Source organism: Metopolophium dirhodum, chromosome 2, assembly GCF_019925205.1.
Source record: "Metopolophium dirhodum isolate CAU chromosome 2, ASM1992520v1, whole genome shotgun sequence".
Classification (NCBI taxonomy): Eukaryota; Metazoa; Arthropoda; class Insecta; order Hemiptera; family Aphididae; genus Metopolophium; species Metopolophium dirhodum.
This window is the reverse complement of record NC_083561.1, coordinates 28,506,835-28,651,013: the sequence shown is the minus strand read 5'-3', so window position 1 is coordinate 28,651,013 and position 144,179 is coordinate 28,506,835. Positions and strand designations below refer to the sequence as shown.

General features: G+C 29.1%; 6 protein-coding genes and 1 non-coding gene across 10 annotated transcripts; 4 read left to right on the top strand and 3 right to left on the bottom strand.

The window, feature by feature from the left end:
* Positions 1-12,627: 12,627 nt before the first annotated feature.
* LOC132939347 (N-alpha-acetyltransferase 35, NatC auxiliary subunit) lies at positions 12,628-21,060 on the bottom strand. Its single transcript, XM_061006450.1, has 14 exons — positions 20,870-21,060; positions 20,573-20,730; positions 18,315-18,415; positions 16,862-16,989; positions 15,307-15,530; positions 15,075-15,225; positions 14,820-15,009; positions 14,579-14,757; positions 14,310-14,504; positions 14,097-14,237; positions 13,801-13,979; positions 13,541-13,742; positions 13,091-13,360; positions 12,628-13,021 (listed from the first exon to the last, which is right to left on the bottom strand). The coding sequence occupies exons 3-14, from the start codon at positions 18,412-18,414 to the stop codon at positions 12,881-12,883; spliced, it is 2,100 nt and encodes a 699-aa protein (XP_060862433.1). The 5' UTR covers position 18,415; positions 20,573-20,730; positions 20,870-21,060; the 3' UTR covers positions 12,628-12,880.
* Positions 21,061-22,837: 1,777 nt separating this feature from the next.
* On the bottom strand, positions 22,838-25,286 carry LOC132939350 (MIP18 family protein galla-2). The gene is made up of 3 exons (XM_061006455.1): positions 24,669-25,286; positions 24,506-24,585; positions 22,838-23,244 (listed from the first exon to the last, which is right to left on the bottom strand). The coding sequence occupies exons 1-3, from the start codon at positions 24,781-24,783 to the stop codon at positions 22,978-22,980; spliced, it is 462 nt and encodes a 153-aa protein (XP_060862438.1). The 5' UTR covers positions 24,784-25,286; the 3' UTR covers positions 22,838-22,977.
* A 17,676-nt stretch (positions 25,287-42,962) lies between these two features.
* Positions 42,963-69,465, top strand: LOC132939348 (beta-1,3-galactosyltransferase 5-like). Of its 2 annotated transcripts, none has more exons than XM_061006452.1 (3): positions 42,963-43,366; positions 63,256-63,319; positions 64,079-69,465. In XM_061006452.1, exon 3 carries the CDS (start codon positions 64,105-64,107, stop codon positions 65,155-65,157), a length of 1,053 nt encoding a protein of 350 aa, XP_060862435.1. In that variant the 5' UTR covers positions 42,963-43,366; positions 63,256-63,319; positions 64,079-64,104; the 3' UTR covers positions 65,158-69,465. The 2 variants fall into 2 exon arrangements, with proteins under 2 accessions (XP_060862435.1, XP_060862434.1); XM_061006451.1 differs by lacking the exon at positions 42,963-43,366 and adding an exon at positions 58,333-59,121.
* Positions 69,466-76,450: 6,985 nt separating this feature from the next.
* Positions 76,451-100,908, top strand: LOC132939349 (band 7 protein AGAP004871). Its single transcript, XM_061006454.1, has 7 exons — positions 76,451-76,738; positions 95,256-95,365; positions 95,468-95,540; positions 95,605-95,687; positions 97,868-98,127; positions 98,208-98,388; positions 99,408-100,908. The coding sequence occupies exons 1-7, from the start codon at positions 76,648-76,650 to the stop codon at positions 99,567-99,569; spliced, it is 960 nt and encodes a 319-aa protein (XP_060862437.1). The 5' UTR covers positions 76,451-76,647; the 3' UTR covers positions 99,570-100,908.
* On the top strand, positions 92,596-92,669 carry Trnai-aau (transfer RNA isoleucine (anticodon AAU)). The gene has a single exon. It is a non-coding gene; the product is annotated as a tRNA-Ile (tRNA).
* A 656-nt stretch (positions 100,909-101,564) lies between the features above and the next one.
* On the top strand, positions 101,565-105,353 carry LOC132938864 (uncharacterized). Its single transcript, XM_061005862.1, has 3 exons — positions 101,565-101,764; positions 104,485-104,644; positions 104,732-105,353. Exons 1-3 carry the CDS (start codon positions 101,599-101,601, stop codon positions 105,351-105,353), a joined length of 948 nt encoding a protein of 315 aa, XP_060861845.1. The 5' UTR covers positions 101,565-101,598.
* Positions 105,354-108,092: 2,739 nt separating this feature from the next.
* LOC132939100 (phosphoinositide 3-kinase adapter protein 1) lies at positions 108,093-141,672 on the bottom strand. Of its 3 annotated transcripts, XM_061006118.1 has the most exons (17): positions 141,397-141,672; positions 135,924-135,962; positions 133,944-134,203; positions 130,320-130,530; positions 116,567-116,696; positions 114,201-114,433; positions 113,802-113,980; positions 113,549-113,693; positions 113,306-113,457; positions 113,107-113,227; positions 111,615-112,229; positions 110,591-110,698; positions 110,366-110,517; positions 110,180-110,300; positions 109,942-110,037; positions 109,766-109,857; positions 108,093-109,137 (listed from the first exon to the last, which is right to left on the bottom strand). In XM_061006118.1, the coding sequence occupies exons 2-17, from the start codon at positions 135,937-135,939 to the stop codon at positions 108,661-108,663; spliced, it is 3,108 nt and encodes a 1,035-aa protein (XP_060862101.1). In that variant the 5' UTR covers positions 135,940-135,962; positions 141,397-141,672; the 3' UTR covers positions 108,093-108,660. The 3 variants fall into 3 exon arrangements, with proteins under 3 accessions (XP_060862101.1, XP_060862102.1, XP_060862103.1); XM_061006119.1 differs by lacking the exon at positions 135,924-135,962; XM_061006120.1 differs by lacking the exons at positions 130,320-130,530; positions 133,944-134,203; positions 135,924-135,962; positions 141,397-141,672 and adding an exon at positions 118,854-119,196 and having other exon boundaries at positions 108,095-109,137.
* Positions 141,673-144,179: the final 2,507 nt, after the last annotated feature.

Here is a 144,179-nt window from a genome sequence, read left to right as displayed (position 1 = left end):
TGGTCTTATCGGCGGTCTTTGAGGGGAACAATAAATTGAGGCCAAATAAAGTATACTTATATCGAGTATCGACTATCGACTATCAATATAAAGGAGCCTCAATTGCCTTCCCCTCCGGGTTAGGTTAATAACGCGGCCTCAAATGTATTTAACATAGGCGTGGACTATCCATGGTGTCAACAATCAGAGGATCAACCTGATAATCAAACACTTAAGTTCGGCAACCTGACACTCAGGATCTTTTTATTCAAAGTGTCCTAATAAGTCATAAGAAGGTTAGTTAGGTAAACCTATGGTTAGTTGAAGCCAAAGAGTCAATAGGGCCTTTGCAATTCAAGATCTTTTCCTACGTAGTCGGCATTGTTAACATAACTATTCTACCTTTACACTTTTTCGTCCCCCGTCTATCACAGCTATATACAGGTTCAGCCACTCTCATTCCACACCTCCATATGATCGGTATTCTGTCTATCCATCTCTTCTTCAGTCTTCTCGTCCATCATTTCTCCCCTAAATTAACTTCTATAGCCACTCTCATTATCTCTTATCATACAGTGACCGAACCAACTAAACCTATTCTCTCTTGTTTTCACTACAATATGTACACTACCCTACACTACCCTTAATTAATTAATTTCTTATTCTATCCTCTTTTGTACCTTAACACCTTACTTATTATTCTCATATCTGTTACTCTCACTCCACTTACCTACCCTAACCTTACATTTCTTTTTCATCTTTCCCTTTCATACACCAAACATTCTGAAATCCTGTTGACCCATTTCCTTATCTTCGCCATATCACACACTTCCTAATTCCTATTCACTCAGTCTCTAGTTACCTACAAGTCATCGTACTTGATTATCGGTGAAAATATTTAAATATCATTGAGCGAATTCTCTACTCGAAAGAATTGCTTAAAAAAATATCATACTTCACCAATTTTCTAATTTTGAACACGACTTTATTGATAGACCGAATAGTGTTATACCAGTATAATTACAATACAAATATTAAAACTTTTCGGGCAATACATCCCCTGATCAATTAACTATAATAAAAAAAAACCTACTGAGAAATAAGAAAATACATACCCCGTGACGGAATCAAAATCTGCTACGAAACTTAGTCTTCGAAACACTGAAACGTTCACACATTTCAATCTGCTTATGATATATTATTCCCAGTTGGAAAATGTTTGCTGACGAATACCATTTCTGAAATAACACGCATCTTGCAGTAAAATGTTCTACAATATTCTAATGACCTATGCGTTACAGTCTACAGATATTATATAAACCTACCAATAAATACCTAATATTAATTTTTATTACACAGAGTTTGTATTTTTAAATGTTATATTCAAGGATTTCTTAGTTTTATTTTTATACCTAACAATAATTACATTTATTCACAAGTCAGTTATCAACTAGAACTCGACTACGAGTAAGACAGCGTTTGGATTGTTCGGACTGGCGTATAATTTATTATTATTATACATTGCGCCTTTGGTAGGCAGTATTAAACGTATATGCTTCTACGTTACTTAGTTAACAGATTTTCCGCGACAATAAATATTTAAATCAAGTCTAAAAAGTAAATGTAAGACCAAAATAATATAAAAACAAACTTACGCATAAACATCGACTCTTCCAGTGAAACTTAGCTGTCCTGCAGCACACGCTGTCGTCGAAGAAACAGCTATCTTCATCCGTCTACATCTCGCTCCATCTCTATCTCTCTCTACATCTCGCTAATTGAAACTTATCTAGTATACAATACTATTATCTTTATGATCTGTAATATATAATGGTATTCGATTAAAAAGATTGAAATGAGATAAAAATACATATTTTTTTTGTTTTGAATATGAAAGCTGTGAGATGATCGATATGAATTTTGTGAGAAATCTAGAGGTACTAGAAAACTGAGACGAGTGTGTTGAATGAAATAAATTAAAAAATTGATTAACACAACAATCGGTTAAAAATCAATTTAATTCAAATAATGAGATAAACCTTATTAGATCATTTAAATTGTCCAGAACAAGCCCCCAGTTGTTGGTCGCATGCCAATTTTAACCATATACTAGACCACAAGTTTATAGACATTCTATAATGCATTCTGCTGCCGGTGGCCCTAGACACTGTTGGGGAAATTATATTTCTTTAGTAATTAAATTACGATACGAATTATAAGTTACGTAGGTACTTGTCCAATACTCCACTACCAGAATTTAAATTAAAGAATGTGATATACCTAGGTAACATATCGATCGATTCTAAAACAGAAACTTAACCTAGGTACAAATAATATCACAATATCAAATAGTGAAATGTGAAAATTTGAAGAAAATTTCCTATAGGTATATCCCGTAAAACCCCCAAAATAAAACGTACGTTTGAGGTGTTATCTTAAACCCCAAATATTTAATGCCCGTATCCCGTATCCATAGAAAATGTATGTTTCACATTTAACGAAAACTAAAACTATCGTGACGGAACTGAATTACGAAGAACGTATAAAACAAAAATAATCGTCACCAAGTGATAGGTATAATCTGCTATAGTGCTATGTACTTACAAATCATATTAAATAACATTAATCATTATGTATTTTCTTATTTTGTTAGGTAGGCATAAAAACCTACCTTCCTACTTACCTAATTACCTAATCATTGATTTAAAATTTTAAAAATTATTCTACTATAACAATAAATTAACAGTTGTAGGCAAAGTATTAGAGTATTACTACTATAATTTAAGGTATTTTTCATAATATCCTAATTTTTGTACACCTATAACAACTGGATTTTAAAAACTACTCTACGTCTAACGGGTATATAAGTGTGTCTGACAATAAATATTTACATTAGGTCTACCGCGTCAACAGAGTAGTAGGACAAAACTTACGTTATTATTTATTCTTCCGGCGAAACGCGGTCCTTTTGAGTGTATAATATTGTCTAGTGTCAGAGCTGTGCGTCTCCGCCAAGCAAAATGCAGCGCGCGTCTTCATATCTCCGATCCAAAAGTTCAGTCTGGAAGTATTGAGATTAATGACATTTATAAAAATAGGCACTTAGCTTAATAACCAGAATGGAACGAAATATGTGAGTACGTATTGGAATCGCTCTTCGTCTCAAACGATTGTCATTTGCCATAGATTATTTATAATTATAACCTCACCGTCCTAATCATAGAAAATAAATATATGGTCCTAACCGATGGATGATGGATATTTTTACATTATTTTCAAAAAAACATTTATTTGTTTCTACTAGACGCAAATGCGGTAAATTGAATTCAAATTTATAATATAGATAACGGTTTTTTTACTTGGTAACCATTTATTTATTACTTGGTTTATAAACAAATTCTAATTGATATAAAATAGTAATTATATAAAAATAGTTTTATTGATCCCAATATTTAAAAATAATGTTTCAAATAAAATAATAAAAAAAAATTAAGAAATACCTATTAATTAATATGTATTACCTAAATAACAAAATAACTAAATAAATTCGTGTTTTTTTTAAACATTTTCACGTTCCCCCCCCCCCCTACAAAATTGTGTCACTGCTCCTTAGAGTGGTGCGCCCCTTAGGTTAAGAGCCTTTGAAATAGTTCATGTTAAAAAATCAGCCATATCCTCCCCCCCCCCCCACCCCTTGACAAAATCATTTGACTTATTTAGCTACTTTATGAATTAAGAACGATACATTGAACGTACAAAACTGTACCTACCTACATAATAGTTATCAACCTATTAACCCATCAATAATATTATATTTTTTATTGTGTACACTAATCGATTGGTATATACAAAATAACGTTAAGTTATAAATAGGACGTGGAATTAAATGTATTAAAAATAAGAAAAATGCCTTAAAAATACGATTTAATGCACTTATACTACAAAGCTTAATAAAATGGCCAGAAAAATTAAAAGTCCAATTTAAACGAATATAAAATAGAATTTAGATAAGTGTATAGGTAGTGTATTCGTTATATTTTGAGTTTCATTATAGCACATCAGTCGATCAGATGCTATTTAATATTTTAAAATAAAAAAATTCGACAGTAATTCCATATTGGCAAGTGTTGTTTTCTATAACTGAAGACTGAAGTTATAGTATCGAACATAATGGGTACGTAAAAAAATAGAAATATAAGAAAAAAAATGACCTTTATTTAATTGTATTTAATTTTTTTCTAATAAGTTTTTATAAAATTGACTTTATCCCATATAAATGTTCTAATTTCATTTTTAAATTCGTTGATAATATATGAAACGAATTCCTTGCTTGGAAAGCAATGTTTTAGAAAATTCAGAAAATGCAGTTTATATTTAAATATTATAAATAATAATTTCTGATGCATTGATGCGGAAGAGTGAGGAGGTGGACAATCAGCCGAACCGAAATCTAACATTTTAAACACTTAATATTAACAATTTTTCACACACGCGTCATGGTATGAAAATAAAAAAATATTTATAATTCATATTTATACCGATTTTCTACCGAAAAAATATACTTTAATCTCAATATTATTTATTAGTTAACGATATCTTTCCTCAGAATCGTTTTTCGTTTGTTCGTTTTGTATTTTAATAATTTATACGTGGATATATTATTATTACTAATAATTATAGTAGTTGTGTTTGTTTTATTTCATTAATTTATTTAGTACTATACCAATAAATTATATATTAATTAATAATTTTTAAAACATTGTGTTCAAAAAAATAAAAAAGTTGACAGGCAGTTGACCATTCCGTGAATATACTTTTATGTGTACATGGTTATACAATATCCCTAATCCCTATGATATAGAATATAGATATTAGGTGAACAATAGAAGTTAAGTATGTGACACTAAATTAATAGTTACCTATAACTTATAACGTTGTATTTGGAAAAAAAATTACCAGTTATTAATAAAAATTGTATCTTATGACTATTATCAGTTATAACTTTATAAGTCATTACATATATTTCTATAAATTAAACCAAAATATTTATATATTTATATTAAGTACCCTGTATAGGTATGCACCTATTAATTATAATTATTCTACAAACAGGGACTGGAAAAACGACGACGGCATTTATATCTCGCGTATTTTATACATTTCTAGTGCGGAACTAAAATATGCGCCTACAACACTTGGATAGCACATTTTTCGTGACATTAAATATTTGTTTTAAGCCTTAAAAGTAAATTTAAGCCCCAAAAGAATATAAAAACAAACTTACTTTAATTATCGACTCCTTCGGCGGAATCCGTGACGTGTGTGAATTGCGACGCCCATGAGGAAACGCTCCAGAATACAGCCAGAACTTAGAATATTGTGATTTATGAAAAATAAAATTATACGAAACGCAGTAAGTTTTTTGCTCATATCTTCTTTGATTATTGAAATTTTAGAATTTTTAATCGACTGTGTCTTCTGCAACGACTTTGAGATTTGCCATAGATTAAATAAATAAATGATAGATATTATACTAGGTACGTCAATATGATGAATCCACGGATATAATATAATAATGCAACTTTTTATATCAAAGAGTTCTGTGTTCAGGACCAATTTGTTCATTGAAATTTGATATGACAATAAATAGTTTATAATTTTGAATTTGAATTATAATAATATGATATAGGTATTATTTAAATTATTATTTTCGTTTATCAATTTAATTATTAAGGTGGTGAATAGATATCAGAAGCACAAGAATATTTTTATAAGAGCATATTGTATTTTATGAATTATTAAGTAAAAATGTGATTACTGGATTTTAGAGTTAACATAAAGCCATAAACGTATACAGTAAATTCATCAAATACTATAATACCAACTATATTTTTACAATGATGTGTGTTTTTTTTTATTAATATTTTTAGTTATTTTTTCTTGTGGTCTGTGTAAACGATAAGTATTCGTAATAAAGATTCAATTTTCATATATAATATTATATTATAGGCACTCAGTATGTAATCATATGTTTATTTTTAGATTAATTTAATTGTAGGTATTTAGTAAATAATAATAGGTAGGTATACGAAATTGTGTTTTCGAATATCAATTTATTGTTTGTATTAATACCTACACCATAATAGGGAACTAAAATTTTGTAAATGATGTACAAATGTATTTTTGGTGTTTTAAGGCTGCTGTAAGATCAATTTAGAATCCTTGCATTAAATTGTTAGGATTATTTGATATGAATAATTATTTTATTACATATAGGTTTATTACATATTGGTAAGTCGATCAGAAACTATATTTACACTGAATGTTAAAAGTAAAAAGCTATTAAAATATCTATTATTTGTATTTATTTGTTAATAATAATTAAGACTTAAATATTAGCAGTAATCTTGTTCCTTTCACAAAATGTTTTTTAATTATTTTTAATTTAATTTACATTTATCCCAAAGTGATCTCTGAATAATCATTCAATGATGAATTTAATAGTTACATTCTCGATTACATTAATTGGATTATAAATTAAAATAAACTACAGTTTCCAGCTTCTACTACAACATTATTTTATATTTTATTTTATGTTTTTAATTTTTTAAACACAGTCTGCACCTTGTGTTGGTGATTTTACACGTAATATAATAAAATTGATACTAGTGATGGGTAGGTAAGTACCTTATTGTTTAATCAAATTATTTACACGATTATTAACTAAAAAAATATCTATGAAGTATAAACATCCGCATTTCCATTAACTATAAATTCATAATTGTATGAGCTATACATGTTACATATATTTTTCGAAAAAACTATTTAAAAAAACAAGAATAATTCCTATTTGATGTCACACGGGTTGATCTAGCAACTGACTGCTACGACAACTGTGCAATTTTTTTTAAGCATAATACGTTTTGAAAACGTCCAGAAAAGAGTTTGTTTTAAGACTGTCTGTCTTGATAACAACTAATTTAATTTAGAGTGTATTGTTATATTATATTATAATGAAATTAATAATTATAGTAAAATATATAATTGCAAGACATTTAATACCTATATCTATAGCCATCTAGGGTATAAACTACACTAAAAAAGATGTAAGTATGCTAATAAAATATATGAGGTGTATAATGTATTTATGTATATAAAAATATAAAATATAAAGATTAAGAACATTATATTGTTTTAAATACTTCGCGCAAACCTAAGGTGATACCCGGCGTATAGTATAACATGCAAAAAGGTGCGTATTAAACTTGGCGTGGTGAAACGAAGACGGTCTCGCGTTTTTTATACATTGCGCAATTGGGATTAAACTTATAAATGCTTCTACGTCACCTAGTTAACAGATTGTCCGTGGCAATAAATATTTAATTTAAGTTTAAAAAGTAAATGTAAAATAGTAGGTAATAATATGAAAACAAACTTACTCGTAAACATCTACTCTTCCGGTGAAACGTAGCTAGAGTGCCGCCATCGCCGAAGAAACAGCTATCTTCATCCATCTTTATCTAATCATCTCACTCCGATGAGCTGAAACTTGAAAGTATCGAAATATTTTATGAAAATAACCTGATCAAACGAAATTTGCGAGTTTGTGTTACAACTTATCCGGTTTAACGAACTGTCCGTTTATATTTGTGGCCTATTATTTTTTTGTTCAGTGAAATCAAAATATACAATATATTATATTTATAATACAATAGTATTGCTGAAATTATTAGAATTGTTAACCGTCGACGACGAATTTCGACAATTGACGATTGCCATAGATATCATAAAATATATTATTTACTATGATAAATCCAAAGAACTTATATATTATTATATAAGTACTCAGTAAACCTATACGGTATATTTATAAATCGTATGTTCTTTTACAGAAATCTTTGTGATCTGCAATGCACCTATTCTGGTTTTCTATTTCAATTATAGTTCGCATGCCAAATTTAGCTATACAAACTGGTCCGCAAGTTTATAGACATTCTAATACATTCTCCCGTCAGTGCCAATAGACAAAGTGTTTGAGAAGTTATATTTTTTTGGTACCTAATTAATTTACAATATGAATTATTATAAGTTACCTATGTAGGTACTTGTCCAAAACTCTACTACCGGGAAGCCATTGGTATTTATGGTACAGCCTTACGAAGTTCACGATTTTCGGTGTTTTACGCACCCGTACAACGCTTAAAGTTTACCGAGCTTAAGTATTACAAATTAATTTTTTTTTTAATCTAGGTAAATCAACGTTTTAAAATTGATGATGCAAAAATAATTCTGACACCCACCCATGGTGGTTTTACATAACAAGTCGAAGGATGTTTTTGATTTTAATTGTTCGAGCAAGCGCAGTGTGGTACACTGGGTACATATGAATATACCAAAAATTTCAATTAGTTATAATACATATAACTTAAAAATAAGACTGACCGCCAAGTTCAGACTTCCCTGTCGTTTTCAGTTAAAAACTAATGATTTCCGGCAATTATTTTTTGCAATATCGTTCTTAATTCGTTGTTACTTGTAATATATACATATGCCTATTTTAAAAATATTATTCGTGGGTGATTGAAACGTCTACAATATATTATCATATACAAATACGATAATAAACAAATAATAATAATTCAACTTAACCGGCTACGGTATTAATAATATTTAATAATATCAATATAAATATAGTATACAATATCCTAGGCTGACAAATCGTCTCCACTTAAAATCGTTTTTCGTATACTATGATATTATATCATTGAATTCAAATTTAACACTATCCATAACAGTCACCCACTTGTAACCTACTGTTCAGCAGAGTCACTTCCAATTTTTTTTTTTAGATTCTGAGGGAAGCGATGAATGTATTGATTTTACAATGATGTGTGTTTTTTTTTATTTTTTTTTTTGTGTCTGTCATCACCTTTTAGGACAGTAAAAAGTGCTTGAATTTTCTTTAACAGTAACTTTTCTGATAGGAAAGTGAATCTAGTTGGTACTATGGGGGGTCAAAAGTAAAATTTTCCTAATAGTTTTCAAAAGCGACGTGAAAAACAAAGGAAAAACGGGAATTTTTCACGCAAAGTCCGTTTTCGAGAAAATCGATTTTGGTTTTTGATGCAACTCTAAAACAAATGACCGTAGGTATACATTAAATTTTGACTGAATGCTTATATATTAGCATTTTCTATACACCATAACATTTTCCAAATATTTTGACTTATTTTGAGCTGTTTACGGACATTTTTAGTTTTCAATTTTTTTAGTTTTTTTTTCTATAAATATCAATAAAATTTTATTTGTTGAGTAAAAAAGCTTGAAAATGTAAAATTGTGATTGTTCAACTCCTTTTATTTGTAACTCGCTGCAGTAAGTGCAACTCAGCCACCGGTTAGGTTAGGCTAGGTAGTATAGACCTGCAAGAGCCGTAAATTTTCGGCCCGGCCCGGTCCAAAAAATATTGTGAAAAAAAATATAATATTACTATGGTATATAAATAGCTTTATTATACCCACCAATCAATATATTATTATATTCATTGTGATTTTATCTATTATCTATTGTATCCATCCATAGAGTATACTCTATATATGTATTTATACCTGTACCAACATTTTAGTTCTATATCATTATTATTCATTATTATTTTAAATTGTGATTATTTACTGTCGAAAAAAAATCCTTAAAAAGCCCGGTCCAACCCTTGATTTATTATTCGAAGGCCAGCCCGGCCAGACAAATTGTACAAAAAAAGCCCAGGCCTGGTCCGGAATAAAATTCCAAGACTTAAAAAGCCCAGTACAACCCTTTATTTTATTTCAAAAGCCCGGCCCGGTCCAATGTCACTACGGGCCGGGCTTTTTAAGGACCGGGTTGGGTCAGCCTGGCCCGGCCCTTGCAGGTCTTTACTAGGTAGGTTAACCTATAACTAGATAGGTAATGTGCGAAAATTCTATTTTATGCATGCTTGTACCTGATCTTCCCGATTAACCAATGGCGACCAATATACAAAAGTAATGCTAATTTCTACTAATTATTTCTCCTATAACCAATGGCAACCATTTATAAACAACAATTTCCATCATAAATCACATTTTCGTGATTTTTACGTATATTGTCAAGATTTGAACTTTAAATGCTTATAAGTTATAAAAGAAAATTGTGACGATGGATTTTTAATATTTTTCAAACGCCATTGTAACAATATATTAGGAGTCTTGTATTAAAATGTCAAGCTTTTTTACCAAACAGATAGGTAAAATTTAAATGATATACATAGAAAAAAAACTAAAAATCTGGAAACTGAAAATGTCCGTAAACAGCAGTTCAAAACAAATCAAAATAATTTAGAAATTTGTAGAAAATGCTAATATAAACAACCAGTGAAAATTTCATGTATCTACAGGATACGATCTGCAGGACCGGTTGAGAACAATCCGAGATGATGTGGTGGTCGCGCCGACGGTGCAGGAAACCGCGGAAAAGGAGCGAAGTGGCGAGGCGAGGGGCGCCACGCTGGTCAGGGGCTAGAAGTCAGGAATAGTTTTGGAAACTTGATCGGTTGGCTGGACCAGCTAACCGATAAAGGTTATTAAAATCAATAAAATTATTTCTTCTATACACAGTAAATTGTTATTGTTGTTGTATGAACACCACATTGTGTTTACATAAAACTAGGTACCTACTGCGCTAACCCGTCGAAATGATTTTCGAATGAAAATATTAGGTATTAAAACATAATATGATTTTGGTTTAAGTGTTTAATATATAAGGAATTAATGATGTTATTAGTTCTGACTTACCACGACAAATGTTAACTCAACAAAAAGTTTAAAATATAAAAACTAAAAATAATAAAACATTTGGGTAGCTTTAGTATAAATAACGATTTATTGAGTAGGTACCAACGTAGTTTTCCAGACGTTTTAAGAGCTTGCATCATTTTTCTTATAATGCCATATAAATTTACAATGCAATTTGATTTGTAGTAAAAATATAAAGGTGCCTATAATACTGTAAATTGTTTTTCAAGGGGGCCCCTAAACTTTATTTTGCACCAGGGGCCTCAGAGTTCAAAATCCGGCACTGGTTATCCAATTATAAGGTCTGTATATACCTACCTTATTAGTTATTACCTTGTAATTATTAACATCGCAAAAGCCCTATGTAATTCACAGTGGGTTTTTATGAGTTAACCAATAAAATTGAGTAGGAAACAAATAATAAATATATTTATATCGTCGGCTTACGTGGCATCGCCACGAGCCATAGTATTTTTAATTTCTCTTTCACACCTATTTTTTCTTATTCAATTCAAATGTTTTTGTTCGTAATAGGTATTACTGTATTAGATAAACCATTGCATTCTACAATATAATTTATAGCCTTAAAATGACAATACTTGTCTGGGTTGTCTTTAATTGACTATTCAATAAAACTATCAATATCTTAGTCCGTGATATAAACATATAGATAATATATTAGCTGTATAACCAAATATCAAATACTGCAGTATATTATCATTTATCTCGGTTTTCGTGTACCTTACGGGCAAATCGGCAATCAGTGAACCTCGATTTATGAATGGATTCGACCGAGATGGACAATCTGCATGTGACGGATGCGGATTGTAAAAAATACTCGTCATAATTTCAAACTACTCTCTAAACTCTCGTGATATCTCAAATAACAATCAATATAAGACTATCGTCAAAATCAGTCAAGTAGTTTGAGTCTATAAGCTACAAACATATAAGGACATTGCCTTTTGTTGTATACATTTTAATAATAAACATTATTATAAATTAAATATTATGTTATTTTATTGAAAAAAAATCCCATAGCAACGCACGGTGGATCGGCTAGTCTTTATTAATTTTTTTCTGTAACCAATGCATTGGCTAACCATGGCTATGTATAACCAAAACATAATTCCATTTTAGTGAGTCAAAACTAAATTCATGTGTATAGGGTATAGAGGTTGGAAAAAGAAGCTAAAACACCCTATGAGTCTCGAGGATTCATTGGTAGAACATGTGATCAAGCTTTGATAGTAAAGGATCACAAATGCCCAAGATTATGGTGGAGTGATGATTATGGACCTAACAGTTTATTGTAATTCTTATATTATTATAAAATGTATCAATAAAAAAGCGGGTAAGTGGATGTTGCTCCGCTGTACAGTAGGTTACAAGTGACTCAATATATAATGGATTGTATTAAACTTGAATTCAACGATATAATAATATCTTTGTATAAGAAAAAAGATTCTAAGCAAAAACGGTTTATCAGTCTGGATTTTTTAAATTTTTATTATTTATTATAGTCTTTAAGTTGAATTATAATTTTTTATTCGTTGCTACGGTGATAAAAAAATTGTTAGAAATTAAAATCCCATTTTTGTAATTTGTCAGTAGTTTTTCCCATGGCATTAAACAACTATTGAGAAAATTGAAAAATGACCTCTCTAAAGTACCATCTTGATCCAATGTGCTAAAAGATAAGGTACTATAATATGTTGAAATCGAAGCACTTCTTTTGGTAGAAATTTTGTCTAGAGTATATAAAAAAAAAAAATATCATTGTAAAACCACTAGTTTCCTCGCTCCGCTCAGAATCTAAAATAAAATAATAAGCATTCACTTTCTTGTATCACACATTATATATTTATATACATATATTATTAGTATGTTATATGCATATTAATTATTGATATATTAGACAAAAAGTTTTTGTTTTTACATCACAACAGGTTTTAACGCATTAATATAAAAAAGAAAACAAACAAATTCCACATACAATTTTAATGATTAAATTATTTTGTATTTAATTATTTTGGGTTCAAACAGTCTTTAAATAATTAAATATCTTTGAAGTCTAAAAATATTGTTCAAGATTAGCTGAGCTTTAATATAGGAAAGTAAGAATTAGTTGTGAAGTCGAAGTCCAACGATACATCTGGTCCTCTCATATATCCACTAGCTAGCAACTTCATGGTTACAAAATTTGTTTTACACACTTTTATTAAATCAAGTACCTAAAAAGAATACACATAATTCAGTATTTGTTATAGTAAAGCAATAAAGTAACAAAGTTTAGTAGTTACTTGTTGCGAGTGTGGCTGTGCAATTGTATCTAGTAAACACCTTGCTTGATGAAATAGCTCACAGCTATTCAAATATAACATTCCAGAATCTCCAGATGCTGAATCACGTATTTGGCATCTAGTCATTTGAAATTCATTATACGAAAACGGTGGTGGTACAGCTACTGCTGAGAATGCAGCAAATCTGTGTTCATAACGGACTTTTTCATTGTCAAACTTTGCATGTTTTGGCGTACGGATTTTACCTTCCAATTGAAATCCTACCAATGTCTATAAAAAATGAATAAATGAGTATTTAAATATTTTTAGAAAAATATAATTTATAATATCTAAGTTTGTAGTTTCTGTTAAAATTTGTTTGTAAACTATAATTATGTTTTTTCAAATATTCAAAAATATTACAAAATCTTATATTAATATTATATAGGTATGACTTTTTTATTCGGATACCTTGAAATAAGCACCCGTTAAACTTTGCATTGCATGGCACATAACAATTTCTTGGCTATATGGATGTGGTTTTTTCTTTTTAGGCTTATTCCGCTTTGTTCGATTCTTTTGAGAATCAACTAATGAATCACTGCCAAGCAACACATTATCAGCTCTATTTAATGTTGACACCAACCAACCGTACAAAAATTGATATAAATACCTAAAATAATTACAATTTATCAATAAAAAATCATAACAAAATTTTTAGAAGTGCTTACCAATAAATATACTGATATTCGTGTGGACTATACAGTTCCAATTCAAAACCAGACAGTAAGTACATTATCATAATTCTAATTGTATGATAAATTATCCATGTGCTAAAGCTAGCTAGATGTTCTCTAGGTGGATCCAATTTTGATGAGAATGAGTGCAAAAAAGCATCAACCCTCTGAGACTGATGATTAAATAACATAATACATTTATTTAAGCTTAGTTACTTACTAAATAAATTGGTTAATCATCAATAAGTTACAACAATATATATTAAAATATACTGTTTTTAAATATGTACCTCATCTTGTAGTGCTGAAAAATCTTCCATAAGATGTGCTAATTTATCCCTTTGTCTAGCTTTATTGTGACCACAAATCTGAATCAACCCAGCAAATGGACGAGTGCAATGATCAAAAAAATTATGTACACAATCCTTAGCCTAAAAATATAAAATAAATTTTCATTATTTTTATCTTATTTGTATTACAAAGGTAGAAAATAAAAATGTTACTTGAGAGTTAGACAGAATGTTTAAACGTGGTATGAGTGATGGTGGTGCTATAAATGACTTAGCCCATTCTCGAAGACAGTCCTCTAAATCCTGAGTACCAAACACTTGGCCAGGTTGAGGAAAATAAAGAGTTTGCATTATTGATCTTGATACGATACATAAGTGACTGTTGTGACCAAGTTCAATAAAACATTCCTAAAAAATTATATGATGTACAGAACGAAATTATGTTGAATAGTAATACAATTTTTTATAAAAGCATAACATACCAAAGCACTAATAAAAGTTGCACAATTTGTCAATTTACAAATTTGTTTCAGTCTTGTTAACAATGAATCAAAATAAACATAAGCTTCACCAGCTGGTTTAATTTTTGTATAACGAGGAAATGTAGGCGGTAACAATTTTTGATTTATTAGAGGGTCAAAGCCCAAATCATAACACCAGTCTGAAAAAAATACAAAAAAAAGGATAAGAGCATGAAATAGGAATATTTTTAAGTTTTCTCACTGCCAACATTGGGAACTCCTTTATCCACAGTATTTATTAAAGAAGGAATCAATAATCCACAAGTAGTTAACAACCTCTGGGTTTCTCCCATTGAACTCGAATGATTTTCACGACGATTAAAAGAAAGTAAAATTTGGAAAAAAAGTCTAACAAACTTAATGCGTGTATTTAATGCAACATAAGATTCATTCTGTAAAAAAAAAAATTGTTTAAAATTTAAATTGATGCTTACTAAAAATAATCCATGTACTGTACTTCATCACTATTTGCATTTGATTTTAATTTATGATTTATTGACTCATCAACTTCTCTCATCATACCAATCACACGAGTGACAGAAATTTCATTAAAATAATGATAGCTATAAAGCGCAGGTTGAAAATCTTCTTCTTCAAAAACTTGTGCCCTGAAGAATATAATTGTATGCAATTTGCAGTACACAATATTGAATATACTATTAACTAGTTTTAAATATAAAAAATATTACCTGTTAGCAAAGTCCCTAATTTCTTCAATGATTTTATAAATACATATACAAAATGCTTTCAATGGAACATCTTCAATTTCATATGGCTTTTGGAAATATAGATTTGTGAATACCGTTTGTGCTAAGGAATGCCCTTCAAGCCAAGATACAAGACAAGCTAATGTAACATCTATTATGGATATTTGTTCAGACACAGAAAGGCCACTTAATTTCAAATCCTCTAACTGTAATAATTATATTTAATAACAAACATTAATACACTTAATTATACATTTTTTTTAAAATATTATTCATACAATTATTACATATAAACTAATATATAGTAAAACATGTTTAAGAATACACCAAAAGAACAGTTGAAAATAAATTATTAAGCTGGACATTTTTTATCTAGGGACATAGGACAATGAGTGTGTTAACCCTAGAACACATGCTTCACAGTCAAAAAGACTGGGCTTTTAGAATTTTGTTCATTGTTTTAAAAATACAAAATATAAACCTAATCCAAGGTACTTAGGGTCTCATAGGTACTTTCTAATTAGGTGATTAACTAAAATTAGACAACTCCCAACTGTATATGATCTGATGTCAGTAATATAGAAGTGTTCAAAGTTTATTACCAGACATTACCTATTAATATAAGGTCAAAAAGACTATGTGCATGATCGTAAAAAATCAACTATGAGTTATTTTTAAATTGTGTTTCTAATAATTGCTGTTCGATAAACGAAATTGATAGTTATGATATTTTCATTGAGACTGGTGTTATTATTTCTAGTTGACTATGATTTTTTCCATACCGTGTGTAACTAAAAAAACCATGTGCGTGTATTCTCATGAATATTTTAAATGCGTGTGATTTAGGATTAAGGGAGTAAAATTTAGGCAATTCACATATTGTATCGGCTTCACACGGAACATGCCTGTGTGTGAGTAAGTAAATTGATATTAGTGTGAGTGAGCTATAATTACACACGCAAATAAAGATATTTACGCACGCGCATACACAAGTCAGTGATTGACTTAGATGACTATTATCGAAGCACCATTTTGATGAACAAAAATGATTTTACAGGAAAAACGCTCACGCCTTGTTGATATGTTGGATTTTGGTCATTTTTTTTTTTAACTGAAAGATGATAAGTTTTTGCAGGTCAGATCAAAACTCAAATTTTTATTTTACTTTAACCAGTGGTAGAAAAATACGTTTGAAAAAGAACAAATATCGTGCATTATTCAAATGCATATTCTAGCTTCTATAATTATAATTTTCAAAATTGAGCTTTGATCTGACCTACAAAATGTTCTCTACTTTTAAATAAAAAAACAAACAAAATATGATTATTCTACAGTGCGTGAGTATTTTTCCTGTAAAACATGTTTTTGTACCAAAAAATTAACCGGCTCTGACCCCCTTAAGCCTTAAAAGTGAGCGTCTTAAACAGATTTTACTATAATAAAAACTAAAATTAATTTTTCTCACTATTCTGTCATTTTTGACAGATTTATAAATGAATGAATAATATATAATAAATTAGTAAAGAATTAGTTTCACTTTTATTGCTTTTGATTCACGATTACACATCATGCCTGCATCCATTTTGGGATCCATTATTTCAATAGCTGACATTGCTTCAAATAAACCAAAGAAGTAGCCATGTAAAAGTTCGCCTAATTCTAACTCTGAAAAATAAACAAAGTTTATATTAATATTTTAAAAATATAGTTAGTAAAGAGAAAACCATAATAGATTAATTTTGTTGTAAATATTTTATTATAAATCATCTTCATGAGTTTCTGAACCAAGTATACAATACATTTAATAGAGATAATATTTATTCAATAGTTAAGGTGTACAATGTCTAGTCCTTACATAAAATCTCTAATAAAAATAAATGTATTATATTTCAGAACACAGTGACCAAAATGCATAGACTAATATTAAAACTAAACATAAAACGGCATTTGTATAGATAATAAATATATTTTATTCAATAATTAATTTTCATATTACATCATATTTGTGTTTCTAATATAATTTTACAATTAAGACATTGACTATTTTTATGATAACATATAAGTATAAATATTTACAGTAGATATATTTTATTTAAGCATTGCAAAAATGTATTGGTTTGAAAAAATTTGTTACAACTACCTCACAATTTAAGTGATACATATCTTAAGATCAATCACTAAACAAATGATTATACTATACCTAAATAGGTACTTAACATTAAACATTAATTAGTTATGTTTATAATTATAGAAACTAATCCACTAATTTAATATGAAAAATAATACATTCCCAATACAAATTCACAATTTAAAAAAATTTAATATGATTGATATAAAATATATTTTTAACTTGATTGAATGTTACAGAAGCCTGTCAAAAAGAATAGGAGGTAAATTTGATGACTGACAACAGTTTTTTTTAAATTTTGATTTCTATTATTCAATTGTATACATGGTAATGATTTATGTACTAATTTAAGAAGTATATTGAATATTGATTAATGGAAGTTGTGTTGATTATTAATAGTATTAATTAATAAATGTATTATAAGTTTAGCATTAACGTAGTTAAAGATAAAGACTGAAATATACTACCATAGGGCTTGGGCCTAAGTAAAGTTATTGCCATAAATATTGAATAGATTATGAATAAACTTAAATTTTTTGTCACCAATTAGGTTAAAAAAAAGTTCTTATATTTGTATGCCACCCTAGATGACCAAAACGGTGAATTTTATTACTTATTAGTAATATATAGGTAATACATTATAATATAATCAATGATCCTTCTAAATAGTACTAGATTTTACAAACCGGATCTCTTATACAATATCCTACCCATTTTTAACAGCACTCTTAGAGATTTGTAAGGATCACTCACTCGATAAACTGGGAAAAGTTACCCTATAAAATAGTGGTGTACAAATTGTAAAGATCCCCTACAAAAATATTAATATATTCGGTCCGCAAGACAATAATAATTATATTACCTTTAATTGAATCAAAAAATTCTGGAGTAACATCCTTCCAATTATAACTTGGAGTAGACTCATTTTTTTGATTTGAAATTGATTTACAGTCAGTCTCCATTCTAAAAATTACAACTTTTTACTAACATACATTTCTGAACACATTAATAATTATAATTTTGTTAAAATTATAGGCACACATAGGGAAAATATTACATGCCTAAGTCCCTAGGTTAAAATTAAGAGCTAAACTGTTTGATGTTTATGTTAACTTGCTTGAAAAATATAAATAAATTGGGTTATCAAACCAAAAACATAATCTTGTTATTATACCTAATTGTTAACATTTGTGATTGATTTGTAATACAATTATTTATCTCTTATTAATTCAATAAAATGTATATTTTAATTTAATGAGCATATAGTATTTAGAGGGAGTCAGAAATCAGAGAGATCTATGAAACATGAATTATTTTAGCACTTCTTAATTATTCACCTTATGCGCTCCTATAGTTAAAATATGAGATGGAAAAAAAGGCTGACCAATCAATTTCCAAAATTGAAAAATCAACAAAGTTTTAATTTATTACAATAATATTCATAAAAAATAATGTAGTTATTAATAATTATTACTACTTCCATTTCAGGTTTCCAGTTCAATTTGATCAACTACAAAATTAGACACCGACTAGTATTTTACTTTTCATTTAGATTGAGTTCATTATAATTTTAATTGGGAAGTACCCATACAACATTTTACTTTAGTCCAAATTTATAGTTTTATACATAGATATTATGTTCAATATCTCGTCTTTTGGAAATTGGTTGGTCGGACTTTTTTTCTAGAATTATTTAAATAAATTCATCTACAAATTTACAGGGTGATTAACCAGGCATGCTGACGCCCATGTTTTCCTTTAATAATGAATATCAAATCACGGTTTCTTATATTTATAATATTCTTAAAAAGCCATTTAAATTAATATATAGTAATAATACTTGCAATGTTTTATGCCATTTAAGGAGTCTCCTATGGCATTAAAACTAGTTTTCTTTTCTAATTAGAACCACCATTTTAATGTAAAAATTGTCTGAGTATAATAGTTTCATTTTAAACAGTAAAATATATATTTTATCTAAAACCATGAATAAAGAATCTATGGTCCAAAAAGTTTTATAACTTTACTAGAAATAACTTCTACAAAATTTGATTTAGTTGTATAAAAATCTAAAAATCAATCGTCTGCTAAACAATTTATAGTCAAAAAGAATGGTTCTCATTAGATTAAAATAAGTTTATATAAACAAGGAAACTCCTGATAGGGTATAAAAAATTAGTAATTAAAAGTAGGCATCTGAAAATAAATGAATTAATGACATTTCCCCCCCCCCCCCACCACATACTGCTTTCAGTAAAGTATGAAATCTTCCCATGATGCATTTTTTGATACGGACATTTCCCCCCCCCCATATTTTTAAAAGTTAATTATTGAATAAGAAATATTTTTTTTGCCTATTGTCTAATTTTGTCTAAATGCAGAACAAATTTCCAAATATTTTTGGAATTATCACTGTCTATTTTAAACAAGAAAAATTTCTATTAAAATAATAAGTAGGTAATGTTTAAAATAAATGTTAAAATACATAGTATCTATTTGACACAATAAAAATAATGTTAAAAAAATGAACTAAAATAAAATTGCAATTGATTTTTGTAAAATATTGTGGTTATTATAATCTATGGTTTTAAACATTACTTATTATTTTAAAAGTACATTTTATTCAAAAATATACATCTGTAATTCATTATGTTTATGGAAATATTTGGATTTGTCTTTGGACAAAAAAAAATAACTTCATAAATCATATTAGGTAAACAATAAATAATTAACTTTTAAAAAATAAATATAAATGGAAAATTATCAAAAAATTTATCGGGGGGAAGATGTCTTACTATACTGACAACAGTCAGGGGGAAATGTCTGAGGGAAAATGTCCATTTAAATATGTTCCATAATACAAAATTGAAATAATCAAAATTTTAATAAAATATGTACTATTTAAGGATAAAAGAGATAAGCATGCTAAGCGAATCACCTTCTATGTTATTATTAACATAGATCGGCATTTTTTCTATTAATTGCATAAAATATTTTTCAATCTTTTAGTTATAAACATTATTAATACAAACAGTCTTTTAAATTTCGATTTCATAACTACAACCCATTTTAAGTTAATTGCTACTTTACTATAAATTGTTGCAATAAGTAGTAACACACCTGATAATATTTCTTTATGAGATTGCAACCAACGGAACGGGGGTGTTGGATAATTTTGGCGATTCGATGTTTTGTAGGTCCGGCGGTGGCGGGTCTGGTTACACAGTCTTCCGTACCACTGAGAACTTTATGACGCGGATAGGCGTTTGTGTCGACTGCTGTATTGATCAAAAAAGTAGAGTAATATGAATTAGAGTACACATCGTTCGCGTTATTTTCGGACGTGCGCCAAATCGCTGTGCACGACGGCGGCGGTGTGTTTGTGAAAAACCCATCGGGCACGTCAGACATCTGTACCTCATTTTATGCGACGCGAAGACTGTAGCGTTTGGGTGCCATTTAATAAGTAAGCCGTTATTGTCGTTTGCAGTGCGCGCGTGCAAAAACGTAAATATTACAGTAATAATAATAATGTATAACGTAAAAATATATTATTCCTATTTCCTTTTTGTATAGGTATTAGGTAGTAGTACGTAGAAATGCGATACGAGAGTCAAGAAGTCGAGAACGTTATCAAAATATCAATCGGCGTTATCAGTGGTCGGCTCGCAGACCGCAATATGGTGTTAGCTGCAGCGGCGATGCCGCAAGCCTATTGCAATCTGCAGCAGCTGCTGCATTGTCGACGACCGTCGGCACTCAGCAGGAATGCCAACGGTAAGTTTTCATTGCGTGATGACTCTTATCTATAGATATGATAGTATTTATTGTTATTGTTATTAGCACGGACTAAGATAGTACTATTACCATGGTCCATGAAGACTAGAATTATTATTAGAACTATTTTTCTAATAATAAATAATTAGGTACTGATGACAATTGACAATAGTATTGTAACTCATACGTAATATTATAAGATTCTGAGGGGAGCAATAAAGACAGTGATTTTACAATTTACAATAATGTGTGATAATTTTTTTTTTTTTGTGTGTACACAATAAATAGTTGCATTAATAATGCTTCGATTTTCAACTTCAGTATATTTTCTAGTGGGAAAGTGAATCTAGCTAGTAATTTATAGAATATCCCAGTATTTTTCAAAAGCGACAAGGAAAACAAAAAAAAAATTATTAGAAAAACGGGAATTTTTAAGCAAGACACAAGTTTTTGACAAAATTGGTTTTGATTGTTTGGTGTAACTAAAAAAAGGAACTGCAGATATATAATATTTTTTTAAATTTTAAATTGTAAATTATTATCATTGGACAATTTGGTCGTTTTCTATAAATATTTATATTGATTTTAACCATGATTTTAATGCAATAAGCCATAATGCCTTAATGCCATAATGCCTATATTTCCTTATGCGGCCATTATTGATGTCTTATTCAAGAAATATTAATTTTTAATATGCTTACAAATTTTATAAATAGATGAAAAAAATGTATACATTTTACAATTTGTTTTGATTTATTGTTATTTGTTGCTATTGAGAGCACCTACAGTATTCAACAACATTCTAGGGCACTAAATAGATTTTTATACTGCATGATACTATTACCATATCACATGTGTTTTAAGTTTGTTTATGAAAATAATAAATAAGTAATTGTATTTATTTTTAATATAGTTAAAAGTTTGTTATATTTATAAAAGGTAGTTGAACAAATACATTAAAATATGAAATTTTTATATAAAATTAATATTACAACATAAAATGTATTTCTTCTTTCAGGTACTATCAAATTACGTCTATTAGTTTTTCTTTTAGTTGTGACATCTTAACGCCATACTGCTAGAATAAATAATAATATCAATAATTAATAAAATTGTTAACTATTTATTTTATATTCATTCTTGTTAACAGTGGATTAAAAACAAATTTGGTATAATTTATCAGTTGATCACATTACTTTTACTGCTTTTAAGCACTATGATTATACTTGGTGTCGACTTAATTTTATTTCACAAGGCCAAGTATTATTTTTGAAAATACCAAGTGTAACGGAATAATTTTAATATAAAAGAAAAACCAAAGTCAAAAAGAAAAGAGTTATTGGAGAGCTTAAAGCCTTAAAGAATGTAAAAAACTTTACTTAGTTTTCTCAAACATATAACATTTTTTAAATAACTTGATGCACTTTTTTCATGGCGTGAAAAAATTTGCAAGTTTTAAAAGAAATTATAGAAAAAGAAAATTTACACTTAAGATCATACATAGTTTGAGCCGGTTGAGCAGCATTGGTTAAAACTTAAAAGACATGTAAATATAATCCAAAAATGGTTGGAGGCATCCAAGGATAATTAAAGGATAATTAATACAAATTGTGGTAGTATAGTAAATGTTTGTTTTTGTGTATATTTATATACTATTAAAATTTAAAAATGTATTAATGACTATATTTATATATATAATATATATCCTTTAGAACAAATATAAATGTTTGGATTAAAATCGTGATTACCTATGCAGTAGCTATGCATTTATTTAAAACAGTTGATAGATGTGTATTCTCCAAAGCTGCAGCCACTCTTTCTTTATCATCTAATTGCTTATTGATAGCGTGTTCGGATGCATGAGTACCTGGTGTTATGGTAACAGATATTTTAAAGCGTGGAGGTAGACACCATAAAAGTCGAACTTTAATAGATAATCCAATTAATGTAGCCATACTACAATGAGGGATAGTTGGTGTAAATAATACCTTAACTGTATTGATACTATCTTCAACCTATAACATAAATATATATTTTAACAGTATTAATATAAAGTAAATTTTAACAGTATAAATATATCAAAATCTAATTTTCAACATAAAATTATTGATAACATGGTCATACTTCAAACTTCTAGTCAAGCTCTGTTTTACATACAAATACTCAAATTGTAAGACAAATGTTTTTCATACTTTGTATGTTACAAACTGCAGGTAAACATGACGCACTGATGTATAGTGTTCGATTTATGAAACTATTGTACATACATTTTTTTGTGAACATTTAAATACTTATAAAGATAGTAAGTATTTAGAAAAAATGTATAAAAACAATCTGTCTAGAAAATTATTGTCTCGAACTTAAGAATTGCAATGTCATAAAATGGGTATATATTACGGAAACCATAATTTTGTTTAAGATGTTTAAGTTAATTTAATTAAGTTAACTAATTTAATAGCTTCATTATTGAATAAACAACTATACACTACTACCATGTATCATAAACAAGGTTATGTAATACATACAATTGGTAGTATTTATCAATAAACTATCTATGTTAACATTTTAAAATAAAGAACTGCAATTTGTACATTAATTACCCTAAGCAAGTTCTTTCAAATTGTCACAATTTTACATCTAGAAACCAAGTATAAACTAAAACAACTAATATCAAGAATTTCTAGGTTACAAATCCAAGATTTAAATCGTTTTTGATTTACCACACAAATTATTGGTTCTCAAGGTTGACAATAAAGTGAGTTTAATAACACTAATAACAATTTAGTAACAAAGCCTATAAACGTTAGCAAGTGAAACTAGATAACTATACAAACATATTAAGAAAAGTTGTTTTGATCTTTCATAAATAACGACGATCAATTTGAATAATATTTTATAGCAAATACTTAAAAATGATAGATTATAGTAAAAAAATAATGTTGGTTATAAGTTAACTAATTCCAAATTATTCTTCAGTGATAGATTGTGAACACCATACGACTCAATACTGTATAAGCATAGAACATAAAAGCCTGAAAAGCTTAACAAATTAAATATTGTTTTAAAATTATTGAAAGTAAAAAAGTTTGTTAATTCTACCTAATCAGACTTAAATATAAATATATATAGGTAAATTAATTAATTTAAAATTTATAGTTATATTAGTGGTTATTTTTTTTTTTATGGTACAGCTGAGATGGGGTTTAACAGCATGACTGTACGAGCATTACTTCCTCTAGTTGGGTAATCATCTTATATACTTAAGTAAATAGTTACCTCAATTAAACTTTGATCAACAACTCTTAGTTCTTCAAGGGACAGTGGATGTTCTGGATCTGTTATTCCTCTAATCAAATCTAATATTTTGAGAAAAAAACATGATAGATCAGCAACATTGTAAAAATTAATTAATTATTTAAAATTGCTAAAACTAATTTACCAAAGATTTCCCTTGAATCAAACTCTTCAGCTTCATTGTCATCCAAATCTTTTTCACTTACAGTCCTCTCTTCGCTTTTTTCAAATAATGTTGGGTTTTCGTTGTCTAGACCCATTGCTATTTCAAAATATAAAATATGTTGTAACTTGTAATTGCTTGTTTCCTTGTAGTTAGTTACGCCAAATACTATAGATCTGTACTATCCGGTTACGCTTATGAATTTTATTACATAAAGTTTCTTGACATTAATATATTATTATCACGGAATAAATTATTATTATGTGATAATATAATCTAAGACCGCGGAACCAGAAATTTGTATGATGTGTTCTAGTTCCATAAGTATCCACTAAGGCGGCGCTAGTAATGCTAAAAGGAAAATATCCCCCCTAACTCCGCCTGTGGTACTACATTTCGTAACCACAACATTTATCTCGTGTCCAGTCCTGTATATCTTAGGGCCCGTTTTACAATCGTTAAACTAAGGTTAAACCACCGAATTCGGCTGGTAAAATCAGTGGGTTAGGCGTAACTGAGGTTTAAACTATGATTGTATAACGGGCCCTAAGATAATATACAGGACTGGACACGAGAAGAATATTGTGGACTGTGGTTACGAAATGTAGTATTGTAGTACCACCGGCGGAGTTTGGGAAGATATTTTCCTTTTAGCATTACTAGCGCCGTCCTAGTGGATACTTATGGAACTAGAACACATCATACAAATTTCTAGTTCCGCGGTATATGGACATTTGGATACCAGTGTTTGGAAGGAACGAGTTCCAAAAGGAACGGATTCTTAGAACGAATTCCTTTTTAAAGAACGGCACGATGAACGAATTCCTTTTTATAAAAAAAAACGAGAAAATGAACTAGTTCTTTTTTTCAAGGAAAAATAACAAAATTGTTCGTTCTGTCTAGTCCCAATAATTTACACAGGTAAGTATGTAAATGAATTTAAGATATATTTTTTTTATGTGTATAATCATTGATTAATGGTATAATGGTATAATGTATATTGCTAATTAGTGATCGTTATCGGGTATCGACGTTAAGACAATCGACATACGTTGGCCAACAATTTAATTTTGAAGAAAATCTCAAAATAGAATTTTAAAATATGTACCTACTTGTATATTTTAGAATTAAAAATTAAAGAAGTAGCACATGAAAAAAAAACATAAATGATTAAAAAGTATTTTTATTTTATTTGGAACTAAAAAAGGAACTCGTTTATTTTCCAAAGGAACGAATTCTTTTTTTTTTTTAAGAAACAAGGAACGGAACGAAGTCCTTTTTATAAGGAACTTGCCAAACACTGAATTAGATACCATATAGAAATCTGTGTATTCGATACATAGATAATATATTATCTATTATTAAGGCTCTAAAGAGCCCTACTATTATATCCACAGACATCTATATAGATAGTTAGTATCACGATTAAAGATATTATACAGGTTACTCAACGAAATTTATTTTTTGGTGCGCTTAAAATTAACGATCTTCTCATAGCAAGAATAACAGTTACCGCTTTTGTATATCTTTAGTCGTGGTTAGTATACATATAGCACGGACTCAGATATAATGTTCTGGAAACGAGCAGCTTATTATGGCCACGAATGTATGTACCACAGATTATATGAAATTATAATCTGTGTATGTACAAGAGGCAAAGTGCAGGGGGTCACTATGTGTTTCTGGAGTTCACAGCGCCCTCCGTATAAAACACGGACTAAGATACAAATTGTGTAGCCAAAACCACCGGTAGCGCTGAAAACTTCAAGAACAGTGTTCTTATCAGCTAAGTGACACCTTTTCGTGGCCGATCCCCGCCGACCCTGTCGTTTCCAATCCATTATATCTTAGTCCGTGATTCAAAATTCAAAATTCCCAGTAGTTTTTAAAAGAGCCGGTTTTTGGTGTAACAGTAACGGCAAAAAAATGACCATGTAGATACATGACATTTTCACTGAATGTTTATATTAGCATTTTCTATACACGATACATTTTTCAAAATGTTTTTAACTGTTTACGGACACTTTCAGTTTCCAATTTGTTTAATTTTTTTCTATGAATGTCATTAAAGTTTTTTTTTTTAGGTTAAAAAAGCTTGAAAATTTAGTACAAGGCTCTTAATATATATTATTACAATGACATTTAAAAAATATTAAAAATCGATAATCACAATTTTTTTTTAAGCATTTAAAGTTCAAATGTTGCAAAATACGTAAAAATCACGAATTATTTTGAGCTGGAAATTTCTAAAAAATTTTCTTTTTAAATCAAAAATTAGGAAATGTTATATAAGATAACTCATAAGTTTGTCTACCTTTATCAAACAAAAAATGTCTACAAGAAAGTCAAATTTGAAATTTGAATGAGCCTATGAATGTTTTTACAACATTGTATAGGTTAGGTTAGGTTAGGTTTAGTCACTCGATTTCTCATATAGAGATGATATTTTTTTATTTTGTTGTAGGTAATTCAAAAACGAATAACTGTAGTATGTAGAATGCAGACACATGAAATTTACACCATATGTTTATTTCATCAATTCCTATATACCTACTTGATAAAATTTTAAAAACATTTTGACTCTTTTGAGCTTTTTGCAAACATTTTCAATTTTTTTTCTATAATTTATTGTCAGTAATATTTTAATTGTTGTGTAAAAAGTGTGAAAATATTGACAGTCAAATCATCTATTTTAGTTCGCTAAACTATATAGACAATAGTCCTCTAAAGTTAATAAATGCATTAATACCTACTTTTAATTGAAATAATTGGTATACATTTAATTAACAAAAGATAAATATTTTCTTCTTTTAATTATCTTTCAATACACTTAAATCGGTAATCTAATGACACGTTCTATAAAAAGACATTCAATTTTGTGATAAATGCCTACAAAATTGTTGGCAAACATATAGATCATTATTTTTATTTTAACATACAATCATCAAAATCAGTTCCTATAATATTGTTGTAGTTTATTATTATAGTCGTAATTAATAAATTAATTAACATTTTTTTCATCACAGTTACTTTTACAATAGTATAAATTTCTGTATTAGGTGGCTAAGGTAATAATGGTACCTATTCGATTATGAACATTAATATTATGTCTTTTGTATCGAAAAAAATTTAATGTTTTTTGGTTCTCTTCCCGTGGTAGTATAAATTTGAAATTCGAACCATAGTTTCCCTATAATGGTCTCGCATGCAAAGTATGAATTTAGGAGTTGAAATTCATCTCCATTCATCCTTTTTAGTTATTGGACATTTACGAACACAACATTTTATTTCGTACTTTTCCTATTATAAACTTACAATAACTACCATTGAATATTGTTAATATAAATAAATAAACCTCGAGATTTGGACATCTTAAGGACCTTATCTTTTTCCAAAAAGGGAGACATTTTCTTATCATGAGATAAGTTGTTATAATAGCAGTTTAAAAATATTAAAGATACATGAGCACAGTTTTTTTAAACAAGATACAGATATTTTAAATTTAAATTTTGATATAATTAGATATTAAAATGTAAAATGAAGAATAACAATTTTAGTTATTTTGTTTTAATTTGAAAATATTATTCGTGGGTACCTACTTGAAATTATATGTATTATATTTTATACACACTATGACATTTAAAATGCAATGTTTTCGGCAAAAGTTAATTTGACCTACTCTATTGGTATAATAGTATATTAGTGCGTATTATTAGGTACTGATAGTAAAATAAATTACTTTAATAGCAATAATAATATTTCAAAAAAAGCGGGTAAGTGGAAGTCGCTCTGCTGTACAATAGCTGGTTACTGCAAGTGGGTGACTGTAATGGATGATGTTAAATTTGAATTGAATGAGATATTGTATACAAAAAACGATTCAGAGCGGAGACAGTTTGTTAGCCTAGGATGTGAATAGATTAAAATTAATATAAATAATTTAAATATATCATTGCCAGGCTCCTGATATACCTATAGCTTCTTGAAAAAAAAGTCGAACCCAGCCTAAAACATATATAGGTATTTAAAAATAAATCGTAATTAGCTTAAAATAAATGTTTATACTTTTTGCAAAATGTTTCTATTCGACCACCTTTGTCAAGTAAAATTTCTAATTTATTATTTTTATCGACAATAACAGTATAAAACTCGATTAAACTTTTTGGTGCCTTATTAAAACATGTTATATATACAGAAAACTAATATTATGTCGCTGTCAAACCAGTTGGTTAAATATAGCATTCTATTTACCTATATACTATACCGTTTAGCCCGTGCCTTCAACCTTGTTCTACTCGAGTTGTATTGTTTTAATGAAGTGGATCGGTAAACCACTTTTCATTAGTCCCATATTTCATTAAGCTTTCTAAAAGTTGACCATCGCCGTTCCTCGTGAAATAAATACATTTTGTATAGTAGGTAATATGTATTATCGCATGTAATAGGTATACTAGTATGACAGTATGTACTCATTCGCCATGTATAGGTTATAATATACTATAAAAAAAATAGCGTGATAATGTTACATTTCAACATTTGTAAATAATTTGCACCAAAACATCAATTTAATTTATGAAACTAAATTAATTATAATAATTATTACCATGTTTCCCTAACAATATGAATATAATATGATAACTATATTATTATGTTTGTATTACTATACCTACTTTATACATAATATATATTTTTATTCGTTTTTTGGTCTTGAAATTGTTAATTTTTGCTTAGATAACTAAGGCCATTAGCATTACATTTGTGGTAAATATAATAATACAAAAATATATAATTAATAAATAAACAATTAGTTAGTTAAATTGTTAAATACATATAGTTTTAAAAACAATTTGGTGTACATTACAATATTGTTGGTGTTATCTTATATATATATATAAAATATTATACCACACAAATTCGATATTAAAGCATAATATAATAATATACTAAAATGTAATTATTCTGTATTTTTTACAAATATATCTTTTCTTTTGAAATTATTAGCTACATTAGTATGTATACATTACCAGTTTCGACTTTCACACCAGAACGTACATTATTTACCATAAAGAGATTAAAAAGACTATTTACGAAACTCATCAGACCAACTACCAAGTGGCAAGTATATATTTTACAGGTGACAGATCTTATAGTCGTCTTACCAACTATTTTGAGTGTATCTACTACCTAGTACCTACATAGACAAACATAAATTGAAATCAATTCAGAAGGCGTGATCGATTATTCACAAAAAAAACAACTGCTAGACTTAATATTACCTACTATATAAAAATATTTAATTAAACATTTTATAAATTTATCAATCATCACACATGTGATTTATAAAAAACCTTACTTATGTATAAACAATAAGTAAGATGTATTATTATGATATTATATTGTATCTAAATCTTTTTTATGTTCATTTTTTTATATTATGCAAAAATATGATTTGGTTTTAAGCCCCTCCCTAAAAGTTGTTCCATCTACGTCCTTATGACCTCTTCCCACAAGACATAATTAGTATTCGGAAAAAAAAGCCCCGAAATGAAATCCCAGAATAAATACCCCCGTCATAGGAAAAAAAGCCCCGGAGAAAAGTTATCATTAATTAGATAAATTGTATTTTATTAATATTATATTATTTTATGAGACTTAATACTTATTTATTTTATTGTGTGACTTAACATGACACAGGTGTAAATTCAAGGTGGAAGTCTTATTTGATTGATACATAAAAATATAAACTTATTAATTTTCATGTATATAATAAAAACCGATACATAATAGTATAATACATATATTTTATAACGTGTTTTAATTTTTTAATTATTGTTTAGCTTTTATTTTTTCTCCGTGTGCACTCTAGTGAGATTTTTGTAGGTACTACATTCACTAAAAAATTGATGTATTCAGTTATATTAGACACATAGACTTATATATTATAATAGTCTAATATTTGGTACTAGACTAATTATGATTACCGTTTATCTATATTAAAATAATTAAATAGATAATTTTAGTTGAGTTTATTTTTATGTTTATCCAAATAGATCTTTGGTCTATTATCTTTATCTTCATCTAGTTGAAAAACAATTTACCTGGGCTTAACACTGCTGACGTCAAATTTACTACTCTAGGAAAAACGTCTAACTTTAAACTATTAATAACATTTTGGTAACCAATATAATATATTTTTTATTAAAAGGTAGGGAGCCAATTCAAAGCTACTGATTAAGTGTAAAATATTGACTACTAGTTACTTGTATTTAGGATTCAATTCAATTGCACCGGATTCGACATAATTATACCTATTAAATAACTTTTATTTTTTAGAAATCAAATAAAAAAAAAAATAAGATCCACCATTTTTTTTTATGCTTTATAGTATTGATACATTTTTTCTTAACTATTTTTATCTTAATCTATATTATGCAGTTTACTTAGGTCTTAGGTAGACTACGGCTTACGACTACGGATCTTTTGGATCCCTGCGGACTGCAAGTAACAATATGTATAATAATATTCAAGTTATGGGGATTCCACATTACCATTGGTATGGAGCAAATAAACCTATCCGACGACGTACCGACACGAGTTTTGCCCCGATAATAATTTTTAAGCGTATTTGAATTTATTACGAAGTCCCTCCCCTCAATTGTCCCACAAAGTCCCTAATTCGTGTCTTTGGTATTTCCACCACAATTTATTTAAACGTTTTATTACAATTATACCACCCCCACTCATCACACACGTTGAAAATTCCTTGGAACCAATAATGGGTCAATTCACTATAATATTAAACATAACTGAGTTAAATGAATTATTCAGAACGCGCAATATTTCCTATGTTGTTATGGAATTATGCGTTTGCAAGACGGAGACAACGGATGTGGGCATCAGGCCCGTTTCACGCGTGCGTTTAGTACGCGCCACTCTGACGATGGAGCGTTTCTCTTGGCGACCGGTCGCTGATTTGTGAATAATTTATTGTGTGCATTGAACGGAGGCGCGGCTTATTCATTCACATAGCAGGCTGCAGGCGATAGGCATACAAAATTACAAAATATTATGGCATAGAGCTCGGTGTGGCGACGGACGGGTGTTGCCTGTTTGGGGACGCCGAGTTTATACGTTTCTAGAAGAATAAAATTCTGTCATCTAAGTATAGATCAAAGTCTAAGTCATGAGTCACGTCATCGTGATCTAAACATTTTGCCATAATATATTGGTACTAGCCAATATTGTACTAATATTATTGTCTTGATATTTTATTATATGACGGTTTCGTTAACAAATTAAAATCAAAATATTATTAAATTATACATATACATACATATTTATCACAGCATATAATCATGTATTAAACATAAGTTTTTTTAACACTATAATTACTCAGAAAAAGGAAAGACTTATTATTTGTAATTTTCAATTGAACGACCTTTTTGTTAAGTGTGTATAATAATACTATAATACCTATATCGGTTATCTGATATTTTAACATTAATTATCAATGAGAAGTCCTTGCGCTAACCTATAAATGTCAGGCTACACCACATGTTTATTATGTAGGTACTATATAGGTACACTTTTCACCACAGCCTGTAGAGGTAATCGAAAATTTAACTTGTTAATTAAACCCGAATAATGGTTCATCGTTGAGTTACGAAATTCCCGCATAAGTGCATAACCATTAAACCGTAACACCCATTGATAGTCCGCCGACACGGAATGCGTTATTATCTGTCTACTATATTAATATATATAGGTACAGTATACACTATATTATACAGTATACACATACACTTTCCAAATTTCCAAATTTCGACGACGGAAAGCAAACTAATTTGTCCGTTGGTATTCTAAATCAGATATAGCCACGACCCACGATCATTTTAACATTAAAATGTGTTTTATTTTGTCTGCCACGTTTGTATAATATCTAATTTTCAGTCTCAAAAGACACAATAGAGGTAGGTACTAAATATTGTAACGTTAAATGAATAGTTGTAAATTGTAATCGTAATATGTACCTATGCCAATGCCCAATAGTCACACCAGTGCAAGCATAAAATATAATCATTCAAATATGCAGCAGTCGTATAGACTTTAAGTACCTATAATATTATTTTATATTTTGAACGACGCTGGATGAATATTAACAGCTGCGTGGCCAACCAAACACCGCATAAATTTATTATTAAAGCATAAACACACAACTTATATTATTTATATACAATTGACAAATATTAAACTTAACGATTTATAAAAATAATTAAAATTTTTTTTTAGACGTCCGTCAAGGTGGTAACGTCACATTTTGCTATGCCCTGGACCGTATATTTGAACATTTTGTGCCCCAGGCAACATATTTTTTCACCCCCCAAAAAGTTATTTCTTAAAATATAAGGTACCAATTATTTTGGGTCATAATTTATGAATCATAAATGTGGTTAGATTTTGAAATTTATTTTCTTGGAAACCTTTGTTTTTCAATGAGTTAAGACTTAAGAACAATCAGTGATGCAAACAGAATTCTTCGGTCGGACTTAGTTTCAAAGTTATACGCGAGTTGGTGAATTCTCATCCGTTTGGGGGGAGGGGGGGAGGGGTTATGAAATTTCTTTATCAACAATATAATATACAGTAAGTTCAATAAGTAATTTCTGATTTCACAAAAATTATAAGGATAAAAACTCACATTTACAAAAAAAAAATCAAAAATATTATTTTTGGTATTTTAATGATAAGATTTTAAGGTTTTGAAGTTTTTTTGCTTTAATCTTATAACTTCTACAGAAAATTTGACCGACTATTTTGATAGTATACGTCCATTAAGCATGGAAAACATAAATTTTGAAAAAAAAATTCACGAAAATCGATTTTAAGCTAAACTGCATTCTTTTCCAATATTTCATATTTTCATTTATTAGTTATCTCATAAATCTTTAGGAAAACCAATGTTTAATAAACATAATATTATAGTTTTTGTAAAAAAAAAGTATAAGTTGAATAAAAATGAATACAATATTACAATGATTTTTTACAAAGCGTTAAATTTTTTTATCTTATTGTAAAAAAAAAATTACTACACATTAATTTTATATAATCTAGTACTTTTAGTATCCGAGTAGTTATGGTTTATACTTTAAACTCGTATTATAAAAATAAATTATAAACTGAAAAAATGTATTATTTGTCTTAATTTTATTAATAATCAAGATGTAGGTATTACGTAAAAGTAAAATAAACATTATTATTATTATACCTACTGTGTTTTACTTATTTACAACAACGTTAGCTGCGGGCTACAATCATGCCGTTATCAGTTATCCAAGGAATTATTATTGTTAGTATAAAAAAAGATTTGAGAGAATATCATCCTAAAATAAACTTTGGAGAAATCTCCACCAAATCACAATACATAAGGAAAAAAAATATTTTACATAATAACATATAAGTATATAACATTTCAAAGTTATAACTATGTTGGCTTAATAATTAAAAAAAGTTCATGAACATTTAGCAAATTACACTAGGAGGGGCAATGGCCCACCATGCCCCCCCTAAATACGAGCCTGGCTATACCTAGGGCACTAAAATGAAGTCAACGATTTCCTACATTTTGCTAGCCTCCTAAACATTCCAAATCAACAAGCAAATAATATGCCAGTGTCATTTTCCTATGTAACACGGTTTTAAAACAAATTGTAATTCACGAATTATCAATATAAGTACACCGCCATGAGCCATGTATAATAAATCACTTATCAAAACACCACGACGCACCGCTAAAAAAACCAAAGGATCTACCCATATTTATGCGTATATATTATATAATATAATATTATACGCATATATATATTATTTGTGTATTATAATGAAACCTGGAGTAGGTTAGGAAAACCTAACCGTTCATTATTATGTCCTAAAATACCGAGTACACAATGGATTCCGGGCAAATCAGCATATAATATAATTATAGGGCTTAGGACTTCTAGGAGTTTGCATGTTTTTAAATAATCATTAAAAGCATAGCCAATAGTAATATAGAAATTTGTTTCATAGAAATACGAGTTTATATTAAAAATGTATAGTTGCGTATTTTGCGTATTTGACCGCATTTTTCATTATATATAATATAAGTGCATACATTTGAAATTATTTATTTTTATATGACAAAGTAAGTTTTTAAATTTTATAAAAAAAACTTAATTTTAAATAGATTTCCTGGACTTGAGTTATTAGTATGATGGTTATATTTGTATAATGTAAATATTTTAAAATTAGTGTTTTTCTCGTCACTATTGCTACTCATCGGTATACTGCACGCGTGATTCCTGATGTGAAATACGATGAAGTGATTTTATTTGTAAGTGACGGGTAAAGCGATTCAAAATGTGTATACTAAAGTAATACATGTTACCAAAGTGTTGCTGAAGAAATAAGAAACCAGTATAAAAACGTCGATCAACCGTCACGTATTCAAACATTAAAATCTGCAGTTGCGCCTGATATTCCATAACTTCCTATTTTGACCAGGTGGGATACATGGATAGATGTGGCTTCATACTATTGCAAACATATCAAAATAATTAAACGGATTATTGATATTATGCTTTATGAAAACGATGCAGAATCAACCAAAAAATGAAAACAAATTTTAAAATCAAATAATTTGGAAGCAAATGTAGCTTTTATTATGGATTTATTTCTTCATCTATCATTCGACTTGATACCCAAGGTTAGGTTGCAAAAGGTTGCAAAAGAGCATATACACTCTGCAATTGAAGGACCTACACAAACTAAAGAAATTGTTGACAAAATTAAAAAAGTTTTGGAGAATGTTGGATTTGATCAACTACAAAAAATATCGAATGGACAAAATTAATCTATAAACAAGATTGCCTGCATATATTATAGTAGTAGCATGGTTGAAATATACAGGTTATTGCATATCGACTAGGATTGTTATTATCAGAAACAAAATGGCTGCGTAAAGGGATATCACAGATATAAATTTTTCTTATCATCAAAAATACGCTGACAATAGCTAACAAATTCAAAATCCCGCGCATATATACTTGATTATTTTTGGCTCCCTTTACACTGCCATTTTTATTTTTATCATCAAATATTAGATTGAGAAGGGGTATATATGCAATAACCTTGTATATTTCAACCATGAGTAGTAGTGACCTACCACCATTTGTTATATAATATATTATAATATAACAAAGTAACAAACGCTGCGCAACAAAATCCCCAAAAATAATATTCATAAGAAAAACTCACTCTCAATCGATTCCATAGTTAGAGAAATAAACACAAAATATGATACTTATAAAAACATAAACCACATACCTAAGTACAATGTTCAAACCCAAAACGATCTACTCAAAATCACAAAAACACAGCCTGTTGCAATGTTACATTCATATCGATCACATTGTGAACATATTTCTTACATAACCAAAGCACAGAGCACTATATACCATTCAGCATTCTCAAAAACATGATGTAGATCAGTAGATACAACACCAATCATAACAATAAAAGTGTATCGGGAAGAACTATACACCTACAGAAAACAAACAATAGGGCCACAGGGGAGAGCAGTTGTGCAGCATAATATGCAGTAATTGCAATGTAAAATTATAACGACAAATAAAATTTAAAATATCACATCAATACTACAATAAATTAGAATTATTTTAATTACATGCAAATTAAAGGCTTCATGTATAAGTACTAAATAATATAAAATATGTAGTTCACTATTATAGGTACACTGCAGTGGCTTATTCCGTACATGCTGCTAATGATAATACAGATATACAGTTTTATGTTTCTGATATGTTTATTGTTTTATAAACAATACGCCGTCGTTCCAATATATTTTGTCAATGTTGATCGACACTTTTCCACATACGTTAAGTTAATTAATAAGTTATGAATTTATAATGTTGAATATGGTTAAAATAATAATCTTAAATTCAATTTTTTGGTTTTCTTCTACTAATTATATTATATTTAAAATTTGTTGTATTGGTTATAAACAATATAACACTCACTATATACTCACATGGGTCATGGATACCCAGCAATTTACTCACTACAAACATACTAACATTCTATTACCAAGCAATTTATATTTTATATTACTGAGAACTGAGTTTTTCCTATATTGACTCAGTGATTTAAAATCTTTCAATTCATGTCTATTAGTAATTATTGTTAGTTTATAACTTTTCAAAAACACTTGGTATGTTTAATTAGTCAATTAATTAAATAAAAAAATCTCATACCATGCAAAATTATAGTATATTGAAAATTAACATAAATATGAATAAATTAAAACTCAAACAATTTGTTTTGTTTAAAACATAGTTATTTGAATAAAAAAAATCAGTTTAAAACAAAAAATACCGTTTTTTAAAAACAATATTCACTTAGATTTTACACTGTTTTAAACATATGTTTTATTCGTTTTAAACAAATAACAAAACGTTCATGACAAATTATTTAAATTTATGTTTTAAACGTGTTCAAAGAAGTTGTTTACACATTATGTTTTAAGCATAAAAACCCTGCACTGACTACAGTCGCCGTTCAAATGTTTTTAAATTTATACATTATACCTGTATGGCTGTATCATATAAATCTTTCAGTTTTTGTAAGTAATTTTATTATTTTTTTCATTAAATATAATATTTAGATGCATAACCCTAAAATTCCTATGTTAAATATTTAATACTACATTTTTGTATGCTATATTTTTTGTGTTTATTCTTCTGCATTAATAGGTATACCTCCTACCTACAAATATAACAATTGTCAATTATTGTCAATTGGTAAATTTTGATTCATCAGTTCAAAGAATGTGACTGAATGATTGATAATTGAAAGGTCATCATAAAATTGAGTATTGACCCAAGCTATATATAGATTCCAATCCATACGAGTAGAATATCCTGTTTGTAAATGTTGAATCAAATTCATTTTATAATGGTAGGATTTTCTGTTTTTTGACAATATTTTGGATATAACCATATTATAAAAAAACATTTCGCTCGCGAAATGTCTAAGTGACGATGGTTAGGTTAGCCAACGTGGGTTGGCTCGTATGTAAGCTATTAGCTATAGTACCTGTTGTACTTCTGTATTTTCATCATACATATTTGCTTAACGCCTTTGTTAGTTATTGTTATTTTTTCTGCTTAATCCTCCTTCTTGATTTAAACCTTGAAATTGACTTAAAAAAATGTGTTTTTATTTAATTTGGTGAATACAAATCATGTGCTATAAATAGGTATTACTTTTTAAAATAATACATGTTTTATGGCGCTACGTGCTCCAAAAGTTTTAAAAATTTGAAAATTTCATAAAACATGTATTTCCAATTTCCATACCCTATAGGTTCTACCCAAAATTAATTTCAATACAAGATATACAAATCATTTGGCCAAAATAATTAGTGATTACTGAAATTTGGATCACATTTTACAGCATATATTATAATTTATAGCCTTATAAGTAAGGTTCGGATTTGAAGGCAAAAGCTTTTTTTTTTAATAATAATCATAGAGAAATAATTTTTATATAAAAATGTGTGTCATTTAATATGTAAGATGATAAACGTATTTTTTTTCGCATTTTTTTTGCCTTTTTTACTTATAAATGCTTTTATTGTGTTTAATTTTCAATTGATTTAATAGATTTATTCACGAAATACCTACGTATTAGCGGCACAAATCGATAAGATTTTCTGAAGACTTTGCATTGTCGTCTGCAGTTAATTATTTTTTATGGGTTTTATTATCGGCAATATTTATCGATATCGCTAAATACTTTATCGAGTATTATTTTGGTATGGCCAGTTAATTTAACATTTATAAAATTTCCCATACTACCACATACTGACAAAGATTTTCTTCTTGAAGAAGAAATAAAACAATATATACATATAGCCATACAGGTATACGAAATAGGCGTATAACAATTAAAGGCCCCTACTATTATAGATGAAAAAAAACTAAAAATATACAAACCCACCTTCATATTAATTGTAATATTAATTTTTTGAACCTACCTATTTATTATGAAAATGGTTGTGTTTAAAATAATTTTAAGGTTACTCTCAGAAAAATGATAACTACAGTAACATCAATGTTATTCCAAAAATCGACAAAATATTTTTGTATACAACTTGATATTGTAATAATAGATTAATAGTTTGATACATTTCTAATATTTTTTTCAAGATGATTCATAGAAATAAAACAAATATAATAGGAAATCATCATTTAGGCAGTTATGAATATATTCTGTTCAAGTTGAGGACTTCAATTTATTTTTGCATAAATTGATAAATGCTTGTTAACCTTTATACCTAATGGCTAATATTATTTCAAAAGAAAATTCCACTGGTACCTGGAGCTTTATGCTATAATATGCTATAATATGTTCTATGCTCTGAGGTATTAGCCCAGGTTCTCGTAATCCCAGTCTAATAATTATACTCTAATGATCAGTCGATCCAAAATAATATGTGTGTATTAACCTCTACAGTCTACAACCGTGGTATTGACTATTGACTATTAACTATTAATCATTTTTGGCCTATGAATATAATAAGAACTTTCAAATAATAATATAATCTAGACATCTGGTGGTTAATTAGTTGTCTGTGTAATATATTTTTTTAAATTATAAATAAATGTCAAACATTCTTGGAAGATAATTATAATTTATCTGAATTATCGATTTTATTATTTGAATCGTTGGTTATCGTTTTCTCGTAAAAATTTCAAATAATTATGTATTTTTTTTAAATAAGCAATAACCGTAATATTCTAAGTTTCATACATCATTCATAATTGTTTTTTTTTTAATTTTCTCGAATATTTCAAACTATCCTAAGTATAAACCTTTAGTTTTTTAGTTTCTGAGCGAAGCGATGAATGTATTGATTTTATAATGATGTGTGTTTTTTTTTTTATTTTTGTGTCTGTCATCACTTTTTAGGACAGTAAAAATGTACCAGTATTTTTCAAAAGTACACTGAAAAACAAAAAAAAAATTTAGGAATAACGGTATTTTTTACGCAAAATCTGTTTTTGAGAAAATCGATTTAGGTTTTTGGTGAAACTTAAAAACAAATGATCGTAGGTACATGAAATTTTGACTGAATGTTTATACTAGCAATTTCTATACACCATAACATTTCCCAAATATTTTGAGCTGTTTACGGACATTTTTTGTTTCTATTTTTTTTTAGTTTTTTTTTCTATAAATATCATTACAATTTTATTTGTCGGTTAAAAAAGCTTGAAAATTTAATAGAAGGCTCCTAGGTTATTGTTTCAAAGGCAGATGAAAATAATTAAAAATCCATAGTCACAATTTTTTTTTATAAGCATCTAAAATTTATTAAATGTTCAACTTTTATAGCTAAGGATTGAAAAATTTAAAACAAGGTTCCACGTAAATAGGTTATATATAAATTACTTTATTCACAATAATATTATCAAATATACTTGGTAATATCATAGGCTGACTGACCGTTTTCGCTCAGAATCGTTTTTCTTATAGAATGATATTATATCATTGAATTCAAATTTAACACCATCCATTACAGTGGCCCACTTGTAACCTACTGTACAGCAGTGTGACATCTACTTACCCACCTTTTTTATAATTTTAAATATAAATTACAAATAAATTGTTTTTAATACAATTCGTATGCATTAGCTACAGGCTCATATTAAATTCAGATCATATAGATACAATTGAAAACAAAAAAAATTCATTACTCCACTCAAAGTTAAAAAAATTTCATTGAATAAATAAAAATATATTGTTAGTTTTGCAATGAAGTTTTTGAAAAATACTTTTTGAAACGGTAATTACCTTATTATAGGTATATTCTACACATATTTCCCAATGCAATTATATATCATGGCCTTCATTCTATATACCTATTTATAATATTATACTATAACTAAATAGTCATAATATAGATTATAATATAGATTATCTGACTATATTTTTACTACCTATACTATATTATTAAATTTGACAATAAAAATGTATGCATACATATTATACAGAAAATTCTGAATTGTAAAAGTGCATAATATGATGTTATACGGAGTTAAAAAGATATTTTTGATTGTTATATTTGGTATATAATTTAAATAATGATTTTTTATTTTTAATATGACTCAGTGTAGAAGTAGAAATATAGTAAACAACTACAGCTGATCAGATACTTTACTATAATAAGTCTATTATGTAGAGATATTATTATTGAACCTAACTTTATATAGGACTTAAATGCACTAATACAATTTTAAATTTAAAAATAATAAATGGTTGATTGTGCAACCGTGGATCCACAAAGTTGACTTTTCGGGAGGGTAAATCACGCGAGTAGGACCGCATTATAAAGTTTTACAATTATAAATATATCAATAAAAACTTAACGTTATTAGTTGTTTTATAAATGCCAATTCTATCTTTTAAGCAAAACCGTATAAAGAATTTTTTTTAAAAGTCTTAACATACCTATATTAGTTTTTTAGTATATTATACATCTATACATTACTGTGCACAATAATTTTTCTTAAATATTTCTGTTTGGTTTTTGATGTTTTTTGAAGTTATTGATATAAAACATAGTTAGAAAAATATTTTAAGATATTTATAAATGAACAAAAAATGTCTGTTATATCTTTAATTGTTTTGTATATTTAAACAGTTTTTTATTATTTTACTAACATTTCAAAAGTGTATAGGTAAAAGTCATATAATTTTGAAAAATATTATTTGATACTAATTTATTAATAATTTTTATCTTTAAATACCAATAATTAAGTTTATATTATCTGACAAAACTGAAAATAGTAAATACTGAAAATATAATGACTATACATATATGTCCGGATATTACCAAATATATAATTGCAATGTGCAGTGTACGGCTGTATAGACATAGGCGGAAATCCATTTAAATTTCAAGGGGGGCTAACATCAATAATGTTAGCGGGGGGCATCGACCCTACAAAACTAAAAAAGGAAGGGGGCTTGATTGACTTTTGTTGGGCTAACCTCCCTCAAGCCGCACTCCCGATTTCCGCCAACGTGTACACTGTACTGATTAAATTATATGAAATTAAAGAATTTTCCAGGGTTTTGCACCCGAATGATTTAATCGGGTTTCGGGTTTTGGGTGCTGTACGTATGTATTCAGGTGTTCAAACACCAGAATAAAAAATTTAAACAAACGTTTGGGTAATAATAACCGTTATTATTCGGTTTAATAATGGGTTATACGGTTGTTTGATAGTTCAGCAAAAATATAATTTTTTAAATTTTGAATTGTTTAGCAAAATGTCCAAATACCTATTGTTATTATTAAACAAATAATTAACTACAAAATTGAACTAACCACAAAAAATATATACGAAACTATATATCACATAAAGATGGTAAATTAAAAATTATTCGGGTGTTTCGAAAATAGAATCGTTTGGGTTATTTGGGTTTCTGATGTTTGATTTTTTAAGGGTTTATATAAGGGTGTACGAGTTCTGGTTGATTCGGGTGCAAGGAATTTTTGTATTATATATAAATTTATAGAATTTTATTGGTTGTGTTGATGTAATATAATGTGATTTAAATTTTAAATAATAAATTATAAAACGTAAATATTCTATGATTGGCCTCGGCGCAGAACAGTGGAACGTGCGTGTCGCCATCGTGCGTGTTTATCATGAATATTTGAATTCGTGTAGAATTTTACAGGTTTAATACTGCGAACTGCAACACCCAATCGGTCAGTTATTTTACAAAAAATATCAATGCATACAGAGATGGAAAATATCGAACGAGTCTGCGAAAGTGAGTGAGAATGAGCGTGAGAGGTGTGGGGATAGTGAGAGAGAGAGAGAGAGTGAGGGAGACAGTGAGAGAGAGAGAGAGTGAAAAAGAGAAAGAGTGAGAGTGAAAGCGGCAGAGAAGAGAGACAGGAATAAAGACAGCACATTGTATATAATTGTATAATAACAATTAAATAATATACGATTGGATCACTGGAACCATAACATTACCAGACTGCAGACGGTGGCGGCGGCCGGACAGTGACTAGCCAGGCGCTACATTTGTCGGTTCGTCTGACGCCTGAAACTTATTATTACTTGCTAGGTATTTAGTTTTATAGTGCGTGCTACGTCTGCAATAATTGCAGTCGCCGGTCACCAGTCACCACTCACCACTAGTCACCAGTCGACATTGGATCGAGTTGGTCGACCGTGTGCCGCGGCCGTGTATGTATATCTGATATCACTTCACGGAACACTGCGTACGTTAATAATCATCATCGTTTGAGAGCGAACCCGTTTTGCGTATTTTATATTTATATACCTACACATTTTATACGCAGGCGTAGGTCGGACGCATTTTGTTTCGTTTGAATTTATTTCAGCGAACGCGTACGACCAGTAAATAACGTTTTACATTTTGCGCATAAATACAATTTCAGTTTTTAATTATGTGTTCACCTATATCGTAGTTGTTCTTTTCGTTTACGCGGTGTTTCCGATTTTAATGTGGCTATATACATAATACCATTTAGGTACTATCGCCTCCTCCAATTGAAGTTAGAATGTGTTGTATATTTAGTAAGTAATTTTTTAATATATTTCGTTTATTGATAAAATCAGACATTATTATACTAAGTATACATTTCAATATGCACGTTATAAACTAGAATACCATTATGCTTATTAGTTATTAACTACTTATTACATACATATATAATAATGATAAATTTATACAATATGATGTATAATGTAGATAATTATTAATTGTATTGGACATTAAAATATAATTTTATCTTGGGTTGTTTTTTTTCAGACTTTGTTTAGTTCATTTTATTTGTTTAGTACCCAGGTACCTATATTATTAATTATTTATTATTAAATATTCAGGATTGTCGATAACGAAAAATGTGCAACCTTATGACTTATTATAACGAATTATTCCATGGTCGGTATAAAATTTTCTCGTATCAAATATTTAAAGGTAACCATTATAATAGTCTTATTATAACAAATTATTACATGGCCAGAATATAATTTTCACGTATCAAATATTCAAACCATCAAACGAAAACATTACTTTTAACACTTGTGGAATAAGTACAAAATAAAATTTTCTGCACACAATTTAACGCCACGAACGCGTTATATGTTGGCGTATCGACGCCATCGACGCTGCAAAAATGTGGACAGATGACTGCAAATTTGCAAAAGTGCTTCGCAAGAACGGAATTTTATTGAATTTTAAAATAAAAAAGGTGGGTAAGTGGATGTCGCTCTGCTGTACATAGGTAACAAGTGGGTCACTGGAATGGATGGTGTTAAATTTAAAATCAAAGATATAATATCATTGTATAAGAAATACGATTCTGTGCGAAAACGATCAGTCAGCCTATGATAATACCAAGTATATTTGATGATATTATTGTGAAAAAAGTAATTTATATATAACCTATTTACGTGGAGCCTAAGAGCCTTGTTTTCAATTTTCAATCCTTAGCTTTAAAATTTGAACATTTTATAAATTTTTAACTACAAAATAATTATTAAATTTTGTTAACATTTGAACTTTAAATGCTTATACAAAAAAATTGTGCCTATGTATTTTTAATATTTTTCAAATGCTATTAGAACGATATATCAGGAGCCTTATTTTCACGCTTTTTTACCCAACAAATAAAATTTTATTGATATTTATAGAAAAAAAAACTAAAAAAATTGAAAACTAACAATGTCCGTAAACAGCTCAAAAAGAGTCAAAATATTTTCAAAATTGTATGGTGTATAGAAAATGAAATTTTAAACATTCAAAAAAATTTTCATGTATCTACAGTTATTCGTTTTTGAATAACAACAAAATAGCAAAATCGTTACATGAGATATCGAGTGAATATCAAATGTAAAAATATGAAATTCAAACGCTCATAAAAATTTAATTTGACTTTCTTGTAGACATTTTTTTTTTTGATAAAGGTAGACAAACTTATGAGTAATCTTATATTACATTTTCAAATTTTAGATTTAAAAATAAAATTTTTATGAATTCTCAATTCAAAATAATTTGCTAATTTTCGTGATTTTTCCGTATTTTGTCAAAATTTGAACTTTAAATGCTTATAAATAAAAATTGTGACTAAGGATTTTCAATATTTTTCATCTGTCTTTGAAACAATAATCTAGGAGCCTTCTATTAAATTTTCAAGCTTTTTTACTCAACAGATAAAATGTAATTGATATTTATAGAAAAAAAAACGGAAATTGACAATGTCCGTAAACAGCTCAAAATAAGTCAAAATATTTGGAAAATGTTATGGTGTATAGAAAATGCAATTATAAACATTCAGTCAAAATGTCATGTCCCTACGGTCATTTGTTTTAGAGTTATACCAAAAACCAAAATCGATTTTCTCGAAAACCGAAAAATTCCCGTTTTTCCTTAATTTTTCTTTTCTTTTTCAGCGTGCTTTTGAAAACTACTGGTAAATTTTTATTTTGACTCCCCAAAGTACCAACTAGATTCACTTTCCTATCAGAAAAGTAACTGTTGAAGAAAATCCAAGCACTTTTACTGTCCTAAAAGGTGATGACAGACACAAACAAATAAAATTTAAAAAAACACACATCATTGTAAAATCAATACATTCATCGTTCCACTCAGAATCTAAAAGTTTTAAAAATGTACATCACTTGCAACCAGGAAAGGTAAACGTTTTTAAATTTTTTCATTTCCTTTTTTGTTTATTGATTTAAAAAATATCGTTTTCGTTTAACGTTTATTGTTTTCAAACAACTTTTTTAAAAAATTTTTTTTATATATATCCTTATAAGTTATAAGTTATAATAGTAACGCACAATACAGAAATTATTTAAAAATCCAAATACTAAAGACGTAAAGTGAAACACTATTTAAGATTTCTCGAGCAAATAGCTAAATAATAAAAACAATACTGAACATACAATTGTATAGAAAATAAAAATATAAAATACATTTAAGAATTAAGATAAAAAATTTGCTTTTACGCATTTAAACAAAAATAAGAAATTGTAAGTACAAAATTAAGATATAACTAATGACCATTGTTGTCAATGATAATTTTTTTAGAGATAAATAATAAAAAAAAAATAAAGATAAAAATACTGATAAAAATAAAATTTACTGTCAATAATATTATTAGTACCTAATCAGAATTATCAATTTTTCGATAAGTAGTAGAAATATTTTTATTTTTATTTTCCGTGGTATTATACTATAATTTATTTTCGTTTTCGTTTTTGATTTCGTTATTATATTTTTTCTGTTTTTGGGATTTTGGGATTATTATTTAACAGTTATATTTTGTTTTGTTTAATTGTTTTCGTTTTTTTTTTTTTTAACGTTTTCCATCCTTGCTTGCGACTGATATTTCTAGAATATAAATAGTAAATATAGTACCGAGTACTGACTATATAGTCTATAACCGTGAGTATACCGTTTTTTTTTATTTCGTTCTTCGGTTTGAGTACAAAACTTGCCCGCTGTGGCACCATCGGTATTAATACATATTATCATATACCCATATGTATATTATAGTGGCACACTGTTACGTCATTATATTGGTGTATACACGATCTTGGAGCCAAGTTTTTTTTTATGGCCCTCATATCGTATCCTATTATCCATTTATCCCTTTATTTATTTTTTCATTTATTATTGTAACGCACACATGGGCCGTTCATTCCTAAAAAAAATGCTCAATATAATTGTTTAACCGAGTTATATATATATATCATATAAGGTCTGCCCCCCCGTGGTCTGTACAACCGTACCCACTATAATGTGGTGATGTGTGCAAAGTACAGTATACACATTATACGCATGTGTGCTACGAAAACGCGTTTAACGACAATTTATAGTTTTATTCTGACGAGTGACGAATTTGTGTCTATATGAATGTAGGTAACTGTAACTTTTACCATAGTAGAACACTATAACTCAATTTGGAAGTATTTCTAGGTAGTACCTAGGTACCTATGGTAATGTGGTATTATACTATTTAGTATTAAAGGAATACACTTTTTAATATTCATACCTAAGATTTTAAAATGTTATACAAGGTTCCTTAAAAGTTTTTATTACTAGAATTAAGTACATTAAGAGCGTGATTAAAGCGTGAGCAAATATTTTTTATGAGCGTCTGGTATTTAAATTTTGACGGAATTGGATATTAATTTAAAAGCAAATAATCGTGGAGACTTGATATTTTCAACAAAATATTTTCATATTAGTAAGAATGTATTGAGTTATTAATTTTAAATGTTGACAAAATTTGATATTTAAACAAAGAATAACGATTTTAATGTATTATATTGTTCAATAATTGTTGTAATTCAAAAACATACGTTGGGCCTTGAAATTGTAATATTAATTTGTTCTTTTCATTTTTATTATCATAGCAAATTTAACGGTAAGAACCTATACTAAGTACAATTATTATACGATTTCCAACGTATCACGAATAATTTGAAAATCAAATAATATAGCATTATAGCTGTCCAAATCCAATAGCTTGATAGTTGAAAACTATAGATATTGCGATATACATGGTCGGATTTGACGGAGGGGTCCAAAATCATAACTCCTTTTAAGTAAATTTAAAAAATTTGAATGAAAGTGATGCACTGAATTTTTTTATCAATTGATCAAATTACAGACGACTGTGTAGGAAAAAAATTAAGAAAAGTACCAAATTTATAAAAATGTATTAATATTTAACAATTTTTATTTAGCTAATTTTGACTACTATTTACTGTGTATGAAATTTGGAAGTATTAAATTAAATTAAACTTTAATTATAATTTATCACTAATATAACAGTGTGAAGGTTTAATTCAAAATTTTAATAAATAAAACGGTATGAGATTAATATTTAGGTACTTATTTTAGATTCTAAGCGGAGCGATGAATGTATATGATTTTAAAATGATGTTTTTTTAAATTTTTTTATTTAATTTTGTATTTTTTTTGTCTGTTATTGCCTTTAAGGGCAGTAATAGTTTTCAAAAGCGCAGGGAAAACCAAAATAAAAATTAAGGAAAAACTGAAATTTTTATGCAAAATCTGTTTTCGACAAAATCGATTTATCAATTTATAAAATGTTCAACTTTTAAAGCCAAGGATTTAAAATTGAAAACAATGTTCCACGTAAATAAGTTATGTATAAAAAAGTATTAAGTAGTAGTACAGTAAGTTGAATTAATTTTTGTCGAAAATATTGCATTTGAAAATGTTATCGTGTGTATAAAATATTAAAATATAATAAAATACGTTAAATGTACCCACGAATAATATTTTTAAATCACAAAATTGTCTACAATACTTATTGTCATAACTCATAAGTAATAACTAATATACATGTGTGTGTTTGAGTTATCTTATAACTAATATACTTAATATACATGTATAATCTTAATAAGTGCACCTATTTATTTTTAAGGAGCAAAAGTTAGCTAATAGTTGTAAAATTTCAAAGTTAGTGTTATATATCGATTTTATATTAATATTATTCTACCTATTATTCTGTTGAAATAAATAAAAATTCAAATACACTATTAATACGAAAAAAAGAAACAATATTTTAACCACATCATTTTTATTTTTTTTTTTGAGCTGAAAGAAGTTTTACACAAAATTGTCTGATGACATATATAAAAAAAAACTTATTTCTGGTGAACCAAAGGATAAGTAGTTTGACGCAAAATGGTCTGAATTAATGGTTATATATATACAAAAAAAATTTATGTTTTTTGAGCCGAAAGATAAGTTTGACGCAAAATGGTCAGAAAATTTAACAATTTTGAACATGAAAAAAATATTAATATATAAAACGCACCATGGTCCTGATCCACTCCGTGATTTTCGTCCTAGGGTCCCGTCGGCACAGTGTCTGCCGCGCCGATGGCCCCTCCGCCGTGGAGTCGCGCACCGCCGGACCCTGAAACATGATCAGTTTCTGCGGGTCAGGCGATGCAGCGACGTCCGTGTTCCCATAGCTTACCTTAGCTCTATCGCTCACCCATCGTGCTCTGAGATCTCCGCCGCCGTCGTCACGAGTCGCCTTCGTGCAAACTGCAGCTGTTGTCGAAGTACCGTCGGGGCGGTATATCGTTGCCCACGTTGGTCTAGCTAGCCGTCGTATGTCGTCGTCGTCGTCGTCCGTCCGTCGCTTCTCTCATGACCTACGCTGCTGGGCCATCGCCGAGCAGCCACAGATGGTCTCGCGTGTCAGAAACCGCGAGCTCGCGACGCCATCGACCACGACCTCGTCTTTCCGCGGGTGGCCGGAAAACGTACAGGGTGACTTACCGCCGTACACCGTAAAGTGCTCTGTCACGTATCAATCCCCCATGTCGCCGCCGTCTTGTCTGGTGTTCTTCGGTCCGAGGAGGAGGGAAGGGTGGACTGCGGCTTCACTCTCCTCGGAAGCATCCGCACAGCATCAGGCGTGTGACCCGCCTCACACCCTTCCACGTGGTGGCCACTATTCGCCTTGCGCGTCCACGTGGAGGTGTGGGGTCCGCTGGTTTCGGTGCTTCCAATTCAGTTATCCTGGCCAGTCCATTTCCGTCCCTCTCTTTGCCCTCGGCCGGTGTCTCTATCATCTGTTCCGGAACTGTAACTGTCTCTGCGTCTCCGCTGGCCATAGCCTCCGATGAGTCTTCGTCGCAGACAGCTTCAACAATCTCACCCAAAAGGGTGTTCACGACGTCATCTGGGTCTTCTTTGTCATTGATATCCTCTGGAACTTCTTTTTCGTCCATAGGCTCTTGATTGTTCTCGTTTTCAATATCTCCTTGATTTTTGTCGTAATCCAAATGTTGCCCTTCGTCGACTTTGACGCAGGCAGCTTCGACTATCTCACCCAAAAGGGTGTTCACGACGTCATCTAAAGCTGGGTCTTTCATGCTGTTGATGTCCTCTGGAACTTGCTCTTCATCGATATGCTTTTGATTTTCGTCGACGAAAAATTCGTCAATAAGACTGTGAATCATCTCCCTCAGGATTGCGTCTATATTGATCTCCGTCGTGGCCATGTTATTTTATTAACAGTGTTTTTTTCCGGTATAGTATGGAACAAGTATCTAATACAGTTGGAGACAAAATTGTAAGTGGGTTATAAAAAACAATTTCGGTCTAAGCAGTCACCGAAAAATACAAACATTGCCCAGACGACGGTTACGACGTCGTTTATTGCTAGCCAGCGTGAGTACGACCGCGTCGTTTATTTAACGGCTTATTTTCCCAAACATCATTATTATCGATACGTACTTATGTCTACGGGTACCTATAATATAATATTATTTTAACGAGGATACGTCTTTCGAATTGTATTGGTGCTCTTCTCATACTTTTAGGTGAAGTCTTTCACATTCACTGGGCGGAATGATGAATGTATCAATTGTTTTACAACGACGTGTGTTTTTTTGAGTACGGGCGTACACGTTTTATAGTAGTTTGGACTTCGAGTTTTTGGCCGATTTCTAATAACATTTGCATTTACTTGGTACTTTTAAAAGGTGTCAATATATTCTTTGTTATCATTGCTGTTTTTTTTGAACCTATCGATTATCTGCAGTTAGTGAACTTGGATGGTTATTAATAATTTCGTGTGGTATTTATTATTTTTCATGTTTAAATATCTTAATTTATAAATCTAAGAAATGGCTCCTATTTTTATAGGTTTGCCGATATTATTTTTTTTCATATCATTATGTCCTTTTGTGCAGCGATCAACAATGTGTATACTAATAGTCCTTTAAGCATTGTTACGCGAACACCCAAAACAATACACCAATAATACCATAATAATTACGCATATAATAATAATATATTATTTATTTAGCAAACAAATAATTACATTACAAGTAAAATAAATTGTAGTGATAACAACTCTCCTTTAAGCTATAACTATAGTGTGTGTTGGTGGGTATAATATAAGTCTGAGTGAAGTACAACACTATATAGTTTTATGCTAAGCGATATTTACAAAAATAAAAATGTTTATCAATCGAAAATATAGTTAAGCCTAATGTTATATTATGTATAATAATTAATTTCTTTCTTTCATATTTAAATTTTAACATAATTTAACATAAATAAAATGTATTAGTTTTTATCTTTAAATATAAAAATACAAAGTTCTTCGTAAATAAACCTTTTTTTTTCTGATAATATTTTCTATACATCTTCAGACTTATAATCTCTAAGTTCTTCGTAAAAATACCTTTTTTTTCTGATATTTATAATACTACAAAGCAGAGATCTGGGGGACCGCCCATCGAATTTTTTCATTGGTAGTCTCTTACGCTAGTTCGAAAAATCGTCAGAGGAGCGACCTCGGGTTTCTGCTTTATAATAAAGTTAGAGATAGTTAGAGATAGCTATTACAATATTGAATATAACATTAGATATCTATTTAGATAATCATTATTTTTCGTAACAAACGCGTACTTGTAAAACTGTATTACAAAAATATTGATCTTCGCCCTTGATTATAATTTAGCTATATATTAATTGTTTTCTTATGTTTAACTTAAAAGTAATTGTTGTTGTTTGTAGTATCCATATGCAATTTTTTCCTGATTATTATTATTATATATTAACCGATTGGGATTTTTTAATAGAGGGGGGGGGGTCAACCTCCCCCCTTACCTACGCCCTTGGATATCATACATAGATCTATAAATTCGTCGATTATCAAACCTCATGTTTGCGTTTGAACAAATTTCCTAATATTTTCACTAATTTGTAATCAGTTATCACTTATCCGTAATGTGACATTAAAATACGTTGTTTATAATATAATGGAATATAATATCGAATAACCAATATATTATAATATATTAACTTCGGTGGCGACGGTCTTCTAACCGTACATTTTTAATCGATACTGGATGGTGACGGTAACGCTGAACTTCTTTTATCTTTAATTTTTATTTTCGTCATTTTTATAAATATATTATGAAAAAAAAAATGACGAAGACCTTCGTTTGTTTGTTCAGAATTGTTTTTCGTATGCAATGATTTATCATTGAATTACAATTTAACACATAAATTACAGTATTACACTAGGTATTAGTTACTTATACTCAATAACGAGGTACACACTACTGCAAAGCGGTTACCTACTTTCCTCCTCTTTATTTAATAAATAATATAATCATGGTGCATTGTTGCTGATTTACTGGTGCGAGGAGGGAATGTTTAATATTATAGAGTTCGCATAGAAAGAAGTATACATCACGAAGGTATATTATACCATATATATTACTATATTATGTACAATATATATGAAACCCGGTCCAGTCAGGATTTTTGTGGGGTGAGTATTTTTTTTTTATGTCAAGTCGAGTCGAGTTCAAAATTCGAGTACTTGAAAAATGTCGTTTACTCAAAAAAGGTCAAGTACTAGACAATCGCCGAGTATTAAATAAAGTCAAGTACTCGACAAATGCCGAGACGCCAAGTATTCAAAAACGATCGAGTACTTAACCAACTCTTTAAAATAGTAAACTATTGAAGCAATACCTAATAAACTATTGTTAATATAATATTATAAAGCATCAACCTTCTTGGTATTCGTAACAGAAATATTTAGGTCTTTCAGTTAATTATAGTTTTAACTTTTAACATATTTTATTTTTCAATAAAATAGTGAAACAAGTACAAAAAAATTTAGTAGAATCGAATCGAGTCGTATTTATTTTTACCGTTTTTAATTTTTATGACAATAAAATCTCGCTTGAGCGTTTAAAAATCAGTCACATCATCCTATTACATTTTAACAGTCGGTAAAAAAAACAGCAAACGAGTGTTGCACTTTGTAGTTTGTATACACAAACAGTTTGAAACATAACTATAGTTATTCATAGATAATATATTATGTAACATTACTATAAGGTATATTGGTATTTGGTTCGCTACTACGCTGTATAAGTAACGGTTATAATATGCTTAAACCCTCGAGGCCTCAAAACAATAACAACACGACTAATAATTATTATTATCGAAAAGTTTCAACATTTTACCTGATACATATATTTTATTTCTTCATTGTACAACTTAACGGGTTTTATTTTTTGTAATTTGCATTTTGAGTTTTACTGCGTTATGGTCGCACATGATTTGATAAACGGCCACGCGATGTCATTCACAATTTTAATCTACACTGCGTGTAAATAAGTAATAAAATAACGGTGATTTCGAATAATTTATTCGGGTTTGATTACTATAATAATAATACGGGAAATATTTATTTAGATGTATCCACTCGTACACAGCCGTAGATTTTTACACCTCCTGTTTATTGTAATTACAGCCTTTAAAGGCCATATTATTATGGCATTGTTTATTTGTTATTACCTAATAAATTTAGTTTAAATAATTCTAAAAATAACGACAAATGTCTTAGATGCAGAACCTTGTTCGATCGGAAAGTGAATTTAGTTGGTGCATTCGGGAGGTCAAATTTTAAAATTCTTAAAAGTTTTCAAGAACGCCTGGAAAAACAACATACAAAATTAAGGAAAAACGGGAATTTTTACGCAAAATCAGTTTTCCACAAAATCGATTTTGGTTTTTGGTGTTACTCTAAAACAAATGAACGTATATACATGGCATTTTCACTGGTTGCTTATATTTGAATTTTCTATACACGATAAAATTTTAAAAATATTTTGGTTTGTTTTGAACTGTTTAGGAACATTTTCAGTTTCCAATTTTATTAGTATTTTTTTCTATAAATATCAATAAAATTTTATTTGTTGGTTAAAAAAGCTTGAAAATTTAATAGAAGGCTCCTGCTAGGTTATTGTTTCAAAGGCAGATAAAAAAAATTAAAATTCCTTAGTCACAGTTTTTATTTATAAGCATTTAGAGTTCAAATCTTGAAAATACGGAAAAATCACGAAAATTAGCAAATTATTTTGAGTTGAGAATTCATAAAAATTTTTCTTTTTAAATCTAAGATTTGAAAATTTAATACAAGATTGTCCATAAATTTGTCTACCTTCATCAAAAAAAAAATGTCTACAAGAAAGTCAAATTAAATTTTTATGAGCGTTTGAAATTCATATTTTTACAACATTTGATATTCACTCGATTTCTCATGTAACGATTTTGCTATTTTGTTGTTATTCAAAAACGAATAACTGTAGATACATGAAAATTTTATTGAATGTTTATATTTTCATTTTCTATAGACCATACAATTTTGAAAATATTTTGACTATTTTTGAGCTGTTTACGGACATTGTTAGTTTTCAATTTTTTTTAGTTTTTTTTCTATAGTTATCAATAAAGTTTTATTTGTTGGGTAAAAAAGCGTGAAAGTTTAATGCAAGGCTCCTGATATATTGTTACAATAGCAGTTAAAAAATATTAAAAACACATAGGCAAAACTTTTTTTTATAAGCATTTATAAGTCAAACTTTGACAAAATTTATCAAATTTAAAATGTAATAATTATTTTGTAGTTAAATATTTATAAAATGTTCAACTTTTATAGCTAAGGATTGAAAATTGAAAACAAGGCTCCACGTAAATAGGTCATATATAAATTACTTTATTCACAATAATATCATCAAATACACTTGGTAATATCATAGGCTGACTGACTGTTTTCGCTCAGAATCGTTTTTCTTATACAATGATAATATATCATTGAATTCAAATTTAACACCATCCATTACAGTGACCCACTTGTAACCTACTGTACAGCAGTGTGACATCCACTTACCTACCTTTTTTAATTGATTTAGGTCTATTTTATTATGAACCTTCTGCTGCACCCGTGCACACACGTCTATGCTAGGTATATAGTTTAAGTATATTGTATATATTATTATATATTATACTAAATTCAAAAAATAATATTGCGCCACTTGTGTGTGTGACCATGGTGGATATATTAAATTCTTAATTCTTTCTAAAATGGTCGGTGTTTCTGTTTTATGTTGGTGTACTTATGTTTTTCTGCGTTGTTTATTTATCATTTATCAATATTTAGTTTTGAATGGAAATTCCTAGAGACCCGAACAAATAAACTAACATTACGAAGTGTTTGTTCTTAAAACCACGTAATATTGTGTTTTAAAAGTATAACCTTTGTCAGTTCATATTTTCATAATTTGCTTGTATAACAATTAAGAATTATATGGACTATTGCAGGACTACGATATTATAATGGATTGAAATCTTTGGTAAGAACTTATTGAAATATTTTAGTGAACCTCAAATTGTGTTTTAGAAAAGTCTGAAGGGTCCTTGAAGGATATATGTAATAATTTTTATACTATCAACATTCAACCAGTGGCGGATCCAAAGGGGGCCCAGGGGCCTTGCCCCCGCAGACCTCTTCAACAGACTCCTCCTTTTACCTGCAGAAATATTTTAAAATGTGTAATGTGATGCATTATAATTAATTACACAATCTATTTATCTATTTTGGAAGCCATTGGGAATGTTATTGGAATGAAAACATTTACAATAGCTGAATTGCTATTTTTAGAACCTATTTCGTTGGTCAAACCTTATCAGTTGTATTCGAGATTCGACGAGAAACAGGAATGCACGATATTATTTTTGTGTCACCGTGAACGATATTAGTATATTACGATATTAAGTATTGTGTTTTCGTTTTTGCTTTCAATTTCGATTTTTTCGAACTTAAAACCATATTGTGTTTTTAATTAATTAACTTTATAATTATGGATTATATTACCAGGGTGAAACAAAAACCAAACTATTATAGGTACCTAATTAACATAAATGATTCCTTATCCAACCATAATAAAATTAATAACATTCCCTTAATAACCATTTCTTTCATATTTTTAAGAACGTCAACTAGAACATTATAATTAAATGTATATTGTATATTGTATTTATGGCTTAGAAGTAATTTTTTAAAAGGACCCCTCCCCCAAAATTAAACCCTGGATGCGCCACTGCATTCAACGTTATTTACTATTTAATTTATATTTTATATTGATTAATCACAATTACATAAACTATAATATTGTAACACTATCTACCCACTAATAAACCAATACAATCGTTTTAAATTTTTAATCATAACAATAAATATACCTAGTATATTTCTTTACTCAACAAGTTAAAAACACTCTAAAAACATCAACAAATCCCATATAGCCATATAGGTTAGGTACCTAACAATAAGTAAAATTTGTTCAAAAATGTAACAAAAAAAAAAGGTGGTCAAATTACCGCTCCCCTGCTTAGTAGGTAGGTGGAGTGGGTCACTGTAATAATGAATGAGTTAAAATAACGTTTAAATTTAATGATATATCAATACATCATTGTTCGTATTCGAAAGATGATTCTGAACGGAGACAGCCCGTCAATCAATATTACCAAATACCTATATTTTATCATGTTATTTTATCATGTTTTTTTGACAAATTGTGTTAAAAATTGTACTTTAAAGGCTTATAAAAAAAAAAAATCGTGCTTATGTGTCTATATTTTTAAACGATTAAAATAATAATTTATGGGGAACCTTGTGTTTAACCTTGTATTTTTCTATCTTTTTTACCGAGCGAATATTTTCTTATCGATATTTATATAAAAAAAAACTAAAATGTCTACATAAAAAGCTCAAAATATACTATGCATAGAAAATGGTAATATAAACATTTGTGATAATTTTATGTATCGGTGGTTATTATTGTTATTGAGTTACATCAAAAAAATAAAACCTATTTTGTCGAAAACTAGTTTTGCGAAAAAATTCCAGTTTTTTCGTGTTTTTTTTTTTTATTTGTATTACTTATACCTACCTACCAATTAGATTTAATTTGCTACAAGACAGAAACTACACCCAATGTTTAAAATCGAAGTATTTTATCTACTATAAGTACCTATACAATTAGCTTACACATATCTAACATTTCCCACCAAAATAAAATCCACAAATGATTGTAAAATCAATGTACCTATTCATAGATGCTGCTCAGAATCTAATAATTATATTACAGAAAATTAAAATAATCAGGATCACTTAAAAGTTACAACACGTTTTCTACTTAGGGAAAAAATAATCACCATCAGTAATGGAGTAATCAGTGTTGCAAAAAATACTATTTTGTAGATAAAGTAGCAATAGATGGGAAAGGGCCCCGCGGGCAGTAAATAAACTCACCCCTTGCGCGCCAACTAATATTATCTTTGTGAAAATTCAAAATGTACACTGCCCCACTTTGCCATATGATAGCTATGCCACTTATTGTATTTAATTATTATTCGAATACCTATTTAAACAATTATTTTGGACAGATTAAAATTTTGTTTTTTGATTGTACATTTTATCAACTCAGATTCGGTATTTTTTATAAAGTTTTTGCTAATTTCAAATATCAGTAAAAAATATCAGCATTGATTGAGGATTTCGACAGACGAGAATTACTCACAAAATAGTAGTCGTCAATAATTATTATAATAAATAATTGTAAGATCCGTTACGCTGGCATCCGCATTTTTGAAATTTAACTTAAAAAACACACCTGTAAATATTACACAATTTCAAAATTTGTATACCCCTCTCCACTATTATTTGTTAAATTCATGATTAATACAGTGGCGGATACAATAGAGGGGGAAGGGGAGTTCGCCACCCCCTTGGGCTGTCTTTTTAACATTATTTTTTAATAAGATATTTAGCTAAACAAAGATACAATTTAATTTTTGAAAATTCGTCTTCCCCTTGGGTGACTTCTGGATCCGCTACCGGTTTAATATTGCGGTTGTCGGTATCACGTCCGTCAGCACTCTTATTCTTTTTTATGGTAAATGGTAAATTACCCCCACCCACGCAACGGCTGTTTTCAACGTAGTAAGACATTATCATCCGTTACATTTTTTAATGTAAACAATTTCTCCATTTATATTTTTTCAAAATTTATTTTAAATTTATATTTTTTGTCCAATGTCTAATTTTGTCTTTTTGTGTAAATAATATTGCAATGGGTCTTATAATATATTGTAATTATTATAATACATGTTTTAAACATTACTTATTAGTTATTATTATTTTTATTATTAGTCAGTGATATTAATAGCGTCATTTTATACAAACATTTTGTTGTTGATCGTTTATGTTTTAACAACAATTTCAAATATCTTATATTAAAACAGAAAATCCAAAATAAACATGATTAATTAGGTATTAATAGTGAAAAAAATTAATGGAAATAATTGGGTAATCTATTTACCATAGATAAATTTAGCAAAGGCGGGAAAATGTGTCACCACAAATGCCTTGAGTAGTGGCAGCACTGACTACTGTTGGACGGGAAGTAGTTTCGACCGTCGGTTGGCGATAGTGACGCGCGCGATTTGAACTCGTCCGGCCGTTGTGCCTTGACCGCGCCGCCGAACGACCGCCGCAAAATTACACAGACGACAGACACCACACCGTACCAGTACCGCGACCACTTCCGTACCGGTACACACGCGCACACCGACACGGCGACACCGGTTACCGAATGGCGAATACCAACTCGCGCCACCCACCGGCCACCACCGCTACCACCCCCCCGACGAAACTACAAACCATCCCCTCCACAGACTGCGCACCGAGCCGTCGGTACCACCCCGCCCCGCATCGCATTGCGATACTCCGTGACGGGTTATCGTTATGCTCGGGCGGCATTGGCAGTTTATTATTTCCATTGTCGGTTCCTAATTCTTATAAGTTATTATCGCCATCGTTCATCCGTTTCTGTTATCGAAATATGAACCGGAATCAATGCTGTCGGTTAAAAATAGTCCGGTTCGAAAAAACAGCCGTTCGCGTCATCGGCTAATCCAGCGGGAAATGTCTCGATATCCCGTCGAACGTCATCGTTATCATCTCGGCAGTCGTCGTATTCATCGCATCGCCGATCGTTTGATCTGCGGCCGTTTAGCATCGCCGCCGTCCGCCGCTAAATATTATATTACCGCACGCCGACGACGGCCGTTACCACCACCACCGCCGCCGTCGTCGCCACTGACGCGGTCGTAGTCACTAGTCACTGCTCAGTGCTCACTACTCACTAGTCGTAGTCCGTGGTGCGACGCCGGTGCTGAGCTATTTGTTCGCGTGTGCCGCAGACCCGCTGCAATAGTTTGTTCCGTAATTCCGTTGCGTGGCGGGCGAAGGGCTTGCGGGTACGTGCGTCGCGACATCGGGGCCGGTTGACGACAAGACGTGTGCGAAAAAATAATTTACCGACGCGCTGTGCATCGAATTGTCGTCGTGTCCAATATCACCATGACCACCACCACTAGTCCTCGGACGGTAAGCAGTGCTGCGTGCGACGTGGTGACATACGCCGGTCGACGCCACGTAGGACATGACTATTTCGACCCCCATCCCCTACCCCCCGTAATGTAGTCGCTATCGTGCGGATTATTTCTGTAGGTGTTTTTATCTCTTAAAAGTTGTTTTCAATAATTATTGACTAGTCGTTATAGGTGTGCGCCGAGGATGAGTGTACCGAAGGACATGATGATTCCGGAAGTCCTCGGTTGCGCGTCACTCGAACCCTCCCCCAGAGTAGAAATCTCGCAGACCCGCAAAAACATGTCATTTCCGGTCTGACCACAATCTGTAAGACCGGAAAACATCGGTTGTCTGTACCGTCGCTGCTTCACCGTTGGTTTCGAAAAATTCACTTCAAAACGATCGTGTACATTTTCGTAACGTTTTTCGTTTATTTTAACGCAACTTTCCTAAGGCTATGATGTTCGAATTAATCCAAAATCTCGTCCCAATTCTCTAGCTGGCTCTTTCGGTTGACGAGCAACCTAGAATTCCTGATTTTTCGTTGCTAACCTTCACCGTGAAAACACTCAGCAAAGTTGAATAATTTGTAGTTAATTTTAACTTTTTGGCATCTAGCTATCTATTCAGCGTAGCATAGAGTAACCCAATTTAACTGTAATAAGTGTTCCTTTTCACTTAGAAAGTTAATGTTTTTTTTCGCGAGATTAGTTAGTTATATCATTTGATGGTAGACACATTCATCATTTACTACATGGATTCCCTAATTTTATAATGCCAATTATATTATTATAGTAGATGATTTTTATTTTATTATAAAAGACAATATTGGGTATTATTGTTTTATAGAATTTAGATATGCTAACTAAATGTTATCAAGTTTTGTTATTGTTTTCTTTGTTGGCTTATCATAAACAACTAGTCTTTTAATTTTGGAATCTTGATTGGCTATTAATATCCAAGTGTAGGTTACAGGTGCAATATTCATTAGGCTTTTAAGGGTTTTCTTCACTACAAAATTTAGAACAACTCTATTATACCTTTACATAATTATATAAAAAACATGTGTGCATATTATTAAATTCATACCTAGGTATATTTTAAAGTGCCTAACTTTCAATTTTAATATTTTTAAACACCTAAACAGCCCAAAACTACTTACACTTCCCAAATCTCATTGTACTAAATTTTATTTAAAAATAATTTACGGTATTCTTCATTAGGTACCTATTTGTAAATGGTATTAAAAAAGAAATTATTTAGGCATATCATTTATATTTTTTATTGATAGGTATTTAATTTGCTCACCATGGGGAGTGTTGAAAAGGTTACCTATTACCATGGGCAGATAGTCATTTTTTTGCTACAGGGAAAATGTTTAAAAGCCGATTTAAAAGTCCATATATATTTTATTAGTTAAAGCAATATTGTTACCAATTTATACATTAGTTTTATAAATGCTATTTGCAACTACAGTCAAACTAATAATTTTTGCTTATAGGATAGAATTAATGTTTTATTTTATCTGTACAAAATATTTAATCATAAAATAATTTACTTTTTCTTGTAGGTATATTATGTTTGTTAAAAATAATTAATGTGCGTAAAGCATATTTTTATAATTTTGTATAGGTAGGATTTTTAGATCATATTAGCATCATATCTCGCTTTTTTGAGAATAAAAATATGGATCTTAGTGACAGTAATTATTAGGTACCTTCTTAATTATTGTAATATGAAAAGGTGTACATAAATATTAAACCTACAGTTATATATATTTATTAAATATTTAGATCATTGAGACCATAATGTTAAACACTTATGAATTTTGCAAACTTTTTAGATTCCTTGCCACTGTTTATTAATGATACCTACTTGCAGCCAAACTCAATATATTATACAAATAAAATGTTATGTAGTACCTAGATGCAGTATACAGTTAATAAAATGGTTATCTTCTTAAAACTAAAACTAAATCTTAATTTATTTTATTAATATATTACAATGTTGCTTTATGAAGCGGGCAGTTTTAGATTAACTATGAATCATATGTTATATTTAATGTATAAATGTTTAATTTTAATTTGTTGGTATTTTTATACCGGATACATTTTAATATAATGATATTTTAAATGTTTGTTTTAGTCAGATACGTACTGTATGTTAGTATTTTAAGTTCTTATATAATAATTAAAATATTAATTTTTATGAATATCTACCTACTTATATTATTTATTATGTGTCTGTTGGTATAAATTATAAATTCTGATATCCTTGTATTTTGTCCTTGAAACAAAATAATCATGGGTATAGCGGCTTAGAAAACTAAGTCATCAATATTGCAAAGGACTTTATGGCGACATCATATAGACATTATTTCAACCCTATTCTTTAGCGCATAAATTATTGTGGTTAAATATAAATAATGATAATACCCTCGATAATACCTACCTATTTCAATCGATTTTAAAATGTCAGTTTTTGAATTGTAAATTGACTATTGCCTTATTTTAAAAACTACATGTTGACAGGTATGGCAATATATTAAGTGTAATGGCTATATTAATAATAACTATAGAACATTAATAGGTTATAAGAATTTAATAATTCTATTAAGTGTGTGCATAGAAATGTCTTTCTTTAGGCCTTTCATAATACAAAACAAAGTTTATTTTTGAATTCTCCCTATAAATTTATATTGTAGTACTTTGGTAAATTATTTTGGTAGGTACTAAGTAAGTTTCAACATATCTCTATATAATATTTACTTGTGATTTTTATTTTAGATACAATTATGCACTACCTCAACACATTAGAGTAGATTCAATTAGACAAGTATTGAAATGGTAATTCTTTTTGCTTGAATTAACCATTTATTTTATGACTTTAACATTTTAATTTTTTATCTAAATTTGTGTCATGTATAGACGAGATACCGCGAGATACATAGAACACGTGTTCTGTTGATATTAAGATAATCATTTACATTATACCCCCCAGTTATACCTTGGTTAAAAATAATTTTATTCACATTGATTTCTAGGACATACATTTTGGCTATTGCTAATTAAATTCTGTTGGAGGAGGTGGTACCTATTCCCTCTATTTACATTATGGTCATCAATTATTTATATCCATTTCTACCTAATTAGAATTCTATAACATAGTTGATTTATCATAAAATTGTTTATAGTCATCAGGGTCATGCAATAGTATTTTTTAATTGATAAACACATCACGATGATAGTTATAACTGACAAACATTTCTGAATAAGTTATTTTATAAATTATGTTTTATTTAAATACCAGGCAATTTAGATAGTTTTAATATGTTGTATATACAACAGTGATATTATACAGTTAATATACAGTGATTCCTAAGATTTGTAAATAAATGTAATAACCTACCTAATATTAATTTGGTTTCAAATTATTTGATATGGACAATGAGCATGCGGTATTATAAAATAGCTAGATTTATTTATTTATTTAATACATTAATTATAAGATTGTATTATTTACAAAATTAATTAAACCACTTATTACATAGATTGATGAATACCATACATAGGTATGAATTTCAATTTGAAAATATTTTAAACAATTTAAAAATAGTTTTATACAATTTGAGAAGGTACCTATAGAGTTTAGGTTTAAAATACATTTTTAAAAAAGTATTTATAATACATAGGTATTTGCATAGAATATACATTGGCTCATTGAACCAGAACATTATATTATTAAAAAAAAATATATTAAATAATAGTCTGGCCAAGTTAAAAGTATTAGTTGTGATGAATTAAATTAAATAGGCTTAAAGAAGTTAGTTGGTGAAAGTAATTTAAAACTAGATATGGAACAGTAGTCATTCTGAAAACTATTCAATGACACTAACCATGACATAAATCATGCTCATGTACCATCACAAAACAGTACCTACAAAAAATAAAGATATAATCAGTATTAAATAGCATTGTGTTTTGATGATTATTTTGATACTGGTTTCATAGTCTGAAATAATTTTACTTTTATCTATTATTGTTTGTTTGGAGAATAATATGTATAACATATATTACCTACCTTATTTACCAACAAACTTGCTCCATACCTTATAATTTATGAATCTAATGTATGCTTTTTATTTTTTAGGTCCTAGATCAATAATACTGTGAATATCTGAAGACTACCTATTGAAAAATTATAACTGAGTGATGTAAGTATAACAATTTATTTGCAGTAATAATGTAGATGACCTGATAAAAATTTTGTGATTTTAAAAAAATTAATAAAATATAATTAATTTGGTATTTTAAATTCTGAGCAAAGCTATGGAATTTAATGGTTTTACAATATGTTTTTTTTTTTTTAATAGTAAAAACATTTTGAATTTTATTTTTTAGTGTGGTTTCTGGAAGTAAATACTACTATTTATAGATCTAGTTGTTACTTTCGGTGAACTCAAAAGTTAATAACAATAATATTTAATATAAATATATACTATTATATTAATTAAACCTACTCATTACAAACAAAAATATATATACCTATGTAATGAAATATACTTAGTAATATAGGCAATCCACTGAGATTATTTTTTTTATGCAGTGATTGAGTTAAAATTGAACACATACATGACCTCTCAATGACCAAGGTACACTAAAAGTTACCTACCTACTATATAACAATGAGCAGGTTACCCGGGTTTTTTTTTTAAAAATTAATTAATTTTTATTTAAGGCATATTTTAGGTATTTTTCATATATACATTTTTTGGAGAATAATGGAAGTATCTAATAATTTAAATTAATGTTGCTATTGACTTACTATGAATACTATGTACCTACCTACATTACTTTGGTTTTCTTTTCATCTGTACAATTCGTTTTTTGTAAATGTTTATATATTTTAATTAAAATTTAATTGTTAAATTAAATATTAATTAATATTAATATTAAATTATTTTATGTTTCAGAACAGTCAACAGTTATAAGAAATGCCATGATAGGACGATTGTATTCTTTAATTTTATCGCTTGGCAGCCTTACATTAATCACATTTTGTTTGTGGTCAGTATGGAGCAAGATAGCCAATGTCGACGAATCACATGTAGGCCATGTCGAATATCGTATACTTACAATAGAAAATGTTACTTCAAAACCATTCGAGTTACATTCTTTGGCCGATACAGACCTTCACTCCTTAATCGATTTGCCATCTTTCAATTTCAATATAAACCAAAAGGTATGCAACAACAACACTAAATTGATAATGGCTTTAGTTCATACTGCGCCTGGACATTATGCCAAACGTCAGGCTATAAGAGAGACATGGGCAAAGATGATACCTACATTATTTTTTATGGGTCTCCCAGATTCAAACATTACTCAAAACAATGTTGTCTCAGAAAATAAAATATACAGTGATATTGTCCAAGGCGACTTTATAGATTGTTACCGTAATTTAACTTATAAACATGTGATGGTACTAAAATGGACTTTGTACTATTGTCCTTGTGCCAGGTATTTGCTCAAAACTGATGATGATACATTGGTTAATGCACCATATTTATTGGAAATACTCAATCATAGATTATCACCTTTAGGAGCACGAAATTTGCTTATGTGCCAACTCATGTTTTCAAGTATGGTGAAACGTTCATATCGATCTAAATGGAGAGTTTCATATTCAGAATATCCAAATCGTTGGTATCCAATTTATTGTAGAGGCTGGGCGATAGTGTATTCGCCAGATGTAATTTATAAACTATACACAGAAGCACAAGTGTCTCCATATTTTTGGATTGACGATGTTCACATAACTGGTACAATAGCTGATAAACAAAATATAACTCAAACAGATTTAGGAACATTAGCAGTTGATGAATCTGATGTGCTGGGCGATAAAAATATTAGTCGCAAGTTTTTATTTTGCTTACTAACTAAAGCAGATCAGTCAATGAGAAAATTTTGGAAAACTCTTTTACAACCAAATGATACTGTTGTTTCATCTTCAACTAACCTTGGGCTGGACGAAAATGTTGGTAATAAATAATAACTAAACAAATATGAGTAATACATAATAATTTTTTAGAAGATTGAACAATGAATTGTGATAAAGTAGCCTGTAAACAAGTTATTTGTTATTATTTTATTTTTATTTTAGGAAGTTATATGAGTAGGTATTTTTAAATAAGGCTGATATTAAAATTGAGAGTTATAAAACAATGTGTATGTATAAATTATAATATAATTTTATTTTAGATACTTAGGTACCTAATTATATAGTGTGAACTGTGAAGCGCTACAAATTATCTTTAAGGGATGTTTAATATAAAACGTTTCAAGTGATATATTTATAGACATTGATGTATACTAATACAATATATTATATAGTATAACTTTCATTTATAATGATATACTAATTAATTACATACATTTTAATTAACCATATAGTTTGTAAAGTGTACATATATAATTACTAATGTATTGTTATATTTTATTTTATTTTAATTATTAATATCCCTTAATCATTTTAAAAGTGTTAAAACCATGTGTACCTATTAAATAATAAAATAAATATAGTATTAACAATACATAGATTCTGTTTACTTATAGTTTAAAAATAAGAAATTTAATTTGATGAAGTACATAGATATTTGTGAAAAGAAGTGAATATAAAAGATACATCATGAAATCATTGGTTCAAACAAACACTGTAATGGCAGTGTAAAACAAAATAGTAAAATTTTCATGATTTTAAATTATTATTAGAATGTAGTTAAACAAACTTTTAACAATAATTTCTGTTCTTCAACCACAAATTTTCAAATGTTATCAATTAAATATTTATATGTAATATAAATAAAATAGCCAATTGAATTTTATAATTTTAATTTTAATCTTATGAAAGCTGGTGAATTAGTATAAATTATGTCCAAAGATGGGACAGCATTTCGCCATTACTCAAATTCGCCAATAGTAGGTACTAGCGGTTTCTTTAATTAATTAATATTATATTCCTACCCAAAATCATAAGTTTGAATCACTTGAAATATTTTAATATTTAACATCTCTAGCAAGCTAAATAATGTGTTATGTAGGTAATCGTTTTAGTGATAATTTTTGTTTTTCAGTTATAAGCAAATAAAATGTATTTCATTTTGATTATTAAATTGTTTGCATTCCAAGAAAATGTGTACCTCAAAGTAAACTTTTGTTTTGTATTACCTTCTATATGAAAATGTTCTGGCTTCAGCTTATTTTCCCACATGTAATTGTAAATCATAAACCTTATACTACTAGACAAGAACTGTATAACAACAGCATTATGAGTGGCGTAACAACATTTCGCTGTGATGTAGCCTGTCTTAACAACAAAATACAATAATATAAATATCTACTACCTCGCACTACCATCATATTGAGTAATCTAGTAATAAAATAGTGTCCTCTATGTTGTTATGCTTTCCAAACGCATTGCTTGTCTAGTAGTATGAAGTCTATGTTGTAAATCATAGTTCAAATGTTATTGATGAAACTCAAATACTGAGATAAAATTATATCACAAATTATTTTAATAATTCCTGATATCATATTATTATAACCCAATAAATAAAGGGATAAAACTAAGAGAACTAAATAATTAGCTGTGGTAGACTTCTTTAATTTTAGGAATGATCGTAACCATTCATTGTATCCTAACATCCATATAAGTATCCTAAATTTTAATATAATTTCTTTAAATCTGTTTTCAAATGAATCTTTTTCTTGATTTTATTTTTATGTATGCTAATATAATTTTGAATACAGTCTGAAAAGCAAGGATTAAAGACTAATTACTACAATTTTAATTGTTATCACTGTGCTTAGCTTTAACTATTTTAACATAACTTTTGGAGGTATATGTTCTATAGATATGATTGTATGATTGTGAAACTTAAACTCAATAGCAGATGATTAAATAAATTGAGCCTAGTAATTATGCAACACCAATCTGCCACAAATAAGTTAATTTATGTTTTTTTATTTTAAATTGCTAAAATGTCATTCTTGATTTTCTTTAACTTGGAATAATATAAAGTTTGAATAAAAAAGCTTTTGATATTGTAATGAATTTTTTACAAATTTAATACCCAGAACTTTTTGGTCATAATATGTCCTTATATTATATTTTACAAACATTTATGTATAAATTAAACAAAACTAAATTAACCAATAATTTATATTGTTCTTAACTTAATATTAATAATTTGTATTAAATTTGTTTTAATCCTTGCTTTTTTGGTGCATACTTGTTCCTAATATAAGTATTAATTTTACAATTTAAATGTATTGTTGAGACTTATAATCATTATAATAAAGTATCTAAATAAAAAAAAAAAAAATTAATGTTTGAAGTTGATGTCAAAAGAAGATCTCATGAGATGTACTTAAATTGAGTTTAATGTTTCAACGTAAGTTATAAATTGTTTTTGTGTTTAATTTGTATACTCTTAATACAATTTTAAGTTAGATATTTCTCATAAATTCAATATTTTTCTTTTATGGTGGTTATTTAAAATTAACTATACAAATTCACATGTTGAATAATGTTCTATTAAAATACTTCATTTAGTTAAAAAAACATTAAATTGGTTCGTTTCAAGTCTTAAGTTGTAATAATAAGGCATATCTAATTTAATAGTTGAAACTAGGATACTTTGTTTTCTTCATGTATGTTTGAACATTGTATTTACTATTTACTTCAATTAAAGTAAATTCTGAAGAATTTTCTGTGTTTAAATGTTTGTGTTATAAACCAGAATTTTGTTGAAAATGGTTATTTTTTATTTAGTGAGATGCCTAATTTACTAAAATATGTGTCATTGATAAAACATGTTTTTAATAAAATTATGTACTTAAACTTTTGTTTTGTATATGTAATTAACTATTAAAAATTGTTAATGTTAAGAACATAATTTTAATTAGTATATACTATATATCAAATACCAAAAATTGTTAATTATAATTTTTTAAAAAAAATATATATATAAATTAGATTTTTTTTATTGAATTGGTGCCAAATTTTAGAACTTAGTGTCAAAAAATGTCAGTTATAATTTGTTGCTCAATTGTCACAGTAATTATTATTTAAGTATTCACCTTAACTATTATTTGTAACAGTTATAAGTTTCTTATTATCTGTTTCATATATTTTTTTTTTGTTATTTATATTTCATGAAATATGTATTAGGGACCAATAATTTGTCTTATCACCGACAGATAAAGAATCTGGTATACATAAATGAACAAGTGACTCGAAAGAGTTCAATAAAATTATATTTCAAAAGTGTTGTTAAAGATACACAGATATAATATTAGGTGCTCTTCAAAAAATTAATTTTCTAAAATGAAATTTCAAAAAAAAATTATGAAGTTTGTTTTAAAAAAATTTAAAGTTGAATTACATTAGTTGTATATTGTGTTTATATATTTTACTTATGTACAACATACTTATATTTGTTTGCAACACATTCCTTAAAATATATTTTGAATGCCTAATACTATGTCGGTAATGAAATACTGTTTATAATCACTGATAATACATATTATTAATTGATTTGAGTTTTTGATTCTGGCGTTTTTATTTAATGTTTATTTTATTGAAAACAAAGTTGTTATTATAATTTTTAAGAATCCTTGTTTTATTTGAAATAAAACGATTTTGATTTTGTTTGTTTGAAATAATTATTGAATTCGTCCGTAACCTGCAATTATCACAATGATCATCTTATTTCTTTAAATCCTATATAATACATTTATTTTATACTTAATAGTTTGGGGATAAATCGGGTAGTTTTAAATTCTGCTTTTAAATCTCATTATTATACAGAATGATTCACCAAGCATCCTTTTTATTCAATAGTAGTATGTAGATTTTGAGTTATTTAACATTTTGTTCTAAGAATAATAGATCAATTATGATGGATTAAAATATATGAAATGTTACGGCGACTTAACAATTTTAGTAATTAATATTCATTTATCAACATTTATAATTTGTAAAAATAATCCAAGTATTGTGTCAGTCTGGCCCACCCGGCTATCCGGTGATGAATGAGCATTTTAAAAAACATGCTTAGATTTTTGATGAGCCAACAATATCTGGATCCTTTAACTTGTCTGTTCATTGAATAAGTCATTCAATTTATTATCAAAGATAGAGTTATTGTCATTTATTGATATGTTAGGACGTTTCAGCAATGAATTAAAAAAAGTAGATATTATTTTAATAATAATTCATAAATTATTTAATTTGACTTTTGTTATTTATGTTAATTGTTAATTGAATATTTTTCACAATAAAGCATATTATTTTCTATTTTATGTGTACCATTATAAAAAAAAGTATGAACCTACCTAATACATTGTAGATTATAATTTTTTAACAAATAAATAAATTTTTTTTAAATATAAAATAGTCAATGCAATTTATTAAAGGCAGTTGATTTATTTTAAGTTTGCAGGGATGTCTGCCCAATTATGAGCCACACAGACATTGCAAATATAATTAACTCTAGATCCAATATTTAATTTATTTAAAATTTAAATTTTTGTAAAACCATTATTTTGGACTTAAATCCTTAATATAAAAAACATTTTATGAACTGAAAAACTACTCATTTGAATTTTGAATCAAGTGCATACATCAAAATTATCCATTAAATTAGCAGTTCCCAAACTTGTTTGGCTCACGATGCCCTTTTTGAACTAAGGTTTTCTTAGAGTGCCCTTCTTAAATCATAGCATGACTAAACATAAGAAATAGAAAAAATTAATAAAAACCAAAAAAAATTGTAATGGTCAATGGTTAATATGAAAATATTATGTATTTAATTAATATTTATACATAATTTATACATTTTTATTTACATAACCATAATTGTTTCTATCGTCAGGTTTTCAAATATTTTTTCGGACCATATAAAATTCTACAGCAGCCTGTAAAGACCAGGGGCTACGTCCCACACTTTGGGAACCGCCGCATTAAATAATTTACAGTAAAAAGGGGGATTTTAGTTTGAAATATAGAATTTAAGTTCGTATCGCTAGTCTTAAGTAGTACAACATAATCTCAAGAATTTGAAAATATTATTAGTATATTTAAAAATTCCAAAAATCAGAATTTGAATTAATTAGGGGTTGAACATGCTTGGTGAATATATATTACATAAATACATATTCTACATAATATTAACTGCTGAGCTTTTAGATTTTTATCCTTTTTTTAAATTTTAAAACTTAGAACAAAGTTTTTAATATTAAACGTTATTATGAGACTTCATATAAATCATTTTCCGAAAAATGTCCAGTAATTTGTGAACTTCGTAAATCAAAAATTTAGAACCGGCATATAAAATATTAAGTGCACGAATCATACACGAATCATACAATTTCATATAGTTAGTTGAGAGCAAGACTCGCCATTTTTCTCAATAATTTTAAATTTTTAACCCAATTTTCTATTTACATTAGGTATAATTATTATAAATTTGTACTTTATTTTATTTTAATTAATTTAATCGGGTAATTATCATTTTATTTCCACTAGGGCACTATCACTGTTACTGTTGCATTATAATAAGTAATATGTTAAGAATATTTGCTTTGAATTTTGATGGCCCCCGAAAATTTTCAAAATTCCCAATGTGGCACTCCAAAAATATTAATTGGTGACCCCGGATCTAGGGCATCTCATTGGCTTTTTGTTATATTTGAATTTTAAAGTGAATTATTAGTGTTTTAAAATTGTTAATTGTTTATACATCTTTTAATACTCATAATTCACATTAAAACTGAAATATAGCAAAAAGCCGATGAGATGCCCTAGATAATATTCTTACCTTTAAATTTTATAAGTGGTCAATTTACTCTAATTTTAAAATTAACAGGGCTAAACGTGATCTGCTGAGCGTAAAATTTGCTATGTCGTACACGTGTAAGACAGAGACAGCATAATGCGGTGTGACGTCCTCTTAATTATATTTCTGTACCTGTATGAATACTTAATAGTTTCTACTTTAAAATATTCACAATATAATTATAGACCTTTATATTGTTTGTATAATGTCTATAATTATGAAATTGATTATTTTATATATTTAAGAAACACAAAAACTAAATTTTATTAAAACTTTAGACCAAAATAAAAATCTTTAAAAATTGCATCATGGTGAAAGATTTTTAAATCTAAAATATATATCTAAGATAAGAGTATATCTATACAACTTAACCTAATTATAAAAATAGGTAGGTACCTATTATTGACTATTATATTTCTATTTTTATTTGTGTTGATTTGTTGTTGTAAATATTGCTAATAAAGTCGACTTCGTATTTTAGTTTTGTTAACTTATGTGGGCACGGGCACTGATCAATAACTTTTTGTTTAATAACTGTCTCTCAAAGCAGTTTTCTATTTCAATATTTACGCAATAAAATTTTTTGACAAAATCAATTATTTTGTTGTAGGTACCTAATTTAAAAATATAGAATAACCGTTAATAATTGCAATTTTTACTAAATATTTATATTAACATTTTTTTATAAATTACAGGTATATTTTTGATCTTTTAGAGCTACATATATTTATAACGATTGACATTTTATACTTTTTCGATTTCTGTTTAACACTAACTTTCTTTCTTATTTAAAAATCTCAAGAATTTATTACAAGGTGCCTCATAAATTATTCTTATAGTAATCACGATTTAATAGTTGAGACTTAAAAATGTGGAACAAGATTTTGTATAGATAGAATTTGAATAGATAGATTGCTTCAAGCCGAAATAATTTTTTTGAGAGTTTGATGTATGTACCTACCTATACCTATATTTTTACGGAATTGGAATATTCGAATGAAATATAAAATATTTTGCTATTTTGTTGTAATTCTTAACATATTACATAGGTACCTATTACTCAATCGAAAGGGTCTTGAAAATTCTTGCTATTAGCTACGAAGGTATATTATTATTATTATTTACTCAATGAAATTTCAAAATATTTAGACTAATATCGTAAACATCAAACATGTTACAAATACTTTTAAGATAATATTATATATACTTAAATGTAGTAATGTACTCATAGTATTTTGGACTTAGGTAAAATACATACGTTCCTGATACGAATATGTAGTAATAAGAATCATGAAGTCCCATGTGTACATAATATGTAGTCGTAATGTCGTATAGGTCTTATGGGTCATATGGGTTATCAAATGGTGGACCGACCGGATGTACTATATATGGACTTGCGAACGCTTTTTACTGACCTCGATGTTTGTGTAGATAAGTTATTATGATAAACGAGTGATTTCTATATTTTATAAAACTGTCAGAAAAAAAAAACATTTACTAAGGTTATTTGTCTTGATAAATCGTTTTATGGATTGGTACTTTTCCGACGGCGCTTACCATTACCGCACAAACATGACCCAATACCGCACAAAATGCATAATCCAATACCACACCCAAAAATAGTACGATACCGCACACTGCACAGATTATTTATAAAATGGTATAGCCTAGTTCCGCACACAAAAGTAGTAACGAATAGTACGATACCAACTAAATTTATTAAATATGAAATGTTTAAAAAATATTACATAGAACTAAATAATTAAAAATAGCATCTATATTCTATATAATCATAATTTGTAATAATATAGTAATAGTAATAAAAATGTAATAATTTAAATATGAATATTGTAGGCACCTATATTGGTTTAAAATGTAAGCTTGTTTTTTCTATATGTTCCATTATAGTCAGTTTGTTTGTTAATAAAAGCGAGTACTGATATACCAAATTGGGTACTCGGCCTCGATCACATTTCCGCTGTATTGCTTCAGTGATCAGTCCCCTTTTAATTTCTCGCATTTGAGCTTCATTACTCACTTGTTGTTCTATTAAAACATCAATCTACAAAATATAAAATAATTACTACCAATATTTTAATAAATAGTTTTTATACGTACAACTTGGATAACAGATGGATGTGGCATATACAATTCAAACCGAAGTTGACTATGATATGATATTCAGCACCGTGTTAGTCGTTCTTTTTGTACCATTAGGTTCTTCAGCCCACATTGAAGGAGGAAATTGTTCAGCGTCAATATAATTTTCAAGTACATAATTAGCAAATGCCGTGCATTTCTTATGTTTTGGAGCTTCAGATAAAATTTCATTAAAATCATCGGAAACCAAATTTACCGGTAAATACGGTAATCGATTCAAATTGCGATAAGCGACGGTAACCGCCCAAAATAATACACGTGTGCGGTAATAGAATATCCAGTATTTTAAAATATTATGTGTGCGGTTTTGTCCCAAACGTATTTTGCGCGTTTGTGCGGTAACGGGCGACGCCCTTTTCCGGTATCCCAACTACCACCCCGATACTATATCAGCCAGACTTGATTGTTCATCATAACAACATGGTTATACACCGTGTAAAACTTGAGATGGTGTTGTATAGCAAGTCGAGGGATATTTTCGTTATTTTTTTTTGTCCGAGTGCAGCGCAGCGAGAGAGTTGCCACGCGGGTAGGTACCTATCACTAAAAAAATAATTTACGATCTTGGAAGTTTAATTTTTTTTTAAATTTTTTTTTTCCAAAGAACGGTTTATTTCCAAGGTCGTAAATTATTTACAGTGATGCCCGCGCGTGTCCACTCCCTCGCTCCGCAGAATTGAGACTCGTGGTAATCGGGATAACGGAAAATTACCTTTGGATTATTTAAAAACGTATATATAGAATTATAGAAAGTATAAAAATCATTTAACTTTAAACATTTTGAAATAAAATATTGTTTTTTGGTAAATAAAGATAATATTTGATAACCAAGGCTAGGCAAGTTAATGATATTTTTTAACTCAGTGAAGTTAAATTAAGTATTTTTTTTTTCAATTAAATTAAAAGTTAATAGTTAATAGATATTTTTAACTTACATCAATTAACTTTAAATTAAGTTAACAAACTATTACCTTAACTAAACTTCAATTAATAAATTAAGTTAATAATAATAAAAAAAATGTATTGATGAGGTATTATTTAATAAAATAAGTGATAATCATTATTGTACTAAAAGAAAATAATTAATAACTAATGAGTAATGAATAGGTATTATGGTTTATGATTATAATTTGTGGCATCGATGTCTTCATACGAGTGACTAATGTTATCCCTATGTTAATACTTATAAGTAACTTATTAATACAATATACTAATTTGTATCTTTAAACATAAATATGAAGTTCTTTGTTAATACATCTTATTTTTTTATTTTCTATATTCTACGAACTTATAATAATAATTATTATAAACCAAAAATCTGTAATAAACAAAATATTTTTCTGGATAGTAGGAATATTTAACATAAACTTACAGAATTGGTAAAATAAAGAAAAATATGAGTTGATTAGTTAATGTAGAGGCAAATGAGTTAAGTTAAAGTTAAGTTAATTAAAAAACTGAACTAGTAAATTAAATTAATAAGTTAAAATTAACTTCTAACTCATTAACTCGTTAATGCCCAGCCTTGTTATTAACTAATATAAATATAATATTTTAAAAGAAATCATTTATTTGTATTTTTCTAGACGCTAGTCGCATTATATATAAACATATAGTGTCCTTAATCCATATGATGAATTACCTATATAGATGAGCAGAAAAAATGTAGTCTACTTACCTAATAATATATTTCTGAGTATTTGATCGTTTTGGATTCTTGGCACGTTTGGGATGTTTTAAAACTGACTCCATAATGAAAAATCATTGGAGACCCACTGGCCTTTACTATTTTAGGACATTAACTATAGGTTTAATGTTTGATGTGTGTTTACTATTTAAATGAATATGCGGTTTGCAGTGGGTCAAAAATATATTATTATTGTGTGCTATGTATTTTTAATTGTTTGATTATATACGTGAAACAATTTAACATGATATAAAATTAATTAGATTATAATTTATAATAATATTGTTATCTATACTTAGTGCGGCTATGTTTAGTCAGAATAAGGGTGTTCGAAGTGTCCATGTGTAGTCCACGCGGACCTGCGGAACACCTCATCTCCAAATACGCCCGCATAAACCAGACTAAATTTAATAAAAGGGAAAAACATATATATTTTTTTTTACAAATTACGAAAAAAATCGACTAAAATAATGGCGACCCTTTCTCAGGTCAAATACATGTCTTTATCCATCGAGACCCGTTTTCTATATTTTATTACTCGTGTTATATTGTCATACGTATATATGTGATAAAGGTAGTTAAAAAACTAAATTCCCATAGCTCGAAGGGATTTTAATTAATTTACATTTAACATATTATTATAAATGTATATACGTATACGGATATCGCCTTATCAATATAATATCACATGCAGTACTTGAACATGTATTTGTAGGGAGCAGAGTACCTCTTTAAAATAATACTTCAGCAATATTCAGTGCGCATACCGTCTGGCGCCTACCCCGTATACCGCTTCTGCTTTTATAGTAACTACGCAGTTTATAAATTTTTTTTTTATTACTATATAGGTATATCAACGCCAGACCACGTTATATTGTAATATAAATATGAATACTAAAGTTTAAATAAAAAAATCATTGGCGTATTGAAATTATTATAAAGCCAACTATATAGGTACCTTGCAGTTGCAGGGTCTTTATATATCTTCACCAGCATGTATTAAACCATCAGCTGATTTCGTTAGCATATACAATAGGTATAGTATATGAATAAATTAAACGAACTCTTTTCTATTTTGGCATACGAATTGACGGGTTATGAAGTAGCGTTAGTAATATTCGTTTTTTCAGATCGATACTATTATATACCCTTTTTCACGTGGCGTCCACCTCGTCGCGCCGTTCCGTAATATATTATATTTATAATAATTTGGTAGGTATAGTCTCTTACTCTATTCCGATCGATTTTACGGTTTGATCTCATTAAAATTGTATGAACGAAAAGACGTATACCTTCGTTCCCAGTTCCCCCACCCACCCGCCGCGGTTAAGTTTTTAAATATTTTAGACGTTCGAATTCTGGAACGAAAACTTCGCGTTTATATAGTTTATTATACCCTATATATACTGTATAGGGTCACGCTTGTCTATATAATATTATTATATTCTTCGCATTATGATAATAAGATAATAATATAATAAAGTAGGTAGTATACGTATTAAATATATTAATAAACATTATTTCGTCATAGATAGAGAGAGCGTTTTTGTCGTCGTTTGATCACAACTACGAATCTAGGATTAGTTTTTTTATATAATAATACTTACCTATATAAGCGGATCAATTTTTATTCGGCCGTTGCTCGTTTGTTATTTCGCCGCCGCGTCGATATATTCTATTGAGTCGCCGCCGCGAGTCGTCCCTCCGAGTCAGACGCGGGAAGACCGCCGGGTGAGAACGGTTATATTTTATAGGTACCTACACCTACACCTACACATCAAACTTATCTGCAAACATGCAAAATGCAGACTCAACTGAAGTCATCGACTTGGCCAATCACGTCGACACGTCCCGAACGGTGGACCAGAGACATCGCATAATCGGAGGTTAGTATTTTATTTATAGGTAGCAGCTAGATAGTTTTATTTATTGAACCTTGAATTTTGGGGATACCAGAGGTGAGAGGCAGCTGATTTATTCACTCGTTTCAACTATTTGTTTGTCGGAACTAATAAACAAACATTGATTGAATAATTTGAACGCCTATAAAAGATATACGGTATACCTAATAGTAGTCTTGTTGGTATCTATATTGTTTAATCTGCCAATCTGTTGACATACTGCTGATTGTTTTTTTATAATTTAATAGAGGAGAAATTATTGTGTGTCTGATAGTAATTGATTTAATGCTCAAATAAATAGTACAAAATATGTGCAGTGTTCTGAAAACAAAGTAATGAATCAATTTTTTATTGATACGATAAATAAATGATATCAATATATAGGTACTTTGTTAATTACTATATTTACAACTTTGTACCGGAATCGATAATATAAATAATATATATTATATAAGTACATATTCCTATAGTAATGACTAATGAATATCTGTACGATTTCAACTGATTAATGAAGCAAATCAGTTGATCGATTAATCCTGTCATAAAGGTAGACTATAGGTAAAAATGTAGAATGTATAAAACAAATGAAATAATAAACAGGTTAGGTATTCATATACCTACGTACATCTAAGAAGATAAATATTTTTGATATTTTTGTGATACATATAGTTCACTTATTTTATAAGTATTCAAAAAATTATTTTTTTTATAAAAACAATTCTGACCATAGACGGTCAGTCAGCTTGTGATATATTACTAAGTATATTGATGATATTATTGTGAATAAAGTTATTTGTTTACCTATTTACGTGGAAACTTGTTTTAAATTTTCAATACTTAAAACTACAAAATAATTTAAAATTTTGAAATTTGATAAATTGATCAAAATTCGAACTTTAAATAGTTATAAAAAAAATATTTGAAAAATCGATTAAGTATAGGAATTGATAAAATAAACGTATGGTGTAAATTTCAAGTATTCACAATTATTCGTTTTTGAATTACAACAAAATAAGAAAATCGCTACATGAGAAATCGAGTGAATATATCCAATGACCCAATCTTATAAAAATGTGATGTTCAAACGCCCATAAAAATGTAATTTAACTTTCGGGTAGACGTCAACAGTCAATCAATAGCTTATAAAAACACAAAATATTTTGAACATTTTATCATGTTGAGAATATGCTTATATAAATATTTCGTGATAATTTCAAGTACTATTAAATATTAACAATTATTCATTATATCTTTAAAACAAAAAAAACAAATTCGATTATTCGAAAATTGCAGGTAGGTATTGCGTAAATATTTAATATCTCTATTTTTCTTAAAAGTTTTTTTTTTTAAATTTAAATTATTTTAGATTCTGAGCAGAGTGGTGAATGAATGTATTAATTTAACAATGATGTGTGTTTTTATTAATTTTATTTATTATTTTTATTTGTGTTTATCATCACCTTTTAGGATAGTAAAAATACTTTTATTTTCTTCAACATTATCTTTTCTGATAGGAAAGTGAATCTAGGTATTGTGGGGGAGGGGGTCAAAATTCCTAGTAGTTTTCAAAAGTGCTGTGAAAAACAAAAAAAGGATTAAGGAAAAACAGGAAGTGAGTTTTTTGGTTTTTGAAAAAACTGATTTTGGTTTTTGGTTTAATTCTAAAACAAATGTTCGTAAATACATGAAATTTTCACTGAATTTTGACATTAAAATTTTTTACACACCATACTTTCAAAATATTTTTAGTTGTTTTGAACTGTTTAAAGACATTATCAGTTTCCAATTTTTTTAGTTTTGTTTTCTATAAATATCAATAAAATTGTATTCGTTGGGTCAAAAAGCTTAAAAATTGAATACAAGGCTCCAAAAATATTGTTACAATGATAGTTGAAAAATATTAAAAATACCTACATGCTCTCAATTTTTTTTAATAAAAAACTTGACAAAATACTGAAAAATCACAAAAATTAGCAAATTATTTTGAGTTGAGAATTTATAAAAATTGTTCTTTTTAAATCTAAGATTTGAAAATGTAATACAAGATTATTTATACGTTTGTCTACCTTTCACAAAAAAAAAAATTCTACAAGCAAATCAAATTAAATTTTTATGAGCGTTTAAAGTTTATATTTTTACAATATTTGATATTCACTCGATTTCTCATGTAACGATTTTGCTATTTTGTTGTTATTCAAAAAAGAATAACTGTAGATACATGGAAATATTATTGAATGTTTATATTTTCGATTTCTGTATACCATAATTTTGAAAATATTTTGACTCTTTTTGAGCTGTTTACTGGTTTTCAATTTTTTTAGTTTTTTTTTCTATAAATATCAATAAAATTGTATTTGTTGGGTAAAAAAGCATGAACAGTTAATACAAGGCTCCTGATGTTTCAATAGCAGTTGAAAAATAATAAAAATACATAAGCACAATTTTTGAATTATGAGTTATGACTATGAGAAATATGAGTTAGAAATGCATTTAAAATGTTCTTTTTAAACTTAACATTTGAAAATTGAATACAAGATTTCTCATAAGTTTGTCTACCTTTATCAAAAAAATAAATGCCTACCGTAAAGTCAAATTAAATTTTTATGAACGTTTGTAGTACAATGTTTTCCAACATTGTTTATTTACTCGATTTCTCATGTAGGTAACGATTTTTTTATTTTGCTGTAATTCAAAAACGAATAACTATATAGATACTTGAAATGTAGTTGATATGTTTACTTTATTTTCATATACATAATAACATTTTCAAAATACTTGGACTCGTTTTGAGCTGTTTACTTTTTTAAGTTATTTTTACTATAAATATCAATAAAATGTTATTTGTTTGGTAAAAAAAGCGTGAAAATGTAATACAAAGCTCCCGATATATTTTTATAATAGCAGTTGAAAAATATGTATTAAAAATACATAGGCACAAATATTTTTTATATTTATTTAAAATTCAAATTTCGACAAAATGTATCAAATTTAAAATTTAAAAATTATTATGTAGTTAAAAATTTATAAAATGTTTAACTTTTATAGCTAAGGATTGAAAATGTAAAACAAGTTTCCATGTAATAGATAAATAAATTTATTTATTCACAATAATATCATCAAATATACTTGGTAATATCATAGGCTGACTGACCGTCTTCGCTCAGAATCGTTTTTCGTATACAATGATATTATATCATTGAATTCAAATTTCACACCATCCATTACAAATTTGAAAATCGATTTCAATTTACATAAAATGATGCCCGTCTGCCCCTCTTATAGTTTTTACACTTTTCAAGTCCCGAAGTCCCGACTAAACTTTACCTGTCAACATTTAAATGGAAGCATAATTAATTTGTCACTTTCTCAATATTGTCGGTCTGTCAGTGTCATACATTTATGAAAATATGAAACTATTAACATGTCCGAATTTATACATTATGTACATAATATATATAATGCGTACATCCGTATAGGTAACATAAATATTGCATGTTATTCGTATTACTAATTCTATTTTACTAGTCCGTGGTTGCGAAATGAGTATGTAGTGTACCTAGTTTGTTTTTAATATAATTTGTATTGCATGTATAACTGTATACGGTTGAAACTATGTGTTGACACATATTATTATACTTGTCATAATTCTATCAACTAGGGACATATTTCAATTTTCTGAAATCAATAAAAAAAAGTTCAAGCGGACCTAGTTTTTCTACCATTAAAAATCAAATGACCATAGTTATATAGAAACGATTTAAAAATTAAATTTTTGATCATATTAATTAAATTTCATGGGCACTTAGTCAAAAAAGCCAATAATATAGGCGGTATCTAGGTATAATATTTTTTATTTAGATTTCAAATGTATTTTGATCATAAGCTCAAAAGTATGTCAATGGACAATATAGGTTACCTATAAAGAATATTTTATTTAAATATTAGGTAAAAAAATAATGAAACTTGTAACAGGTAGGTTGGTATAGGCGACATGCAACATATCGTGAGTCATGACATAGTTATACTATTGGTTGCAGGGTTAACGACATATTAATTAACACAGTGGTGCAACTATAGGGGGGGGGGGGGGACAGTGGTTGGTAATTTCAAATAATCAATTTTCAATGTTATGGTATCTGTGTATTTGACAATTGATGATTGTATGCATTTGTACTGCAGGTTATTTTTTAAATATCTGTAAAACACTATGACCACGGTGACCAACGCGGATTTACTTCAGTACCCACCAATCACAACTATGGATAAAACTATCAGATGTCGGTTGTTAATTTATCACGATTTACGATGTAATAAAAAAAAATTGCGAGTACGCCCACACCTGCAATTATGTATATTATATAATCTCTATGTATTGTCTCCGTCTTTCAAGCGTGTACATAAAAAATATACATTCAGCTGTTCACATTTATAGCTTCGTTAGTTTTAATATTAGAGTGAAATGTGAATACTATTGGACTATTGTCGAAATTAAAAGTAACAACAATATCGCTGTGTTCTCGCTGAAGTTATTCTATTCATATTTTCATTTTAAAGCTATTGAGTATTGTTTGAACATTTTTAAATATAAGTAAATGATACATATTATATTTTGTATTAAGTATTTAAATTAATTTTTTTTGTATTTTACAAGCTTATAACTTTTTGTTAGAGAGGATTTTTTTATATAGAAATTTCAAATGTATTCCTATATCTGTAGGTTATCAAGCAGTCAGGCAATACTATAACTATCGCCTACAAACCTTATATACTGCTATCGCCTTAAATAGGTAGGGCAAAGGGGGGTAGTTCCGTATGTTTATTACAATCGGTAACTATTAATCTCATTTGTAATTCATTTCCGCTGAAATTCTTACTATCACAAAACATTATGTATAATCACTATTTTTTTTCCATATTATATTATTATTAAAAATTGTTATACTTGATTTTATTTGATGTAAAAACAAACTATGTCAAATTATGAAAACGGAAGTACAGATTGTTTAATAATATAATCTGGAGTAATATTGTTTTTACTTTTTACTTAATTACTGTCACTTTTAAACTACGTATTATTCTAGTATTCTGAGGTAAAACCATTGGTACACAACCACATTTAATTTTCGTACGTATGATGAAATCAGAATTTTGCGGAAACAAATTTAAAAAAGGTGGGTAAGTGGATGTCGCTCTGCTGTACAGTAGGTTACAAGTGGGTCACTGTAATGGATGGTGTTAAATTTGAATTCAATTATATAATATCATTTTATAAGAAAAACAATTCTGAACGAAAACGGTCAGTCAGCCTGTGATATTACCAAGTATATTTGATGACATTATTGTGAATAAAGTAATTTATAAATAACTTATTTACGTGGAGCTTTGTATTCAATTTTCAATCCTTAGCTATAAAAGTTGAACAATTTATAAATTTTTAACTACAAAATAATTATTAAATTTTAAATTTGATAATTTTTGTCAAAATTTGAACTTTAAATGCTTATAAAAAAAAATTGTGCCTATGTATTTTTAATATATTCCAACTGCTATTGTAACAATATATCAGAAGCCTAGCATTCAATTTTCACGCACTTTTACCCAACAAATATTTTCAAGATTGTATGGTGTATAGAAAATGAAAATGTAAACATTCAGTAAAATTTTCATGTATAGGTATCTACAGTTATTCGTTTTTGAATAACAACAAAATAACAAAATTGTTATACATGAGAAATCGAGTGAATATCAAATGTTGTAAAAATATGACTTTAAACACTCATAAAAATTTAATTTGACTTTTTTGTAGACATTTTTTTGTTGATAAAGGTAGACAAACTTTTGACAATCTTGTATTACATTTTCAAATCTTAGATTTAAAAAGAAAAATTTTTATGAATTCTCATCTCAAAATAATTTGCTAATTTTCGTGATTTTTCCGTATTTTGTCAAGATTTGAACTCTAAATGCTTAAAAATAAAAACTGTGACTAAGGAATTTAAATTTTTTTCATCTGCCTTTGAAACAATAACGTAGGCGTCTTCTATTAAATTATCAAGTTTTTTTAACCAACAAATAAAATTTTATTGATATTTATAGAAAAAAAAAACTAAAAAAAATGGAAAATGAAAATGTCCGTAAATAGTTCAAAATAAGTCAAATATTTGGAAAATGTTATGGTTTATAGAAAATGCTAATATAAACATTCAGTCAAAATTGCATGTACCTACGGTCATTTGTTTTAGAGTTGCACCAAAAACCAAAATCGATTTTCTCAAAAATAGATTTTGCGTAAAAATTCCCGTTTTTCTTAATTTTTCTTTTTTTGTTTAATTTTTACTTTTGACCCCTTAAAGTACCAACTAGATTTACTTTCCTATCAGAAAAGTTACTGTTCAAAATCCAAGCACTTTTACTGTCCTAAAAGGTGATGACAGACACACACAAAAAAAAATAATAAACAAAACACACATCATTGTAAAATTAATATACATTCATCGCTTCGCTCAGAATCTAAAATTATTGGAATCGGAAGTATAGCGAAACACTATTTGGTATTAAGTGGAGTATCGCCCATTTAAGGGCTGGAGTAAGTTTGGTCACCCGTAAAGGGGTATAAAGTTACCCGTTATGTTATTTAAGTTTTGTCCTTGCCGTTGCAACATGTATGTAAGCTTTATAGCTTAAGTATGAACTCGTCCAACTCTTCCCCGTTCACCTGGCCCTGGAGTGATCACCCCCCCCCCCCCCGTTTTGGTAGAATATTTCCACCCATCACCATAGATATTATATATTATTTTATATTTATTATCTATGCTTATTCCTACTATTTTAGATCATAAAATCATATCATACGGTTTTACCCCACGTAATCGTATTTTTTAGTACTTTTAAAATTACATTTTTTGTTAAGTTAATCGTTAATGTTAATATTTATTTAAAATGCATAATTATTATTTAAGCTAATAATATTTATAGTATAACAAGCTGGACATGGCAATGCGTTGCTATTGCTAGGTTTTTGTGATTATACGAGCAGAATATTATCATGTAGGCAATCTACCTGCAATAGATGGCGGACCCCATGGGTGGTGCGTACGTAAGTGAATTTTTTAACTCTAAAGTATAAAAGTTATTCAATCAATTAATACAAAATCCTAACCTAAGCTAATTTTACTAAAATCTGATTAATAAAAAAAAATCAAACCTTACACTTTGGCTATTAGGTACAAGAACCAAATATAGACAGACTCATAATAAATGTATAGGATTATTGCATTACTTATTTATATTAGTTAGGCGATTTTAGTAATCATTGGTAATTTTTGTTTTATTGCCATATATATATATTGTATTATTTAACTACACGGTTTTTGACCTAATACTACATTATAATATTATATTATATAAAGTATAAACAAAGAAAAACAAATAATATGTATTTATTTATATTTATATTCTATAGTTACAGATATGTGAGAAATGTGTGTTGCAAAATTCAAATAGTAATTATTTAATTTATATGTGACTATGAACTATTTTATATTTCAAATTGTGAACTCATGGGCGACCCCCACACGAACATGTTCAGTGGGGCCCATTATCTTCTTGAAGAATAAATAAAACAATTATATTAATTCCAATTTTACGTTTAATGTGTACAAAAAGTAATTAAATAATCAAAATAAATAAAGAATTATAAACGAAAATAATACAATATTACATTACTACGTCCGTCGTATATTATTCGTATGTAAAAATGAAATGTTTTGCCTTCCGATGGTGGGGGGTAACGTCAAACGTGACGGTTCGATTATACGTCTGCGTCCGCCCTCCGTTATATTATCTATCTCAGTGGCTGTGTTACATCATATATCGTGCACGAATGCGTATGATAAATAATTATGACAAACTTCGTGATGGTGATGCTAACTCGCATGGTTTTGTTAATGTTTACGAAAAACGTATTAGTTAATTTGTCATAATTTGTGTTATCATTTCTGTATATTAACTCGTCTCGGACTAAACAATATGAGAACCGACAAAATGTAAAAAAATCCAGAGAATATTTAATAACAAATAACCTGTTAGTCGTTAGACATTGCAGGGTGTATACGAACTGATTGGATCTCGTTAAATTAGTAATTATAAACGCAAATTCTTGCAAGTGCCAAGTATACTGATGCTTATTGCTTTTCAAAGATATTCGATATAATAAATTATAATTTTAAATTTGTTTATTTTTAATAAGTAATTACCATTAAATAAATAGTGTACGTCATGGAAAATACTTGAGGGGAGGAGAACCTTGATCACTTTTTAATGTCTGTGGACGTAGAGGCTGACTAAAAATAAAGATAAATCAGCTGGTGCAGGTGCTTGGTAAATAAGTATACAATTTTAGATTCTAAGTGGAGCTCATAATTAAGTATATTGTCTTACAACTATATATGGTTTTTATTTTCTTGTGTCTGCTATCATGTTGGTAGCACTAAAAATGCTTCAATCTTCACTTTTGATGGTATCTGGCATCAAATTTGGTATAGTTGATACTTTATGTGAGGGGGGAGGAAGGGCAGAAGGAAAATATTTAATCGGGAAAAACTGCATTTCAACTAAAACCAGTTTTTGACAAAATGTATTTTAATTTATTGTTGTTACTCAAAAATGAATAACTTTAATAGAGACTTGACATTTTAACCAAATATTTATATTATCATTTTATAGTCACGATATAAAAAAAATAAATATTTTTGCTCTTTCTCGTGTTATAAATAGACCGTTGACATTTTTTAATTCATTTTTTTATCAATTTATGTATGACTTATCTTTGTATTTAAATTTAACACATCAGTAATTGACTGACAGTGACCTACTCAATGACGAGATTCGACGGTTTTAATCGCAACAACATTTTCAGTATCATTCTTATATTAACATTCTCTAAGCATGGTAAAATGTTTTGGATATTTTTTAGCTATTTATGTGACGCATTTGATGCTTATATATTTTTTTTAGCGTTTTTCGATTTACCTTGTTTTTGTTTCTAGGGTGAAAAACTTCAAAATGTAATACAATTAGATATTAAAATGACAAAATAACACGATTTTAGTTATTTTATTATAACTAAAATAATGTTGTTGTACCTAATCTGTATTGAAACTATCTGTCATGAACAGTCTTGTAAACAATACTTGTATTTTGTATTTGGATTACATATTCGAATAAATGAGTTTAAAATATTCTGAATATGTATTCAAATAGGTACATTAAATAAAATATATTTTGAATACATATTCGATTGCTATTCAAAGAGAAAAACTACTAGAAGAACTTACTTATAAGTTATAACTTAGAATTTGCTCGATTTTTAATAGAATTTTTTTTGTCACAGGTATAAACTAATTTTCGAGTTCAAAAAAATAATATTCAGAATACGTAATCGAATATTTTTTACAAAAAATATTTAAAATAGTATTCGATTACATTTATTTGAATACTTCACATGACCTACTCATTACTCCTATTATTATTTAATATTTTCTATACAGTATATCAGTATAATAATGAATGCCTACACAAAGATACCTTCAAAATATTTATACGAATACTTTAAGCTATTTATAACATGAATTTCTTCGGGAAATTTTACGGTACCAAATTTTATATGATGTTTTGGCAAAAATTCAGTCAATTACTGAATCAAGAATGTGCTAGTTTATACTACATACTGCCTATAGTTACAAAATATAATAGAGATTAAAGACTGATCGACACTCAAAATCGTTTTTAGTGTAAATACAATGATTGATGTATAAATTTGAACCTTACCGAGAGCAATAAAGTCTGTTATAGTTTCGCCACATATCGGCAGTTGGCACCCTCCAACCCTTGTGTTTATGCCTCATTGTACCTACCTATATAGTATGTAATATATATTATATATAGAGTGATTCACCAACCATACTCGCCCCCCCCCCTTTTCTTCTTCAATGATGCCGTTTTCAAAATATGATTTTTGGAAATTTTAAAATGAATAAATTCATTATTAAATGAAAGAATGGGGTTGAGAATGCTTGATGAATCACACTGTATGTATACAATTTTATTTAACATTTATGTCAAGGTTGTTAACTTGTAATAACAAATATCCGTGTGCAGGAGAATATTGTCCTTCGCAATATATTTGATGTACCGTGTCGTCTTTCTTCAGTCTGTAATTCATTCGGTTTATTCGAATACGAATTTTTGTGATGTCAATATCATTTTATATTGTGTAAGGCGAAAAAATTTAAGATAATGGGTATCATTTGTCGCTCGTGCTAGAAACAATGCACAGTGAACAATTATTTGCATTGGTCTATTAACAAATCTATAATGATTCTGCACGCACGTAACTGCACATCATACCGGTAGTACGTCGAAACGAAGAACCTAGATTATGGTAATAATAATATTACTTTATTACCGAACACGGTGTATGCATAGTATGGCTCAATAATAATATAATGTAAAGGTTACCTATTTAATCTCGTATATTGTAATTTATAAAGTAATCTTCGCGATCGAACGAAATAATTGCGCTTACGTTTGCAAATCGCAATAATAATTTTAGTCCGATTAAAATAATAGAAATAATTATTTATCGTTTATTATTTATTGATTGAGCATGCGTTAAGGAATTTTTATAATTGCCCAGAAAATTTTTGTACACGTCGTGTGATTTTAAAAATATTTACTAAACAAGTATACTAAAAACCAATATTCAGGAAATTAAACGCATAATATTATAATACAGTATTATCAATACTATATAATATATAGTCAGCTATTTATAATAAAAATTACATTTTATCACAGATTACAATGCATTTTTTTCCTAAAGCTTCTTCTTGGATTGAATATGGTTCATTGTTAACTGGGCTAAATTATAACCACCATAATAATAATAAAATAATCAGTACCCAATATTTTTATAACAACGGAATGGAATAATATACGTGGGTACAAAAACAATTAAGAGCATAACATTGTTTTGAATTCAAACAAATAAATTGTATGCCACATACAATTATGGAAGTGTAAATATCGCCGAGAACTCACGTGTTTTAGGTTCTGACAAGTGACAACTGACCAAATATGTATTTACAACTGCCGATTTTAAACAAAAAAATTAGAACTACTCGTATTAGTTTGAACCAGTGGTCAAATTGGGAAAGTGGGCGGAGGTCCTCTTTATTTTTTTTATATTTTAAGAGAATCCCTTCTAATTATTTTCATTAGAACGGACAACGGAGGGACGAAACGTTTTATTTTGTTAAAATAATATTGCGTAATTTTGTAGTTTTTGTTTCGTTGTACTTGTTCAATAAAATATTAATTTTTTTTTTATTTAAAGAATAATTACAATAGCTATACATAATTTTCTACAGTAAATAATACCACCCGACAGGTCAAGCCAGCAAGTCTCTAGGAGTCTAGGCCAAGAGCGTTTCAATCTTCTTTGACGATTGTCGGGGATTGCATAGGATGACAGTATTTTTATTAATGGGTTAGTGTGATGGGTTAGTTTTGAGTAAAATGAGAGGAAGCGGGATTTAGTTAGATGTGAAAGTGTAGGTACTTTTAAAATGTTGTGAAGATTGGCGTTTTTATGTACCATGGGGCAGATACGATTTGACGGAGGCATATGGACTGGAAGGCTTGTATAGTACGCAGGTTTGAGGGTTTAGCTGAGCCCCATATCTGGATGCCGTATGCCAACAATGCTTTATAAATTAACAGTTTATTGCTGGTGCTTAATTTGGAGCGAAGAAGTGGGTGGAGCAAGTGAAGTCTAGAGTTTACGGATTTATTTTTGTTTTTAAGATGGGAATAAAATATTAAAACTCAATTTAACAATTTTTCTTTATCATAACCGATATTGAAATCCCGGAAAAAAAACCAAGGGAAAAAAACCAAAGTGATAATATTATATAATTAGAGAATTAGCATTATCACAAAATATAATATACCTACCTACTATTCAAATATTATACAATTAATTATATATTCATTTTATCCAATTTCAAATCTAGGCAAGTTGGTCACTTTTTCCAACTACCTAGTTCAAATTAAGTTGCTTTAATATAAAAAGTAACTAAGTTAGTTTCTGAAATTTACCGAATTCCTAACTTATAGTTAGATAGAAGTTCGTTTGGTGAAAATAGTAACTTAAATTGAGTAGTAGTTAAAAATTAGTTTTTTTTTAGTTGAAAATATAAATTTAAAAACCATTTTTTCAAATGTAATGCATTATAAAAATTAATTATTAAGTAGGTGGGTAATAACTTTCTAACTTAACTTTAACTTTATTTATTCATATATTTTAACCTAACCCATAATAATATTGATAACACAACAGCAAAATGCTGATATTATATTCATATTTTTATTTTTATCTTTTATATTATACCTATATAAATTAATTTAGATTAATTTTTGTTATAACTTTTTACAAGTACCTAAGCTCCATGGATAACGAGGAATAACTCTATATGATTATAAGTTATAATATTAGAACCATCTCAATGGGTTAACATTGTCAGCCATTCATAGAAAAGTGGTTATTGATTCTTAAAAAGTTCTTTATTACATGTCTTAAAAATCAAGAAAAATTGATATACCTAGGTACTTAGCCACCTAGATCACATTTTATAAATGACAATAGATTTTTGTAAATGTGTGTCATAGTAAAAATAATATTTTCCTACTTAGATTTAATGTTGGTATATTCTATTGTTGTTGTGGGTGAAGGAGCTAAAATCTCGTGGAAATCTTTTCAATTAATTTTTCCATCACTTCCATTAAACAATTCTGAGAACGTCTCTAGATTAGTGAATAGCGATGGGTGTATAAACATTCTACGATTACAAATTACAAATTATTCAACATAGAATCACCTTTACGTATTATATGAATAATAATATGTATTTTTGTAAACTACAAAACAGCTCAGACAAATGCGTAACAATAACAATTCGGGGTGGGGAGACGTTTCCTCAATCACTTTGCAAGCTACAGCACTTGCATGTGCCGTGAAGTGCCTCTCTAGATAAAGTCTCGATACCAACCTTATCAATAATTGGATTTACAATTTTTTCTTGTCACTCCTGCACTGAAAGTTTAATTTTTAATGCCGGTCGAAGCGTTGGAAAAATTTCATTTTTCCGCTCAACGGTCAGTAAATGTTTTTTTTTTTCCGATCGGTGGGTGGAAAAGTTGAAGTCTCCATTCCATGCTATGGTTGGAAAGGTTTAGGTCTGTCCAAATCAGATAATATACATGAACGAGTGATTACCCGTTTCCGTTAATTTATATGATATATTATGATCAAAATGTTGTGAAACAACTTAAAATCAAAGAAAACGTTCTTTCTATTTATTTAACACAGGTTGTATTAAATCTGCACAGTTCACCGCAGTTCACAAACATATTAATATAATATTATAATATTATAATATATAACTTAAATTGTTTGATGTTACTTATTATACCTAGTTATTATTATTTTCATGGAACTACAAATAGAAAAAATATTATGTTATCACCTAGTGACTTTTTTAATTTGAATTATTAATAATTATTATATTTTTTAGTTACATTGTCATAATATAAACCATGATAAATTAATTCAATTTAAAACCTTAATTAAAGGTTTTAAATTTTTTTAATTTCAACATTCAACATATTATATATATAAATTCTAATTCATCACACACGTAAGTACTTGAAAATGCAAAATTTTTTCCAAAGCAGGTATACAATGGAATTTAAACCTATTTTAAAATTTCAGGAAAAGAGTGATTATATGATGAAAACAATAGGTACTTTATAGTGACATGTCACATGCCCCATCGGCCATAAACTTATCAACACATTTTATTTATTTTATCGAATACTAATTGGTAGGTGCGGTTACTCCCGTGGTGTTCTATACCCATATATGAAACAGTTTGGCGAATCTACATTCTGAGAACAGCCTAAGAACTTAGTTCATCGTGATTCGTGAATCATCTTAATTAGGGCTGGAATAGTAATGCCATAAAAAATATGGTTTTATGTCCCAAAAATCCTAAAATGCTCTAAAAAAATGAAAAATATGACCTTAAAATATTATAAAACCGTCAAAAAATACAAAAAAAAAAAATGCAAAATAAAAACTTCTTATTCTGATTCAAAAATACACGGAACGCGTATGTCATAAAACGAACATCGCCTAGCTGACTTCGGAAAACAATCCAAAGTCCACCGAAATCCCAGCTTAAATCTTAATATATCGAAAGAGGCGGACACGTGACCGTGCAGGCGCTACAAAAAAAATAGATATATCTGTGGCTCGTGCCGCAAACGTCGTCTGAGACTGAAATAGCTCACTTTCCGTCCTTGTTGTTGGAAACAATGATGTACAATATATATTATTATTATATTATACTATTACGCGCCCGGTGACATTAATTACCATCAAATCGAAGTCGAAGTCGCATAATATAATAATATTATACATATTTACGAGTCTATCCGTGGCCGGCCATGATGACACGTGTCAGTCTCGTAATACACATCCGTTTTCAATACATTTACGACACGAGTACCTGCATAATCTACGTCATAGTTCACTGTTCAATGCCTATATATATATAACTATGTTATTTGCGTGTACTTATACGTGCATACACGTGTACACCTCTCGTACGCGTCAATTCGTCAAATGTTTACACAGCACAAACGATGTATAACATTATTATAATTTGTATTTATATGTATACAATAATATTATGTTAAATTATGTCATAACTCATAATTAATAGATCAAAGGTTTGAAAATTGACAGAACGAAATCCAATACAATTACCGGCGGCCGTGAAGACCTTTAAAACCGCACGAAATATACGCTCACGCATGTACTATAACTATTATAATATTTACCTATAGGTATACAGTGAAAATCGGTTATGACTGCAAATTCGTATAAATAGGGGAATATTAATTTGTTTGTTGTAACGAATTATTTCTTGTAAGCGATTTCTCTATACATATTTTATGTAATTCTATACAAATTAATTATTTTATTTATTTTCCTGCCAGGATATCACATTTTACTATTATAGTAGTTACTAGTTATAATTGCGAATTGTGTGAAACCCGACTTTATATTATAACTAAGTATCACTATAATAATATATGTACATAAATACATAATATGTATAAACAAAATAAAATGGTTATAGTTTTAACTTTTTATCATAGCCAATCGTCAAATCGTTTCCCATTTCCAGCTGGAAAATCCTTGTAGGTACCTACTTATACCGATAAAAGAATAAAGACAATTTAAGAAAAAAATCGGGGAACTAGCTCTGCTGTAGAATGTAGATTTGTTATATAATATTATGTCAAGTGTAGGTACCTCGTCATTTAGAACAGGTACGTCACTGCAGCAGTGGAGTATTTATGGGGGGACACGGGGTCCGGACTCCCACCCCATTGGGCCCATAAATACCTATCTAAACATCTAATATACACATTAATATATTCTGTATCGAAGCCTCCCACTTAAATGTGTTTGGAATATTAGCTGGACATCCTCCTTAAAAAATTCCTAAATACGCCACCGCGACTGCAGCAATGGATGTGTCAAATTTGAAGTTGAAAATAGAAATTTTACTGATTCAAAATGTGTTGTCATTTTACAATTATCATTTATGACTGACACAAAAGATAAATTAAAAAAATACATTATTGTCAAACCTTAGATTTACGTTCATCGCTTCGCTCAGAATCGAATAATATTTAGAAATTACGCAAGTGGCCCATTAGCTCAGTTGGTTAGAGCGTCGTGCTAATAACGCGAAGGTCGTGGGTTCGATCCCCCCATGGGCCAACGTTTTTTTGCATGTTTTTTGTATTTTGTTATTTTTACACTTAAACTATTTACATTTTTAGTACTTATTAAATAATAATATAAATAAATAAATTGCTAAATTCATGTTAAAGTGGGTATGGGTGGTTTCGTCTTCATGACGTTTTTTTCTCTATAGTTATCAGTTATTACACTTTATTAAGAGGACACTCGCAGACATTTGTTGTAACCATGACTTCGTCTGTCTGTAAGTGTGTAACATATCCAATTTATAACGGAAGATATTAACTGCACGATCACGTTTAGATTCGTTAGTTGATAAATTAGAGTGAATCGACCTATTATAAAAGTTGAGAATGTAAGTAAAAAAGGTCACAGTTAAAAAAGCCACGAAAAAATCATCCACGGGAAAAATTAGCCACGAAAAAAAGTCAAATAAAAATTAATAAGTATAAAAAAATATAATTAAAGTATTCAATTATTATTTTTAATTTTGAACATAGTTGGTCATAAAATTAAAGTTTAGGAAAAAAAATCCAATTTATTGATGTAAAACTTTCAGTTGTTGTTGTCAATTATATTATTAATTTTATAATAATAGCAATAGTACCTATTCTAGTAAATAATAGTAATAAATGTTTTTTTTGTGTGTCTGTCAACGCCTTTCGGGGCAGTAATAATGGTTCAATTTTCAACTTCAGTTTCTTGTTCGATGGGAAAGTGAATTTAGTAGGTGAATAAAGAATGTCAAAATTTTAAATTCAGTTTCAAATTTAAAAAAAATATATTAATAATTTTCCAATTATGATAATAAATAAATAATAATAATTTAACTTAACCGGCTACCGTACTAATAATAACAATATAAATATACTATAAAATATCTTAGGCTGACAAACCGTCTTTCTGGTTAATTGATAAGTCAGTAAGTATAATATAACTTAATATATATAATATATATGACGTTCATACTGCAACATGTACATTTAAAAATAATCACCCTGTACAAAGTATATACATTATACATATCTAGATGTAAATCTTTTACTGCCCCAAAAGGCGATGACAGACACATGCAAAATAATTAACAACAAAAACTGACTTTTTTTTTCCTAAAATTTAATTATAAATAGACCAACCATGTTCAAAAATTTTATTTTTTTATATATTTATTAATTTGTATTTGATTTCTTTTCCGTGGCTTATTTTTCCCGAGGATTATTTTTCCATGACTTTTTTCTCGTGGCTTTTTTCATGGCTTTTTTCTTGGCTTTTTTTCTGACTACTGAAACTTGACGGTTAGAACATTATCTGCGTTTGTGTCGGTATTTACGATAATTCAGTTTCAAAGTGAGATATGAGTATTTTTAATTTACACTATATTATTATATACGCAAAACTTGCTAAAAAATTGAAATATCGTACAAAACTGACATACCAACACAGATAATGTTCTTATACCATCAAGGCATCAAGTTTCATAATAGGTCGATTTTCACTCATATGTTTAAACTAACGAGGTTAAACGTGATTTGCTGAGGGTAAAATTGCTATGTTACCTATACTTGTAGACGGATACAACAAATGCCTATGTATAAGCGTCCTCTTAATGATTATTTTATTAACATATTGTAACAGCTGGTGAAATAAAAATTAATCATAAAAATAAAAGAGGAAGAAAGTACCCTTCTGTGCAGTAGTGCAGTAGGTGTCGAGTCTTTATTGAGTATTTGAGTCACAGTAATGTATGTGTTAAGTTTGATTTCAATGATAAATCACTAGGTACATAATATTATGATAACGATTCTTAGCGGAGAATCAGCCTTTATAGCCTAAAAACATTCCGGTATGATAGTTGTTGAAACCGTGACAATTAAAACATTCTGGATTTTATTGAATTCGAATACTCAAATATTTTATGAAAAAAAAATGTAGATATATACAAATATGTAGGTAGGTAGGTACCTTATTTATAAGTTTATAACGAATATTATAAAATAATGTAAGTATAAAATATTAATTATTATAAATGTTTTTCATAGGATATGTTATTTTTAATGTACTCGTTAAGGTCACGGTGGTTTTTCATTTTACAGCTATTGAGATTAAAACTGTTTTACAACACATATAGAGTAAATTAGAACATTAGAAGAGTTATTGATTTGATTTTAATATTTTATGTTGTATGATAGGTATTATTTTTTATAAAATATTAAAATATAATCGATAACTTTTAGATATAGTTTTATATAAAATATAGAAAATTTAATCGATAACTCTTTTACACGATAGGTAGTTCTATAAAATGTTTGAACTTTTTAATACTCGATAATTTGAATTATTTTCCGCTAAAGTATATTTTCATATAATATTATAATGTATACAATTGGTAGGTAGATAATAGCAGTATAGGTATATCTATAATATAGATAACCATATAATTTAATTGCGTACGAGATACATGTACGTTTTTTTGTTTTCCATCGATTTGTCGAAACGTTCGTTTTTTAATTTGCTTCTATTTGGGTCGACGGGGGCTTACCACGTCGGTCATCGGTTATTTTATTGTGTTATTCTAATAATCATTTAATCCTTTTCGCCTTTCAGCCGAAGACAGCGCGCCGACCGATCCGGGCGTATGCGGTAAATTTATGACTGGATGTGCCTGGGCACTTGTTGTCGTCACGTTCCCGTTTTCTCTGTTCGTCTGTTTCAAAGTTAGTGCACTTAGAAGTCGGAACTCCCGTCAACACGAACCCCGGCACTCTGTTGCACGATGACTGCAATATAATATATTTGTTTTGTATTGTCTCTGGCAGGTAGTTCAGGAGTACGAACGAGCAGTAATATTTCGTCTAGGACGTCTGGTGTCGGGCGGGGCGAAAGGGCCAGGTAACATATCTATACATAAACACGCTAAATTATTTACAACCAATGAGCGATTTTCTCTTTCCAGGTATATTCTTCATTTTGCCCTGCATCGACAACTATGCGCGTGTCGACTTGAGGACACGCACGTACGATGTGCCACCACAAGAGGTACCTCTTTATACCGTATAATATAATATTATACCATATTATTATAATGCCATCGTTATTACAACATAATATTACACTGTGTATATGTCCGTCGACCGATGGCATCGTCGAGTAAATATTATCGATACTTCGTATTAACATAATATATTAAGTGTATATTATAGTGTATATATAAAATATATTATATAATGTATATACTAGCTATACTGTATTATTAAATAGAGTATATATTCTATTTAGACTATATTCTGGAAGGGGTGTACCCGTGGTTTTTCAATAATAAAAGGTTAATATTTTACAACTGGGAATAAAAAAAAAATATAACTTGAAATTAAGAGAGGGTTTTTTTAGCCTCTGTCGCCTCTTGAGTCAGTGAATATGGTAGACGTTGCAGTTACCTAGGTTATGATAGCGGTTTTAAGGACATAATAATAATCACTGAGCCTCCGAGGTAACCTACGACTATAATTGAATATTTGACATGTCGGCATTTAAAGCCTTTATAACACTAACAACTTCACCACTTCTATAACAATTAAGTACATGTTAGAAATGTTCAACAGAACCAATTTGTTGGTTTTAGTTTTAATATTTGAGTAAGTTAATATATAATTACATTTAAAGGTATATGAATTTTATCTAGTGCACCTCGTAAGTTTTTATTGATCTTTACTTTTTTTATTTTATGAGATCACGCTTTAAACATTAAATATTAATAAAAACCCACGAGATGCACTAGATATAACTAATACCTTTAAATTTGATCCAAGTTCAATTCACTGTAATATTTAAGTTAAAATCACAAAATTGGTTCCACTGAACTCAAATTTGATATTCTGTACGCATTTGTAAGGCGAAGCATGGACACAATACATACGTGGGTTTGGTGGGTTTAAATATATAATAAGCAACGCATACAATTATGTTTCATATTTATATTCATAATAAGTAATTAAATTATGCTATAGGTACATTTATTTGATTTTAAGGGGATGTAAAGGAAATATCAACGTCTTTACTATATTTTATTATTATCAAAGGTTTCAATGTAACCTATCGGGCATTTTTAGGTTTTAGTGTGTGGCCTAATAGGGAAAAATAAAAAAACAATATATTAAAATGGATAAACAAACGTAATTCAAATGTAGGTAAGTTGTATAAGTATATGATATTGAACAAAAAAATAATTATAAAAAATGATCTTAAATAATAAAAAAACTTTTTTATATCCTCAAAAAATATTGTATGAACACATAATAATTTTTGTATAACACATTATAAACATTGTAAATTTTTGTTAAGTAGTTAGAATTTTGGATTCTTAGTGGGAACAATGCATTATTGTATCAATGTCACAATAATTTGTGTTTTTTTTATACATGAGAGATTCAAAATCTTTTTTACATTCTTCATTATTATCAAATAACAAAAGTAACAAAAGTCTTTACTAATATTATTAGTTAAGTTTTATTTAATTCAATTACAAAAACTTTTATAACAGACTTAATTTAAATTTAAAATAGAATTAACAAGTTAATGGTCGTATTAAAAATGAATTGTAATAACAAAATCATAACTATTGGGAAACTTTAAAATATTATGGTGCTTAAAAACCTAGGAAAAATCTTTTAAGTGAGTTATAACCGTTATGAGCATTAGATAGGTAGATACCTAATATTCTTCTATATTATGAGCGAAGCGCTAAATGTATTGATTTACACTAATCTGTTTTATTTTTTATTTGTATGTGTGTGTGTACACGTTTTAAGTTGAATAGATGCTTCGATCATTAACTTTATGGGTGGTTTCTGTTAGAAAAAGTTAGTAATATTTTGAGAGATTTCATGTTTGGAAAAATTCTGTTATTTAAATTTAAAAAAAAATAGGGAAACATATTTTATATTTTTACGCAAAACCAGAACGATTGATAATTAAATGAATACAGCCAATATCGTTGAGACTGTGGTATGACTGTGCAAATATTCTTTAGATAGCTGGAGTTAATATATACTTTACTTCAGTTTATCTTAATTCTTAATAAACAAGTACTGCAGCAAATCACGGTGGGGCCGTGGACCCAGTAGGGTCACACGCTAAAGGAATACCATCTCAAAATAATATATTAATATATATTTTATGATATGACAAACATCATCTGACGCGTATTGCACAATATTTAGGTATTGACCAAAGACAGCGTGACGGTGTCTGTGGACGCCGTGGTCTATTATCGGGTGTGCAACGCTACGATATCGGTGGCCAATGTGGCCAACGCTCACCAATCTACTAGGTTATTGGCTCAAACCACATTGAGAAACGTCTTGGGCACCAGGCCGTTGCATGAAATTCTCAGCGACCGAGACGCCATATCTAAGACTATGCAAGTGTCGTTGGACGAGGCCACCGAGTCGTGGGGCATCAAAGTGGAACGGGTGGAAATGTGAGTTCACTATTTTTTATTAATCCATATAAGAACGATGATGACACGTCTTATACGTGCACGTGTGACAAACATTTCAGTAAGGACGTGAGGTTGCCAGTTCAGTTGCAGAGGGCAATGGCGGCGGAAGCTGAGGCGGCCCGAGAAGCTCGAGCTAAGGTCATCGCGGCCGAAGGTGAACAAAAAGCATCGCGAGCGCTCCGCGAAGCTTCAGAAGTTATAAGCGACTCTCCGGCTGCTCTACAACTCAGATATTTACAGGTATATATATGATTTTTCTGTATTATACCGCTTATATTTTATACCATAATATTATAAAGTTTTGATTAATTATTTGTGTTAGGTATACACGTATAATTATTTTTAATCATTTTTTAAGTTTATTTTATGTAGCTGTGCGGTATACGGATTGACCTTCAATATACCTACGTTTCGCTACTATATAATGTGTGTTGATAATTCTGTAAAAACTACAGGTTTTTAAATTTCAAGGACTTTATGATATTTTCTGTAAATACGGCTAGTACCCATTGCAGTATAGTTTAGTTTTTGAAACATTAAAATAGACAATGTTATTGCGTTTTAATATCATGTATTTTTACCTTGGTTCTTCCACTTATTTTTAAGTTAGGTACTTACTTTTATCATTTGGGGGGTGGCAGGGTGCAAGTGCACACCCTGAAATTTTTTTATCTACAATTGGCCTAGGCGTCATTGGTACTATGGCCTTGCCACCTTGGCCTTCAGTTTCCTAATCTTTAACTGTGTATTTTCCCTTTTGGTTGATGTCCTAAATTCAAATATAAGTAACTATTAACCAAATTTATGCGTTCAAAAATTTAAAAATAATAATTTGAATATTTTATATTTAATTTATTAATTTTGGTATATGTTATGTATGAAAGCTAATTATGTTTATGCAGATAACAAAAATTCTATAGTGAAAACAAGAGAAACGTTTTTTTTAACGATTGGCCTAGTGCGGTGGGAAAAATTGGCCTCTTTAATTGTTTTCACACTATTAAAAAAACGGAAATGGTGCCCCTGACTGTAGTATTTTCCTTGATCATTATTATAAATGTTTATATACATTTATATATATATTGTAAATTGTATACTATGTATATAACCGTACAGCCGTAGGTATACGTATTGAGGTATAGGTACAATTCATAGTATACCTATTTTGTATTTTTACAATTATAATTGATGTTTTAAGGTCATAATGTTTGTATTATTTTTAATAAATAATCATAAACGTATTTCATTTTCTTTTTTAGACATTGAACACAATATCAGCTGAGAAGAATTCTACAATCGTATTCCCACTGCCAATCGATATTATTTCATTTTTTACGAGACCAAGAGAACCACGAGAATCACGAGAATCACGAGAACATCGTGAACAAACGAAACCAGATCTGCCAAATCTAAGCAGTTAAATGTATACTCATCACACCCGCTAAAAATTCAATTAACTTATGTAAATCGATGACGTTCTTTATATACGTATTATGATTATCAAACATATGTGTGTTTATTTGCCTATTTAAAATACATATTATATATTATGTATTAGGTAATAATTATTATTATTATATCGACACGTTATTTTCATTATAACTTATAAGTTATGCAACCAATAATTCGTTATATACGTATTAATGGACAGTATACCTAATAAGCCGGCATTGATTTACCTACTTTTAAACCATATATTATGGAAAATATTGAAATACAAAACAAATTTACCTATTATAATGGTTATTTTATGAATAATTAAAATGTTTGAAATTTAAGTTATAACATATTTATACTATATTTATTTTCCATAAAATTTAAGTTTATACCCAATATCTGATCTAAATTTGTATTTAATATTATCATTACTAACTACTAAGACTATTTAAAACAATCGAAGGGGTGGGTAAGTTATGGCTATAAGAGCATATAAGAGGTATTCAACCTGTGCGTCGCGGCTCCCAGGGGCGTCGCGAGAGTTGTTGAAGGGAGGGAGCCGCGTTAAAGCACTAGAAACCAAAATGAATGTAAATCAGTAGTCTAATTGATATAAATATTATTTAAAATCGTTAAAGTGATTATGAAAACGATAACGAAACACATTACCCTACTATATTATGTAGTTTTATTTCTAGTATTAAAGTCACTGTTATTATCACCTATATTGCAGAGTATGACATTGTATCTGTATTTTTTACATTTTTTCATAATACATCCGTAAAAATATTGTGAACACATAAAGGAGCTGCGGGATGAAAAAGTTTGAATACCTCTGGACTATATAATATTATAGTTATTGCTTTATCAATTCAAATGTTTATAAACTAAATACTAACAATTCACCAATCACCATACTATATGGAATAATATATTATAGTATCATAGTATCTATATTTTAGTACATTGTTATAATTACTGATTATACCGAATATTGGTGTATGCAAATATGCAATTAGATTACTAGCGTGAGCGGAAAACTTTACTCACAGTCTATAGTAATTATGAAATACGTATAAGATATTATGATTACACAAGGGCCACGGCTATAATTAATTTTGATTTTATTATATTACATAATCTAACAATATGCACATATTCAATTAAAACTCACTTAAACATAAGATTGTATAATTTACTTGTTTGTTGTATTTAAATATTTTACTAATTACAGTATGTTTAATAATAACTTTTGACATTTTCATCGGCTAATTAAATGGTTTTATTTTATTGCGTGATTTCTATATGCACGTGTCTGGCTGGAAACGCTATATTTAGATCCAAAGTTGTAAAATATACTTATAACAATTATTTGAATAAATACTCAAATACAAATTTATTCCACGTACTTACCTATTTAAGATAATATGGTATTTAAAATACTACACAAACACTTAAAAAATGTATTTGGAATACTTTTAAAATACTTTTGGTTTTTTTATAGTAGGTTTGTAATTAACGTAATATAGTAGGTAAATAAATGCTTATTACATTTTAGAAACATAAAATGTTTTCAACATTTTCGCCAGTCACATTAGTTATACTTATGTTTTTTGTTATGGTTGCCCTACCCGCACTAAATACGTCAGAACACTAAATAAAACTATTATTCAATTATTGTAGTAGGTAGGCAATAAAAAGCCAAAAGTATTCAATACAAATAAGTATTGAACAGGTATACAACAAAAAGGATATAAAATACCATTTAAAATGCTTCATGCTTAAAGCATTAAAAAAATCATTTGAATACTTTTACTAAAATACTTCATAAGTCATAACACGGGAATCTAACTTACATAATATTAAATGAAACCGATTCCTATGATGTCCGCGACGGTGCGCGACCATCGCACGCGCGACTCAAGCCGTATACGATCTCGACTGCTCTGACAGGTGTCAAATCGCGGTCGCCCGGGGTCTGGTACATAAATTCAATATTTTACTTACGTCAAAATGCCACCCTCCAAGTCAGTTTCCTTTTCGCAAGAAGAAGATACAAAACTTGCTGAATTGGTCAGTCAACATCCATGTATTTTCGATGTGGAACACAAACTTTATAAAAATCAAGGAGTGAGAGATAATGTTTGGCAGAAAATATCCGAATATATGAACAAGAGTCGTAAGTATACCTGTATACCCATTTCTATTGCATTATAATAATTATTATTCTGCTAAAGAATATACTAATAACTAAATTATAGTACCCATATCATCAGTAACTGTATATTGGCGCATAAACAGATTTGTCGTTTCTTATTTTTTTTCATAACTTTATTTTTCAATTACATGATCTCTAAAATTATTATTTACAATAAATGCTGTACTATGGGTGTTGATTATGGGCGTGTTAGGTGTGGAAAGGATTTCCATTAAAACATTTAAAACCCTTAGGCAATTGTTATTTTTAACATAATAAAATAACAATTATATAAAATACATAAAAAAGAATGCTACTAGATATTTATCCTCTGCAAGGAAAATTGAGGAATGATAGATATGTTTTTGGGTAAGTGCAGTGGAAAAATATTTAGTAGCATGTTACATTTTTTTATGAAATTTAATGAATTAAGAATTATAGATTGATTATGTTATTGATTTAGTTGATAACGTTCTATGGCGATAAACAAGCGTTAAGCAATAGTGCTCGAAAAAATCGGAGCATTTTTATCACCCCAAATGTTGATAATAGACAGAACCCAGTCATCTAGATAAAGTGGTGTATTGACAAACGTAGCACGCTACTCAGGAAGAAAATGTATGAATCATAAATACGTATTAATAAGTCAATAAGTACCTAACCATTATTATTTAATTATACATATACATAGTGAATATTAGGTTACATTTATTTGTTTCTATGGTGATATACAATGCGTTATACGCAAAATCGGCTAGAAAATAAAAATATCTAAAAAAACATATTTATATTAAAAAAATTGAAAATGTAAACTTAATACATTAGTGCCACATACATTATAATTCACTAAATAATTAATATTTTGTACGTCTTGTACAAAATGTATAATAATATAATAATAATACTATGGTCTTTGGAGTATATATTTGTTGAATTTGATGATTTTGAAACGAAACAGAAAATTGGACTGTTGAAAAATGTTTTGAATTCGTCTCGTATAAGACATGGCGTATTTTATCGTTACTGTAATTTCAACATATCGTTTAATCTCTATTCTATGATAACATATGAAACATTATGTAAACAAAAAGAAATTCACTTTAAAAATTTCTTTTTTTCACATAAAAAACTCGAACGGAAAATCTGAGTATAGACTGACGACAAATTTAAATAGGTTTTCAGAGTTTCTATCACTTCACTAGATCAATTGGTACAATAGCTGGAAGAATAACAAATCTGAATTCTTTTGATGCGCAAGTGATAGAAAAAGACAAAAAACACCACTTCATTTTTTTATAATTTAGGTATAAAAATCAAAAATTGAAATCGTCAATAAATAGCTCAAAAAATACCAAAATATTTTAAAATTTTATCATGTTTAGAATATATGCTAATATAAATACTTGGTGATAATATCAATCACTATTATAATATATAAACAATTATTGTTTATAACAAAAAAAAAAACAAAATCGATTATTCGAGAATTGGTATTGCGTAAATATTTAATATTCCTGTTTTTTAAAAAAGTTTTTCCCATTTTAAAAAAAGTGTAGGGACTATTTACTTTTTTTTAAACTACTTAGTTCCAAACTAGATTCAATTTTCTACTAAAAACCAAACTCAATACCTATTGAAATTTTAATTATTTTAGATTCTGAGCGGAGCGATGATGCATTGATTGTACAATGATGTATGTGTGTGTTTTTTCTTATTTGTGTCTGTTATCAGTTTTTAGGACAGTGAAAATGTTTGGATTTTCTTCAACAGTATCTTTTCTAATAGGAAAGTGAATCTAGTTAGTATTTTTTGGGGTCAAAAAAATAAATGTACCGGAAAGTAAAATTACATTTTGATGAACGTTTAAAGTTCAAAATTGTACAACATTGGATATTCACTCGATTTCGAACAAAAACGATAATAACCATAGATACTTGAAATTTACGCCATATTTTTATTTTATCAATGTTTCATCCTATACTTGATGAACTTTTCAAAATATTTTGACTCGTTTTGATTTGTTTACGGACATAATACATTTTTTTACTATAAATGTCAATAAAATTTTATTTGTTGGGTAAAAAAAAGTGAAAATGTAATACGTTGAATTCAAATTTAACACCATCCATTACAGTGACGCATTTGTAACCTACTGTACGGCAGAGTGACACAAACTTGCCCACCTTTTTCTGCCTGTATTAAGTGCGTCTACAGACACACACAATAACAAATATCATTATAAAACCAATTCATTCATCGATCCGTTCAGAATCTAAAATTAAATTGTAATTATAGTAAAATGTGTCATGACGTGTTGACTGTAGAGTGTAGACCCTTCTCGGGATACAAACGAGCTGAAATAATAGGTTTTCTGTTTTACCCTCTCTGTACCGTCAAACGATATGAAAACACAAAAGGTAGCGGCAGCCCTCAGGCTTTATTGACAAATATTCCAAGAACAGTTTATTTTCAAATATTCCAAAAACAGTTTATTAGTTTATATAGCGAATCTCAAAATTATTTCTCGTGACTTACAGTTTCATTATATAGGTTAATTATTATAACATGACAGTCATATTTGTAGACATTGTTTATTAGACGCGAATAATTTGAACAATATTCAATAGTCTTCTTTGTATAATGTATATAGAATATTACCATATTTTACTTCCTATCGTTATTGCCTATTTAAATCATTTTAGTTGATGATTGTCGTAAGAGATGGAAGAATATGAAAGATACTTACAATAAACACAAAAGAAATAGAAAATCAGGATCTCGATCGTCGGTGAAAAGCAAACCATCAAAGTGGGCACTATCACGTTCGCTTTCATTTCTCGACGTTGTTTCGTCCGAACGAGAGTTAGTAAAAAAATTCTTTTACACTGAGTAGTTAAAAATAACGTATGTATTTTATCGTTAAATTGTTCTGTGAATGTTTGTCTTTAGCCCTCAGTCCACTAATGTGTTCATTGCTGAAAAAGAAGTCGAGAATGTAGTCGAAGACGCGGAAGTTCAAGAACTGAATGGTACATTTCTTCCATCAGTTCCATCTACGTCGGGAAGCCATGTGGATCTTTCAGAACAGAGAGATGTTTCGAGACCCGGAAAAAGAAAACTTATCACTAAAAAATGCCCTATCAACAACTGGGAGCATAATGAAGAGTGGATCGTGTTGTTAAAAAAAGGGATCGAAGAACGAAAAATAATTTTTGAAACCAATAAATTTGAGAAGGACGATCCGATCGACACCTTTTTTAAGAGTATGGCATCAACGGTAAAAACGTTTTCTCCTAGTTTAAAAATTAGAGTGAAAAGGGAAGTTTTCAACATAGTTAACAATTTGGAGTTTGAAAATAACGATAACAATGATTCAACCTCAAGATCAAATGAAAATTCTGAGTATTCATCTTATAGTAACTTAAGTACACAGTCATATCTATCAGGATTTACGAAGTATAATATCCCAACTCCTGTGTATATTTCCCCAGAAGTGACTAACAATCAAATAGTAGAAAACAATTGTATTATGCAGTTTGAAGAAAATTACGATGAAGAAACTCAATTGTAAAACGTTTATTATTTACTTAATATAGAAATTACATTTTATCGTCTTTGTTGTGTGTACTAGGTAGTAGATACACCGTATCTATAGGTTGATTAAAAATAATTTAGTTCGATAAAGAAAAGTTTGTTATTTTCGTTTAAGATTTATAAAGTGTGAACAAGTTATAATAATACATATATTATGTATATGTATTATTTAATTTCGAAATATAAATGTATTTACTGATAATTAATTATGAATTTATCTCACATATTTACTCCTCAGTAGCAAACTGGTCCACTGTTAATAATTAGTCTTTATTGGTACCAAAAAGCAAAAACCGATGAACAAATAAGATAATTTACATTGCAATTTCGATTTAAACTAGTGACTAATACTGTGTAACTATGTGTAGTAAAATTATTTTTATGTATGTAAAATAAAGTAGGACGTACATATGTATATACAGGGAAATTGCATGCTCATCCCTCTTTCTTCTTCAATAATGCAGTTATTGAAAATCTGATTTTTGGAATTTTCAAATATAGTTCAAGACCTTAGACTACTTAAGGAGTGTCCTGTGTAGATACAAACTTGTGTTTTTAAATTGATAAACACTCTTTTTTACTGTAAATTATTTAGTGGATAATTTTTCTAGAAATGTTAACGTATCAGAATCAAAATTAGAAAGAGTAGTCTCTCACTTCTTAGTTATTTAACTTTATTTTCATAGGTCCATATAATTGGTTTGGATCTTGACAAAAAGATAGTATTGTCAGAGTTGTAATAGTATTTTTCAATATGCGCGTCTCCTTCACCTCAGACTAATTTCGTAGTTCTCCATTTCTGATTGGTTGATTTTTGTCCATGTTATATGTGTATGTATATTGTATATATGATTAACAGCGGAGAGAGCGGGGAATGAATATCAAAAAACTGTGATAAAAGTACTCGTTCAAATTTTTAATTAAGTACCTAAAAAATATCCTACAAATAATTTACAGTAAAAAATGGGGGCTCTCATTTGAAAAACAAAAGTTTTTATCGCTTCAGGACACTTGTTAAGTATAGTAAAAAATCTCAAAATTTGAATAAATTAATTATTAAACGAAAAATGGGTGTGAGCTGCTCTTCAGTGTCCATTTTTTTCGCTTGGTGAATCACTCTGTATATATCAATTATAGACCCTCGATATTCATGACTGTTTTTCAACCAATTTTTTACTATAAAATACAATACATGAGTTGAAGATTGAAGGTTTAAAATTGCTGATAAAGGGAAAGCAGACACAAAAAACAGTGAAATTGTAAGTGTTTTTTTTTGTTGATATATAATTATTAATGGTTATATAATTTATAGTGTTCTTGTATTACGCATGATCAATCGATTTCGAGACATCGGTAAATGCAATACTAATACAAACCAATACATTTCGAGTTGTGGCTGTCTGGTTTAGGCTGCAGTGCGAACATATAATAACATATAATATTATAGTCAATGCAATAAATAATATGCACGATAGACTATAATCTACCGTTGCAATACCTAACTAGTTTGTAATAATAATATTATTGCGTTGTTGACCGCGGAAACGTACCTATATTGCCTATACATTACGCCGTGCAACAAAATATTATCATACCTTAGGGGTGGAATAATAAAATACGGTATTACGAGGGAATCTGATTTATTCGATTGACGAGAGACTGTTACAGTGTTATAACATAAATTCGCTGCTGCATTACAGCCATCGTTATATCATTATAATATCGTTTTTATTATTATGTTTTTTTTAATGTACGAGCAGGCCCGAGACAAATTCTCGTGAGCTGTGAATTTGACGGTCTCCGTACATTACAATTTACAATATACCTACCGATTAATAATTTTGAAGGGCCACTTCCATCTAGAATCTGGATATTATTCGCGTGCCATCAATATTATTGCTGACGTCGATAAAAACTAATGAACAAAAATGATCAATTACAACACTAGAACTTTACATATAGAATATTTATTATATAGAACTTTTTTTTTTGATGTCTGTGGGTCAGATAAAATTTGTCAACGGGCCGCAATTTGATGTCCCCTGCAATTTATTATGTACTTCATTCGAATCATAATATAACAACTGGCCGTATATTATAATAAACATTATACCGAGGTCGGTTGTTTCACGTTCACGGAGTCTGTGTACCTACGCCCGCGAAAACTAAATTTTCTTCGGACAGGGTCACCCCAAAATTCTACTGGCATCACCACCTTCCCCACTAACACACAATAAAACTATAACACTTAAATTTAACCCCAATTTGTTTTAATTAATTTAATATTTCCTATAAACGTTGGTAACACATTGGTTTCTCACTAGCTATTATTACCTACTAGAACTAAAACACAAAGTTAATAAGATTGAAAATGTCAAATGTCTATACATAGTTCATAAGCAGTCAATGCTATTATAAAAATTTGGTGAAAATTGCAAGTATCTAGGGTTATTCGTTTTTGAAATAAGAAAATCGATTTTGTCAAAAATTAGTTTTTCCATATTAATATGAAAATTATTTGGAGTTTTTAATTTAACCTCCCAAAAGTGCCGTCTAGATTTACTTTCCTATCAGAAAGTATATTCAAATTAAAAACCAAAGTATTTTTCTGTTATTAATCGTGTACCTTACGTACACAAAAATCATTGTAAAATCAATACATTCAACACTCCACTCACAATTTAAAATAAGATATTATATATATTTATATTTATTTAAAAAAGTTTATTTCAAGAAGTAAAAATATAAACAAAAATCATAACATAAACAACAATAATATTATAGGTTTATAAATAAAACGAATTACAACGTTCAAACTTCAAAAGTACACATTTTTCTTTTTTTTTGAACTTCAACGCGTACATAATCTCGCAAGGTTCACGCTCGGTTTATGATGCTTAACACTTTTCATTTTAGAATTTATATTTTATCAACCTTATAGCAGTCACCAGTATAAAAATATTTAATAATAATAATAATATATATTATCACTATCCAGTCTGTTACGTACAAAACGTATCGTAAAAACTTATTTAAACGTACCTACTTATATATTATATTGTATATATAAATTAGCCTATATTGTGTTATATTATTTTAGACAGACTTCGAGTGGCTAGAAAATAATATATAAGACTAAAATGTAATAATAATATATTATACACATTACACATATTGTGTTATATAGTTATACGCGTCAACGATATAGTATAAATAATATATTAGATTTTATATGTGAAAAGATTGGAAATAAATCCGGTGGCGAACACGCGGTTTTATGCCTTTCACGTCTGCAAAGGGGTGTATTTCCGGGAGTTCCGGTCGGAAACCGTAACGTTCGTGTAGTCCGGCATGTTGTCGAACAACCTCTGCACCTTGTCTTCGACGTCTTCGAAATCCGCACCGCCGACGGAGCTGCCGCCGACGGAGCCGCCGCCGCCGCCGAAAGACGTCTGCTCGAATCCGGCGGCTGCGTCGTCGTGTTCGGACTTGTCGGCCGCCGTGGGCGAAGTGGCGATTGTGCACGCGATCCCGGTCATGCACCGGATGGCCGACGCGCCGAGGGCCCGGGAAGCGTTGCAGGACGGCATTTCGATTTCTTCTTCCATGATGGTCTCGGCGGTCGCGGAGCCCACGGGCGAGTACACGACGTTGCCGTAATCGTGACCCGCGAAGTCGGCTGCAGTCGTTTTGCTGGCCTGCTGCAGGAACGTCGAGAACGAGTGCGGCTGATCGAAGTACGAGAAAGACGACTTCAGAGGCTATAATAGAGAAAAAGAACGCATTTAGCGATACTCGTTAATAACAAGCGCGTTTCAATTACGAAAATGCAAAATATTACACCGAAAGTGGCTGGTCAGTGGTAGATAATATTATGTATAATACGTTTATCAATGTTTGTGTATATGTTATATTACTGATTATTTTTAATGCTTCCAATATAGTACCTATTGTGGGTATAGTGAACAGAGATAGAAATATAGTACTAGATATACACGTGTATATCGATAATACACGTACCAAACCGAAAGCCCTAAAATATACGTTTTCCCATACTCAAACTGATTTAAAAACAAACTATTATCATTGTATACCTACTATTCATTTTATACTATGTACGACGAAGTGACGACAGATAAAAACATCTAATGCTAATAAATTTTCAGTGAACTAGATGTCGATATTGGACCTTTAAGTATAAATATACAATATACACCTAATCCATAAATGTATCCTTAAGTATTCTGCTTTAATAAAAGTCTAAATAAATATGTAAACATGTTAAATTAATGTAAATAAACATCACAACAGAAAATTCAGAAGAATACAATCACAGCTAAACGGGGATTCGACTGTTGATAATTGTATTTGATATTTTTTGTACATTACCTTTCCGTCGTCCAAGTTTTCCTGTTGGATTGTATGGTTGTCGTTCACGCTGCTTGTACTCACAGTACTTGACCGACCACATGAAGTAGAACCTGTCATGATAGGACGCATAACAATTAGTTTTAAATATTTTTCTTTACTTTCATTATTGAAGTTAACGTTATTAAATAACTTACTGCTCGAGCTCTGTAGACTAAGACTACTGGATGGTCTTTTAGAATGATGTTCTGAACCACTTCTTTTTGTCAAGTTTTCGTGTGAAATTTCAGAATCTGTAATAATACATTTTTAACGTTTAATTCGACGACTTTGGACAATACAACTATCAAAAGTTAGTATAATAGTTTACACATTTCGATGAGTATAATATTAAAAAGATACAGTACTAAATATTAATGCGTTAAAAATTCTTACGTTTCGACTTGTTTTTGCCAAAGAATTTTTTGATGCGATCAAACGGAGTAGGTCGTTTTAATTGATCTTTCATGCGTTGTTGGATTCGATCATATTCAACTCTCATTTGATTCAGTTGTTCCTAAATATTAATAAAAATATATTTACACGATCATCACAAATTAGTGTCCCGCACCACTTGCTTACCTGTTTCTCTTTGAAAGACTGCTGCACGTCATTTCGGTTTTTCCACGTTTCGACTAGATTTTCCACCTCGTTAATGGTTAGAACGTTATTTTTGAAATCGTGTATAATTTCCAACAGCTCATCTTGAGGCGTAGACAACATTTGATTACTGCCTATACTCAAAAAAATAATTTATAGTACATTTTAAAATTAAAATGGTAAATTTAAAAAAAAATGTATGCATACCACGAGAGCTAGGAATCAAGAAATCGTTAGGTCTGTTTCCAGCTGATTTGTTAATGATACTATCGTTGAATGATAGGTTTGCTCTTAAATAATTGGCAGATCCCAGACCTTCAATGAGACACGAAATAGAAGCTAATTAAAATTATATATTCACAAGGGAGTTGATTAAAAAAGTCAATTTGAGTTTAAATGTAGTAGTGGCAGAGATTTTTGACTACAGCTATTAAACTTAATTTGACTATCTAAAGTTTTGATTCTGAACTTTAACTACATGGTCTACATAGTCACCGTTTTAGGGCAATAGGGACCTGGTGTTTATGACGTTTGCGTTAGTTTTTTTGGAATACATACTTTTTATGATGATTTTCTGAATATAAGAAGTGAACATTTATATTTTATGGGGGCCAGTCTTAAACATTGTACGAGATGTGACGAAAATCAAAAATGTATGTTTCTCACCATACCTCTGATGAAACAAAAATAAAATATATCACGGTTATAAGCCGATAACAATCATCAGGAGCAAATTCTATAGCGGAAAACATTTTGCAGAATACAACCGCCAACGCGTTTGAAACATTGAAAAGATTGAAATTCGTAAGCGCTTGGTGCGGTATGTGAATTAACTGTAGTATAAGTCATAAATATTTATGTCATTGGTAATCCGTGATATAAGTCCGTGATAACAAAGATTATATATTATATAATTATTGTGATAGTAACATAGGTACAATTTTTTTATTACTTATTCAAATATAAAATGTTTAATGTTATTATACCACGGTATAGGTATTGGTTATTGGAACTGAATAGACAAAACGCTAGGTCATGGCGTTGCAAACGTTTGCTTCTTTGTTTACCTAACAGACAGTCTAAATTTCTCTGTTATCAAACGTTTCTAACGTTTACCGCTATAGAATTTGCTCCGGTATTACGATAGATTTCCATGCGACCATGCGCCGCAGCTTCAGGGCCGTATTATAGTGAATATAAATTCATATCCGGTGGGGAAGTGGATACTTACTGGAGGAACTCATTTCCAAGTAACCCAACGGTGACGGGGTCGGGTCGACGGGCGAGGAAGGCACCGCCGGATGGGTGGGAGACCACGCACCGCTCGCCGGACTGTACGGCCGGCCGTTGGTGGGCACCTGGTAGTTGTTGGCGAAAATGGACTGCGGCGGCGGTGGTATCTGGTAATTGAACATGGTCGCGTTGGAAGTGAGCGGCGAGCCCACGTTCGTATAACAGTGGTTCTGCTGCGGGTGAACGCCGGCTGCCGGTTGTTCGGCCTGCACCGGCCTGGGCGCGGGCGGCACCAGGTAGCTGTCGTTGAGCGGCCGCGGCAGCATGTAGTTGGCGTCCGGGTCGTCGCCGGCCGGCTGCTGGTGGTGTCCGTCCGATATGCCTTTGAGTATGCTGTACATGCTGGTTAGCTCGGTCATCTGCACGTACGCCCGCAGTGCCTGGGCGAGCTTCTGGTGGTTGGACGCCTCGGCCACGTCCGCGGGCGTTAACTGCGACGAGTTCCGCAGTTGGCACGCCTGTTCACCGCCCGGGCTCTCCAGCAAGTGCCACGACAGTTTCTCCAGCCCGTGTTTGGCGGCGAAGTGCAACATGGTTGGGTATTCCTCGTGACCTGCGACCAGACAATCAAAATTTAAAAAAAATTGTGGTACACCTAGACATTAGGCGGCTAGGCACTATGTTAGGATATTATTATGGTTTACGACAACGTTCATTCCCCGATCTGTACGTGCGGATCCTGGAGCGAACTACCTATATACGGTTAAAGTCTAAAGCCAGCCCTAATATATTTATACCCGAATTTTAAGGGCCTTCCGTGTTTTTATCCGGTTCACAATGATTCAATATATACAATCAGAGATATTTTTGATAGTATTGATTATTCACATTGTTTAATAACTATTCTGATAGGGAAAGATTTTAGTATTTTATTTTGAGTTGCGGGGAGGATGAGATTAATGCATTTATCCGGCTGTGGTTTTAATTCAAACAATATATTACATGACATACCAAACGTTTTCGAACATTCAACAAATGTATGCAAGTACAATAATAATACTACTAATAATAATATAGACGTCGTGAAATATACAAACAATATTAAACCGCAGTACTCACACATAATTGTTTTTAAATAGTATTTTATATATTGTGTGTTTATATAATATTTGTAATGTATAATTATTATATGGACGGACTCTTATAATTTTTAAATAATTTATATTACCTATACATAATTTACTAAAAACTTGATTTATCAAAAACTAAAGTATTTTGGTTCGACAGCAGGTTCTATCCTAAAAATTTAGCTCAAAAATATTTTTTATGAAGTGCGATTAATAATAATTTGTGTAGAGTTTATTTTTGTTTTTTCGGTGTATCTATAAAGATAAACACGGAAAACTTGGGAAAACGTTTAATACATTTTGTCAGAAACACTATGCCTTATGCCTACTATATAATATCATGTCATGCGATTATCAACTTACAGTATTGGAATCGAGATCCAGCTGGTTGAAGGAGATGAAAATTGGGTGGAACATTCTTCACATAAGCCGTGACCAAAAACAAATCTAATTGCTCTCTATCGACGGGATTCAAGCCAAACGTCTAGAGAAAAATATACATTATTTATTTCGTCCGGAACCTATCATATTATATTTTTGTATAAAAAATAATTATCCTTACTTGACACAAAAAATTCAACGGATTGTCCAACGAACGGATCAATTGATCTAATTCTCTCATGCGGCTCTCGCACTTCACTGAACGTTGGCCTAGCACCTGGCCATTTTTCTCGACAATAACGTTTACCAAGACAGATACTTGTAAACAACTCACTTTAATGAACAATAATGTTATGAGATTATTGATTTTTAAGAATTTTGCAATTGTATTTGCATAATTAATATAATAATATATTGTACTAACGTGGCATTTTAAATTGTAGCGTATACGGATTTCTTCTCGTCACATTTGTCACTTCGATTTTATGTCCGTTTTTATCCACGGTGATTACAACATTGTCCTCCGATACCAACGGTTCTGATAATAAAACGATGAGTTTGTTTTGACCCTGTAATAGTTCATTGATTAGTCACGAAATATGCTTTTTATATACAATAGACAAATTACTTAGTCCTGTATTATGTATGGTACCTATAACAGGTGGGTTTATACTCACGATTTTTATCTTTTTGGGAGTAATAGAGAATTTTGTATCCTCTTCGGGTACACTAATCGCTTGTTGGGCATGCATCGATTTGCTGAGAATATCCATAGACACTCCGTAAAAGTCACCAACAGATTCTCGATCTTGATCTTTGACGGCCATTTTTCTCCACTTATCGTAGTCTACCAATACTGTAATTACGAACAAAAATTATTTTCATTATATTCACATTTTAATAATATAGTATATAGGAAGGTGACACACACAAATAGGTACGTAATACAACAAATACAGTAAATATTTGGAGACAAACCGCTACCTACCTATACGGCTATACTATGGTTTAGACTATAGGTTAATGTTATAATAAATGTTAATGAATAACGCGGAAGTACGTGGAGCAACACTCACCAGTCTTATGTTGATCAGTTACGTCAGATTCTGCAACACCGACCAATAAAGCCAACATGCGGTTCGTTTGCAGCAAGGCGCTTAGACAATCGGAACGACCAGAATGTGCGAGCACCCGATCTAAAAATATCGGACAAACCAGCACAATCTGAAGCCGAGCTTGACTACACCGTTCCTGGCGTGGTGCTGACATTACATCGGACAATACATCTTCTAATCTTACTCTTTGAATTCTGAAATAAGTAAATTATAATTAATTACAAATAATAGTGCATGAGAATTTAAGTCCTTATTGTGATGATGTCGTAGAAGAAAAAAAATTAATTTTACTAAATAACAATAGGTATTAAATATTTTTATAATCCAATAACAGGGGTTGATTTTTTGTAGTAGATTAAGTCAACTTACATGTATTGTAACTTATAAGTTAACAAGATTATAAAAGATGATATTACTTCAATATTTTAAATAATGGTTGTTATGGTGTGTTAAATTGGTTTTTAAATATCACAATCTTAGTAAAATTAATTTGAATTTAAAATTCGTTAGACAAACGTGCTTAAAAATACATAAATTGTTTTAAACAGTAAAAATAATTCAGTTTTTTTTTACCTAGGTACTAAGAAAATATACAATAAACATATTTGAAAATATGACCATAGGTATAGGTAGGTTTGTAAACCAAAAAATAATTGAACACATCTAAATACGATGCATAACTACACTTTAGTTAAATAATATGATGAGTAATAATTAAATTTAATCTGAGAGAAAACTACCTGTTGGACGACCATTATTATACTTTGACCATTGGACATATTCCAAAAATATGCAGCAGTAATACATATTATAGAGTTTATAAAAGCATAAGCTTAATTCCAAGAATTAAAACTTTTAAAATACCTACTTAAAATATGAGCATGTATTAGTCATTATAATGGTTCTAGAAATAGGTACTCTTACAATAAACATCTGCAGTATATTTTTTCAGCCACCCATGCAAAGTTAGAACATTCATTTTTAGAAACGTTTCGGCAAAAAATACTCTATATGTTCATAGATTTTCCAAGTACCAGGACATAAATTACGGAAAGTTGAAGCTCTACATAGTATATACAGTGATTTTAAATCTGAACAAAGCGCAAAAATTATCATCAAAACTCGGGATGACAGTAACACCTACTATATTTATAACTTTATGAGTACATAATATATATGTTGTATGAAATGTATTACTATTCAGACAGTCACAGCCAGGAGCGGCTCCAGGGGGGGGGCTAGGGGTCGCCCCTCAAGCTGTATTTCTAAGCAATTATATACTGTTAAAAACAAAATTACAAAAAAATATCATCGAAATTGTCTGAAAATTATGACTTCCCCCCCTCCACCATGGTCACAGACAGATAGCGAAATTAAGTAAAGTATTTAACCACAAAATTAATCAATTAATCGTTTATCTGACGATTAACTGATTTACATAATTAAAGAAAAAATCATTGTCTACTGTCAAAACTCAAAACCATATGGAAGCTAGGAATGTCTGATAACCTCTTTGAAACCCTTGGCCCAATCGAAGACAACACCAACAAAATCATCACATTTCTAAGACTTATATGATATTAATATGTACAAGTGTACAACTTAATGTAAGAAAACCATTGTATTTATTTATACGTAGCTAATATTTGTTTTGTTCATTATTGTAATTCACTGTACCAAAAAAAAAAAAAACTATACAAAAATCACTTTACTTACACGTTGCAATAAATAATTATTCGATTTAAGATTACGATGGAAAAAAATGTATTATACGCGTACAAGGTAAAAAATAATAAATAAAATTCGTGGCTCGTGCTAATATAGCACTCTATGGTTCTAACTTCTAAGACGTTGAAGTGACACTAAAGTATTATATACGTGATATATACCTAACCTTAAAAACCGTAAATAAATTGTAATGAAGATATATACTAAATATGTCTATAATATTAATATATCATCATACAACATGCCATCATAATATGTCGTTAATTTTTTTTTTTAGATAGCATATAATGTGAAGTATATATTATATTATATTATATATGTAGGCTTATAAAAAGTGTATCGTGTTTTTCCAAACATAATTATTGTTAATCGTTAACGATTTAATAATACTTAAACAATATATCGGGTCATCAGCTCACACATTAGTAAAGCATGGAACAATAATTTTAAACATTATTCGTAAATGCAATAGGTCCATACTATTCAGTATTCACTAATTTCATACGACTTTTTCTCGGAGAGTATTAATGTATTATATTATATAATGCGTAGGTATTGTAGATAGATACACTTTATTACATACAATGTATGTTATTTACCTGTATTGTGATTTGTTTTCCTTTTGATTGAAATGTTGAAAACACTGGATGAGGAAATTAATCCACATCATAGCGGCTTCGCTGTCGCCGCTCGAGACGATAACGATGTCCAAACAGTCGGATTTCATGCCTGCAATCAAACAATACAGACGGTTTTTTGAAATTCAAATATTTACATAATTATTCCGATACATCACTCACTATCTCTCTCTATCTCAAAATACAATATACAAATATAAAAACAATAATATACCTATAAGACAAAGTTCGATATTATACAACAAGACGCCGGACGACGATATAAGCCGTATTATTATAGTGAGTGCAGTGTACACTCTGCAGGCGCGTACCGGGTACCTGTACATATATTTATTATTTACCGTTTGGCGTTTTCCCCCCTGAACTAGCCGTTATCTGCATTGTGTGGCACTACTATATAATAGGCGTCCCCAACGTGCCGTGCTTTATACACACACACATCATATTATTATTATTTTAATTTCTACCGGACAGTGGTTTCCTTCCGGTTATAGCGTCAATACAGACTGCTGCGTCCATCCTACCCACTGTGTATATAATATATGTATTATGCAATACGTGCAGTATAGTCTCTCCGGCCAATTCATCACAATAATAATAATATACAAGTGCGTTTACACTATACCTGTTGCTATTATATCATATATATGTATAAAATATAAATATATTATCGTCATGATATATGTACATATTGTACACTACTGCTCCGCGATTTGCATATCCGGCACGTGAGTACGTATATATATATATATTATATATATATAGGTAGGTACCTATATATAATATGTATATTGCTGACGGGGTTGGGACAGGGGCACGCGCGAGTCAGGCGCGACACTGGGAAAATATTATAATATAGATTTATATATTTAGGACGTGGCGCCAAAACAAACGTCGACGGTTTAAGTGTCAACGTCGCGTATAGTGTCACGCGGTGTAATTACTAATTAATATTATTATTATTAACCATCAACGTACGCGCGAAAAACGATAACATAAAATGTGATTTTAAAATTCTACAGCTGCGCGCGCGTCCACCAGTCGCGCAGCAGTTTATTTTACGACTTTAGTTACAAAAATTAATTTAAATAGGTAGAATATAATATAACGTATAAACAGTTGAATTTTCATTAATAATTCAATACTAATGATAACACGTTTGTTTTTACGACGGACAGGCGACTTTTGGTTTGACAATCTATACACGTTTATTAATCGTTATCCTACAGATTTCATTTAGACTCTACATATACCTACAGTAAACGATATGTCAGCCCAGTCAAAATAGATAAAATAAATGTTCAATTTTTAATTTTTAATTTTCTCCGTAGCAATAAACTGTTTGAGTTAGTTTCAAACGGAACTACTAACATATTTCATACATAAAAAAAATTGAATTAGGTTAAAATTACAAAGTTCATAACCAATTTTAACTTACTCATAAATTATAATAGTTATTTAACTAAAGATTTTTTTAATTAAGTGTTTTCCAGTAAAATACGTAAGTGTTAAATAAACTAGGTACTATTACTAAGTTTCATTTATTGTAAAAATATTCAAAAGATTAAATTATAAAATATTATTTTCTGTATATTTACTCATGTCTATGCGAATTTAAAAGATAAGTTTGTCATTTATAAATGTTATTATTATTATAGTTTATTCTTAATTACAAGTTTTTTTTTTTCAAACGAAAAAGTAGTGATCGTCTCAATCAATATTATTTATTTATATTATGCACCAATCCTATTCATTATTGATGTAAAGGGATCCGGTATATTCTATTTAGATCGCATCATAATGTGTTATAAGTGAACATTGAAATTATAGTATTGGTGCAATGTTGCATGACAAAATAAAAATATCTTATCCAAGACGTATAAATAATAATAGTCTTTTATTTAGGTAACTCGTGTGATCTTCAAAAGTTCTCGTATACATATAAGTCTTAGTATAAGTTGTTTTCTACAAAAGTGGAGGGGAGGGATTCAATTGATAGTAAGAAACCAAAAATTGCCCATACCTATATGATACGTCATAAAATCGAAGCGTGAAAATGGAAAAATTATAAAAAAAAAACATACTGAAAATATGTGGCACAAAATAAAAAATACTATTATTCCTCGTCTACTGAGGCGATACCTAAAAAATATTGTTAACCGTGACGAAAAAAAACCTGATAACTCTCGCGACTATCGGAAGAGTGAAGACGTCGCGGGTTATACATTATGTAATTTTAAAAACTCACTTATGATATTATATTATTATGTTCTAGGTACTGCAGTAGACTCGGACGTGGACGGTCGGCCGTTATGTCGGGTGGCGAGTTTTTATTGTCGTACGCGATTTATTATATCGTTCACACGCGACTTGTACGTACGTACAAATTTACGACGCCGACAACGACTCGCACATGGAAAACAGCTTGACGAAAACGAATTCTGACCAGACGGACCAGCGCTGGACGTGCGGACGGACGCAGGCACTGACGAATATCAACACCGACGTCGACAAACACATTGGCGGACCGCGGTGATAATAATAATAATATTATCCGTGCGGCGGCGTTGCTTGCCGTAGGTGCCTCTATACAACTGTGCGGTTTGAACCTGCCCAGCGACAGCAACCGAAACGGCAGTTGAATATGAATATCATGTATATACCTACCACCACCACTACACACAACGTTTCGTATCGTATCGCATCATAATATACAGGGCAGTCCTTAGGATTTGCGAAGCCCAGGGCAAAAACCAATTTTACCACTTTTTTCAAACGCGAGGCCCTGCTCAACCCCCCCCCCCCCCCCTTCCTCTAAGGACGGCCCTGATAATATATAATTATTAGTATACAGAAAATTATCAATTATAACAATTATACAACGATTAATTATATACGTAATATTATTAATCGTATATATAAATATATATAATTTTGGATTAAATATTATTTGCTGGAAGCGTGGCGATCGCGCGTCGGACGTCTGTATAAATAATAATAATATAATATCCATACTTATATTATTATGTATATAATACTTATCGTTAAATCATCGTTCGAAATTGTATTGTGACGCATAAATGAGAGTTAGCAGTTTGGGATAATATATAAAATACATCGATAGGCCGAAATTCCGACGATACCATAAACATAATGCCATAATGAGTGCGTCATAAAACATAATATTATGAATCGTTGCAATATTGCAGGGTAGAGTAGCAAATAAGGTACTAGGTATATTATAAATATTAAATAAAAGCTCATCGAATGGGTACACTATTTTATTGTCGTAACTCATAAGTTCCGTATAGATAGTGTGAGTTTTTATGCTGAGATACAAATAATTATTTTCTAAACCATTCCGTCCTAGGCAGAAGTGCAGACAGGATGTTTTTGTTTTATATTTAAATATGACATGTGAGGGTTTATAGACACTCTTCATTGTAGTCATCAATCTTAATAATAATGATATCAAATATATGAAATAGAACCGCAAATGAAAATATACTTTGTAGAAATCTGAATCATATAGTACACCTACATAACATATTGTGTTTATTGATTAATATGTGCACCAACCCAAGTAACAAACCAATATTCTGCTGGCGTCCCTACAACAGCTGTACCTATACCGTGTTGCCTTACGTTTTATCGAATTTCACAGATATTATTTTTACACATAATATAGATATGAAGATAATAAGGTAATAAGAGGAAAGCGAGTTAAAAAAATATCACAATTTGGTTACGTTTGTATATAAGTTTTAATTTTTGTGTCATAAAAATTTTAATTTGTAAAATATTTTAATTTTATTTGAAGCTATAATAGAAGTGTTTAGTGAACATTTTAAAAATAACTTTAAGGAATGTTAAAAGTTCACAAATATATATATTATTAAATACAGACATAAATCCAGGACGTCTGTATGGTCATATTATTTTATGCATTCAACATATTTTATAGTTTCATCATGATGGTTTTTAAAATTAAATATGGCCAGACAAAATTGTAAAATAAAATAAAAAAAAAATTATAAAAAAAATTTAAAATTAACCTTGTCTGACATTCATATTTGTTAATTATTATAGAGGAATATTTGAATTCGTTTGTTGGATTTTATTTATTATTTTTAACCTAACCACCCACTAATTTAGAAAATGGAATCTCAAGTAACGTTGCTACTTTGCTATAATTTTCACTGTATAAAATTGAAAGCGTATACCTACGGACTACGGTGACATTGTGACAATGTTGTTAAATAATGAATATTTACTATAGTTATTTGATATTGACGGTTTTAAGTTATATTTTGCATATGAAAAATATTAACTCAGTTTAAATGATATTTCATCATTCAAAGATCTTGAGAGAATTTCGTCCTACACGCGTAGGTGTTTGTTAGTTACAAAATAAATTTAATAAACTTAATTTAATTATTTTTTGTGTAAATTAAATGGAAATAAAAAAAAATTTCAAAAACCACTACTATATTTAAGTAGTACACACACATTATAAAATAACGTAGGTAACCAAAATACATAAATTATCAACATTTCTACAAGAACCTATCATATTGTAGTCTGCGCCTCATGCTCCTATAGTGCGTACATTGTTAATAAATAAATAAATGCCTATAATTAATTAAGAAAATAGGTACAAATATTCTCTATAAATTAATGATTATTGACTATACTATATTATGTTTCATGCAGCCTATAAGAAACGTATTTTATTAAAAAAACATTTTTAAAACGTACACCAATGTATTGAACATGCTTCTATATAAGCTATCGATACAGTACTGTTACTTCGAAGAAATAGTATCAAATTTACAACAGGAAGCGAAGTCGATAAGTAACGGCGGTAGCCAGTTTAATCAACTTTAGTAATGTCGTAATGACATTGAATCGAATTAACTAATTATTATAATATAATAATATGCATGTATAATGATTCACGTATATGAACTGCGTGTATATACAAGCTAATCTACACCTATAACCGACTACATTTAGTATATTATATTTGATCAAAGTATTATGATTTATGATGTATTGTACGTACGAATTATTTATATAATAATTATTGGTTTAATGAAGAGTATATACTAGGTACTAGTATGATATGTATTATTATGTTTATGTAATATATATATACTTGTTTATTTTTTATGGAAATAATAAAAAAAAACATAAAATAAAAACAATCATTATATTCTTGTCCAGCGAAAATCCGTATTTAACCAATCATCGTGTACGTAGGTACTTCTATAATACATATGTGTGTATAAATATAATATATATTATATATATATATATATATATATATAATAATATTATGTACGGATTCTTAAAACCCAGTAGCGAATTGTTAATGCGCATCGTGGTCCGTGCGACGACGACAGAATTACAATGCGAAAAGTTTCTACATTTAAGGCATAAGACGTATTATGTTATTATATTAATATAAGTAGGTAGTAGGTCTGCCTCTATATATTATATTATATACACACACCGTGTTGTTTCGGATGACGTAAAACGTAAAACTTGACGCTTCTATACGGTTTGCAGGGTCGTCGCGGTGGGGAAATTGATATTCACGTCAACCAAAACATTGATGATGATGGTTTCCAGTTGTGGTTGGTTTGAAATTTATGCATTTATTTAACACGTACCGCGTAGTGCGCCCATAATTATCGTCACATTATATTATATAGTTTTTACGCCTTTGAAGGACTGCTGCTCATGCGTATTATACGGTATATACAATACAATATGTGTATAGCAGTAATATATTATATACTTGTAATAATAATAATTAATAATTTACAGATAGAAATCGATATTCAACTTGGGTCACTGATAATTGACCGTTTTATACCAGCTGAACGTGATGTACAGTTTATTTCGTGGACGACCCTATTCAGTTTTCAGAATATTTTACCGCGGCAGATAATGCCTAATATTAAGTGGCCAGAAATGAGAATATAATAATAATATGTAACGACTAACGAGTTACATACCTACAACAATAGGAGAATACGGCGATAAATCGCGTTTTTATAAGACTTACAGTGGTCTTCAATGACATCATTATTATTATTAAATACAGTATTTATATGTGGACTCTACCTATTCAAGCGGACATCGATGAGATAGTAAAAAAAATATAATAATATCGACAGTTAAGAGGTTGTAACAATAAGAAAAATACATCATCTGTCCTTTGCAGGGCCCCCGTGCACGAGTACTGAGGAGTACAATAATATTAAAGTGTGAAAAACAGTTGTAGTTCTCTGAAATCCGATGATCGTGGATACACGGAGTTAATATTAAGGTATAAAACATAATCAAGGAAGTAATTTTATACGAGTTTTGGCATGCGCTTTTTTTCGATTTCGATTTGTACGAACATTTTTATTTTGATTACCTAATATAATATATTATATATGTTAAAACTATTCAATCAAAATACTCTAAATAGTTACTAGCCTAGAATAATGAATTAAAAATTAAAACTAAAGAAAATAAACTCAAAACACGATTAAATCGTTACCTATCCTAAATAATTTCTATTTTTTATTTTAGGTCATGATACCATAATTTCATCCGTTTAAACGCTAATCGTAATCATATCATTATGGAAGTGCGGAGAATGGTTTAACTAAAATATACTCCTTGGACCACGTGAATAAAGAAAACTGATGCTGATTACAGTAGCTGGTATGTGCTTATATTATTTCCGTTACACGCCGTGTCCAAAAATAGACATTACACGATAAGAAATCACACTTAATCTATACCTACTATCACAAACATTAAAACTTTTTGTTTTCACATAATAAATGAAAATAAAACATTTTATAAAGTCACCTATGCCATGGAAAATGATTTTAAAAATAATGGTAATAAAATAAATGAGTATTTAGAAAATCACATACCTACCTAGTACCTACTATAGTTGTAATAGAAACTATTTTTAATTCATCATTTTTATTTTATTTACTGTTTTATGCTGAACATAGATCAAGTTTGCTACTGTTGCAGTATGATGTATGTCTTGTTGAATTTAAAGTGTCCACATAAACAAATACATAGTCATTTCAATATTAAATATTTAATTATCCACAAATACATTATTTTTCAAAAGTTTGTTCAATTGAAATTGAAATATCATTTTATATAGCCGTATAGGTTTATATTAGAATATGTTTAAAACAAACATTTTTAAAATTGAGTATAGACAGTATAATAATATCAGTATTTTGTTGATGACATGATATGAAGGAAATGGTAATTGTATGAAGGAATTTAAAAAGAAAATGTAATCTCCTATACTAATTCTATTTTAGTTTTTTCAAATTTTCAGAAACAATTTCTTAATATTATAATTATTGTTATATTGGATTGCATGTGTAGGTAGTGTTTGTATTCATATACGTGTGTCTATCGCAATATTAAAGCTTTTAAAATATTTACATAAATTAATTATTATATGTTTTACTTTTTGAGTGATAAGAAAACAAATATTTTTATTTTGGGTTTAAATAAAGTAAAAAATAAATTAAATTATGAGTTTGTTAGAAAAAAAAATAATACAGTACTTAGAGTATTTGCAGAACATAATTATCTTTTTTATTTTTATCCTATACTTATTAAATATTTGATAAAAATTAGTATAATAAAATTCAAATTAAAGAAGTACTCTGTACTATTGACCGAAGTTATCAAAACTAAAATAATATAATCTCTGAAAAATGATCATGGTTCGGATTTTATTACCTATTATTTATATTATGTCACATTATAGAAGATTATTACTTGTTATGGTAATTCATTAATAAATAAATATAACTAGCATCTTAAGTAGTGCGTGGAAGCCATTCATTTATCAGTAATGTATTTTTGTTTTATATTTCTGAATATTGTCCAATTTGCAATTATTATTCATGAGCAAGAAAATCTACCGGAGATTAAATTCAAATGCAAAATCTAATAGTATAATCTAATAGTTTAAGACCAAATATCAATAATAACAATTTTCTTGGAATTTTTAAAAATCTTTAAATAATTAATAACTACACGCAGTATCATAATAATTTTGTTGTTTTAATATACACCTATTAAAATCTAATCATTTATCAAACAAGTTCAAAATCTGGGCTATACAAATGTGTATTAGTATTATACATTAGGTCATTATAATGGATTTTTATTTAATTAAATTTATATAATCTTGTAAACATAAAGATTAAAAATTCGGACATTATTACTGGAGCTTATTTAAATTATAAATTAATTTATATGGGTGTGTGAACACTGATTATTGATTTGTGTTTAAATGTTTAACATCAGAAAAACAACATTTGGTGGTCCAAGTAAAATAAATAACTATATATAATATGTATGGTATAGTATGATTTTTTATTTATATTTTAACTTTAAAAATCTGAATTTCTGCCTAATGTGAACAAAATATTTTATTTTTACTTTAAACCGTCTATAATGGCATTTCGTATTAAAATGTTATTTTTGGTCTGAAATAAATTCAGTCTTGTAAAGAATACTATTTTATTTTGTATTCGGAATACGTATTTGAATAAATGAGTATTATAGTAATCCAAATACGTAATTAAATACATTTAAAAAAAAGTATTCTGAATACATATTTAAATACTTGAAAAGTATTTGAATACTATTAAAATAAATTTTTTTCCAGCTAATAATTGTCTGTTTTTTATAATGGTTGGAAATTATATTTCATTCAATGACAAAAACTACTAAAATAACTTGTTTGTAAGTTATAGCTTATAATGTGCCCGGTTTTCAATAGAAAAATTTGTTTTGTCATAAATATGAACTACTTTTCGAATTCAAAAAAAAAGTATTTGAATACATGTATTCGAATGTTTAACAAGACTGGAAATAATTTAATACTGAGTTTTGATGAGTAGCATAAATGTAAATATTTATAGTATCTATTATTATTATATTATTATGTGATATTTAAATTTAATATATTTTGTAGTGACTCATGAGAATATAATAGCCAAAGACCATAAACTGGTGATATCCACGTTCATCAAACAATTTATTATTTGATAATATGTCAAATTGTTTGAATCAACTTGTTAAGTTATTAATACAAACTGTAATTAGGAATTTTTATCGTAGTTTTATTATACAGGGTGTATCTTATAACAATTTCAAAATTTTTAAACACGCAGGTTAAGGTGTACCAATAGCAAAATCAACTTTATTTTTCAAATGGTAACCACTATATTTTTTAATGAGTTCTAGTAACGCTTTTTTTTCTAAAAATGTTGATAGTCAAATCATCAATTTTGGTTCGCTAGTTTATTAACTATGGTCCTCTAAAGATTAGTAAAATATGCATTAATATACTTTTAATTGAAATAATTGGCATAGGTTTAATTTACAAGAGCTAAATAATTTTTTCTTATAACTACCTTTTGATACACTTAGTATACAACTTAGTAGTTGAATCGGTAAATTAGTAAATGGTATTCGATTGTTGACATTATAATATGTCTTAGGTACCTATGTATGTGGGTTAAAAAAAATATGTAATGAATTAAGTGCAATGTTTTTGGTGCTCTTTTTGTAGTGGTATAAACTTGAAATTTAAACCATAGGTTTGAACCAATTTACCATTATTACCTTAGCCACCTAATAAAGAATTCAAATTTATGATATTGTAAGAAAAGTAACTGTGATGAAAAAAATGTAAAAAAATTAATTACGATTATAAATAAAATACGATAATAAAATAAATTACGATTATATAAAATTAAAATAATAGTACTGATTTTTATGATCGTATGTTAGGGGGATTCGATACCGAGATTTTTTGTTTTTGTCTAACACACGCGTGACATAGTATTTTAGATGTGATTTTTGCCAAATATACCAATTGATCTAATAAAGTGATAAGAATTCTAAAAACAGATTTGAATTTATCGTCAAGTTGGCTTGAAATCGACTTTCCCACATTTTTGATTTTTTGATTTTAACATCTCAAAAAATTTAAATTCAACAATTTTTAAATACTATTTAAGATTCTGAGCGAAACGATTAATGTATTGGTTTTAAAATGATGTGTGTTTTTTATTTTTTTTTTATTTTTGTGTCTGTCATCATCTTTTAGGACAGTAAAAATGCTTGGATTTTCTTCAACAGTAACTTTTCTGATAGGAAAGTGAATCTAGTTGGTATTCTGGGAGGGTCAAAAGTAAACATTTCCCAGTAATTTCAAAATCGGCGTGAAAAACAAAAGAAAAATTAGGGAAAAACGGACATTTTTAAGCAAAATCTGTTTTAGAGAAAATCGATTTTGGTTTTTGGTGTAACTCTAAAACAAATGACCGTAGGTACATGCAATTTTGACTGAACGTCTATATTAGCATTTTCTATACACCATAAAATTTTCGAAATATTTTGACTTATTTTGAGCTGTTTACGAACATTTTCAGTTTACATTTTTTTTAGTTTTTTTTTCTATAAATATCAATACAATTTTATCTGTTGGGTAAAAAAGCTTGAAAATTTAATAGAAGGCTCCTAGATTATTGTTTCAAAGGCAGATGAAAAAAATTAAAAATCCTTAGTCACAGTTTTTATTTATAAGCATTTAAAGTTCAAATCTTGACAAAATACCGAAAAATTACGAAAATTAGGAAATTATTTTGAGTTGAGAATTCATAAAAATTTTTCTTTTTAAATCTAAGATTTCAAAATGTAATACAAGATTATCCATAAGTTTGTCTACCTTTATCAAAAAAAAAAACTGTCTACAAGAAAGTAAAATTAAATTTTTATGAGCGTTTGAAATTCATGTTTTTACAACATTTGATATTCACTCGATATCTCACGTAACGATTTTCTTATTTTGTTGTAATTAAAAAACGTATGACTGTAGATACTTGAAAATTTCACTGAATGTTTGTATTAGTATTTTCTATACACGATAAAATAATATGACTCTTTTTGAGCTGTTTACGGACATGATGATTTGAAAACTATAATATATCGATTTATTATAGGTTTATTTAAATATTCCAAAAATTAGAAATTGAATAAAAACATATTAAAGGATTTTAAATACAGGATACAATCCCCTTGCACGATGCCTATATGATGACCGATGAGCACACCTGGTGAATCACCTTGTATGTACTTTATAAACGACGAATCAAACGCGATGATTGATGATGACTGTTAATGGTATTAAAAAATAAAATAATTTATTACATTATTATTTATTAGTTATTGCCTTGCTGTTGTACTTTGGATTGTAGATGCAAACGCCGTGCCGTCAAGAAAAAACTAAAATGCGCTAGACGCCAGCCGTAGTCCGGAGATCCATGATATGCACATGTGTGTAGTATGTGTTGCGTACCAAAAGGAAACGGTGTGTAATAAAAAAATTAATCGTCGCTCGAAATAATATATATACGGTACACTGCAGTACACATAAACTATACAATTGCATACATCGTCAACCCTTTTTTCTCGTTATTTATACAATCGTTTAGCAAACATTTTAGTTCCATCTGCAGGTACGGAAATAAACATCCTCATAATATAGTGTACAACCACGGAAACACGTGCTACAACAGTGGCGGACTGAAACTATTTTAAGCAACACTTCCCTACTCAACAGTCAACAGTCACCCTCCTCTCGCACGCATGCTCAGACCCGTAGATGGCTGTTTTGTTTAGCCAACAGAAGATTTATTTTTTTATGGAATTGTTTGTATACAGGAACTGCACTCCAAGACGTTACGAAAGTTTCCCCGATATAAATACTATAATAATATATTATGTACAAACAATAAAACATAAACGAATAAAGAAATTGAAATATAATATCAGTTTCAAAAAAATAACTCCGAGAAAAACTTCAAAGCTTTCCCAACACGTCGTGTTGTTTATAGCAGTCGTGCTCAATGCAACGGTTAACTTATGGTTTATACATACTATATTATAATATATATTATATCAATCAGCTTGAAGTTATGTTATAATATATTACTGTAGTTGACATTTTGAATAGGTATTATATTAACTTATATTGTAAAAAAAAATATAAGACAATATAGTTAAAGGATTATTTTTAAACACGAAAAGTTTATTTTGTCATACCTATGATTATTAAATTAACAATAGTTTTGTGAAAGGGTTGAAAAATCATATTTTTAATATTTTAGTTTTTAGGTTCTATTATTGTATAATGTAGTGCCTAATTGACATTTTTCGTTTTAAATTTGTTACAGTTACTATAAATACATATTGCTAATCAAATTGTATTTTATATTTATTCATGCGCAACAACATTTTCTATTATGTGCTTAAGAATTAAAACTGCGTGTTTATACATTATACATGCTATGGTTCAAACACGATTTATTTAAAATTAAACATCAATTTAATAAAACGATAAGATGAAATATTATTATAATATAAAATGTATTTAGAGAAAATTCACAAGAAAGCATAACAATGCAAGCGTATATGAACTTGTAAACTTTTACTCTAAAAATAAAATTCTGTAATCCACGTTTGCTATACTCATTTAGCTTGACCTCGTTTTTTTGTGATATTGTACTTTATACAATTTTAATGTTTTAAAGCGTAGTAAAAAATATAAATTACCGCATGAAATCTGTATTATATTACATTGAAATGCAATTTAAAATAATGCATTATAATTTCATTTTTATGTATTTAAGCAATTGTTGAGTTTTGTTCAATAATTATTATTCGACTACGCCTTTGTACGATTTGAATATTTATAATCTTGTACTAATTTATTAATAAATTTAGAGCGTATACCTTATGTTAACAACCGTTCTCTCAGGGTTACCCGCTGAATACACATAATATTATTCTACATTTTATTTTATTAATTATTACTTTACTAACAATTAATGAATACAAACTGACGAGAAAAATCAACTTTCAAACAGCGACACTCTTGTTATTTAATATTTTAATAAATATGATTTTATGTTAAATCATTTATAAGATAATACCTACATTAATTTAAAATGCCGTAGCTGTATTATTATTTACGCATAAATATTGAATATCAGCATGGTAAATAAGAACGTCCGTCAAGATCAAATATAAATTATAACTGTACCAATAGAAAAATAAACCGATCTAATTGCACATTATTTATATATCAGGAATTCGCAATTTCATAATAATTCCACTTGATTAATAATTATCATTGCTATATAATTTCTCAACCATTATACGCTGCAGTATATAATAGTTTTAAAAACAATGCGTCTACAATTTTATCAATATAGTACTTGGTCGTATTAATTTCCCACAGTCCAATATTCCAATAAAATCAATTATTATTAATATTTATTACTATATACAGGATGTCCCACAGAGTACGCACTTTTAAATTTGGCGGCATTCTTTTAATTTTTGGTTTTTGGAGGGGGTCATATGCCGGATATTGTTTTGCATTGTTAAGTCGGAGATGAATGTAAATATGTAGAAAAATTTTACTCAAACGCGACATAAAAAAAAAACGATTCATCGTAATAATAATATAAGGATGTCGCGCGACAATTAGCTGAGGGATATGATTTTTGGCACGAAACTAAATATAAAAAGCACAAACGTATTATGTATACATGTGGTATGGATTATAGGTACTGAAATAATGAATTACCTCTGAAGTCACCAGCAGCTCGGGGAGATTTCGCCATGCAGTCGCTCAGCGGACGTCTGCTGGAATAATTTCCGAACGAGCTTATCGAATGTCTTCGGCCCCCTCGGACCGTAGCTTTCAGGTTGCTGTACCGCACGTCACCGCTGCTGCTGAAGAAAACGTCACCGTCGGGCTGCAGGTCGCAGTGAACTAAATCGTGTTGTAGCGAATCCTGCGTATGATAAATTGTTGTGTATAGGAACAATAATTAAACGTCCGTCAATTTTTGGTAACAATTATTATTTAATTAAACGCGTTACATCGGCTGCTGCATATATTACGATTTGTGATAATGCGGGGGTCACTGCATTCGATATACGACCGTAATAAAAATAATTATCTGCAGCAGCGAGTATCGAACATTATAATAATATTATACTGCAGCGATTATTACTATAATTTAGTACATCGATGTTATATTATTAGGTACCTCATTTAAAATCATATAGCCATATGGATCAATTATTTAAGCTATCATATGTGTATAAACACATTATAATGTATAATAAGGAAGGTAATGGTTAACATTATGGACGATTATATATTACTATTTTGTGTGTCAAGTTGATATTTTAAAAATAAATATGATAAATCATAATTCATATTATGAAATTGATCTCTTCTATACACATTAAAAATTAGGTACATCGCTACTTTTATGGATTGATGATATTAAAGATCACTTAAAAGTGTAACAGTGACTATATCTGTATAAAATCTGAATGGCTTAATTAATACCTACCAAAATGAAACTGCTGCATGAACTTCCCTTTATATAATAGTAAGTATGACTTTTGAAATCCTATCATAAATGTACATAGTATATTATGAAAAGTATAATGAAATTCCGGTAAATAAATTGTGCAGAGATTGAACTTAAATATTGCTATAACATTATCCATTGTTTAAAAGTGTATACAGTATGCAGTTTTTTTTGTGTCAATTTTTTTTATCTTAACCTTAGCCATGAAACACATAGACAAGTGCCAAATAATCCGTCTACCCGACCGTTTGGACCATAGACATATAATATAATATAACATAATATATTATATGTCTATATGTCTATGGTTTGAACTATTAATGATAAGGATAAAACCCTTTGCCAAAGACGTTTCCATTTACCAAGAATTTTTTTTGTTTAAGATAAGAAAACATGAGGGATCAGTTTAAAAAAAAAAAATGTGACCCCATTGTGTGTAGTATTGTGTTATTTTTGGATTATATAGTTTGTGTTTATACAGTTGTTGAGATGTGTACGAAAAATTATTTGTCGGACTTTTATGACTTTCCAAACAAATAGGTATATATCTATCATCGTAGGTGATTAAAATCTTATCTTTTTTTTTATAAATTATGCTGTTATAGATTTACAGCACGATTAAAGATAGTAATTAAAGATGGGTGTCATGCGTTTGGGCGAATTACCTTTTTACCCACAAAATAAAAGTAATGTGTTTGAGCGAAATGATACAATATAAAATATAAAATTGTAAGTTTGTAAAGATTAAGATAAAAATAATTTATTATAAAATCTATTGGGAATTTTATATCAATCTAAATATGGCACATAATTTCAATTTTGAATTACACACACTTATATGTTATATTATTTAACTTACATATTATTTTAATTTTAATAATATTTTAACTTGATTTTCAATAATTTCAATTCGCACACAAAAAAAAACAATCCACTTTTAATCATACCCATGGAATTCATGAACAACTCAGGTCTCAAAATGAGAGAGAAAATGGATTGATAAAATACAGAATCCCAGGATATTAAAAAAGATCGCCTAAACACATTACAATGTTTTAAAATCACTCACCCAAACGCATTATGCTAAAGTGCCCAAATACATTGCATTTTTTAAAAATTCGCCCAAACTCAAACCACCCATTAAAGATACTATCTATAGCCGTGATTTACAGTCAAACAACTGGAATTGATATTTTATAAAGTTTAAATATTAAATAATTGCTGATAGGCACAACACACGAATCAGATTGAATTACCAGTTCAGTGACTAGTTCACAATTGACTAATGTTTATTAGTAATATATTGTAGTTGTGAAATATATTTTTTGCAAATTATTCTTTGTTTGTTGGACTATTTATTGGTAGGTTAATCACCATCTTAATACCTTATTGTGGCTACATTGCATATTATAATGTACCTACCTATTTATATATATTTATCAATAGTTTAGCACGTTAATCTGTTGGTCGCAATTTAATACTTGAGCATTTAGTATAAAATATATTATACATTTTAGTACAATTATATTACATATTATTACCCTTACACGTTTTAAACAAAATTTTAATTTTTTCTAAGTACAATGTTTTAAATTTGTATAAAGACAATCGTCTTACTTGTGACACGGTGACGTAAAATTATGTTTAAAATGACTGTGTTGTATCATTGGTCTAAATCTCAACCTGTTATTTGTATGATTACTCGTTTGTTCAAGAACCTTTATAGTGTCTTTACTTCTTACAGGTATTTCAAAATATACACGCGCGTGGTATATACCTACGAATTTATAATACTATTTTTATAAATTATGATGATTTATGATTATATATTATGAATTAAAGTTATTAAACAATATTTATGATTGAACAATCATCGAGTGGTTGGTAAAATATTATACTTAGAAAACAATAGTTAACGATTTAAAAATACATAGATTTTATCGTTATTCCTGCAGGCTACATATCAAGTTGGTAATATTTGACTGATGGAATAATAGTAAAATTTATTCGAAGGTTCGATGTAGTAAATTACAGTATCTATATTACAGTAGAGACTAGAGGTAGTATATACACGGTACACCACTAAAATAATACTATATTCAACACACACACATTGGTACAATAAAAATACAACAAGCACCTATATGTGTACTTTCTCTGTATTAGTGTATGAAAAGATTACAATATTTTATACTGTTAAAATGTATATTGTTCAAAATATATATAAAAAAAAATTTAACATTTTAATCACAACTCAGTTTTAATATAATACGCGGTTATCGTTTGATGGGAGCTAATAACAAAATTTAAAATATATTTTATAAATCATAATCAACTAAATTTCAATTAAGAAGGGGTCACATCGCATTTTGAGTAGTAAAAAATTAACATATTATAAAAAAAAAATTGTTAAAATGTATGGTTAATTAATTTACCCGTAAAATGTTACCTAACTAAATCTACCTACCATTTCTTCATACAAATCGTAATATTATACGTACTTATAACGTCGATTTATGTAAAGATAATAAATAATAATACTTATGACTGTCAGTCAAAAATGCATAGTTTTTTTGTCAATTTTTATTGTAGACTAATTATTTGTTGTCTATATGATTATTTATTTTTTATAAAGGCTCCATTATTTTGGTCGAAAGCATTGGAAAACTTAAATTGATGATGACTGATAAGTGATTATGACATTTGTAATTTTTATACGCATATTATCATAGATATTATATTGCATATTATTCTAATTAATATGTATTATAATATGATTAAATATGTCTTTGATTTACGGTTAGTAAGAATAAAAACCTTACCTTGTGACCGGTGCTTGCGTGTCTCCTGTGCTTAACTGATGGTGCTACGTCTGCCGGCCTGGGCTGTCCCATCACCAGTAATCTGGCTTCTTCAATGTTAGCGCTAAAGGACCTCGTTAGGCACTTGTTACCGCTCCTATCTGTCTTTCTGGTCCTGCCCATTGATCCCGTCTCTGTTTTGTTCCTGGCCATCCTCTGCCTATCAACCAGCGGGACTACCCTCCGCAGCCCTTGGTTCAACGCGAAATAAGAGGGGTTGTCTACAATGATAAACAGTTGTATATATTATATAGTTATCCTTTATATATATATTATTATATACGCTACATGCACAATACTCGTTGATTATTTATTTTTTACACGCCTATTTTAGGGATTATTTTTTTTAATGTTTTTTTTTCCCCGTACATGTTTAAAATACTAATATTGTATTTTTGTGTGATTATAATATAGTAGGCATCTTACGTACTACGTAATACGTATATATACATATTTTTTTCTCCGTAAACAATAGCATAATGACGTTGTCCAGATTGAATCTTATTTCTTTGGGGTTATAACTTTTCGGTAAGCTAGTGGTAACCGTCCGCGTGCACGCTGTTCGTAAACGATTTACACATGGCGCACGGATCGTGTGTGCAATACTCCTCCACCACCCTCCCCCCACCCAATTCCCCCGCCGGTCTATCAGTTGGGTTTGGGTCGTAAAAACACCGACCTTCTGCAGCAGGGGCCCTATTGTACAAACACGCGGTCGTGCGTCTTTTGACTCGCCGCCCGCCGCCGTCGCCGACAGGAAACCGGACCCCGTACGCCAGACATCTTGACGGAATTTTGAGGCGAAATACGAATATCGGGAAAATATAATAATGATCCGACTGCGACACACAATGCCATCCGCGTTTGGCGAACGATGGCTGCATGAGCGGTATACGCGTTTTTCGAATAGTCTGCGAACGGCGAGAATAACATATTATATAAACGCGTGTCCGGATGCATAAATAGTGTTCGGTATGTATATACAGGAACCCCATACTATAGGAACCCTCGAATACGACGATATTATGTAAATACATGTAGGCATATACGTGTACATATAAGAGCCTGCGAATCATTATGTTTTATTGCACGCCACATCGTGATGGATTAATATTATATGATCTCGATGGAACCATATTATACAAGACGAGCGTACGCGTCTGATGTGAAGATTAAATTGGGCGAATTTCGTTTTCCGGCCGCCCACAAAAAATACCGTGACTTTTATAACGTATTATATTTTGCCGTTAAGACCGCGTTTGCCAAAACTATAGGACGTTTCGTCGTAAATATATCAATATTTATACGGTCATATATAATATATTATAGGGTCGTAGCGGGACGGTTATTATATTATACTCTACATATTATCAGTGTGCTACTATGGAATGTGTGCCGAAAACGCGTAAATCTTAAGTATATAATATTAGTATACCAGAAAGTAGTATTTAATAACGGTTTACAGTAATGAACTATGGTACAAAAATGTATTCCGCGGTAATATTCAACAGGTATATAAACGATCTTGATGGCAGGACATCGGCGGATGGACTTATATGTATGACGAGATCTCCGTGCGGTGGCACGCACTATATAATATAATGGTCGGCGGCCCCGCTGTTTCAAAAAAAAAGAAAAAAAAGACGCAACCGTTAAACCGTGAGTTTTGAAAAGAAAACGTTTTAGAAATATATTATAATAATAATAATAATGATGATAATAAAAATTATATATTATAATCGATTAAGTATTTCTAGTCACGGGGATGTTTTATATGCAGGAAGGGCGACTTAATGGGCATTGTGTGCGTGCGTATAGATAGGTATATATAATATGTATACAGTGTGGTGGTCTTCTTGTTTACTATGCACACGAGTGCATATGTAGCGTATAAGTTATCATTGAACATATAATATTATAACCGCCTCCAACGCTACTTACCCATTGCCGTGTCCATTGTACCACTAATTCTCTGGAAATCTATATATAAAAAATAAATAAATAAATAAATAAAAGAATATGACAACGTACGTTGTATAAAATGATTTAGTATCAACTGTATACGATAGTGTTATGTGTAAGGAGTAATAAGGACGCATGGAATATTATTTTGTCGTTATATATACTAACATTGTTGTGACTTGTGAACAATGATCCGAATTTCTAAAACAACGAACCATGGTTCAGAAATTCAGAATACGTAATCCATATCCGATTCGTCGTTTGTTTTTTGAACCAATCGACAACAATATTCAAGTTAAATGTCTGTTTAAATCAGAGATATTCAACTGGGGTGCCACAAACTTGGATTAGGGACTATAGAAAATATAAACATATATTATTTATAGGCGTTTTCTACAGATTTCAAAACGAAATAGAAAACCGGGGAAGTCACTCAGTCGAATAGATGCGAAGGTGTATTCTTAAGGATATTAATTAATTATATGTATTTTTATTGCTATTATTAGTTTATTTAAATTTTTAATACCTAATGGCTACAATATTATAATAGTAATACACATTTTGCTAGTTATTAGCAACCACTAGAAGGAATTTTTGAGAAAAAAAAACCACATATATCATATAGTAGGTATATATTATAACATAATTACAGCTAATAACTAAAAGTGTTATTTTTCGTTAAAATATCCAATTTCATCAACATTTGAACTTGAAACCATTATAAATAATAAATTGTGAATAATATTATGTATTTTTAAGATTTTTAGGTTACTAGTTAGTAGTTGTTATACCTATAAAATAAACTTACGAGGAACCTTGTATTATATTTTCAAGCTTTTTTTACTGAGTATAACATTTGTAATCAGTATATATGAAAAAAAAAACCATTCAAATGTCTATAAATGTCTAAAATTACTATACCTAATACCTATATATTTTTAAAAATTTCATTGGGTATGGAAAATTATAACTTAAGTACCAGTAAAATATTTCAAGTTTCTATGATTAATATTTTTTGAATTACAACAAAATAACAGAAGTCGTTTGAGGATAGAAATCGATATTTTACGTGTGATATCGTGTTATGTCTTATAACTAGGTAGGTACCTACCTAAGTATTGAATAATTGTTTTATATTTAAACATTGCTATTTAATTTACGAAGCTTCTTTTTAAAAAGGAGTTTTTAACTAAAAACTGTTTGCTTTGTGATTCGGAATGAAATAACATTAGACTAGAATTTTTAACTAAATTATTACCATTTTCTAGAAATAATATAGTTTTTTTTAAATTCTGATTTTTTAAACTATTTATAAGCATTTTAATTTTTATTTAATTTCTTTCGATTTATGTTAATATAAAATCTTTATTTTTCATTCAAAAAGCTTGAAATTTAATACAAGTGGTACCTTATTATGATGACCTTGCGGGATTACGTTATATTATGATAACTAAAAAATACCAAGAAAATCGTCTCAATTCTATTTTACGTGTTTTAAAATTTAAATTCAAAATTAACGATTTTTTTCTAATGATTTTAGTTATGGTGATATAAGTCGTAGCTCTATAAATTGGCTATGTCAGGTTTTTAAGAAATATTTAAACATTTATTTTGAGTTTAAGTACCTATACCAAAAAATACTATGAATTATAATGATTGTGACTCGAAAACAGTACCAATTTTTATTTTTTAGCATCAGCCAAATTTAAAACTTTAAATATAGTTGTTAGTTAGAATTTTCATAGTAATAACGAATCGGTATTAAAAATGAAAATATTATTGGTCAAAATTAAAAATGTTGGGTATATTGTTTTTTTAAATAAAATATGAATAGATTGAAAAATAATAATTATCATTAACATTTGATGTACCTACCCATTCATATTACTATAATAATAAAAAGTATATAGGTTGATAGCATAATATAGGTACGTTGATTAAAACGATATTTAGAATGTTGTGTGTACGTTTATATTTTACATCACCTCTCATTGCCAGAAAATTAATGGATAATGTTAATGGTCATGTGTTTAAATTTGAGGAATTTAGACTCAATGGATTATGTTATAGAACACATGTGCACCTTATCATAAACTGTTATTGTATTCGTTCTAGATTGAACATCATTAGATCTCCAATGATTGATATATTTTTTTATCGAGTTTGAAAGTGGTATTTTGAATAACGTATAATATTGACCTGTTAATGATTGCACATGGCTTTAGTGGCAGCATAGTCATAATTATAATACTAGTAGGTACCTATATATATCAGTAAAAAATGTGTTCAATAAAAATCATTTTAATTTTGAATTGAAAAAAAAAATGTTTTTTTAAGTAGGTACTTCAAATGTAAGTGCTAAATTTAAACTTATATCTTTTTGGATGCAGTATAATTAGAACATTGTTATTGACTTTATTAGACATTTATATTATATACCCATAGACATTTTCAATTGTCCATGAGTATATTATCTCAAGTACTACTATTATACCTCCCTATATTTAAAAATAAAATTTTAAATATCTTAACCATGTATAATACCCAAGATAAGGTTAATACTTATAATTTATAATGTATGGAAATATGCAATGGTCAATGGGTAATGAATATAAATGATTAATAAATGATGAGACTATAATATAATATAATGATATATAGGTAGGTATGATTAATGTCGATATTATAACGCTATAAAATATGTTATACTCTACAACTAATATTTTAATTTTAATTCTCATACGTTATATTTAAATATTGCTTCCAATTCGTATTGAATATTTTGAATATTTTTTTTTCAATCTGCTTCAGAAATGCAAATACTATTATCTTGTTCAAAAATAACAAATTGCAGAAATTAACATGAATGATTCTGATTATGTTAAATCAAACATCAATATTTACTTAATTGTTGATTATGTATGTACATTGTACATAAAAGATATTGCATATTATGTGATTTCCAATCGCCACGTTATGTTCTATTATGTACCTACACATCGTACCTACATATTGTTTATTTACAGATAATACTATGAACATTAGCGGAGATAGATTTTTTTGGTGGTGGGGGGAGGCTTGGGACCTACGGACTAAGCTCTCTAAAATTTAAAGTTAGCCACTCAAAACTCACAATGTACTGATTATAGAAATGGGCACTTGTAATATTTTTATAATTTTTCAAAAAATAAATAAATAAATATTTAAAATCAAACCAAAACTATATTATAATATGGCCATGTGGGTGAAACTATTCAAGTGAGTTGATTCAATTTTATTATATGAAAAAATAAAGCCCCAGTCTCTCTAAATAAGAAGTTTATTATACGATCATAAACGACGTTCTATTTCAGTCAAATTAATATTTTAAATTTATGTTTATACAGTTTTAAAAGAATTCAAAAGTAAATAAATGAATAAGTTGGCCATAAAATAAAACCATCGTTGTAAACTTGTAAAATCTATGTATTATATTAGCTTGTAACTGGATAATAATTCTAGTCCTATTTTTTGTTACAGTCCTGTTAGGATGGTCTTTACTTTTATCAATATTATACAGGTCAAAAGATTACACTAAACTTATCATATTATTTACTCTGATTAACAAACAAGTTGTTCATCAAAACGTTTAAGGATCTGTATATAATTAATGTCCTAATGATTAAATTCCCACAATTCGATAGGTAGGTATAGCGAGATAAACAGATACGATTGTTTAATACTGAAAAATATTTAAATATCAACAATGAGAGTTATTTTAGATAGCAAATACATTTTTATATTTGATTTTCGGTGAGAAATGTATACCTAGTCATTTTTGCTTATAAAAAAATCATCTCACCGAAAGCTAAATTTAAGACTATTTTATAAAGTCTATAATAGATAATTTTAAAATTCGTTTGATATTTGAAACCGATAGCACATTGACATGGTATAATATTATATTTATGTAGGTACAACGTAATATATATATATAAATAATATATATACATACCTATACGGCTATAATACACAACGTCATAATCAGAAATTTACACATAAATATGGTATAATATAATATTATTATGGTTATCGATCTCATAAATCTCATGATCACCCCGTAATAATCTCGTTCGGAATAATACTACGATATTGTCATAGGATCTTATTGTATGCTAAGGTGCCTGCAGTTTATACACGTTAAACATATAATGTGCAACGTCCAACACATCTGGTGACTATCGCAGGCAGCACACACACACACACACACACACACACACACACACACACACACTATACAAACGGGTTGGCTATATTGAGTATATTGTCAATCGCGCGTTTCGAAATAAGACGAGGGGTCTGCTCTGCTCTGCTCTCAGACGACGACTTAAATTGAAAGACAATCAAACCCCATGGCGGCGGGCTGGGTCACCAAACGTGCCCGTCAGTAATACCATTACAATATCATATATATATATATATTATTTAAGTACAGTCGCCGTTTTACTGTTGTACAGAGCAGCTGCACGATGACGATTTTGATGATGATAATAATAATATTACACTCACACACTCAGATCTCGGACGGCACGGATTTCGGACAGAACGTGTCCAGGATGCGGTTCGTTAATCCAATGAATAAAAAAAATGTAACACGCGATTATGGTCGGACGCTGATTTAATTACTGGCAATTAAAAAATCGTCGAACAAATATCGTCCGGTCGACGGATTCTAATCGAATTCGTTTCTGGAAACGTCGGCACGCAGTCCTCCATATTATTATTACACACGTGTATATACATACACACTCTATAGTACGATTGAGTTTGGCAACGCAATCGCGTTGTAATTATTTGGTTCGGAGGCCTCGACTACCACACACCAGCAAGGCAGCAAACGGATCAAAGGTGCGGCCGTGTGTGGATAACGCTACTATACTGTATATAATATAATACAATGACGCGCGTGTGTATACGAACATAATATATAAATATTGTCTGTAGTATACTATATAAAGTAATATAAATTACTGGGCTCAAGACGACCGCGGCGTTACAACGCACCTCTACTACTGCTGCAGTATCGTTGACCGTTGAACATGCGAAATGATAATATATTACAATATCATAGGCGAGATATTAGGTAAGGGATGTCTATTAATAATCCACGTGTAAAAAAAACAACACACCTCAATACTTTTATATACATAATACCTACACTATACCTATATATATATATATATGCATCGCGTAAGTCGTTGGTTTGACCGCGACGCGTCTCGTGTAGAGAATAAAAAATATATTGTATAGTATTCGAAAAACGAATCAAAACGCGCACTGACCAAACCACTACACCTACTTAAAATAAGTTTTCTGGTATACATGTTATTCTTTCTACCCGCGGCTATATTATATCGTACCATAGGAATATTCGATAAAACGTGTGACACAAAAATATTATTACAAAACGTACCTGGGAGTATATTATATTATATTTTAAATCTCAAAAACGCATCTCTCCTCTCGGCGGGGCCGCTTCGAAAACACCGTTTTGACTTGGACGATGACCACCTAACAATGATAATACGGTGTGGTTTTAACGCGTGTGCGGCCCGAACGACAACGACGACGACGACGAATAATAATAATATTATAACCGAGCTGAAAACAAATCACGTCCTACGCCCCCGACAGTTGGCGTCGACTACCGTATTCACATGTTATATTCGGTTGAGGATGTTGAACACACGCCGCCCATTGTACACGCAACGCACTGCGCAAGATGCGCGCGGCTGAGGCATTTTTATTTTTTTTACACGACGCGCGCCGAAAACGCCGTCCGCCGCCGCCGCGGTGCAAATACGCCGCTGTGCCGTCCGCCGAGTGGTTTCGTTACGATAGTTACTATTTTCTATTATGATATTGAGATTTCGAAAATCTAAAAAGACGGACGATTATTATAACGATATGATTTATAATTTGTCATACGAGTGCGCGGTGATATAATGTATCGCGGACCCGATGTATTGCGTGTATAATAATTAATTACGATTTACGATCAACACGTAGGTAAACGGGGGAATAGTAAACTCCTACAAACGTAGGTAATCTTCTACATAGACATAGTGTTAACTCCAACAAAAGATAGTGTAGACTCCTACGATGGCATAGATAATAGGTGGTAAGTTTTAAAAAAAAAGTCAAATTTATTTTTAAAACGTGGACAGGCGAATACCGCTTGTACTGCTGTTGTTTCCTCCTATCATACTTATATAAATTATAAAATTCAATAATTTCCTCCAGTTTGAATCGTTTAATTAATTAATTACCATACATTATTAAATATGAAAACTAAATGATTTATGTATATAGGTAAAAATATCTAAATTATGTTGAAATAGAAATCAGTAAAAAAAATATGTCTTCGTATTTTCGACATTAAAAATAAAATATATATGTCTTGCAATACATTAATAAATATTAGGTATACAAAAATCAATTCAGCTACATATATCAATAAAAACTTAAACAATAATTAAATTAAAATAAAACATTAAACAAAGTGTTTGTATTTTATCTATAAATATATATATATGTATAATATATATTATTATTTTCAACTTATCATTTTAGATTCTGAGCAAAGCGATGAATGTATTTTATAATTATGTGTGTTATTTTTTTATTTTTGTGTCTGTCATCAGCTTTTATAGGACGGTAAAAATGCTTGGATTTTCTTCAACAGTAACTTTTCTGATAGGAAAGTGAATCTAGTTGGTACTTTAGGGGGTCAAAAGTCAAAATTTCCAACTAATTTTCAAAAGCGACGTGAAAAATAAAAGAAAAATTAAGGAAAAACGGGAATTTTTACGCAAAATCTGATTTCGAAAAAATCGATTTTGGTTTTTGGTGGAACTCTAAAACAAATAAACGTGTATATACATGAAATTTTCACTGGTTGTTTATATTTGCATTTTCTATACAGGATAAAATTTTAAAAATATTTTGATTTGTTTTGAACTGTTTAGGAACATTTTCAGTTTCCAATTTTATTAGGATTTGTTTCTATGGATGTCAATAAAACTTTATTGGTTGGGTAAAAAAGCTTGGAAATTTAATAGAAGGCTCCTAGATTATTGTTTCAAAGGCAGATGAAAAAAATTAAAAATCCTTAGTCACAGTTTTTATTTATAAGCATTTAAAGTTCAAATCTTGACAAAATACCGAAAAATTACGAAAATTAGGAAATTATTTTGAGTTGAGAATTCATAAAAATTTTTCTTTTTAAATCTAAGATTTGAAAATGTAATACAAGATTATCCATAAGTTTTTTTACCTTTATAAAAAAAAAAAGTCTACAAGAAAGTAAAATTAAATTTTTATGAGCGTTTGAAATTCATATTTTTACAACATTTGATATTCACTCGATTTCTCATATGTAACAATTTTCTTATTTTGTTGTAATTAAAAAACGTATGACTGTAGATACTTGAAAATTTTACCGATTGTTTATATTAGCATTTTCTATACACGATAAAATGTTGAAAATAATTTGACTCTTTTTGAGCTGTTTACGGACATTGTTAGTTTTCAATTTTTTTAGTTTTTTTTTCTATTAATATCAATAAAATTGTATTTGTTGGGTTAAAAAGCGTGAAAATTTAATATAAGGCTCCTGATATATCGTTCTAATAGCAGTTGAAAAATATTAAAAATACATGAGCACAATTTTTTTTTATAAGCATTTAAAGTTCAAAATTTATCAAATTTAAAATTAAATAATTATTTTGTAGTTAAAAATGTATAAAATGTTCAACTTTTATAGCTAAGGATTGAAAATTTAAAACAAGGCTTCACGTAAATAGGTTATATATAAATTACTTTATTCACAATAATATCATCAAATATACTTGGTAATATCATAGGCTGACTGACCGTTTTCGCTCAGAATCGTTTTTCTTATACAATGATATTATATCTCGTTGAATTAAAATTTAACACCATCCATTACAGTGAATCACTTGTAACATACTGTACAGCAGAGCGACATCCACTTACCCACCTTTTTTTTTTAGCTATTTGAGTTTTTCAATTCCAAAATTGCGTGTTCAAAATTTCAAATAAAATGTTGGAGTGTAGGATATTACCCTATTCTATTTTTTTTTTCAGGTAAAAATTTCCATGTACGAGATTACACTATACATTTGATTTACAAGTAAAAATGTTATTCGTGTAGGAGTTTACATTTGGCCGGTA

Bases quoted from the DNA above. Each gene is read 5' to 3' on its own strand.
- LOC132939347 (XM_061006450.1), bottom strand. From the start codon at position 18,414: ATGGAGACTGACTGTAAATCAATTTCAAATCAAAAAAATGAGTCTACT. The intron at 14,758-14,819 runs GTGAGAAAACTT...TATTTTTTTCAG, and splicing joins AGGAGTTCCCAATGTTGGCA to ACTGGTGTTATGATTTGGGC. The intron at 13,743-13,800 runs GTAAGCACTTCT...TAATTATTTTAG, and splicing joins GAATATCAGTATATTTATTG to GTATTTATATCAATTTTTGT.
- LOC132939350 (XM_061006455.1), bottom strand. From the start codon at position 24,783: ATGGGTCTAGACAACGAAAACCCAACATTATTTGAAAAAAGCGAAGAG. The intron at 24,586-24,668 runs GTAAATTAGTTT...TCAAAATATTAG, and splicing joins TGATTCAAGGGAAATCTTTG to ATTTGATTAGAGGAATAACA. The intron at 23,245-24,505 runs GTAACTATTTAC...TTTATGTTATAG, and splicing joins TTGATCAAAGTTTAATTGAG to GTTGAAGATAGTATCAATAC.
- LOC132939348 (XM_061006452.1), top strand. From the start codon at position 64,105: ATGATAGGACGATTGTATTCTTTAATTTTATCGCTTGGCAGCCTTACA.
- LOC132939349 (XM_061006454.1), top strand. From the start codon at position 76,648: ATGCAAAATGCAGACTCAACTGAAGTCATCGACTTGGCCAATCACGTC. The intron at 95,366-95,467 runs GTTAGTGCACTT...TGTCTCTGGCAG, and splicing joins CTCTGTTCGTCTGTTTCAAA to GTAGTTCAGGAGTACGAACG. The intron at 95,541-95,604 runs GTAACATATCTA...TTCTCTTTCCAG, and splicing joins GGGCGGGGCGAAAGGGCCAG to GTATATTCTTCATTTTGCCC.
- LOC132938864 (XM_061005862.1), top strand. From the start codon at position 101,599: ATGCCACCCTCCAAGTCAGTTTCCTTTTCGCAAGAAGAAGATACAAAA. The intron at 101,765-104,484 runs GTAAGTATACCT...AAATCATTTTAG, and splicing joins CGAATATATGAACAAGAGTC to TTGATGATTGTCGTAAGAGA. The intron at 104,645-104,731 runs GTTAGTAAAAAA...GTTTGTCTTTAG, and splicing joins GTTGTTTCGTCCGAACGAGA to CCCTCAGTCCACTAATGTGT.
- LOC132939100 (XM_061006118.1), bottom strand. The intron at 110,699-111,614 runs GTAAGTATCCAC...GTCTCATTGAAG, and splicing joins CTTGGAAATGAGTTCCTCCA to GTCTGGGATCTGCCAATTAT. The intron at 109,858-109,941 runs GTAAGTTATTTA...CTATCATGACAG, and splicing joins TAGTCTACAGAGCTCGAGCA to GTTCTACTTCATGTGGTCGG.